Raw genomic sequence first — 104065 nt, forward strand, 5'->3', positions numbered from 1 at the left:
AGTGTAGAGCAGTTAAGGTCACAAGCTTTCTGGATCAAGTGGATCTGATTGGACTCTGTCACTCAGACAAGGAACAAATCTTCTCTGAAGGTCAAGTGTCTCTTCGGTAGAGTGGGCTTAAACATTTTTGCGGGCATCACTGAATTACTTTGAGAATTGAGTTAGGTAATATAGAGAGAATTTAGCTGAGTGTCTGACCACTGTTAAGAATCCCAACAACTATGCACCAGTATTGGGACAGCTGTAGTTGGGCAGGAGCAAAGGAATACATCAGAGTGGGTTTCAAGAAGTCTGGTAAAGACTGAGACATTAGGCCAGGCTGATGGGCAAGCAAGGATTGCAAAAAGTGGGAAAGGCAATTACATTGAACATAGGGAGAATTTCAGGGTGAATGTTGGGACATCTGGGGCACCAGAGAAGTGACTTCCTCCCAGTCACACAGCTGGTGAGTGGAAGCTCTGGTTCCAGAATGACCTTTCTTTGATCAACTTCATTAGTCATTTCAACACATTCAAGTAATATGACCACATTTTAAAAGCTGGAAATAGAGAAAAGAAGAAAAATGTCCCCTCTGTTCCAAAACCCAAAACCAACTGCCATTATTATTTTAATATCTATCCCTACAGTATTTTGCTAATCTTTGACAGTTTCAAAATCAGTTATAATATATACTATTTGGTAACATGTACACATTTCACATATATATTTGTATATGTAAATATACAAATTATGCTGTTTCCACTCCACTGTGCATACATGATCCCTGCCAGGCCATGTCTCTCTCTCAGACCCTGAGCCCAGGCCCAGATCCCAACCCCACTCTTTTGAACCTAAGCATCTTATCTTGTGATCTCGTGTGAGTGGATGTATAAAACAAAGAGCTGACAACTTCACTGATAAAGCCCTAGAGGTGGGGTTCCTCCTGTCCTCACATTTCCCACTAGAAAATGAGCTTCATGAGAATAGGACTGCTGCCCGTCTTTGTCCACCATTGAGCCCCTGGTATGCAGTTAGTGTTTAAGCAATGCCCGCAGAGTAAACAACTCCCTCTCCCATGGTTCAAACCCAGCGACTATAGACTGGTCATCTACCAGGGATGGAGAAACTAATAGGTCCAGGATCTTCAACAGATTCAGCAGCCATCAGCAAGCATCTGCTGAGTAGTGAATCCCAGTTTTGAAGGGAGAAGAAGAGAGAGGGTACAATTAATTATATAATTCTTCTTTTTCTTCCTTCCGCAATAGTTGCTAGCATCATTGAGTGGTCAAATATTTTGTGTACAATATCTTACAACATTTCCATCATGTAAACACTTTCTTACTTCCATATTATAGTTGAGGAATCAGAGGCTTAGGTTGGCTAAAGTTAGTTCAAGAGGGTTTTGAACCCAAACAGTCTTATTTCAAACCTGCCCAACTAACCCTACCTCTATCCATTAGGTAACAGATAGTTAATGGGCACCCACTATGTGCTCGCCCAGAAGGTGCCAGAAGCCAATTCCAACATGTCAGTAAGGGCTGAATCATCTGGGATGGTTAAAGGCTTTTCCTCAAATCTGAAAGGGATGCATAAAATGATTGCTTGCTGCCAGACAGCTCAGGACATCTCAATCTACATGTAATTGCCTCCTCCTAGCCAAACACCTGAACAGCTGGAGGTAATTCCCCAATCTGACAATGGATTCTATATCTAACCCTACCCTTTGATGTGTATATCTCCACCTTGCCTTCGGACAAATTGTGTTAATAAAAAGCAAGGGATCCTAAAACAAGGAGAGCTTGATTTCTTCAGCTAAACTCCTTCACACACACACACACACACCCATGCCTTTCAAAATTATGTTTCGTCTCTGGACTCTTATTTAATTTGTGCAGAGCCCCTTCTTAAGCTTTCTGAACCCTTCTAGATGCCTGATCAAGACTCACTGGCCTTAAGAAGTGAGCAACTTAACCTATTCTTGTAGAGGATTTATAGTCCAAAGTGGAAATGTATTCTTTGGCATGAGCCCATTGCAGCCTTGAGGCTCCAAGCATCACTGGGAAGCTGGACCCTTTTTCCTAGGAATGCATCTGTCTCTTCAACATGCTTAGTACTGCTCACATCAAAGCACCATCACCAAAAGAAGGGTGAATAAATGTTCAATATAAAAACCACAGAACAGTGTACTCACTGATGTCAAACATACAGCTTATGATCTGGTTTTCTCCTAGTAGTCTTATGGACATGAAAGTGGCATGATTTCTCCTCCCACATCCTGAAACTGTGCAAGGCTGTACCTGTGTTCATTCACTCTTTAGACTGTATTTTCAATGAAACAAGGACTGATGGGTCTTGGCAGGATGCTTTGAAGTGTTTTAATTCACTTGGGCTGCCTGCTCTTCCTTGAAGTGCACTGCTTGCTTGTTCATTCAGTCTGAGGAGAGACCCGAGTACATGAGAACTCAACTCCTCAACCACATCCTCTGTGATGAATAACATCAACTGAACACATTTGTGACTTCTTAGGTCTTCCTATCCTTCACCGAGTTATTGTCTCTTCCTCAACTTTCAGGTGAGATCTGAGACACCCTAAGTCTAGGACCTCTTTTACAAACTTTCATGTCTCAGTTGCAAGCACCTATATGGGATCCCATGTGTACCTTCTACTTTTTGATTTGGGCAGTTTCTTCATTTCCTTGTGCCCCACACTAGACTGTAAGTGGACACTCGAAACTGTTTGATGATGAATACCATACTTTAATGCAAATCTTTTCCTTTCATTTGTTTATCCATCCATTCATGCATTTAATATTTACTGAGCACCTACTCTGTTCTATGCACTGTTTTAGGTACTGGACACACAGTCATTAAAAAAAAATTCAATACTTATGGAGCTTATATTCTTCTTTTTTTTCCCCTTTATTTTTTAAAAATAAATCTTTATTGTTCAGATTATTACAAATGTTCCTCTTCCCTCTCCCCCCCCCATTACTCCTCTCCACCAGGTTCCCTCCCCACCCTCTGCCCTTTCCCTACCCCCCATTTTCCTCATGTATAGGTGCACAGTTTATGTTCAGTCTCTTCCCAGACCCCCCACTCCCCTTTTCTCTGACGATCGTCAGTCCACTCCACTTCCATACTTCTGATTCTATTATATTCACCAGTTAATATTGTTTATCAGATTTTTTAATTCCCTTGGCTTTTAGTTTCACTTGTTGATATTTATGTATTTGTTGTTCATAATTTTTATCTTTATCTTCTTCCTCTTCCTAAAGAACCCCCTTCAGCAATTCATATAGTTCTGGTTTTGGGGTGATGAACTCCTTTAGCTTTTTTTTATTTTATTATTAGTGAAACTCTTTATCTGGCCTTCGATTCTGAGTGATAGCTTTGCTGGGTAGAGTATTTTTGGCTGTAGGTTCTTGCTATTCATCACCTTAAATATTTCTTGCCATTCCCATCTGGCCTTCATGGTTTCTGTTGAGAAATCAGCTGACAATCGTATGGGTGCTCCATTTTAGGTAATCACCTGCTTTTCTCTTGCTGCTTTTAATATTCTCTCTTTGTCTTTTGCTCTTGGAATTTTAATTATGATGTGTCTTGGTGTGGTCCTCTTTGGATTCCTTTTGTTTGGAGCTGATATTCTAATGGGGGTAGACATACTAGACAAGTAAATCATAGCATGTTTGAAGTGATGGTGACATCTAAGAAACAATTAAGCAGAAAATATGATAAAGGCTGGGGAGAAGGTTGCAATGTTGGAATGAGATCAAGAAAGGCTTCACTGAGAAGGTGGCATTTAAGTAAAAATCTGAGGAAGGTGAGGTAGCCACATGACATCTGGGGAGACAAGTTTCAGGAGAGGGAAGAAAAAGAGCACATGTTGAAAAACATTTGCTGTGTTGAAAGAGAAGCAGAGGCCAAATCAGAGGTGCCTGATGCAAAAGAAGCAACGAGAAAAGAAACTGAATAAGAAACTAACTCACAAATGTGTTCAGCTGAGTCTAGCCATCACTGAAGTCCTATTGCAAAAGAGTGAACTTTTCTGGCTTTGTTTCATCAGGCTTATACTGGCTGCTTATTGAAAATCAACTGAAGTGGGTTGAGGAATCAACTGGAGGGGCAAGGAAACCATTTAGGAGGCTCTGGGGCCATATTCCAGGCAAGAAGGGATGGTGATTTGAACCATTTTGACATCAGCAGAAGTTGGTTGAGTCTATATATATTTTGAAGGTAGAACTGACAGAATTTGTGTATAGGGTAAAGAGGCAAAGAGAAAGGCCCAAGAGAAACGTAAGGATTTTGGCTTGAGCAACTGGAAGGATGGAGATGTCATTGATTGAGCTGACAAAGATTATGAAAGGAGACTTCATTTGAAGCACAGTAAATCTGAGATGCTAATTACATGCCACAATGAAAACGCCAAGGAGACAAACACCATGCCAGTCTTCTCAACTATGAATTCCTTCAATCTCCACAACAATCCCAGGAGGTGGGCAGTATTCTTGCCCCATTTTACAGGGGAGATTGAGATCCAGGGAGGATGGGTGACTTGTCTAAGGTCCGTTTAATTAGCACATGGTGGAACTGGGGAACTGAAATTGAAACCCAAGTAATAGGCTCCAGAATACATGATTTTCTAAAGCATGCTACCCCCTCGCTGAGCAAAGACACACACACACACACACACACACACACACACACACACACACACACACCACTGAATTATAGTCACTTAAGAAAATCTTTCCCATTAGCTCTGAGCTAATCACTGTGGCCTGGAGTTGGCTTGCTCTGATTAGATTGGGTCACAGTTTCCTGCTGCCTGAAGTGGACGGTGGAGACCCAAGTGGACTTAGAGTGACACAAGGGAAGTTTTCTGGAGGAAAATCAGGATATTGTCACCCAAAGAAGGGTAAATAGATACTGACTTTCAAAAACAACAGAAAAGCTCTCTCATTTATGTCAAATTTAGCCCACTTATAGCAACTTGGGCAAAGTTTATATATTAGTCATTTGTGTATACATTTCAAACCCCTGAGAACACCCCAAAATTCATGCCAAGATGTCCTCAACAGCTTTTCCTATGAGGTATTTATTTGCTTCCCAGGGACCTTTGTGCTTTCGATTCTTATATTCCAACATGAAGAGGCTGAAGGTCAAATATTTCAGCTGGGGGGAGGAACACATACTTGAGTATCTAGGAGGCATCTGTTCAATGTGTTCCCAACTTAGCATTCTTCAGAGCAGGCTAACAACAAAACACACACAAGGCTGAAAAGAAAGCCGCAAAGAATCCATTGAAAGTAAGATGCTGAATATCATTCACTGATTTTATTTTGATTTTTTGTTTTACACAACTTAAGTTTTCAGAGCAGTCTGAGGCTCACAGCAAAACTGAGCACAAAGTAGAGAGTTTCCTTGTCCCCAGACCCCCGTCCCACATGTACTGCCTCCCTCACTTTGCCATCCCGACCACAGCAGAACATTTAACACAATCAATGAACCTATATTGCCACATCATAGTCAACCAGAGTCCAGAGTTTCCATTAAGACTCACCCTTGGTGTTGTACATTGTATAGGCTATAACAAATGTGCTAGTATGATGACATGAGTCCATCATTGTAGTATTATACAGAATAGTTTCACTGCTCTAAATACCCTCTGTGCTTTACCTATTTATCACTCCTTTCCCTCCCACCCCCGTGGGTCTCCCCCTCCCCCCGCCCCAAACACCTGGCAACCACTGATCTATTTACTACCTACCTGGTTTTGCGTTTCCAGAATGTCATATATAGAATCATATAGTATGTAACCTTTTCAGATTGGCTTCTTTCACTTAGTCATATGCATTTGTTTCCTCCATATCTTTCCATGGCTTGATAGCTAATTTTAGCACTGAAAATATTCCAGTGTCTGAATGTACTACCTTTTATGTATCCACTCACCTACTGAAGGATGTTTTGATTATTTTTTTTCTGAGAATAAATTTCTTTCAACCTAATAAATGCCAAAATTCTACTTATCTTGCTAATTAATTAGTAGTCAAAGCAAAGTTCAAACTTACATTGTTTTTTCTGATCAAAAGTGTAATATGTGCCTTTTGCAAAATAAAATTTTGAAAATATACTCAATTTATAAATTTGTATTTATATTTACCCTTTTGATCACATGTATATATACACACACATAGCTATATACATACAATATACAGTTACACACACATATTAATACACAGTTTAGATTTAAGTTCTTAAAAAAATGATCCACATAAAAGAAAATGGCCTATAAGAACCAAAATAATGTCACAAAAGTTCACTCGTTCATTCATATACACATTTCAAAACTGTGCATTGAACCTGTGCTCTGTGATGGGATATGGGCTGGACCAGTGTTTCCCAACCTTCTCTCATGATGAGAATCACCTGGTGGAGTTGTTAAAACACAGATTCCCGGATCCCAACTAAGAAGTGCTAAACTAGAATTTTTGGGAACATATAGGTAAAATTGTATACTTAACTAGTGCTCTAAGACAGATTTTATATACAGAGCACTAAGTTAGGTATGCAATTTTACCTATATGTTCTCAAAAATTATAGTTTAGCACTTCTTAGTTGGGATCCGGGAATCTGTGTTTTAACAACTCCACCAGGTGATTCTCAACATGAGAGAAGGTTGGGAAACACTGGGCTAGACGTCTATGTGGGAACATAAAAGACCTTTAAGACAAGGTGTCTGCCCTGTGCAGGCCTAGAGTCTATTCTAGAGAAGGAATTCTTATTAACTAAGGATAATTGATTGTTATGCATGCCATGATAAAGCTCAAAATGTTTCTCCATTTTTCTTAACCTATTCAATACATTCTCACCATGTCTCCACTCAGCTCAAGAAAATGGTTAAGTGTCACTTCCTGGGTATGGCTTATACTAAAAATATAAAATAAATATCTTTTGTTGAATGTATCCCAACCCCAGTCCTGCTTTGTGATGCAAACTGTTAGCCACAGACCAAAATGGCTAAAACCAAAAAATTGGATATTATAAAAAAAAAAAAAAAATTGTTTCTGAGGGTGAGGCCATTCTTGTGAGGGTCTTTAACAGCTAAGTTTCACTGCACAGCCTGCTTCACAGCCCTTTACAAGGTCACGTCCTCTAATGCTGTCATCAGTGTTGTTTATGAACAACCCACCCTGCTGTGTATTATTAGCAAAACACTCAGAGATTCACCATTAGTGTGAACGGGCCCTCTGAGTTGACTGAAGGTTCTATCTGGACTCAGCATTTATTTTCCTCTTTGGAGCTTTTTACTTGGAATTAATATATACTCTTCAATTCATAGCTGGACTAGAGAGATCCAGCAAAGAATCAATGTGTCAATCTTACAAATGCATTGGCTTTTTGACCCATTGGCTCCATGGTTAGGATTTATCCTATAAATCCCTGCCCATATAAAAATGATGGATAGATCAGATTACTCATTGCAACATTATTTACAAGAGAAAAAATGATTGCAAACCTACCAAATGATGTCCCCAAAAGGGGATGGGTTAAATAAATTGTGAAACACTTATCCTGTGGAACATGATGAAGTAAAAAAGAAAAAAGTAAGGAATCTCTCTAGGATATATTAGTAAGAAGGAAAAGGCAAGATGCACTGTGTTGTGTATTATGTTCCCATTTGTGTAAGAAAAGGTAGGAAGTAATAATATTTATTCATGAGTGCTTGTATTGCCACAAAGAGTGAAGGAGAGGGGACAGGAAGGTTGACAGGGGTGGAATGACTTTTTATATTGTTTTTACATTTGACCCATGTGTTTGTATTGTCTTTTCAGAAATAACATAAAAAATCACCAAGTATAGTCTAAACCAAAAATAAGTACTCATATTATATGTGTTGGGGACAACACATGTTTTGCATTGCATCAGGCACACTTATCAGATCACCCTCCAGTTGAGAAATAACAAAATTAAGTGCATGTTCAGCTGCATCCTTTGTTGTCTCTTCCAGTGTTTTGAAACCACCCAGAAGGATGACAACATCCTTCCTCTGAGTATTGGCCTTTCTGCTGCTACTCCAGGGGTCCTGAGAACAGAGCCAGCAGGCAGGAAGTGCAAATGTTTATCATGTGACCCTTAGAAGGAGCACCCATAGACAAGTGCATGCCTGAGAGAAGATATTTGGAAACTCAGAAATATTTACAAGATGAACATACTTGAATCCCTGGGTCCTTTTAGGACAGAGTTCACAATGGGGTCATAGTAACCCTAGCACCTCGATTTAGTGACTTTTGAAAAAGCTTTCCCATTTCGGGATTTTTCTTTCTTGCTCACTCCCGATGGGTGATGTAACTGATGAGGCTGCAGGCTGCACATCTCCCACATGAGACTCCAGATTTTTCACTCTTTGACATTTGGTTCTCTGGCCTGATCCTGTCCCAGCTGGCTCTCCCAGAGGGAGGGAGGAGAGTTCAGTCTGGTTATTATTTCCCATCTTAACCATTGGGGCTGATATTACAAAATAGCACAGACTGGGGAGCTTATAAACAACAGACATTTATTTCTCACAGTTCTGGGAGCTGAAAGTCCCTGATTGGGGCACCAGCATGGTCGTGTTTTGGTGAGGATCCCTTTACCAGTTTATAGCCGGCACCTTCTTGCTGTGTGTTCACATGGTTCAAAGGTGAGGGAGCTCTGTGAGACCTCTTTTATAAGGGCACTAATCCCATTCATGAGGGCTCCATTCTCATGACCTAATCACCCTCTAAGGCCCCAATACCAAATACTACTCTCTTTGGAGATTAGGATTTTAACATATGAACTAAGAGAGGTGCACAAGCATTCAGACAATAGCTTTTCCCCAGCTGTCCCCCTCCTTGCAGGGTTGTCTCATGCTTGTTGATTCATTGACAGATGGTCACTGCTTCTCTCAAGGTGGCCTTCCCATTAGACTCTTTCCTTCCAGATTCCTGAAACCACTCATCTGTTTGACTCTTTGGGTCTTGGTACATTCCAGCACATTATCACTTTGTTAATCAGCTTAACAAAAATCCACAACCTTTGGACCAACTCACATTATCACTTTGTTAAACTCTCCTCAAATGATTCTAATTTGAGTGTATCAACTGGGCCAGCCTATAAGGTTCTTTGATTTTATTCTCTGAAAATTAATAAAGGTAAATCTCATTTAAATGGAGTCAGGATGCCCTGAAGGGGGAGCTCTCAGACACCACCTCTCCTCACAACTTTACAAAGGCTGGCCAGAAGATTACTTTATGTTCCCTAGAAGGAGAAAGACTTTCTCCTTGCCAGCAACAAACCAGCCAATAAGAAACTGCTACATTTCAGACAGTGAAAAGTCACCACAACTCTGAACTCTACTCGTTTCTAATGGACTTTCATTTAAGAAAGCCTCTCCCAAAATAATATTGAATGTCAACTGTAATTGAAACACACACACACACACACACACACACACACACACACACACACAAAAAAAAAAAAAAAAACCCACAACCTCTCCAACTTCCTCCTCTCCTCTATAAAAGAATGCTCCATTTCTTTGTCCTCTAGAGTTCTTATGGTTCACCATTTGGATGACCTGATTTGCAATTCCTCTGCTATTCCAGAATAAATTCATTTTGCTGGCAAAATAACTGGCTATTTCATTTTTAAGATTGACATCTCATCCTTGCCTTTAGTGATCACCTTTGTTGAGACTCTTCAGCTATGCTGTGGCTGGTTCACTCTTTGATTGCTGGGTGCCCCCACAATGCTATTTATGGCACTTTTTCTCACCATGCTCCTTCTCCCTAAAGCATCCGCTAGCAGAGAAAGATGCCGCTAATAATTATACTAGGACAAAGGACACCAACTGGCACTGTCACATGCCAACCAAAATGTTAGGTGTTTAAACATGAACATGTGTATGTGTGTGCATGACCAGTCTCCACAACATAAACGACAATGACCATCCAATCCATCTCCACTTTCTGGAGCCCTTTTTGCTATCTATCAATTGCCTGAGTGGGGGTGACAAAGGAGGGAGAAATGATAGACAAAGGGAAAAAGTTGGGTATACTCTATGGATCTTTGGTGCCTGGCTGAAGCCACAGAACAGATTCAGACTGCAAAGCTGATGGTTTATTTATAGTCAGGAACAAACAAGGTAATTTACAATGTTCTTGTAAGTTTCACTTGTTTTGGCAGCACTTGTTGCCCCTCCCAAAGCCCACTAGCTACCCAGGAAAGATCTAGGAGCAGTCACAAGATCAAGCTTAATCATGCTTAGAGGACTGTGCCCTCCAAGCTGGGACTTATTTGCGACTTTGCTAGCAGGTCAGTCCAAGGCTCTGGTGGCCTGGTATGGTTCCATGGTTGAGCTTTGACCCATGAACAAAGAAGTCACTGGTTCAATTTCCAATCAGGGCACATGGACCCTGATTCCCAGTAGGGAGCAAACAGGAGACAGCCAATTGATGATGTTCCTCATCAATGTTTCTCTCTCTCCCTTTCCCTTCCTCTCTCTCTAAAAATCAATAAAAACATATTTTAAACACACAGAGAGATTCTAAACTCTGAGAAATTTCAGGAAACCCCCTGACATACATTGTTGCAATGTCTGTGGGCATGTTTTGGTTTTGTAATAATTTACTGACAAAATTGACTGCCTGAGTGTTGGCAATTTCTGGCACGGATCTCAGGCCATATTTATGCAGATGTCACTGGCATAGACTTGGGGACAAAAGGATAAGGGATATCACATTGCTGCCATCCTCATCCCATCTCTACTGCTGCTGTCAGTAGCCACTACAGTGTAGATCAGATGTCCTCAGGGAAGCAGTCCTCAACCCATGACTAATGGGTAGATCAATACATCAACCTCCTGCCATCTCAGGTGCAACAACTCTGAAGGAAGTTCTCTACTGTCTGCAGAATTAAGCAGCAGTTGTCTTCACTTAATACCTCAGGTTGGCTTGCTGCTCCATGGGACTCACCTCTCATTTCCTCACCAGTGTTTCCTGGGATCTCCTCCTAAATCCACTGCCTGGATTCATTCTCTATGGTGGGGCAAAGTCAGAACAACTTCTAACTTGTTAAGTCAATCAGCAATGAAAACTGGCCATTACGTACAACTGTTGGTTGTACAAAAGAAATGCAGTTCCTTGATTCTCAATTTCTCAAGGGAAAAGAGCTCCATAAAAACCTGAGGGAAACACTGCCTCCTTCTCCCTGAGAAAATGCTTCTCACAGGCTTCTCAGGGCTCAGACCACAGAGCTGAGGCTGTTGGGAGAAAATATGATATGATTTCCTTGTACTGTGCCTCAGTGAAGCAAGTGGCAGCATGAGGCACCCAGCAGATTGTCCATTATTCTCCCAGTGCAGCCACTGACTGTGAACTTTGAGTCAGAGCTCAGAAGACACTTTCAGTACAGGGCCAAGTCATAAACACTTCCAGCTTTGCCTGCCATACAATCTCTGTCACTGCCGTTCACCTGTGCCCTTGTAGCTCAAAAGCAGCCTCTGATAAATGAATGATCATGGTTAAGTTTCCATAAAGCTCTAATTATAGACACTGAACTTTGAATTCTCAATCTCTCTGCCTAGATGCTCCTCTTTCCATCTCCCAGTGCCCCATAATCCCCTGTCTGGAAGAAAGTCTCCATGTTTTTTATTAGCAAAGCCCTGGGCCTTTTAATTTATATTTTATTTTTAATTATATTTTTTAATGATTTCAGAGAGTGAGGAAGAGGAAGAGAGAGATAGAAACATCAATGGTGAGAGAGAATCATTGATCAGCTGACTCCTGCACGCCCCACCCAGGCATGTGCCCCGACCAGGAATTGAACTGGTGAGTGACTTCCTGGTTTATAGGTTGATGCTCAACTACTGAACCACACAAGCTGGACCCAATATATATATTTTCAATCAACCAATAATCAGGAATGTTTTCTGGATTTTTTTTTTCTCTCATTCTTTTTTTACTCCTTTTTTATTTACCAGTATAGTCAGATGCCTCAGAATCCAGACCCTCACATGTCCTCATACTCTGATCTCTGTGTGTGTGTCCCGCCTCCTTCACATACGCACCAGGCACATCAGATAGCTCTGCAAGAAAGGGCTCACAGGCATTGTTAGGCTTTTTCTCAAAGGTCTGAAATTCTTCTCCAGTGGAGCTTCTGTTTTATCCTGTTCCACTGAAGCTTTGGATGACATTGACAGGGTTAAATGGAGTCAAAGGGGGCAGGGGCCTGAGATCTGGCCAGAGCCATGGGGATTTCAGCCTTCTCTCCATGGGAGTCAGGGGCATTTGTGTCTTCCGACTTGCTGACACTTTACCATCCTAGTGTCCACTTCCTCTTCAGGGCTAAAAGTCCCCTGGCCCCAAGTCTGTGGTGCTAGAGGGAAAAATGACTGACTCCTCAAGTGGCTGTCAAGACCTGGAACAGAACAGGGAAGATGAGAACTCGTGAGCCCACATGCCCACCCAGCTCTCTATTGTGCTCTGGGACCTTCCCTGAGCATTTCTCTTGTGGTCACATGCCTGACATTGATTCGCTTGTTCAGAAGTGATGCAGCTCTTTTGCACTGATGCTTTTGACCTGGGTGGTAGGGAGGGTTGTTGCAATCGGGATCCTAGCTTAGGATAATTGCAGGGACAGTGTGGTAGATGTTAGGCTGGAGGAGAAATGGATCAGAAGCAGGAGACCAGTTAGGAGGCACCCCCCTGTGTGCCAAGCACGTTGTTAGCACTGAACATGTCAACTGATGAAGAAATAGAGCTGGTGTGTCACTGCTTCTGCTAAGGCCGCTGCCACCCTCACTGTGTTACAGAAAACTGAAGAACAAAGCAATATTTAGGGAGATGGAGTTACATTTATTATGCAGGGTTCAGAGGAAAATGTCTCTCAAATTCTGGGCCCCAACATGCAGGATTTTCCCCTATTTATGTTTTTACCTTCTTTGTCTCCCAAATATAGAGTGTTTCCAGCCCCTTTTGCAAGTTCTTAAAGAATCCTCATGTACTGGAGCCTTAAGACCTCAACCAGAGGCCTAGCCTGGTGCCAGCACTGATAATGTTATGCCCAGATTTCAAGATTCCCAAGTACGACCAGGGAGCCAAGTCCGATGCAAAAGTAAAGAGCCTTTATTCAAGCTTGAGCCGGTCTCTCTGCCTCTACCAATGCAGTGGCAGGATGCAAAGAGCCCTGAGTTCTAAGAGTACAGCTTCTTTGTAAGGTTTAGGGTAGGGTGGTGGGGTGAGGGCCAGGGTCCAGTTACATAGGTGGCTGGATGCGGTTAGCTTATTTGGCCTTCTGCATTCCTATTGGCTGATTTAAGGGTGGGGTTAGGCAACTGGAACTATTTTATAAAAAAACTACTGTTTAAAACATGTTTGCTTTCTAGCCTGCTCTAGCCTGTTTGAAAATAAACTCAGCTATATGACCTTGTATGCCAGAGACTATATATGCCCATAATCTCAATGCCATGCCAGATGCATTTTTTAATTGAAAAAAATTGTGTTGTTTTCAAGGCCAGCATTGAGATAACCACTAAGTGCACATAGGGCTGGCTCTTCAACAAAAAGAGAAGCTCTGCTTAAAGCTTTGCTCTGCCCTTTCTGTAACCTTGTCTGGGGAAGGTTTAATGGCCTCTCTGAAGTGGGAGTAGTCTTAGCAAGCAAGAATTTACAGAAGCCAAATATCAGGGTTAAAATTTCAAACAGCAGTTTTTATATAAGATGGATGCTTCAACTGCCCTGACTAGGAAACTCTCAGGGACACCAAAGTCGCATCACCTTGGCCGAATAATGAAAACTCTAAACTCTGACATTTTCCTCTGTAAAACAGGAGTTGGCCAAGATTAAAAAGAACCCGTGTGACTGTAGCAAGCACAGCCCTGGCCATTGTGGCTCAGTTGGTTGGGGGTCGTCCCAGGCACCAAAAGGTTGCCAGTTGGTTCCATTCCCAGTCAGGGCACATACCTGGATTGTGGGCTTGATCTCCCACAGGAGGCATGTAGGAGGCAGCTAATCGGTGTTTCTCTCTCACACCGAGGTTTCTCTCTCTCCCTCCTCTTCCTCTCTCTAAAAATCAATAAAAATATGAAAAAAGAATGAAAGAAAGTACTAAACACAGTGCCTACTGCACAGTAATATCTTGATCTGTGTTAGAAGTACTGTACTGGTAGATAGTGCTTTGATAATGATCAAACAACTCCAGTAGCAATAACAAGACTAGGAAGTAACACCTACACCGGGCTCCCTGACAGCTGGCCTGGCACTGTTCTGGGTTCTTTTTTTTTCTTTTTTTTTTAATGTTGTCACTCTTTTTTTTTTTTTTTTAATTGATTTTTTTACAGAGAGGAAGGGAGAGAGATAGAGAGCTAGAAACGTCGATGAGAGAGAAACATCGACCAGCTGTGTCCTGCACACCCCCCACCGGGGACGTGCCCGCAACCAATGCACATGCCCTTGACCGGAATCGAACCTGGGACCTTTACCACTGAGCTAAACTGGATTTGGCTGTTCTGGGTTCTTTATGTGTTGGAAGCCGCCCATTGTCCTCACTAGCTGAGAGGTGTGGACAAGGAACCAGGAAGGCTGGTCAACCTTAAAGACCTGAAAGGTCAGAGACAAGCACCCACTGTCTAGTAATGGTAGTTAAAGCAACTTCCACCTTTTAGTTTGATGTAAATCCTTGCTGATTGGCTATTATTGGAATTGCCTGCCTAAAGGCTATGTGTGTATACCATAGTCTTAATAAAAGGGATAGCAAGGTCAGAGCTGGGTGAAGTCCTTCCCCTTGAATTGGACTCCTGCCTGGCCCCCAATATTTCCAAATTAATATTTTCTAGTCTCTTTCATTTGTGTGTGGCCTCCTCCAGAGCCCGAACCCTGAACCTGAACCCTGAACCACGTGGGATATGGGGGCGGGGGACACTCACATTTATGCCCATGAACTCACTTCCCTAGATACCAATTCAGTTTTGGTTCCTCATGTATCAAATGTTTACTGGGTCACAGTTGGTCAGGGCAAAGCACTGTGAGAAACATAAGGACAGAGGGATAAAGTCACCATCCTCAAGAGAGACCTAAAAACAGATGCACCTGAAACTACCGTGTTTTCCCAAAAATAAGACATCTTCCGAAAATAAGACCTAGCGCATGGAAAGATAAGACATCCCCTGAAAATAAGACCTAGCACAACTTTGGGAGAAAAAATTAATATAAGACACTGTCTTATTTTCGAGGAAACAGGGTAGTGGGGCTTCCAGGAGGAAGTGAGCAAAGGTACCGAATGTGAAGGCTTCTGCTGAGAAGGGGGAACTGAGAGAAGGCATGGGGAGAGCGTGAGGGTCCCAGGGGACCTGAGACCAGGAGGCAATTTGGGGCCAATGGAGAGATACTGAATGCTAGGTTGTACCAGTACTTTGCACTGATGACTTTGATCTGGGAGGTGGGGTAGTTTGTTGTCATCAGGAGCCTAGCTTAGGACGATTGAAGGGATAGTGTTGTAGATGTTAGGCTGGAGGGGAAATGAATCAGGAGCCGGAGACCAGTTAGGAGGCAACTTTATGTTTGAAATCAGCATTTTTAGCAAGTAAAAAGCCTGGAACTTTCTGTTCTCACTTGCATTCCTGATGATCCTGTTCTCACTTGCATTCCTGATGTTGAGAATAGCCTCATGCATTTAAAATGATACATGTGGCCCTGGCTGGCATAGCTCAGTTGGTTGGTTGTCATCCTGTGCACCAAAAGGTTGCTGGTTTGATTCCTAGGGTCAGGACACATGCCCCACTTGTGGATTTGATCCCTGTAGGAGGTGTGCAGGAAGAGCCAATTGATATTTCTCTCTCTCTAAACATTAATTTAAAAAAAATTGTTGTTGTTCTTATTGTTGTTGTTGTTGTTGTTGTTGTTTGTGTGTGTGTGTGTGTGTGTGTGTGTGTGTATGAATAGACATGAAGAAAAGTCTGCTGCTTTGCACATAGTATGACAGGAAATATTTCTTTTCTGTATTGTTTAAACTCTTTCATGGGAGCCAGTCTTATTACTTTTGTGTTCAGAAAAAAAGTAAACTATTTTATTCATTAAAAAATAAAGTATTTTCTTTCCCAGGGAACTTAAAATGGCAGCATCTAGTTAACTCACAGGCCAGTGTGCTGTGAATGCCAAAGTGGATGGCAACCCGGCAACCCAAAGGCGGTGGACACCGTGTTCTCCAAGCCTGGCCCGAGAGACGCCCTTGGCTGGGGCTTTCGTGGGATCCGCCCAGGAGGCTGGCTGTCCTGAGACAGACTGCGCATTGGAAATCAGTTGGGACCTTTTCTCTTCCTTTCGAGGTATCCCAAGGTCTCACGCCACTTGCTACCCTCTCTCCTCCCCCACACAAGTTATATGTCACCCATTTCTAATGTTTGATTGAAAAATAGCAGAAGTACAGAAAATATGACACAGGATGCTTTTAATCTCTTCTAATAAAACTTACATTAAAGAACATTAAAGTATTACCCACCCTGTGCTTTCTTCTCTGAAGTTCATGCACATATCCTTTCTCTCTTTAAAACCACGTGTGGGATGTCCACTTTCTCCAGGCATGGCTAGGCCAGGGGGGCAAAGATGGGTAAGTCTTCAAAGAAGCCAGAGTCCCAAACCATGGCCAGACATTGGAGATGGACGGCGTTAGGGGAATTCACAGACAGCTGGGGAGCAAAGGAGCAAAGAACAGCCAAGGTTCTAGCTAGGGAGGAAGCCAGAGGATTCAGGGAGGAGGTGATGCTTAAAGTGGGCCGTAGAGTCTGTCAAATGGATTGCAGGAAGAGAAATCAATCGAGAGAGACCAGCATGTCCAAGACCCCAAGGAGTGAGAAAATGGGGTGCTTGTGGGTTACGGCAAGCTACATGATTTGATGGCGCCCAGCTGGGCAGAATTTCTCTAAGAAATCGATCCCACTTTTAAAATTAGCATCAGTAGTCACACCAGTGAACACACTGCAACATGCCAGATTATCCTAGATTTTGTTCCTTTACAACAAGCATGTCAAATTCAAAGGCTAACACAGGCCCAGTAAACAAGGCTTGAGTTTATGTGGGCCACAAAAAACCAAAAGCTTCAATTTTCATAGAAACATAAATTTATTTTGATAGAGACATGCTGAATACAAAGGACTGAAGTAAATGAGTAATTGTTAACAAAATAATAGAACATTTTAAGTAAATTAATATTTTTATTGAACATTAACTTACCAAGACACTAAAATAACAGCATAAATTAATAAGTGTAATGCAAATAAACCTATTTTTCTTGTTCTCTGAAAGTGAAATATTTCCCATTGCATTCACCAAACAAGTCAGCACAAAACTAATGACATGGCAAGCAGCTGCTAAAATATTCGCTGCTAGTATTAATGGAGAGAAACTGTGCGCCCGCATGTAAGGGAAATGAATGCAACACAATTATGTAGTAATCAGTCATTAATGAATGTTGTAGTTTATTATTAATAACTAGTGGCCCAGTGCACAAAATTGTGCATGGGGGAGGAGGGGTCCCTCAGCCCAGCCTACATCCTCTCCAATTCCTCTCACAATCCAGTACTGCTGGCTCCTAGCCACTCACCTGTCTGCCTGCCTGATTGCTCCAACCACTCTGCCTGCCAGCCTGCTCACCACCGCCTCAACTGCTCCCCCGCCAGCCCGATCACCCCCGACTAATCCCCACTGATGGCCTGCTTGCCCCCACCCCAGATGCCCCCGCCCCCGTCAGCATGCTCATCCCCCAACTGCCCCCCACTCCAGCCTGCTCATTCACAACTGCCCCCCCTGCCAGCCTGATTACCCACAACTGCTGTCCCATCCTGGCCTGATCACCCACAACTGCCCTCGCCTCTTGGCCCCTAACCGCCTCTACCTTGGCCCCACCACCATGGCTTTGTCCAGAAGAACATCCAGAAGAAAGGTCTCCTGAAAGATCTCCCAGACTAATTAGCATATTGCCCTTTTATTAGTATAGATTAGGTGTGTCGAACTCAATCAGAGAAGGGGCCAAAATCTAAAATCCAGCCTAAATCGCGGGCCGAATGGTTTACTGAACAGTCATAAACTGTCATTGTGATGGAAACGCAGCGCGGTGCGGGCCACATTGCAAGGCCTGGCGGGACAGATTTGGCCCGCAGGCCTTGTGTTTGACACATGTGGTGTAGATAGAGGCCTGGTGCATAGGTGGGGGTTGGCTGGTTTGCCCTGAAGGGTGTCCCGGATAAGGATGGGGGTTCCCTTGGGGGAAGGGGCAGCCTGTGCTGGTTTACAGGCTGATCATGCCCCTATGCGTGAGGGGCTGATGGCTGTTTGCAGGCTGACCATGCCTCTCAGCAGGAAGCCTCACCTCCATGGGGGCTTGGCCAGCCTGGGTAAGGGACTGAGAGCTGTTTTCAGGCTGGCCACACCCTCTTCAAGGCGAGGATCCCCGCTGGGGAGCATGGCCAGTCTGGGTAAGGGGCTGTGGGTCATTTTCAGGCTGGCCACACCCCCAGCTGGGACCCTCACCCTGATGGTGGTGTGACCAGCCTGGGTGAGGAGCTGAGGGCCATTTGCAGGCCCCTCCCTCGGTGGCTGGCTGTGCTCAGGCTAGCTCTGGGGCCACCACCCACAGGCTCCTCCTTCAGTGGCCAGCCCAGGGTCCTGCCACACTGCAGGCCTTCAGTGTCTGCACAAAGCTGGAAGCATGACAAGGCTACACTAACTGGCATCCGTGGCCTGGAAGAGGGCATGTTAGGAAGTCTTGGAAGGTTTAACACATTTTGTCCAAAAATGTGGCTCTGAAGAAAGGTCAATCCCAGCAGACTGTTACGGAGCGAGTCCCCAAGAGATGAACCACCGGAGCCAATTTGATTAAGCATGCAAGAATTTATTACAGATTCGAATCCGGGCTCAAACCTTGGCTGACGCAGCAGCCGGCAAACACCCAGGTAAGAGCCCCAGTGGAGGAGCAGTCCCTCCTCTTATACCTCTTTTTCCCCTCCCCTCCCACTGTTGGTGTGTCATTCTCTGATGGCCCCTCAGGACAAAGAACTGGCCGTCCTTAGCTATTCTTTAGGTGATTTACACAACCTGGCCTGTTTTGCTTCAAACAGAATGTCTGTTCTGACTCCCAACAGGAGTGCAGGATGCTGTGGTTTTTATGACCCCAATTTCCCAGCCAGATCCGGAGGGAGGTATGCATGTCCCACCCCAAAGGAATTCCCGGCACTGAGTTACGACTGACTTTATTTTTTTAAACTTTTCCCCCCTGGCCTGGTCTGTCTCCAGAGTCCTTATCTCTTGGGCAGAGGGGGCAGACTGTCACACAAACAATCATTTATTCACCAGATATTTATTGAGATCCTTTATTTGCCAAGCACTGAGCCACTGGCTGAAGCTACAACAATGAGCAGTCCCATCCCTGCTGCGGTTGCTGCTGGTACCCACCACGTGTCTGGCCAGTTAATAAGGCTAGTTAGTGGCTCCCCTGATGAGGCCACCGGGTGTCTGCTCTGATTGGTCAGGCCTGTTCCACAATGATAGTCAGTCACCCTTTCTGCTAAAAGGAATCCCCAGCAGCCCACAAATTGTACCAGGGCTCCCCCTGCTGGACATTTTCTACAGCTGCACTTCTGATTCAGTTAAGGTTTCAAACTTGATTCATTCCATATCGATTACATTATTTTTGCTTTCACACAATTAACTAATGTATAAAAGGATAAACTTGTTTTTTTAAGAAAATGAGTAATACCAAATATACACAATAAGAGTGAAAGTCTCCTTTTATCTTTTTCAGTTCTCCCTTTCCTAGAAGTTAGCAATGTGTTTATCTTCTCAGACCTATTTCTATCATTTACACCCATTACTACGCACAGATAGAAACATGGTTTTGTTCTTAATTTGTTTTATATGCCTGGGTCCATGTTCTCTGAACCTCAGCATCATTTGGGGTCAACTTGCCCACCTGGCAAGAATTTATGGTAGGAATGAAACAGGTGAAGACTCCTGAGTGCTAGGCTAGAAGCTTGACGTGTCCAAAGCACTCGGAACACCTGAGGGCAGGCAAGAAGAGCCACCCTCATTCACCTTACACATCCTGCAGCAGGGGAGGTAAACTGAGGCATTTCTGCTAGCGTGGCACCAGTTTCCTATTTCAGGAGCAGCAGTGTACAGTGCAATGGGTGTTGCAAAGAGGAGTTTTGCTTTATCTGTATCCATATAAAGTTCACAGTCCACAGGTTATAATTTTAGATATTGAAGTCAAGGTAATCCCATAGAGGAGAGATATGAACAAATACAGAAGGGAGGCAGCCATATGGACAGCTTGGGAAGGACTCCAGGCAGGGAATACTCTAGGCTAAGCCCCCGAGGTGGGGATGTGCCTGGCATATTCCAGGAGTCCACTGTGGCCGAGGCTCAGTCAGAGCAGGAAGAGAAAGGAGAGAAATGAGGGAACTGAGGCAGGGGGTAGGTGGAGGAGGGCTGTTTGGCTCTCACTCTGAGCGACATGAGAGCCATGGCAGGATTATGAGTGCATGCGTGAGATGACTGACTTTTTAAAGGACTATTCTCTATGCTTCATGTATGTTTGAAAATGTCCCTATTGAAAACTAAAAAGTTAATTCTAGTATCTAGGTTTCAAAGAGGCCAGGGTTCAATGGCCAAAATATAGGTGACAGATGTCACTACTCAAAACAGGCTGGTCACAGTAGATGACTGCACGGTTCAGCAATTTTGAACCTGCAGGATTTTCTGGGGAGGGGTGAGAGAAGGAAAGGAGTGAAGGGTGGCTCAAGGTGTTTGGAAGGGGCATTTGGAGGTTTTTGGAAGGGAGGGAATTATTATCAATCGAAACAGGAAGACTTCTTCTGGGTCCATACGCCCACCAGGAGGAAAAGGCTCCCTTCCCTTCCTTTCCAGTGTGTCACCCAGGAGCCGCACACATCATGCACCACAGTGAAAGGGAGGCTAGGAAGCACACTCGTTTTTCTTGGCAGCCTGGAGCCTGACTAAAATTCCAAAGTTCTGCTTCTACTAGTAAATGAAGGGAAGAAGAGCAGTACGGGGCTGATGAGCAGTTTCTATCTTCCTGTCTGTATAATTATACAGACCAGTTATAAGGGTGAAGGAAACATTCCACACAAGGCACTGAGCACAATGCCTGGCACACCTTTGATGTCCATCCCTGGTTAGTTCTCTTCCCCTTGTGGGTGGACAAATGGGTCCAGCAGACATTCATAGAGCACCTACTATGTGCAACTGTTATGAGACACTCAGAGAGGACATTGATATGATATACAAGTCAAGAGAAGCAGACAGATGGTGTGGGATGTAATGTAACGAGGCTAGAAATGGAAGTGGTGTCCTCAAGCTGGGTACAAAGTCCTTGGAACACAGAGAAGGGAGCTCTTCCATCTACCTGCAGATTCAGGAAAGCCCTGCAGAGAGGGGCATTTAGAGTTGGGCCTCACAGGTAAGTGTGATTTTAGCAGATAGGAAGAAATGGAAGGGAAATCTTCCTGCCAACACAAATGAAAACAACAATAATTAGGTACAGAGATAGGTACAGGTACAGATTCAGACATAGGTAATCTCCATGTTTTGTGCCAGACTCAGCTTCCCACTATCCAGCACTGTGGCTGTGGTTCTTCTCATGGTTGCAAAATGCCCGTTAGCAATAACCATCACAGAACTTTGCAGGGGGAAAGTTTATTATTTATAGGACCCAGAAATTACCCAGAGCACCTGGGGCCACACAGTGACGTTGAGGGTAGAGTGAGAACACACAGGTCTGCTTTTATTGGGGTCATGGGTGCAGGCCTAGGGTTTGGGGGACTCAATCTTCACTGGTGAGATTAAAACTTAAGAGCAGGGATTTAAAGCGAAGGCAAGTAGGAAAAACAGTGGCCAGAAGGAGCAGTTATTGAATCAACCAAGATCTCTAAAACACAGGAAACTCAAAGGGGGCTGGGCACTGGCTCTTCAGTCCTGTGGCTGGTGGCGTGTTCACTGGAAATAGCTGTTATGGAAGCAGATGTCTCAGCAATCAAAGCTTCAACAGTCACTAAATTACAAAAAAGAAAAAAGAAACAACCGTCAGGATTCACATTACAACCCAATGCTGGCAAAGGGAAGGGTGGGAGGGCAGGGGGTGGAAGGAGCACCCACCTTATACTGTGGGGAGTGTGTACACATGTGCACCCTCTCAGAAACATCAACATTCAAACTACACATATGTCCATTGCGAGTGATCTGTCCTACACAAATGCTTGCATGAGAGCTCAAAGTGTACACTCAAGGGCTGTACCTCAGCATTGTTCACAGCAACAAAACAACTACAACCTACAAATGAGTCCGCCTATGACTGGACAGTGATTAATGGCGGGGTGGCCCTCCTATAGACCACTCAATAGACATTGAAAAACTTGCCGAAACCAGTTTGGCTCAGTGGATAGAGTGTCGGTCTGCAGACTGAAATGTCCCAGGTTCAATTCCGGTCAAGGGCATGTACATTGGTTGTGGGTGTGCAGGAGGTGTGCGGGGGGTGTGCAGGAGGCAGCTGGTCGACGTTTCTCTCTCCTCAACATTTCTAGCTCTTTATCTCTCCCTTTCTCTCTGTAAAAAATCAATAAAATATATTTTATAAAAATAAAAGACATTGAAAAACTGAGTCAGAGAGCGTGACCAGACGTGGAAGGACCCCCTGCCACGCTGCGTGAAAAAAAAGCCCACAGAGCAATCTGTCTGGCATGATTGCTTTTTGTACAGAAACAAAGGCAAAAAAAAAAAAAAAAAAAGAAATTAGACCAAACCAAAACCAAAGCAGCAAACTTACATCTGCATCTGTAACGCGTGTGTAGGCCTGAGCATTGAGTACATACGGCAAGAGATGAACCAAAAATGCTAAAGGAAGTTACTTTGAGGAAATGGAGCAGAGGGAACAGATATCCTCTTCTTCATGGTTGGTGACAACTAAATATGGAAATAATCTAAATGCCCACCTATGGGTATGGGTTAAGTAAGTCGTGATACATACGTACAACAGAACACCACAGACCTGTTCAAAAGGGTGGGGCATGTCAAAATCGGTTTGGCTCAGTGGATTGAGCATAAGCCTGCGGACTCAAGGGTCCTGGGTTCTATTCCGGTCAGGGGCATGTGCCTTGATTGCAGGCACATCCCCGGTGGGGGGTGTGCAGGAGGCAGCTGATAGATGTTTCTCTCTCATCGATGTTTCTAACTCTCTATCCTCCTCCCTTCCTCTCTGTGAAAAATCAATAAAATATATATTTTTTAAAAAGGTGGGGCAGCTTCATCCATAGATATGAAAGCAGCACCAAATACACTAGAACTAGTGGCAAAAGAGTCTTGCATGTGAATTGTAGTTGAAAAAAATAAAAAGAAGTAGTAGTTGCCTCTAGGTAAGGGAATTGGATGGCTAGGAATAGAGGAAGAAAGATTGTTCTCTTTCTCAACTTTTTTATACTATGAATTTCACTCCATGCATATGTGTTACCTTTCCAAAAAAATTATGTAATTTTATAACATATTAGGAATACGAAATAATTTTAAAAGGTCCTCCTAGAATTTCTGCTGCACCAGGGCAGGCTCAACACTGCAGTGCATGGTGGGAGCTAGGCTCAGCCGGATCATACCTGCACCAGGCCGGAGGGCAAACCTGACTCTGCAGTCGGCATTTAGCAACTCATGTTGCAATTCATCCGTGTCCTATAGAGTGAGGACTGGTTATCCCCGGGGAAGCCAGGAGGTCGGGTCAGGACATTTACTTACGAAGTGAAGTCGCAGTCAGGATGTGTGGTGTGGTCCACACACATAAAGAGCTTCACTGGCCTATAGAATAAAAAGACTTAAGGGACTGCTTTTTGTTTATTTATTTGTTTAATTCCTTTTATTGTTTGAAGTATTACATGAGTCTCCTTTTTCCCCCTTTGACCTCTCCCTGGCAAAGGATTGTTTAAATGGCTTTCATGCAACAAACGTTTGTGGTGTGCCTGCAAAATCCCAGGGACATAAAGTCTCCGACCTGTGAAGAACTGGTTCTTTTAAAAAATATTAGCCAGCATTCTGTACCGAGAATTACATACACTAATTACATCAGTTATATCATTTAATCCTCACAACAGCGACATAGAACTGGCACTATTAGCATTGCCAGTTTACAGCAAAGAACTCGGTCCCCAGGACTTGCCCATGTGCTCATAGCTGCAGGCTCACTCTGGGACCCAAGCATGGATTCACTTCTGCATGGACGTACTATTTTGCTGGGGGAAAACCCTCAATGAGTACAGAAGGCTGGACTTGATTCCAGTCAAGGGCATGTACCCTGGTTGCGGGCCCATCCCCAGTAAGTGGGGGAGGGGTAGGGGGGAGTCAGCTGATTGATGTTTCTCTCTCATTGATGTTTCTAGCTCTCTCTCCTTTCTTCTCTGTAAAAAAATTAATTAAAAAATATATATTTAAAGAGAACAGCTTTGAGGCGCTCATTTCCCTGGCGAGGCAGCCCCTGGGGTTCTTGAGAAGGCAGAGGGGGCAAAGCCAACCTGACAGTGGTGGCCAGGAGGAGATGCAGAGGTACCTGGCACTCTGCCACCCTCTCAGACGTCCCCTAAGCTGGACTCCAATCTCCAGGAGCCAAGCAGGATGTACACATAGGTGGGAATTCCCAGGTGAAGGCAGGGCTTCCCCCTTCCCCAGGATTTGAGCCAAACTCATCTACATTTCTGAGAATCAGGAATGCCCGCAAACAATATCTGATTTTCAGTACATCCAGTTCCTGGCCCGCAATGCGCTCACTGAACGGGAGCTGGTACTATGTTCCTATTGGCCTACAGTCAAGATGTACCTGCCTGCAAGTATCTCAGACAAACTGCACCTTAGCACCTCTCACGGGGAAGGACCCACAGGCCTGTGGCACCCAAAGGGGCAGGCACCATGCTTCCTGTCCGCAGGTCACTCACTGTGCCCTTCGCAGGTGAAGGGCAACCTAGACATGCGCAGATGAGAAAGGGCTGCTCCCTTGGTCTATCCATAATTAGAAAGGCTCTGGACCCAAGTGGGTGGAGCCAGGCAGAACCCTGGCCAGAAGGCACCCACCTTCCCCCCATCCAGTGGCAACCCAGAAGGCACGGTCCTTTGGTCTTTAGAGCTGATCCCCCTAAAACCCTTTGAAATAACCCCCAACACACCAAAAGCACGGATTATCTGCACTGATGATAATAGGACACGTACAGGTAATCATTAGTACAGCTGTACTGCAAACCCATCTCCTTCAGTTTGTCTTCCATGATTTTCACAGTGCCTTCTCCACAGGATTCCCTAAAACACAAACACAGAATAAGAGGATAGAAGAAGTCTTTTCCAGGTTAATTAAAATGTATGTGGACCATGTGCTTCTGAGAAATATTTGGACCCAGAAGTGCTGTCTTCAGTAACCACCCAGGACCCTAAAGGGGCTGCTCTGAGCACCAAACACCTAGTCCAAAGGTTGCATGTCAAGTGCCCCGGGAGGGCCTTACAGGCTCATGAGCAGGTGCCAGGTGCGTCACAGGGTTTCTTGGCTCCACCCACCAACACACCCTTGGGAATTGCCCCTGACCAGTGCCGACTGCCAACTTGTCCTACCGACAGTATATTAAGTTTTATATGGCCACAAAAAAGATGCAATTCAAAAAAAAAAAATTAGAAAGTACAAATAAACAAAAGGGGGAAAAATAAATCTTACATCACTAGAGGTAACTGCCGCTGATATTGATGTATGTCCTTCTAGACTTTTTAACATACTTATCCCCATGAGATTTAAAATATAACAGTGGAGTACTGCTGTCCACGCATTTTGTTTTCCACATTTGTCCATGTCTGTGTACATATAATACATACATGCCTGCCCTTGTTTTTAATTCCTGTGCACCCTCCCTTCCATAATTGAAACATAATCACTAAAACCAGTCACCTCTTAAAGGTCAAGGTTCATTCGTATATTTCAATCTCATGCACATTATAACAAACCTTGATAAACCTTCATTTTTATACACACCCTTCATTATTTGTTTTCTTAGCATGAAGTCCTGAAAGTAGGTTTTCTGGTACCAAGCTTCTGAATGTATTTTAAGGCTCTGAGAGGCACCACCACACTGAACCCCAAGCTGATCACCCCAGCAGAGTATGAGGTTCCATTTCCCCCCCTTTTCATCTACGAGGGTTCTTGCCCAATTCCCACCCCCTTCGTGATTAAGCAGAGGGCAGGTATAAAGGCAAACAGGTGTGGTCAACAGGCATGGTATTCATATTCATATCACAGGCAGGGAGCACAGTACTGGGAGCACAATAGCTTAGTTGATTAGAGCCTCATCCTGATACACCGAGGCTGCAGGTTTGATTTCTGGTCACAGCACATATAAGAATGAACAGATGAACGCTTAAGTGCAACAGATCTCTCCCCAGGACACCCCCCCCCCTTCCCCTCTCTCTCTCAAATCAATCAGTTAAAAAAAAAAAATTTAAAGACTAAAATAAAAATGCAAAACAGATGAGCATATCCCCTCCGGGAAAAGCAGGTTTGCAGGATTACCCTCCCCAAGAGCACCATAGCTTACAGGTAGGGTCCCCCGATGTCATGCATAACCCAGATCTCAACTCGGGTGACTTTATCCTTCTGGAGGTTAGGAATTTCATAATTTGCAAGAAACCTGAAAAACAGGAAAGACATTTCTCAAAGTCCTAAAGCAATGTGATACTTTTGCCATTTCATTGTTAGCTGAGTTACACACTACTTTTCCCCCCCAAGCCTTTGGGGGGCTATTTCTCAGCGTTAACTTTGAGGTTACTTATTTCATTCATGCAGTCATCATCTGTTAATACTGTGACTGGATAAACATATATCTGATCTCTAGGTCTTTCAATAGTTTTGCTCTACCTGGACTTACAAAAGCAAGCATTAGGTTGGGGATTAGGACCATTCTCATAAGCCTCCTTCCCAAACAACTACTGGTAGATGAACATTTTGGCATCTCTGTTGCATTGGTTGGTGCTGACATTCTTACCCTTTTGTGGGATAAGCTCCTTTTGGTTCTGAACCATTCAGCATGACGTGGATCACCCCAGAAGTCTCTTTTGCATACTGCAAGAAGAAATGAGTCATTTTTCAGCTATGAATGGCCAAATTAAATATATATATATATATATATATATATATATATATATATATATATGGATTGGCTTTTAGAAAAGGGGGGGGGGCAGGGAGGAAGGGAGAGAGAAAGAGAGAGAGAGAGAGAAAGAGAGAGAGATGTTGTTCCACTTATGCATGCATTTCCTGGTTGACCCTTATATGTGCCCTGAGTTGCTCTTATGATCCACATCCTGGTGACAAGGCATCCACAGCCAACTGCCTGGAACTTGTACTCAGAGCGGGGCCTATGGGGAGGGGGTACAAACCCATGGCTCCCCTCGGAGCTGCCTGGAGAGCACTGGATGGATATATAATGTATTTGTCCAGAGCAGGCCCTCTGCTTAGCTCCCACTGGCATCTGTGGTGGAAGATTTGACCAAAGTCCCTCTAACCCTGATGAACAATGACCCGGTGGACACCTGAGAATGCAGAGCAGGGAATGAGACACAGAGACACAGATAGCCCTGAAAGGGGGTTGGTTTGCAGCCATGGGTCAGGGGACCCTGAAATCTGTGGGCCACCTCGTCAATACAGGGAACATTTAATAGTAGACAGCTCTTTGCCAGGTGCAGAGCTAAAGACTTAACCCTCATTAATTTCTAATATTTGTTCTTCCTGGTGAGAGAAAATGTGAACTATGCTCACTGGCATTTAATAGCTACTGGTAACTACCATCACCCCTGGTGACAACATTCTCTGAGGGACAAACTTTCCTCAGGGAGACCATTTCTGGATCTCCAGTTTGTCCTCAGTCCTCTCTCACCTGCTCTCCCATGGGCATCAGTCTTAGAGACATTTCTGACTCCCACATCTAGATATCAGGTGTCCGAGGGCCTCCCAGAAAGCATGGCCACCCTATTTTATATAGCAATCAAAATCACAATTATTTGAACCCAACAGGAGTGGCTCAGTGGTTGAGCATCAACCAATGAACCAAGAGGTCATGGTTTTGGTTTGATTTCCAGTCAGGGTACATGCCCAGGTTGAGGGCTCAATTACCAATAGGACAAATGCAGGAGGCAGCTGATCAATAATTATTTCTCATTATTGATGTTTCTATCTCTCTCTCTCTCCCTCTCTCTGCCTCTCTGAAATCTATCTATATCTATATCTGTATCTATATCTATATCTATCTATCATCTATCATCTATCTACATCTATCTATCTACCTATCTATCTACGTCTATCTTATCTATCTATCTATCTATCTATGTCTATCTATCTATCTATCTATCTATCTATATTTTAAATCACATTGATTCAAAATCCTAACAACCACCAACACCTAACAGCAATAAGGACTATTTAATATCCTCATCTCTGACTAACACTAATTGAACATCTGCTCTGTGCCACGTTAAGCTCAAGTCCACACAGCTTTATGGAGCAGAGAGACTAAAGCAGAGTCCTGAAAAGGTGGAAAGCGAGGCTCCAAGAAGGTACGTGGTAACCCAATGGCCCAGTCTCAGAACGTCTCTGGCCCCCTCTGGTCCATGCTCAGGGGTTCCTGCTGTGCCCTCCCTTAGCCGTGCTCCCCAGGGTTACCTGCGTGGATGCCCTTCTCCAGAAAGAATCCATAGCATTGGTTTCACAATCCTCTAACACAGGGCAGGATTGGTAATCGAGTCCTGGGAGGAAAACAAACACATTTCATTTCCAAGATGATATTGGGAAGAATCAATTAAAGGTATTTTCTGGCTCTGAAAAATATATTCAGCCTGGGTGCTGCACCATGTGCTCAAGCTGAGCAGTCACAATTCTGACCACCCAATCCCCAGGAGCCTGGTGAGTGACCATCCAATCTGTGATAATGGAGACATGTCATCTTGCTCGGCACAGATGCAAGGAAGGTGAAGAACTGATCAATTGGCTAATGAATGAGCCTGGCCGGCCACCAGCATGCTAGCTGGGTTATTCTCTACTGGAATGCTAGTAAAAGGATTTTAAAAATACCACATACAGCCAAAACCGGTTTGGCTCAGTAGATAGGGCATTGGCCTGCGGACTGAAAGGTCCCGGGTTCGATTCCGGTCAAGGACACGTACCTTGGTTGTGGGCACATCCCCAGTGTGTGTGTGAGGGGCGGGGGGGGGGGGGGGGGGAAGGGGGTGCAGGAGGCAGATGATCTGTGTTTCTAACTATCTTTCTCCCTTCCTCTCTGTAAAAAATCAATAAAATATACATTTAAAAAAAACAAAACAAAAAAAACACATACAACTTGGCTTCCCTGGAAGAAGTACCTTCTCCAATTAGCCCTGGTTTGGAAGTAAATACAAAACAAACAGAAAGTAATAGTCTTAGGCAGAAAATAAGATATTTTATAACATGTTCAAATGTATTAAATTGCATTAACTTTAAGGATATAATTCAGTACATATATATGGTATATGTTCACTATATACTCTATTTAAAATAAAATTAAAATTAAAAAAGGAACGTGCTAATTGGCAAGTTGTTCCAGGGAGAACCAAGCAGGACACAATGTGTCCTTGAAGGCAGGCAATGTGTTCAGGGAGGTGCAAATGTGACTAGCTGTAATGTTGTTAAGTTGCAAGGCCCATTGCATAACTCAGTGGTCGGCAAACTATGGTGGCTCTTTGACCCCTTGAGTGTGGCTCTTCCACAAAATACCATGGCCTGTGCGAGTCTATTTTGAAGAAGTGGCATTAGAAGAAGTTTAATTTTTAAAAATTTGGCTCTCCAAAGAAATTTCAATCGTTGCACTGTTGATATTTGGCTCTGTTGACTAATGAGTTTGCCGACCGCTGGCATAACTCAAAAGATCAGTATAAGAAAGTGCTAATTACTTCTGTGAAGTACACACTCTAGACTTGTACATAGTTCTGGTTATCATGGGGGCAGGCCAGAGCCAGGATTTCTCAGAGATCTCTGAGCCTCAGAGAGGTCCCAGGGATGGTACATGGCAAAGAGGATCAGAATTGAGCTCTCTGGCTGCCCACTGCTCCTCCCACCATTTCTTTTATATATTTTTTTTTTTTAAATATGTTTTATTGATATTTTACAGAGAGGAAGGGAGAGAGATAGAGAGCTAGAAACGTCGATGAGAGAGAAACATCGACCAGCTGCCTCTTGCACACCCCCTACCGGGGATATGCCCGCAACCAAGGTACATGCCCTTGACCGGAATCGAACCTGGGACCTTTCAGTCCGCAGACCGACGCTCTACCACTGAGCCAAACCGGTTTCGGCTCCTCCCACCATTTCTGACAGCCATGGCTTTAGGTGGTATTTATAATTTCTGTATTTGCCTGTTTTACACTTTTTTGGTCTTAGACTATTAATAACCGGTGACTATTATTAATAATCATTTATGTAGTTGAAGAATTCTGTTCATTAAACATAGTTTATTCTAGCCTGGCCAATTTGACTTAGTGGTTGAGCACTGACCCAGGAACCAAGAGGTTGGCGGTTCAATTCCTGGTCAGGGCACATGCCCAGGTTGCAGGCTCAATCTCCAGTAGGGGTGTAAGCAAGAGGCAGCCGATCAATGATGTTTCTCTTTCATTGATGTTTCTCTCTACCCCTCTCCCTTACTTTTTCTCTAAAAGTCAATAAAAATATATTTTAAAAAATACTTTATTACCTAAACTAAAAAAACAAAACCTGAAGTAAATATGGATAAGAAAAAAAATGTATGACTTTAGCCCAACCAGCATGGCTCAGTGGGTTGAGCATTGACCTATGAACTAGGAGGTTACAGTTCAATTCCCGGTTGGGGCATATGCCCAGTTGTAGGATCAATCCCTAGTAGAGAACATGCAAGAGGCAGCTGATCAATGATTCTCTCTCGTTATTGATGTTTCTCTCTCTCCCTCTCCCTTCCTCTCTGAAATCAATGAAAATAAATGCTAAAAAACTAAAAAAAAGTATGACTTCAAATTCCTAGCAAGAGCAGTTTGAGTTTGCTATCTTCTTGACTTCTTTCATGTGTACATTTTCATATGTGTTTGTGTGTAGGTATATTTTTTATTTGAATTAATTTGATTTTTTTCACTTAAAAATATATCACGAACACCTCATCAGATCAACAGACACACATTGTTCATAGCTCCACGAAATACCAGAACATGAACATAGCGTTATTTTTCTGATCCTAAACTCTGGGCTTCACTTCCTTTTTAAACAAAGACCCCTTAGAAGATGGTATGGATGGAATGAAAGAGATGGGGAAGAACCTGTGATTTTCTGGGACACTCTCTGAGCTGCTTTACTCTCAACACTTCCTACAACAATCACTTCTCCAAACTCTCCAGGCTGGGGGTCCCACAATTCAATTCATTTCGGACACTAAGTATGCAAAGTTAGCGTAGGCACCGCAGGTGAAGGGGTCAGTCCCACAAGACTGCCCCCACTTCACTCTTTACTCACTGCCCTCCTTGCTGTACTTAAATATGCCAGACACACCTCCAACTCAGGGCATTGGCACCTGATGTTCCCTCTGTCATGAATGCTCTTCCTCATCTCCTTTATTATAGGCTTTGTTCAGATATCAGCTTCTCATGAGGGGTGAGGCTCTCCCTGGGCCTATGTGACACTGAAACACTTTCCTCTCCCCTCCTCCCCCTGCCCAGCACTTCCATCACTCCCTTGTTTTGTTTTTCTCTGTAGTCCTTATAATCTTATATGAGACTATGTATTTTACTTGTCTGCCTATTGTCTTATTTCCCTTCTATAATGTAAGGATGGGTATTAGCCCAAATGGCATTGCTCAGTAGTTAAGTTTTGACCTATGAACTAGGAGGTCACAGTTTGATTCCTGATCAGGGAATATGTCTGGGTTGTGGGCTCGATCCCTAATGTAGGGCATGCAGGAGGCAACTGATCAGTGATTCTCTCTCATGACTGATGTTTCTATCCTGCTCTCTCTCTCCCTTCTTCGATGAAATCAACAAAAATGTATTTTTAAAAAAAGAATGGGATTGTTTTCCTGTTTGATTCTCTGCTATATCCCCAGGGCCTGGCACACAGTAGGCACTCTATGACTTCTAGTTGGATGGAGGAAGGAAGGAAGGAAGGAAGGAAGGAAGGAAGGAAGGAAGGAAGGAAGGAAGGAAGGAAGGAAGGAAGGAAGGAAGGAAAGAAAATAAGCAGAACTGAGCTTAAGTTAATTTAAAGCATCTCTAATATCCAGGGGGGAAGAATCTCTAGCCTTCAGGGAGAAAACACCTTCTCCACCTCCTTTCCCTGCTGGCCTTGCTCCTGATGGTCCTTTGAGACTCACCCAGAGCCTAGAGCACATGTGTCAAACACAAGGCCCGCAGGCCAAATCCGTCCCGCCAGGCCTCGCAATGTGGCCCGCACTGCGCTGTCATCACTGCACTCCGCTGCGTTTCCATCACAATGACAGTTTATGACTGTTCAGTAAACCATTCAGCCCGCGATTTAGGCTGGATTTTAGATTTTGGCCCCTTCTCTGATTGAGTTCGACACCCCTAGCCTAGAGACTTCTGGAAGCTTCCTGGTTGACACTCTGTGTCCAACCAACTAGGACTAACTCCTCTCTCTCCTTTTACACAGTACTATTTGTTTCTACTACTTTCTCTCTGGTCTGGCTCGTATCTCACTCTGTTCCTCCCTTGAGCCCAGCCCTGCCCGGGTCCTAGCACTGGACAATGGGTAAAGGTCTCTCTCAAGGCTATAAGCTCCCTGAGGGTGGGGACACTTAGCTGCCAGCTCCTAGCAGGGGAGCTGGATGGCGGAGGAGAGCTGTCCCTACCCGCAGGTCAGTCCTCCTGACCTTAACTCTCACTGTGATTTTAATCTGAAAATACCTGCTGGAGAGCTGGAGAGGCATTTCAGAGCCCAGGCCTCAGATCTTTCAGAAAGGGTCGAGTCCTGGCCTCTCCCTCTTCGAGTGGTTTAACCTCCCTAAGCCTCAGCTTCCCTCTCTGGAAAATGAGGAGAGAGAGGCTCAGTGGTGCAGAGTGGGGAGCATGTGCTCTGGAGTCAGACTGTCTGACTCTGCTGCTTCCTAGATCTGCATCCCTGAGCAAGTTCCTTCACTTTGCCCTGCCTCAATTTCCTTATTTGTCAAAATAGAATTAGGATTAGACCTGTCCCAGGGGGCTGTCTCAGGGATTAAAGTAGTTAATGTATGTAAAGTGCTCAGGATGTGCCCATCAAAAGGTAAGTGCTATCTGCTATGGTGATTGTTATTACCACCTACTGCAGAGGATTGGTTGGGGGGTGGGGGTGGGGTGGGGGAATGAAATGAGGTGAATGCATATGAAAGCATTTAGCACAAATAGCAAGTGCCTAGTAAGCAAGAACTCTTCTTTTTCTTTTTCTTTTTCTTTTTTTTTTTAGAAAAGAAAAAAACACCTATTCCTTTTTATTATTATTTCAGAGAGGAAAGGAGAGGAAAGAGAGGCAGAAATATCAATGATGAGAGAGAATCATTGATCAGCTGCCTCCTGCACACCCCACACTGGGGATTAAGCCCACAAATCAGTTATGAGCCCCAACCAGGAATCAGAGGTTGACCCCAACCACTGAGCAACACTGGCCAGCCAAGAACTCTTTATTTGCCTTGTGTGTTGTGCAGGAGTCTTACCAGAGCCGTTTTCCTGCCGACACCAGCTCATAAAATCCACAACCTTGCCGAGCAGAGCATCGCCCAAAGGCATGTAACGCCGGCTTTTCTCTGAGTAGTTGACTACAAGGAGCGGTTATTTTCCCACATCAGGGCCTGTGGAAAAACAAACACAACATTCAAGTAGAAAATGAAATCAAAACAAACTTCAAGCACTATGTTATCAAGCGAAGTCAGGCAACCCATTTCTTATTCAACTCTCCTGCCTCACACCCAAAACCCTTTCCTATCTTGGTCTAAATTTCTTCCTGTTAGTCCAAGGGTGTCGTGCAAATGTTAGTGAAATATTTCCCCAGGAGTACAATGCAGTGTGTGTGTGTGTGTGTGTGTGTGTGTGTGTCTGAGAGAGAGAGAGAGAGAGAGAAGACCCTGGATTTAAAAGAAGATCGAGGGGCCTGGGTTTGTGATAAATTAGATATGTGATTTTGACCAAAGCATATTCTCTCCCTGTGCCTCAGTTTCCACATCTGGAAAATGGAAATCATGAGCCCGCCTCTTCTTCCACAGCTGTGCTTAGGATGATATGCAATATATCCCTTTATATTATACTTTACAGTTCCTGTAGCTGAACCCCAGGTGAGTTTAGTGCCCCTCATTTTGGGGGCAGCTAGAATTAATTAATTTAATTCCTGCTTAGGCCTTTGTTTACATTAACTGCTCTTCTCTTCTCATGGAAGTTGAGAAGTTGCTGAGGTGGGTCTCATTGCCAAGCAGGAGATGATGACTTTGGGGTTATGAGGGAAATGTATGAGTTCGCCTTGCAGAAGGAAAGAATGTCTCCAAAGCAGCTGTGACTAGTTGCTGCCGCCTAGGAGTCTGGCTGCACAAAATGTTATCTGTGACTAAAGAAACACAGACTTCTCTCTCAGTTCCCCAGAACTACCCAACCCCTACTCCCAAGCTGCATACAGACTTCATACTGTGCTTTTGGAAAGAGATGGGTTTGCAAGATTTTGCTCTCTTGGACACTCTGGGTAAATCAAATAAACCTTTCTCTGTCTCCAGCCACCAGTGTCTCAATGTTCATGTTACTAATGCAGCCAGCAGGTATAAAACCTGAATTTTGGAAGATGATTCTGCTATAGTTTCACTATAAAGTTATAGTATTTTTACCCAGCAATTCCACGTCTGGATAAATATCTGAAGAAACCCAAAACATTAATTCAAAAAGACATATGCACTCTTATGTTCACTGCAGTGTTATTCACAACAGTGAAGACTTGGAAGCAATCCAAGTGCCCACAGTAAATGAGTGAATAAAGAAGAGGTGGTACATACAACAATTTATTAAAAAACTTGCGACAACATGGGTGGACCTAGAGGGTGTTATGCAAAGTGAAGTAAGTCAGACAGAGAAAGATAATACCATATGATTTTACTTCTATGTACAATCTAAAGAATAACACAAATGAGCAAACAGAAGCAGGCTCATAGATACACAGAACAGACAGATGGGAGGGGTGCTGGGGAACTGGGCAAAAAAGATTAAAGGATTAAGAAGTACAAATTGGGCCAAATCCGGTTTGGCTCAGTGATAGAGCGTAGGTCTGCGGAGTGAAAGGTCCCAGGTTCGATTCCGGTCAAGGACATGTACATTGGTTGCGGGCACATCCCCGGTAGGGGGTGTGCAAAAGGCAGCTGATTGATGATTCTCTCTCATCGATGTTTCTAACTCTCTATCGCTCTCTCTTCAGCTCTGTAGAAGATCAATAAAATATATTTTAAAAAAAGAATAAGTACAAATTGGTAGTTACAAATAGTCACAGGGATATAAAGTATAGCATAAGAAATATAGTTGATAATATTGTAATATGATAACTATATATGGTGTCAGGTGGGTACTTAAAATATTGGGGATCACTTTGATTGTCTAACCACTATGCTGTACACCTGAAACTAATATAAAATATTATGTCAACTATAATTAAAAAATAAAATTTTAAAAATAAGATAAAATTAGCTAAAACCGGTTTGGCTCAGTGGATAAATAAAATATACTTAAAATAAATAAGATAAGATGAGAGGGGTTTGGCTCAGTGGATAGAGCGTCGGCCTGCGGACTGAAAGGTCCCGGGTTCGATTCTGGTCAAGGGCATGTGCCTTGGTTACAGGCATATCCCCAGTAGAGGGTGTGCAGGAGGCAGCTGGTCGATGTTTCTCTCTCATCGACATTTCTAACTCTCTATCCCTCTCCATTCCTCTCTGTGTAAAATCAATAAAATATATATTTTTTAAAAATAATAATAAATAAATAAATAAAAATAAAATTATATTGTTTTCACATAAAAACAAGACAAAAAGCAATACCCCGCTCGATCATTATCTCATCAGATCCTCAGTAGTCCAACTGGTCTTGGCCTAAACAGGAAGTACCCTGAGGGCAGGGCTGTTTTGTTCCAGGATGCATCCTCAACTCTTAGCACAATGCCCAGCACATGAGAGTAGCTCAGCAAATATTTACTGAGTTCATCAACTAGAACCAAGATCAACAAGAGAAGAGAACAAACTTTGTGGCTCCTCTCTTTACTGTCAAGGAAGCAGCAAGGTTCAACATATATTTAAATATTATGGTCTTGGACGAAACTGGTTTAGCTCAATGGATGGAGTGTCGGCCTGCAGACTGAAAGGTCCCGGGTTCAATTCCAGTCAAGGGCATGTACCTTGGTTGCGGGCACATCCCCAGTGGGGGGAGTGCAAGAGGCAGCTAATCGATGATTCTCTCTCATCGATGTTTCTAAATTTCTATCCCTCTCTCTTCCTCTCTGTAAAAAATCAATAAAATATATTTTTTAAATAAAAATTAAAAAATAAAATAAAAATTATGGTTTTGGTCTATTATATCTCTGAAAAAGAGGCTTCATTTACCTCTTTTTCAAAGGAAAAAATTAGTGTTAAGGTTAGGGTTAGGGTTTTTTTCATTTGTAACCATCAAAGTTACCTGACTTTACAATTAAAAATCAAGTTAAGAATTATTATGTTAGATAAATAAAAATGCTCTCTAACAGTCCTTAATTCAAGGCACTGTTCAAAGAAAACATTTTAGGCCACTTTTCTTAATTATTACTCTTTTAAATATACACATTTAACTTTATCATTGTCATTTAAAGCCTGGTTTTATAAAACACACACAAAAAGACATTTTTAAGAGTTTTGTACTACGGGAATTTAAAGAGTAGAAATGGCGATAGCTTTGTAAGTGTAAGTTATATACATTAAAATCAAATAATTGGAGATTTTTTCAATATGAAAATGATACAAATGAAACAAATGCAAAAGGACCTATTAGGAATGTTTTGTGATTGCAGATTATCGGTTACTTTAGGACCTAAATAAAGATTCTGAATATTCAGTCTTCTTTTGCTATGTTTCATATTTACCTAGTAGAGGCCTGATGCATGAAATTGGTGCACAGGAGAGGGGAAGGCTGTCCCCTCAGCCCAGCCTACACCCTCTCGCAATCTGGGACTGCTGGCTCCTAACCACTCTGCCTGCCTGCCTCATCGCCCCTAAATGCTCGCCTGCCTCTGCCTCAGCCCCCACCACCATATCTTCGTCCAGGATGATGTCTGGAAGGTCGTTCGGCTGTCTGGTCTAATTAGCATATTACACTTTTATTGTTATAGATACTCCGAGTTAAGCCACATGACCAAAAGATCTAATTTAGGAAAGCATTTAGCTTTATAGCAAGTTTTTCCATCTACAGTCACCATGTTCAAAAGAATTGACATTACAGCGCTGATGCTGCCGGTTCCCTTTAGAACAGTGGGCAAAACCATTACGTCAACCTGATGGAAAGTCAAACAGATACCAAAAAAAAAAAAAAAAAAAAAAAAGGCACAATCATGTACAGTTCAGTAAGTATAGTGTTGTTTTCCCTATCTCAAAAGTCATCAATGAAATAAAACATGAATGACAGTTGGCTTGGTTTCAGGAAACACATTTAAGAATTCCATCATTGCCGAAACCGGTTTGGCTCAGTGGTAGAGCGTCGGTCTGCGGACTGGAGGGTCCCGGGTTTGATTCTGGTCAAGGGCATGTACATTGGTTGCAGGGCGCATTCCCAGTAGGGGATATGCAAGAGGCAGCTGATCGATGATTCTCTCTCATCAATGTTTCTAACTCTCCATCCCTCTCTCTTCCTCTCTGTAAAAAATCAATATAATATATTTTTTAAAAAGAAGAAGAAGAAGAAGAAGAAGAAGAAGCAGCAGCAGCAGCAGCAGCAGCACGGTGCCCGACAAAATCCCATCCATGCCTGGAGATGGGACAAGAACAATAGTGGAATTCAAGAACAATGATGAAATTCTTTATATATATATATATATATATATATATATATATATATATATATATTGATATTGATATTGATTTTTTTACAGAGAGGAAGGGAGAGAGAGAGAGAGCTAGAAACGTCGATGAGAGACAAACATCGACCAGCTGCCTCTTGCACATCCCCCACCGGGATGTGTACATGCCCTTTACCGGAATCGAACCTGGGATCTTTCAGTCAGCAGGCTGATGCTCTATCCACTGAGCAAAACCGGTTTCAGCTGGTGCTGCTTCCTTTACGGCTTATAAAACAGAAGGCAGGCAGAGGGACTTGCTCAGAATTGGGTATAAACTGTGGTCCTGACTCTTACCACTTTGCAGGTGCAGCCACATCCCTGCCTATGCAGATCAGGAAGTTCCAGCTGTGGCAGACTTGCCACCATAGCTGTGTTCTGTGTGAGTGCTGGGCAGACTTCACCCTGAGAGTTTTTCTCTGGCTATACTGTCATCTCTGGCAGTCTTGTACCCTCAGTATCAAACTGCCATCTCTCAAGGACCTCACTACTTACATTTTTAGATGACTATCACATGTTTCTGCACAGAGCACTTGCATATCAGGTCTGTTAATTGTTCCCACACATAATTTAGGAACTTCATGGCCTCAGTATCAATGTTGACAAGCAACGATGAGTCCATATTTCTAAGCTCGAGGAAAGGTTTCAGCTGGATGAATGTCACTCTGATATAAAGTGATGTGGATGAGAAAATCTATTCCAGGCCCTGTGAAGGCTGATGCCCTGCTCCAGAGGGAGCTGCCGCACCATGGCCAGGCCCACAGCCTGGCACACCCACTGCTCGGAGCATCCACCACACACCACGGCCACCACACTCAGTGGCTGCAGGGGCTCCCCAGCAGCTCCTCGCCACTGATTTCAAAAGTAAACTCCTGCCCTAGCCGGTATGGTTCAGTGGATAGAGCACCAGCCTACAGACTGAAGGGTCCTGGGTTCAATTCCGGTTCCTGGCCCTAGTCAGGGTGTGTGCAGGAGGCAATCAATCAATGTGCCTCTCTCACATCAATGCTTCTCTCTGTCTCTCCCTCTCCCACACTCTCTAAGAATCAATGGGAAAATATCCTTGGGTGAGGATTAACCAAAATAAATAAATAGATACCTACATACTTACATACATAACTTCATTCATTCATTATATTACAATTTACAGATATGTGGTTTTCTTAAACTGATACTAAACAGATATAACCTTAAGTGCCGTTAAAAGGAGAAATAGGTTTTCTGGGAGTCTCCTTGATGTTGGGCACTTTCTGACTTGCTCAGGGTCAGGCCCTTAGGGTCAGTGAGGACAGAGGTCACTCAGAATCCGCCCTGGCCCTAGCCGGTTTGGCTCAGTGGATGGAGCGTTGGCCTGAGGACCAAAAGGTCCCGGGTTTGATTCTGGTCAAGGGCACATACTTTGGTTGCAGGCTCCTCCCCAGCCCAGGCCCTGGTTGGGGTTTGTGCAGGAGTCAACCAATCAATGTGTCTCTCTCACATCTGTTTCTCTCTCTTTCCCCCTCTTTCACTCTCCCTAAAAAAATCAATGGGAAAATATCCTCGGGTGAGGATTAACAAAGAACAGGAACAAAAAGAATCCGCCTGGCAGGAGCCCCAGGGCGGGAGTGTGGCAATGCCCAGGTCCTGTGACTCCTGCTCTGCTTTGTTGACTTAGGAATTCTCCTTCTGCCCAGGCAGGCGGGAGGCCGGTGAAGATGAAGCCACCTTCCCACCCAGAGCCCCACGGGGCATGCGCTCCGGGAGGCTGCAGCTGAAGTCTCAGGCACCCTGGACACAACCACTCTCACACCTTTGGCCGCTGTGAGGACAGAGCCAGTGGGAGCGCCTGAATACCTTGTCTCTGGGAATGGGGTGCCTAGCGAGGTCGATGAAACGGTCGTAGTCGGAGGGCAGCACGGAGCAGGGGTCCTTGGTCAGCGCCAGTTGGAAGGCCTCCCACATGGCCGTGCAGTTCTTGTCCCTGTGCAGGAACACACGTGTATTAAAAAAAAAGCCACAGTGGGACAGATCTCTCTGTCTGTCACCCCCAGGCTCCCTGACCTTAAGAACCCCCACCCTCCCCACACAAGCACCCTCAGGTCAAGACCCTTGACTTCCCACGCACTCCTGGTCTTTAGGACCCATTCCTTCCTCCCCACAACCTCCTGATCTCTGGAGGCCCACTTCCCCCTCCCCTCCCCATCCCTCTCCCCCTACCTCTTCTTCCCCTCCTCCCTCCTCTCCTAGCCCTCCTCTCACTCTCCCTCCTCCCCCTCCTCCCTCTACCCCCCCCCCTCCGCCTCCTCTTCCTCCCCCTACACACTTCTGCCCCTTCTGCCAACCCAGTCCGCTCCTTTCTGCGCTGCCCCCAGGGCCGCCCGCCGTCCTCCTGAGCTCACCGCAGCTGGGGCTGCAGCAGATCAATGTACTCGCCACAGCGGCCCAGGAAGATGGATCGCAGGTGCGGGGTGGTGCCCTTGCCACTCCACCGCGTGCACTGGGCTCCCGCCCAGCAGGGCGCCAGCAGCAGCACCTGGAGCAGGAGCGAGGGCCAGGACAGGGCGCGGTCCGAGACAGCCATCGTGGGGATTCTGGAGAGCCTGCTGCACAGCCTCCCTCTTAAGGCAAGCTGCCCCACCCCACCACACCCCACGACACCCCATCACACCCCAGCTGGCCCCAGCTGACCCCAGCTGGTCCCAGCTGACCTGGGCAAGGCTGAAAGGCGTTCAACGTGGTGTGTTTTTCAGAGTTGCTGCCTAGTCATGTCACAGTTGTCACCCTATTCACACCAAGAGTCTGGACCTGTAGCTAAAGATTTGAGTTTTGAGTTTTGCTCAGTGGATAGAGCGTCGGCCTGCAGACTGAGAGGCCCCAGGTTCAATTCAGGTCAAGGGCATGTACCTTGGTTGCCAGCACATCCTCAGTGGTGGGTGTGCAGGAGGCAGCTGATCAGTGTTTCTCTCTCACCATTGTTTCTAACTCTCTATCCCTCTCCCTTCCTCTCTGTAAAAAAATCATATATATGGAAATATATATATATATATATATATATATATATATATATATATATATATATATATATATATTTGAGTTTAGGATTACCGCCATAAGTTCCTGCTTTACTTTTGCTTTCCTGGGACACTCTTTAAACAGAACCACCAAGAGTGAAGCCCGGGGAAAGTTAGTGATCTCCGCTCCAGGCATAGAACAGGTGTTTGCTACCCTGTCCTCCACTTCCAGCTGGCGGTTGGCAGGGAGAGGACTCCTTCCCCAGGCATTGCACCCAGAGACTCATATCACCCCCACATGAGCATCTGTAAGCAAAATCCTTCCTGTTCGTGTGGGTGTAGGAAATGGCACAGATATGCAGAGATCTGCCCCTGGGTCACGCTGATCACCTGAGTAGGTAGTGCCTCCTCCTTCAGCAGGTCAGAATCTGCAACCTATGAATCCAAGACACACCTGCTAGCTCCTCAGCATAACACCGAGCTCCCACCTCCTGTGTCAGTTCCAGGGCTGAGCTGGGACTTCCCCCGGGAAAGGGCACGGGAAAGGACATTGCTCTTGTGGAATCTTGGCCTGAGCCAAGGAGGAAGGAGCCACGAAGCAGAGAGGTTGGAGAACAGGAGAGGAGGGTGCAGTCAGCAGAGGGAAGACTTTCCTGGCCCAGAATGATGCCCACTCTGACAGACACCCTCTTTCCCACCTGTCAGTGAGGAGTGGGTTGTTTTCAGGAAGTAACAATTACCCGAACTAATGTTATTGAGCTATTCCAGGTGCCCAGAACTCTGCATAGTTTTCATTATTTTTCACAACATCCTCTGAGCCAGATGAAGAAACCCAGGGAAGTTGAGGAATTGCTGAGGTCACCATCTCCCTCCCCTGGCTGATGAGCACGCAGTCCTAGAGACAATCAGTGCAGAGAGCTAGGATGCCGGGATTCACAGAATCCCACGTGGAGGGCCAACCTCCCAATTTTCCCAGCCGTGATAGCTATGAACTCCGACTGCCTGGCAGGCATTTGATTAACACAGGAGGTGGCTGCGGGGTAGGACTAGAGGGTTCCACAACATTTTATTTGAACCTCTTGTTCTTGGTTTTCTTATGTTTAGTGTTGACACAATTATAGATGCCCCCATTACCCCCTCCTTTGCCCTCTTCTACCCAGCCCCTGCCCTCCCCTCTTCCCTCATGCCATCCACACTGCCGTCTGTGTCTATGGGTTATGCATATATGCCCCTTGGGTAATCCCTTCATCGTCTTTCATCCAGTACCTGCCTCCCCTCTGACAGCTGTCAGTCTGTTTGATGTATCCCCACATTCTGTCCAGCCTCAAGTCCACATTCCAGGAATACGCATTTTTAATTATTTCAACAGTTTTGTTCTGGTATTTATTTCCACGTTGTTCTTTTTCTTTTCAGAGAGGAAGAGAGAGAGAGAGAGAGAGAGTGATAGAGAGAGAGAGAGAGAGAGAGAGAGAGAGAGAGAGAGAGAGAGAGAGAGAAAGAGAGAGAGAGAGAGAAACATCAGTGATGAGAGAGAATCATTGTTTGGCTACATCCTGCACGCCCCATACTAGGGATCCAGCCAAAACCTGGGCATGTGCCCTGACTGGGAATTGAACTGTGACATCCTGATTCCTGGGTCAATGGTCAACCACTGAGAACACCAGCTGGGCATACTCACACATTTCTAAATAGCCTGCCCCTACACTGTTTCTTGATGTTTCCACCTTTGATGCTATTCTAGTATGGAAAAGGAAATTTTACCGTTAACCTCGCACATTCTCAAAAAGCATCCTTCTGTACCCTTCATCCTTTCAACACAGTTGCATCACTACATAGTTATTTGATTAGCATAGGAGGTGGCTGCAGGATAGGTCTGAAGGTTCTATTAACATTTTATTTGAATCTCTTGCTTTCTGTATTATTTATTTTTGTTGACACTATTATAGATGTCCCCATATTACAAGCTTTAAATCAGTAGTCAGCATTCACACAATTATTACCTTATGTATATTATTCATGGCTGAGCTTATGTTATTCTATGATTTTATTTCTTATAAACTTCATGCTTATCCTAAAGGTAGTAATTATCTCCCTTCCCTTATCCCTGGCTTACTAGTATTTGTTTGCCTTGGTGTTCTTTGTAATGATTATAGTCAGATTCTCTATAAGACATGTAAACCTTTCAGTGCATTCAAAAGCATCAGTCAATGTTTCAGGTAGTATGTATGTATGTATGTATGTATCTATCTATCTATCTTGCTAGAGCTGTCCAGTTTACTATCAAAATCTGAGCTGGTTCCTCTCTCAACTTGCATAGTTGTCATCCTGGTATCCTCCTCCCCATCACTCCTGAGTTGATTCCCTATTTCCTAGATCCTATTTCTTGTTTTATGGCGTATTCTTTGCAATACCTCTTTGAGATGCCAAAGGGGTTAATCTTTCTGAGACTTTTGCATAATAATGCAAACTTCTATTATTCTACCCTCATACATGATTAAGAGTTTGGTTGGGGAGAATTTTAAGTTGGAAATCATTTTCTCAGGTAATTTGGAAGGTAGTGCTCCATTGTTTTCTGCTGTCTGTGTTACTGTTAAAAAAAATCTGCAGCCATTTTCCTAATCCTGCTTATTTGACCTCTCCCCTACCTCAGGAACTTTTTAGGATTTCTTCTTATCTTTAAGAGCATTAAATCTCAGAGATGAATTTGGGGGTATTTCCATTGATCTGACAGCTCTAAAAAGAGGGGGGGAGGGGGAGGGAGAATTATTTTCTCTAAAGGAAGAAAGAAGTTTGAGAAAGGAAACTTTCTATAAACTCAGCCATGAGTGATATTTACAAGTCATAATAATGTAAGTGCAGATTATTGATTTAAAGCTTGTATCCAAAAAAATAGAAAAAACTCAACAACTCAAAAACAAGATGAAAATCAACCCAAATTTTTAAATGGGCAAAATAGTTGAAAAGATACTTTACCTAAGAAGATATTCCACTTCGAGGTGTTTACCAAAGAAAAAAATGAAACTGTCTACCCAAAGATTTATACATGAAATATTTATAGCAACTTAACTCATAATAGCCCCTAAATGAAACAATGCAAATGTCCATAAGATAATAAATTTTTATATATATAGTGCAATACTACTCAGCAATACAAAGAACAAACTGCTTATACAATGAGGAAAATACACTGAGTGCCAGATTATTATGATCTCTGAACATACAACAATTTGGCCACTCAGTGTATATCCTATATAATAAAAGGATATGCAAATTGTCCCCTCGACCAGGACTTCAACCACCATGCAGGCCAGCCAACCACCCATGTCCCCTCCCCTTGGCCAGGCTGGCCAGACCCCACCCATGCATGAATTAATGCGCTGTGATATTTTATACACAGACACACACACACACACACACACACACACACACACACACACACCGAGTGGCCAGATTATTATGTGTTCAGAGATCATAACAGTCTGGCCACTCAGTGTATGTACTGACTGAAAGAAGCTTGACAGAAAATAGTCTTTATTATTCCCCTTATATGAAGTTCTAGAAGAAATAGAATGCTGACATATAGAGTTGGGGGAAAGAGTTGCAGATGAAATCAATTCTGAGCAAAGGTAGAATGGAAAGTGTGGGGCAACTCCTGAAAAAGGTAAAAAACATTTTGACTAGTAATTAGGGTGCAGATTGAGACTTGACAGAAAAGTTAGGGTCGTATTCTAATCGCTTTAAGACAATACTAATTTGGATTTTGTTCTCTTGAACATTAAGAGCTTTTAGTAATTCCTGAACTTCCTTATTGAAAACTTTATCTCTTTTGTTGGTTGTAATTCTTAGAGGATGAAGAGGTCTTAGAACAGCGTGTTTTACCAACAACCAGGTGAGATTAGCTTAATGTGATGGGTGTGCTTGCTTAATCATTCCAGTTTGGAACATAGGAGAACAATGCTACTCGAGTATCTGCTGCACCATTCAATCCATTTCTTTTCTTCATTTTTAATTGGGTTAAGACAAAAAACCCTAGTTCATATAAACTAGTTGTTGTGAATGGTAATGATAGTAGGGTACTCTTTCTACTGAGAAAAGGAAAGTCTTCCTTTATTTTAATCCTCCAAAATACTGATAAACATAATGTTTCATAATCATTCTTCAATGTATATGAGGAACTGAGCTGCATTAATTCCCTCTCTTCTTCAGGCAATAAGTTTAACTCAACTATAGATTCTGGGTTTCAAAAAGCAAGTGGATCTTTTACCCAACAGTTTCCTCTTCATGTTTCAAGTTTCTCTTCTGGAAACAAATGACTAAAAGTTTGAGATAAAGAGGCGACATGTAACAATATTTCTTTTTCTTTCAAATTGGTTTCATTAATAATATTCTCTTCAATATGTTGCAAAAATCTTGGAAACATGTAGTAACTAGGCCAGTTGCTTTTAAGCCTTGCTTGCTGTAACAATAATGTCTTTTGGAATCCTTGGGTACGTTCAACATGTTGGAATACATCACGTTTTTCAGCTGTAGTTTTAAGCTTAGTTCATAAGAATGCCAAGAATATCAAGTAAATATGCCAATGTCATTACCAAAATGGCATCTTCAAAATACTTGCCAAGAAAGATTTTTTTTTTCAATGAGAATAATGTGAATCTCATTCCTGAGTTTGTAAATCCTGCTTTGTGTTTTCTCTTGAGACAACCTCCGAACTGTGGTGTAATACAGTAAGTGGGTATGATTAGTTCCAATCTCTGATCAAAATGTTTCAAGAAGTTGACTATTTAGTGAGCTTCCTTTAATAAAATTAACAACTTTCACTGAACTTTCAATACTTCCATGAGATTCTGTGGAATTTCTCTGGATGCCAAAGCTTCACAATGTATAAAACAATGATTCCACACAGCACCATTATTAGTAACTTTTAGCAATTTTTTTAATGATTCTGCTGTTTTCTAGTTGTGTTTGCTGTTCATCACTTGTAATTCCTCTGCAGTTTTTCCAGTTTCATTTATATTGACCAACAATGCACATTTCTAATTCTGTAAAAATGTCTAATCCACTTAGGTCTGAGGTAACATATAATCCACACAAAAAATCCTCCAGGAATTACCTTGCCACTCATATCTGACATAAACTGTTATGCAACTCCCAACATCAGTGCTCTAACCAAGCTGGCCTGCAAAATCTACACCAGAGTGCATCCGAGACATAAGCATGTTTCTAAATGTTCTGCAACAGCACAAATTCAAAGAAATGTTGTGTCATCACTAGAAATAGTTTTTTGTTTGTTTGTTTTTTAACATATTTTATTGATTTTTTACAGAGAGGAAGGGAGAGAGAGCAAGCTAGAAACATCGATGAGAGAGAAACATTGACCAGCTGCCTCTTGCATACCCCCTACCGGGGATTTGGCCACAACCAACGTACATGTCCTTGACCTGAATCGAACCTGGGACCTTTCAGTCTGCAGACCAACGTTCTACCACTGAGCCAAACCGGTTTCGGCTAGAAATAGTTTTTAATGTATCAGCTGATTTCTCATAAAAAATTGTACATACCAAGGATTAAGATGGAGACTGGCAAGAAGGTAAGGAGGGAGAGAGTGTGAGAGTGTAAGGGAGCGATAGAGGAGTGTATGGACTTGTGTGGGGTGTGTGTGTGTGTGTGTGTGTGTGTGTGTGTGTATGAGCTAGGGACAGTTAGATCCTGCAGGTCTTCCAAGCGGCTGCCAAACTGGGCAGTCTTAGATGGCAAAACCCTGCTGCCACCATCCACACTCTGAGGGCAGCCAGCTTGGGCACAGCAACCACACCATCTTGAAAAACAGAACTGCTTGAGACTAGGATCCTGGCCTCAGCACCACACAATCTGGTCTCAGACGCAAACTGAGACCCTACAGCCATTAGCTGCAGAAGAACAGACACCAAGAATTCAGTCATCCCTGGCGCAGATTTCTGAGTCACAGAGCCCACCCCCTCACCACAGGCTCCATGCAGCACCATAGGAACCGGTAGACCCGCCCTTCACACAGGGCTGCAACTCTGCTAGGGGAATTTGTACTCAGGCCCTGGGAATCTGTTCCCCATAACGCAATCGGGCAACCAAACCCCATGCCCACACAGGGCGGCAGTGCCACCTGGCTTTGAATCTGGGCAAGTGCACATGGAAGTCTGATTTACACAGCACAGGAGTGGACCTCCTGCCCACGCTGACTGGTACAGGAACTTGCTTAAAGTGGTAGATCTATATGTTAAGGTAGTCATTCCTGATACTTTCTGATGGGAGAGACTTTTTAGAGTGCCAGTTATGGTCAATTTAGTGAGGCTCCAATGAGGTTTTCCATGGTAAGGTCAACTGTCAGGTTGGAGCTGGTGATATATTTTTTAGTACTTTCTTCGAATGCATCCTTGATCTAGGAATAAGAACAGAGACAGGACATTAGAGTATTACAACACAGTACAATATTATTGTCAGCTCTGGGGACCTTTACAAAATCCAAGGTTGTGGGTGCCAAAGCAAAAAGCCTATAGTTCTCTTCATCACTCTGTTATATAGGCTTAAGCCTACTTCTGGAGGGCAAACCTCCTCAGCACAGATTAGTAAATAGAAAAATTATGTAAGCCTGGCTGGTATGGCTCAATGGTTGAGCATCGACCTATGAACCAGGAAGCCGAGGTTCAATTCCTGGCTGTGGCACATGCCTGGGTTGCAGGCTTGATCCCCAGTGGGGAACATGCAGGAGGCAGCTGATCAATGATTCTCTCCCATCATTGATGCTGCTTTCTTTCCCTTTCCCTTCCTCTAACTGAAATCAATGAAAACATATTTAAGCCGAAACCAGTTTGGCTCAGTGGATAGAGCGTCAGCCTGCAGACTAAAGGGTCCCAGGTTCAATTCCAGTCAAGGGCATGTACCTTAGCTGTGGGGCACAGCCCCAGTAGGGGGTGTGCAAGAGGCAGCTGGTGGATGTTTCTCTCTCATCAACGTTTCTAGCTTTCTATCCCTCTTCCTTCCTCTCTGTAAAAATCAATAAAATATATTTTTAAAAAAGGAAAAAAAAGAAAACATATTTAAAAAGAAAAATGTCAGTAAAACCTGCAAGTTGGCATCAGGAATTGCAAAGTTTACTGAAAAAGCTGAATACAGCAAGCCATGATGAAGTTGAACTCACTCACCACATAAAGTTGTCCTGCAGTATTCATGTGGGATTGGTTCTTGGTCCCCCAGAGCCACCAAAATCTATGGATGCTCAAGTCTCTTAAATAAAATGGCATGGTATTTGCATATAACCCATATTTGCATTATAGGCCACAGCAGGAAATGGCATGGTATTTGCATATAATCCATATTTGCATTATAGGCCAGCTGCATTATACATCACTTCATACACATAAATTGAGTGTAGTGCACTAAGGTTTAAGATGTGTGCATATAACTCTACTTCAGGGCAATGATGCTGTGCAGCTAGCTTAGGCATCCTTTAGGAAATAATTCTAATTAAGGTGACCAAACGCATTAATACAATCAGGTGATATGGTTTCAGGCTAGTGATTTTCCACTAATGAATCTTTTTATCTACCTACAGTAATGTTTATTATATGGTAGATACTCAATAAATACATTTGAAAGGATGAGAGAATAAATAACACCTGTACTAAGTCATACAATGTGCATTCTATTTTTATCAGTCAGTGAAAATTATGTTGCTAAACATACAATTTGGTAATATGTAAGACAAAGACTAATATATTATTTAATATAGGATCATTAAACATGTCTATTTCAAAATAAACTATAATGTTACATAGTAGAAACAATGGTCTTAAAAAACATAAATATCAATTATATTTAGACTTAGCACATAAAGCTCAATACCTAATCTACCTGAAATAAGAAACTCACATAAAAAAATTAACATCTCATGTATCAATATATTACTATAGGTTTGGGTTCTTTAATTGTCTTCTAATCATTCTGTTCTTTTATATTTTACTGTTCCCATCTCAATCCAGTAATATAAGTTTATAATTGGCTGTGCTTCAGAATGGAGTACTCTGTTTCCCCGAAAATAAGATAGTGTCTTATATTAATTTTTGCTCCCAAAGATGTGCTAGATCTTATTTTCAGGGGATGTCTTATTTTTCCATGAAGAATACAGTACACATTTATTGTTAAATGAAAATAAAGGAAATTTACTACCTGTATACGGTACGGTAGTTCGGTAGTTGTCAACACAAACCAGACAAACTGTGAATCCTACAGTATCAAGAATTTACTCATTTATTCAATGACAATCATGTCATCATCTTCTGGAACATCATCATAACAATCCAATTCCTGAATTTCCTGGTGAATTTCTTGTGACTCCATTTCTTTCAGAATCAGTGGACCAAATCTCTCATGTTTAGCCTAGAGGGACCTTATTTTCAGGGGATGCCTTATATTTCACTCAGAAGAAAACCTGTAAGTAGGCCTTATTTTCAGAGGATGTCTTATTTTCGGGGAAACACGGTATTAAAAAGTATTCTTAAAGGGCTTTCTCTCCTCAGACAACTTACTTACAGTAATAGCACAGGTAGTGTGTTAGAGTATAGACTTTGTAGATGTGGGGATGAAAGCATGACAAAGTCCTTTTCTGGATTAGGATGTAAGGTATCAGCTAAATGGGAGGCAGGGGAAAATGTTGCAAGTTTCACAGAAGGTATGACATTTGTCTAGGAAAGGGATGCCATGAACTAGGAAATAATTTCATAATTTAAGTGAGTCTGCATGATTGACTTACATGTTTAATGTAATGATCATTATTGTTATGAGGTCTAATTAACTGCCACCAATTTTTACCTCTTATGCATATCTTCATGATGCTATGAATATTATTTTCCAAAAATACAGCTTTGATTAGTTTCCTCATAATTCAAAAATGGTTCTGAGCTAGTTTAATTTCAGATATTCTTTAAATCTAAACTTCATCCTATCTTTCTAAATTTCTCTTTCATCACATATATCCACACAATTCTACATTTTAAGTTCTAAGACTATGGACATTCTAGAAATACCTCATGCACTTTCACATTTTTGCTTTTGTTCAGATTAATTCCCTTTGCCTGAAATGCTTTTCTTCCTTAAGTTATTTGGAATCCTATTAATTGTTTAGGATTTAGCTCAAATGCTACAGCATTCATCTATTCAACCAACAGTTATACACTTACAATGTGTCAGGTACTGGGGATACAAAGCAAGAAAACAAATATGATTTATTCATATAAGGGAATACCTGTGTCCAGCTGTTGCAATGAATGAAGGAAAGTTACATAACACTGACAAATCTTAAAAAGCATTAAGTAAAAGAAAGCTGTAAAAGGATATAAACATCACTGACTGCTAAACATATGCAAAACAATGCTGCATATGTAATTAAAAATTAAAACATAAATTTGCTTGGGAAAGTGGGTCATTTTGGACAAAAGGGGCCAGAATGTGATTGTTGGAGCAAAGGACTTCCATTACTTACATAATTGATTTCTCCAGTTGAACGGCAAGTACACATGTAGTATAGTTTTATTTCTACCTGTGTCAATCTAAAATATTCTATTTTTTTTTTTTAAGTATGCATAAGGATTGATTCCCCCCGGAAGGCACTGCAAACCTTCCACCTAACCAATCACTGAAAATTATTTCCATCCTTGTTCTCCCCTTTATTTCCCACATTGTCATCGCGCACACATCAGTACACAGGCTGCTGAGTGGGAGCTTCCAGGTAAAAGCTTTAATAGATTAGAAAGTAGCCCTCTCCCTAGGACCTTGGTCAGCAAACTGCGGCTCTCGAGCCACATGCGGCTCTTTGGCCCCTTGAGTGTGGCTCTTCCACAAAATACCACGGCCTGGGCAAGAAGTGGTATTAGAAGAAGTTTAAAGAAGAAGTGGCGTTAGAAGAAGTCTAAGTTTAAAAAATTTGTCTCTCAAAAGAAATTTCAATCGTTGTACTGTTGCTATTTGGATCTGTTGACTAATGAGTTTGCCGACCACGGAGATCCGGGACTGGTCCCTCCAATCCTCTGGGGAGCCAACAATGCCTTTTAGGAGCTTCAGCCTGACCCTTCCAGCTGACCCTGGAATGTCTCTCCCCAGATCTTGTATTGCTGCCCTCCCCCTGGCAGACATCAAGGCATCCTTGGAGGAAAACCTAGATGTGTCTCCCCCGCAACGAACTCTGGGATGTCTCCCATGGGCGGCCTCCGGCCCGTGCCCATCAGCGGTTGCCTCTCTTCCTCCTCACCTCCAGCCCAGCTCCGCGAACCGCTCCTCTAGAACCTAGGACCCACGATTCTGCTCTCCCCACAGTCCCTGGGCAACCCCACTTGCCGCCTACCCTCCTCCCCCCGCAGATATCCCGCTTTGAGCCGGAAGAGGGCGGTCTCGGTTTCTGCGCAAGCGCGGAACCTGGGGCCGGTTCCGCTTTCTCGCCTTCCGGACACTCCCGCGGCAGTCGAGCGAGATTTCCTACTCTCGCGTGAGGTCTTTGACGGCTCCGGCGGGAACCACAGCCGGCTGCCCGGAGTCGGAGAGTAGGAGGTTCGTTGTGCGGTCGGTGGATCGAGCTGCAGCCGAGCCCGCCTGCGCTGGGTCGCACCGGCCTGGGGACGGAGGAGAGGCCTCCCAGCCGCACCCGGAACCGGGCGAAGCTGGCGGTGGCACCGAGCCCCACCGACCGCAGCCCCGGAGCTAGGCACCGCCCAGCTTCTGCCTCCTTCCTCCTCCTCCCGCTCCCGCTAATGCAGCTGCGAGCGCATTCGGAAGTTTAAAGTATAGGTTAAGAAAGAGAACAAAGTTAGATACAGCACTTTTCAACTCTGAGACTTCACATGACTTTGTCAGCGTTTCTTCAAGTTACCACTTCTTTTACTAACAAGATTGCACAAAGAGCCAAAACCGGTTTGGCTCAGTGGATAGAGCGTCGGTCTGTGGACTGAAAAGTCCAAGGTTTGATTCTGGTCAAGGGCATGTATTGGTTGCGGGCACATCCCCGATGGGGGTGTGCAAGAGGCAGCTGATCGATGATTCTCTCATCGATGTTTCTAACTCTAACCCTCTCCCTCTCTGTAAAAAATCAATAAAATATATTTAAAAATATATATTTTAAAAAGATTACACAAAGAGGTTTTTACAATATATTTGATTAGCAAATATTTATTTCACATGGCTCAGTCCAACACATAGATTTGAGGATGTCTGGCTGTCCAGGCCAATTAGCATATTACGCTTTTATTATTATAGATTATTGTTATAGATTATAGTTTTTAAAACTACATAAAAAGAATCACAGCCGAAACCGGTTTGGCTCACGGTCTGCGGACTGAAAGGTCCAGGGTTCGATTCCGGTCAAGGGCATGTACCTTGGCTGCGGCGCATTCCCGGTAGGGGGTGTGCAAGAGGCAGCTGGTCGATATTTCTCTTTTCATTGACATTTCTGGCTCTCTCTCTCTCTCTCTCCCTTCCTCTCTGTAAAAAATCAATAAAATATATATTTTTAAAAATCACATACAAAGTACATGAAAAGCCATACACTGAGAAACTCTCGCTGGGTCCCTAGTCACCGTCCAGTGCAGTTCTTCATAGTTTCCTATCGATAACCACATTTAATGAGTTTCCTGCTTATCCTTCCAGTCCTTCTTAAATGTAAGCAAATGCAAATACATGTACTTATTTCCCTCTATTCCACCTTCACTGTTCTCTGCATTTATTCCTGTTATTTCTTTATTTTCCATCCCCACGCTACCTGCACTTCTACCCAGCTGAATACAGGTTCAGGGATTTCCACAACTACCCACCCTCTTCCACAGGGATGATTTTTTTGTTTTAGTTGATTGAAGAGAGGAAAAGAGGAAGAGAGAGATTGAAATATCAGTGATGAGAGAGAATCATTGATTGGTTGCCTCCTGCTCACCCCCTACCAGGGATTGAATCTGAAACCCATTTATGTGCCCTCACTGGGTATTGAACCATAATCTCCTAGTTCATGGTTCATAGGTTGACACTCAACCACTGAACCACACCAGCTGGGTGACAGGAGTGATAAATCTTTAGAATGACGGACTATTCAAGAAAGTGCTATACTTACTATTATAATCTATAATAATAATTCTACCTAATAAAAAAAGCAATATGCAAATTAACCATCACTCTGCTCGAGCCACGCCCACCAGCCAATCAGAGTGATTATGCAAATTAATCCCAACCAAGATGGCTGCAGCCATAGAGAACAGTTGAGAGGCTTGGGTTTCCCTGGCACGGAAGACATGCTTTCTGCCTGCCCTAGCTGGCCTAGGCCTCCACTCAAGGATACAAAGTTTCAATTATACAATAGAATATACATAAAACCAAACAGAAATGGCAGCAGCTGGAGTGAGCAGGGGGCTTGGCTCTGCTCCAGGCTACAAAGTTTCAATTGTAGAAGGAAATAAATTCCAGATACCAGGGCCTCCATTTGGGTCCCGGAGGGGGGTGGGGGCACGTGGTTGGCCTGCAAACCACCAAAGGCCCCTCACCCAGGCTGCCCCATTCCCCAAGCAGTGTTTCCCAAAGTGTAGAACACGTACCCCCAGTGGGTATGGGAAGAGTTTGGTGGGGGTGTGCACTGCACCTTGCTTAGCTGCACCTAATTCTACATTCTCATGAGTACGAGGGGTACTCAGCCTTACAAAAATTATAGAAGGGGTACACATATGTCAAAAGTTTGGGAAACACTGCCCCAAGGGAATACCCACCCTGATCCAGGACACCCTTCAGGGCAAATCAGCTGGCCCTCACCCATGTACCAGGCCTCTATCCTATCTATTAAAAGAGTAATATGCAGATTGACCATCACTCAAACACACAAGATGGCTGCCCCCATGTGGTCAAAGATCCTGGCCCTATGTGGACAAAAGATGGCCAGCAGTGGAGGGCAGTTGGGAGGCACCAGGCCTGCAAGGGAGGGCAATTGAGAGGGACCAGGCCTGCAAGGGAGGGCAGTTGGAGGCGATCAACCCTGTAGGGGAGCAGTTAGACATCAATCAGGCTGGCATGGGAGTGGTTAGGGGGTGATCAGGCTGGCAGGTAGAAGCGGTTAAGGGCAATGAGGAAAGTAGGCAGTCCTGGATTGTGAGAGGGATATCTGACAGCCTGGTGGGTGTGATTGGGTCTAAATGGGCAGTTTAACATCCTGTAAGGGGTCCCAGATTGGAGAGGGTGCAGGCGGGGCTGAGGGACAACCCCCCACCCCGTGCACAAATTTCATGCACCTGGCCTCTAGTCTATAATAATAAAAGCATAATATGCTAATTGGGCCTAACAGCCAGACATTCTTCTGGACGATGGGGCAGTGGCAGGGGCCGAGGCAAAGACAGCTAGGGGCAATCAGGCAGGCATGTAGAGTTGTTTGGGGTGATCAGGCAGGCAGGAGAATGGTTAGGGGCGATCAGGAAGGCAGAATGGTTGGGGGCAATTAGGCAGGCAGGCGAATGGTTAGGGCAGTCAGGTAGACAGGCAGGTTAGTGGTTAGGAGCCAGTGGTCCTGAATTGCAAAATGGATGTCCGACTTCCAGTTTAGGCCCAATCCCAGCAGTTGGACATCCCCCGAGGGGTCCTGGATTGTGATAGGGTGCCAGCTGGACTGAGAAAACCCCCTCCTCCCCTGCTCCCCCATGCAGAATTTTGTGCACTGGGCTTCTAGTTTTATTATAAAGGGTACAACTAGAAACAGTCAAATGGAAGAGATATATAAAGCAAGTATAGGAGTGCAGATCTGGGTGTGCCACCTTCTCAGCACCTTGGTGTATTCACCATCTTGGAAGCCTTTGAGCCTGGTTGTTAGGGTTTTTTATGAGATTTCATTGAGTTGGCATGATTGATTAAGTCACTGGCTATTTGAACTCAGCTCTCTAGTCCCTCTCCGCTTTCTGGGAATCAGTGGATGGGCCTGCAAGTCCCTTCCTATAGTCACCAAGCTGGTTTTTCTGGTGACCACCCTGTATCTGGAAGCTATATAGGATCTCCTAACCATGCCAAGACTCAGTCCTAGTGGAAAGGAACTCATGAATAATAGAAGACACTGCTATTAGTTCAGGAGTTATGAACCAGAATTATTTTTAAAGAATCTTGGTCATCATAACATTTCATCTAATAACTAGTATTTGGATTTTTAATTTTTTTTCCCAAAAAATGCTTTTTACATTTGTTTGTTTCTTTGAATTAGGATCTATATCGTGTCTATACATTTCATTTGGTTGTTTATTGTGTTGTTGTTTTTTATATATCTTTTAATATATAACAGGCTCTTTCTTTAAGAGTAGATGACTAAGTTAAAGTTTGACTTTTTTTCGGGGGAGAAAAAATTGTTCTTATGTGGTAGTTTATAAACACTACTACATATATATCAGGAGGTGAAAGGCTTCAACAATATTTTGAAATGGTGCCCTAATATATATGAATTAAGAATCATAAAGCAATAATATGATTCCTGTAAGCTATATTCCTCTGAATCTTTATCACCTCCAACCTCTCTGTTTTTACAGATGGGGAAAATAAGCCCCAGAGAGTTAACTATCTGCCAAAGGCCAAAGCAGGTAATTTAATGGAAGGTTGGGCTCTTTTTCATCTTAAACTACTTTAAAAATGTGCCTCACTTGCATATGCCATAATCTGAAGGTATTTGTGCTTCCAAAAAATAGAGGCAATCAGGATGGCATTTTGCCTGTCCAACTAGCTTTTGTGACTGAAAAGCAAAGGCATTATACATTGTACATTGAATCTGATTGGGTATATTAATTTTACAGGTTTTGGTGGTTTATTTTTTTTAATACATGCAGGTTACATCACTTGGATAATTGGGCCTTGGATAAATGTGCCCTCACCTGGACTCCAATGGTGACGCCCTGGTTTATAGGTTGACACTCAACCTCTGAGTCACGGCAGCCAGGCTATCACAAATTATTTTAAAAGCTTTTACCTTGATCATTTTCTAACAATAGAAATGAGTTAGCTGATGGGAGAAGGGAAAGTTTTATAACTGAAGTAAAAGTTTCATGAAAACTATAGCTTTGAAACTTTCAACACCTTTTGAGTAGTCCTGTGTTTTGCATTGCCAGTGTGAGAGCTAAGACTTGAGTTTGGAAGTCAGAGAGAGAAAGAGAGGCCTTAGGTAAGATTAAGCCTGAAGCCTGGCAAATCCAGGATGGGAAGAATGCAAAGAAATCTTTATAGGCTACAGTAGCAGTCCTAAATAATTTTTATTTGTGGCATTTGTTCACCTCATTTATTTTTATGCTGGTATGCTTTGTTTCCCATTTTAGTCCCTGCTTGTCTTCTAAATAACCGAGTTAATGTTGATTTGAAGAAAATAAATTATGTAACAAAATATAGACAGTGAACACTAGAGGGAAGTTGCATTGCTCTACTGATTACATAACTGAGCAGATGCTGTAAAATCAGTGATGCGTAAAAGTCATCCACAGCCTGGTTGCACTTCGCTGAGATATCTCGGCGTTGCTTTATCTGTGTGATGTATAAACGCAGTGCTTTCTTTTTCAGAGACTCTCACTGCACTGATGAGAATTTGCAAAAACAATGATGGTCAGCATATGACAAATTACCTTAAAAAATCTTTTTAAAAATATGCTTTTTATTGATTTTAGAGAGGAGGGGGAGAGAGATAGAAACATTAATGATGAAAGAGAATCAGTGATCAGCTACACCTCCTGCATGCCCCCTACTAGGGATGTGGCCTGCATGTGCCCTCACCTGGAATCCAATGGTGACGTCCTGGTTTATAGGTTGATCAGCTGCCTCCTACTGGGGATTGAGCCCACACCCCAGGCATGTGCTCTGACTGGGAATCGAATTGGGGACTTCCCAGTGCATGGGACAACGCTCAACCAACTGAGCCACATCAGTGAGGGCTCTAGTAATTTCTTCTGAAATGAAGCTTATTTACTACCAGTGAACTGATACAATACCAATGCTTAAAACATTCATTTATTTAGCAATTGGATGAATTATCTCCATAAATAAATACTACATTCCCCTGCAGGCTGAGTTTCATTAAAACAGCAACAAACATGTATTACAAATTTGAAAAGTCAAACCAGCCGAAAAGGTTTGCATTACATAAACAAGATAACTAAATGGTGTGTGTGTGTGTGTGTGTGTGTGTGTGTGTGTGTGTTAAAGAATGTGCCAATAACATACAAGAGAGACAGGCCAGATGCCATATCAGATCCTCTCTCGGGTTCTCGGGTTCTCTCTTCCAAGATGACTAAGAAAAGACAGAACAACACGCCAAAACAAAGCCGTGGCTGTGTGCAGCCCATTCACTGCAGCAACTGTGCCTGATGTGCACCCAAGGATAAGTCCATTAAAAGTTTGTCATTCAGCTGAAACCAGTTTGGCTCAGTGGGTGGAGCTTTGGCCTGAGGACTGAGGGGTCCCGGGTTCGATTCCAGTCAAGGGCCCACATCTTGGTTGCAGGCACATCCCCAGTAGGAGGTGTGCAGGAGGCACTGATTGGTTTCTCTCTCATCGATATTTCTAGCTCTCTATCCCTCTCCCTTCCTCTCTGTAAAAAATAAATAAAATATATATATATTTAAAAAGTTTGTCATTCGAAACATAGGAAAAACTGTAGCTGTTAGAAATATTTCCAAAGTGTCTTCCAAGCCTGTGTGCTTGCCAAGCTGTATGGGAAACCCCACTGCTGTGTGAATTGTGCCAGTCACAGCAAGGTGATCAGGAATCATTCTGGGAAAGCAGGAAGGACTGAACACCCAACCCTGATTTAGACCTCAGGGGCTGCCCCACGACCTCCACCAAAGCCCATGTCATGAGCTAAGTCCTTAAGGACTGAGAAAAGGTCTCCAGAAAAACAAGAAATAGAAATTGCCCTTAGAAAAACAACAACAAATGTGTCAATAGAACTTGAGGCAATCTGCCTGCATTTGACCGTAAGGAAAGTGATTCAGCTTCCTCTTGCTTCATTCCAAGGGTGTGGCACATGGCCTTCAAACGTTCCCTGTGACCCAGATTCTTTGGAGAACACAGGTGTGTGTGACTAGTCTTCAGGGTCCTAGCAGCATCGACATCCGTCTCTGCTGAGAGCCCATGGGGTGGGGTTGTTTCATGTATTTATTTTTTTCTTCAAATGTCAGGATTTTTATATAGTTTTGAACTGAGGGCCAGGTACTCTCATCCTAAGTTTGTCTTCCTTTCCTCAAGTAAACTTTAAATCTGCTCACATGGCATAAAGGGTTATTTTTTTTTATGACATGTTTAAAACCATTCATTAAGCCTCCAGTGTACACAAAGCTCCACGTAGGCAGTGGAGTTGGTGAGGAGAGCGGGAAGAGACGACCAATAGCCTGGAGTTATACCTGGGCATTACCCATGGGTGCTCTGGAGTTTGGATCATTTCAGATGCATCTGATATCCTTGTAGCATGGCCCATGCACAGTTTACCTGATTTACTGAGGTAGCTTGCAAAGACAGGTCATCCTGAGGGGAAGAGGAATGAGCTGGACCAGCACAAACACCCTGGTTGGAGTGAAGGCGGGATTCTGAACATGATGGCGTGGCTGTTCAGAATCCTCACCTTTGCCCTGGCTCCCACCCCTGAGAGCATACCCGCTGCTACAGGGCTTAAGTGACTACGTTTGGAAGCTACTTTCTAGGGCACATGAGGCTGAAACAACTCTCCTTTGAGACTCCTTAACGTGTCACAAAGAAGAAAGCCATTCTTTGCTACCTTTGCACCTAAGCTCATGATCTGAAAATACAGGGCCCAAAGAAAAATGGGAGAGACCCAGCGGCTCACTTGTCACCTGGAGTAGCAGTAGTTATAATGAATTTATAACTGAGCATGTGAGAAACACCCCTGGGGACTCCCAAGTGCTTCATAGTAATGCTTGGGAAGATGTGCTGAGGCCTCAGGTTCTATGTTTGCTGGGGAACCTTAGTGTGAATCACTAAGGTTCACACATTAATGCTATTGTGACTTCATTTGTATCTGGGGGCTGGTGGGACCTGGAAAAATATCCTATATAATAAAAAGATAATATGTAAATTGACCATACTTTCACTATGACCAAGCCATGTGCACCAGCCAATCAAGGCGAGTATGCAAATCAACCCAACCAAGATTGTGGTTAATTTGCATATCAAGACAGTGTAGAAAGAGGCCAAGTGCTACAGAAGGGAGCAAAACTGCAGAGAAGCAAGCAACCTGGGCAGGGGAGAAGGGAGGGAAGCAGGTGGATAAGGGAGGGAAGTATAAGGGAGAGAAGCAGCGGTCTGGGGGAGAAGGGAGGGAAGCAGGCAGGGAGGGAGGAAAGCAGGAGGAGTGGTGGAGACCACAGCAGGAAGCCCTATTGCAGGAATCTTCCTGCAACGGGCCTGTAGTGGGTTCTATAAAAATGAACCAAGAGTGTCCCTACTTCCCAAAGGGGCCCACGTTAGTGAGGAAAAGGCCGTGTTCACATCAATGAAAAGAAAATGCAACACATTCATTGTGAGCTGATGTGCCGCACTAGCTGCCTCATTGAATGACACATAAGAGAGTTAGGGTCCCATTCTGGAAGAATTGGGGCACCATTAGAAATGGTTGTTTGTTAATCCTTACCTGAGGATATTTTTTCCCATTGGTTTTTAGAGAGTGGAAGGGAGGGGAAGAGACAGAGAGAGAAACATCAATGTGAGAGAGATACATAAATTGGTTGCCTCCTGCACATGCCACAACCAGGGCCAGTAACCTGTAACCGAGGTACATGCCCTTGACCTGGAATCAAACCTGGGACCCTTCAGTCCATAGAGCCGATGCTCTATCCACTAGGCCAAACTGACCAGGGCCCATTAAATGTTTATAACTAAAGGAGAGTCATTTATCAGATCTCTGTCTTAGGAACATGTCTGACCAGTTGGTCTGCTAGAGGACCGAAAAGGGAAAGTTAAAATCAGGGAGACCAAGCAGGAGTTAAGTAGGGCCTAAATTGGGTCGACAGCAGCATGAGCAGCGAAGAGAGGATGGACTAGAGATACTTAAGAGGACTGTGTATCTTATTAAATATTGAAGTGATGGAGAGTGAGAGCTTTTAAAATAACTCCAAAATCTCTAGAGGCAGTATCATGCCCACTAGAAGTTACAAACTCTGGGGGTGGCCTGCCCAGATTGGAATCTTGGCTCTGTTATTCAGGGGCTAGCCTATCTTCTCCTTCTCTGTAAAGTAGGGATGATGATCATATCTACGCTTTATACAGTTTTCCTGTGAATAGATATAACTTAGTACCAAAAAGTGCTTAGCACAGTGTCTTGTACTAAAGTTTGTTTGCTATCATTGTTCCATCAAGGGTAATTTGATGGACAGTGATAAAAATTAGGTGCAGATACATAGACTTGGCAAATGCCATCGACCGAGAAAATAGTGAATTTACTTTTAGAAACACTGAATTTGGAATTTCTGATACACGGTAGTCCCACAGAGTTTGCTAAATAATAATGGAAACAAGCCCTAATTGGTTTGGCTCAGTGGATAGAGCATTGGCCTGCGGACTCAAGGGTCCCAGGTTCGATTCTGATCAAAGGCCTTGGTTGCAGGCACATCCCCGGTAGGGGGTGTACAGGAGGCAGCTGATTGATGTTTCTCTCATAGATGTTTCTAACTCTCTCTTTCTCTCTCTCTTCCTCTCTGTAAAAAATTAAAATATATATTTTTAAAAATAGAAAACGGGCAGGTTCTTTTTTAAAGTACTTTGATCACTTCCCAGGCACTGTCATAAACTCCTTGCCTGTGTCATATCATTTAAACTTCATATAACCACCAAAACCGGTTTGGCTCAGTGGATAGAGCATCAGACTGAGGACTGAGGGGTCCCAGGTTCAGTTCCAGTCAGGGGCTTGTACACCTTGGTTGCGGGCACATCCCCAATAGGGGGTGTGCAGAAGGCAGCTGATAGATGATTCTCTCTCATCGATGTTTCTAACTCTCTATCCCTCTCCCTTTCTCTCTGTAAACAATCAATAAAATATATTAAAAAAAATAAAATAAACTTCATATAACCCTGTCAGATAGGTAGTACTATTTCCATTCCACAGTTTCTTTAGCAAAATAGTGAACAGGTTTGTGGCTTAACAATACTGACAATGGCTTCACTCCTATCTAGAAGGTGAATGAAGTTCTGATTTACTCTGCTGGTGGAAAGTAAGAAAGTAGGCCAGCTGGAATTTGAACCCAGATAATGAAGTGTTTTGAAACCTCTGTCCCCTAATATCTCTTAATACCATATTTGTAAGATATGGTACCCCATTTTATAGTGCTTGATATTTAATAATTAAAAAAATGATCTCTTATTGAATGGCTACTATGTGCCAAACAATTTACATATTTTATCTTCAGTCTTCACAAAAACCCATCAGGGTATCATCATCAATATTTTACAGCAGTGGAAACCAAAGCTCAGAGATGTTCAAAGAACTTCTCCATAGTAGCATAATGACTAAGCAGCAGAGAATGATTTTAGTACAGGTCTGTTTATTTCCAAAGTTTATACACTTTCTACAGTAATCTAGCTTCCAAATTTAGCTGTATTACATTTAGTGTATTGTGTCATTGTGTTTTGTAAGTGATACCATGAGTTCCATGAATTCTACAATCAACTTACCGCGTTAGTAACCAGAATAGCACTTGTCAAACATTAGTTTCATATGAATCATGAGACCTTGCCCCAAGTGTACTGAATGAAATTTCCAAGGGTGAGTCTCAGAAAGCAGCTTATCTTTAAAAGGACCTGCTGGGACATTAATCTGGTTCCCTGAGGGCTATTTTTGAAGAACACTGTCAGGGATGGGACTAGTTCAGGCACCTTGGGCCTATGTACTCTCTGGTTGAAGTCATTGCATTTGTATTGTCAGTACATTTGTATTGCTTCTTGATGATTATTTCTGAACTATCATTAATGTAGCTAAGAGAAGCCCTTAGCTAAGCACCTTGAAGTACTGTGTCCTCTCCTCCTGTTTGCCCACATCCTGTTTCCCGCTCTGCAGCTCTTTGCATTGATAGAACTCCTAGCAAGGCTACCTGGTAGGACAGGTGTTTAGTGGAAAGTCAGGTGTGATAGACATACAGAGAGAGCATTGCAGGGCAGTGAAAACAAGATATCTGGCTTCAAATTCTGCTTTGTTTCTTGGAGCTTTGTTTGGTTCATTCATCTGTGAAACCGGATTGACAGCACCTGCTTCACAACGTTGGGAGATAATGTATATAGTTAGTCTATGAGTTGCGGTCATTGAAGTCTATCATCAACCCATAATTCATCCTTCCATTCGGAGAGGAAGATCATAGAAGTATTTTGCCGCATGTAAAAGGAGGCATAGCATTTCTTAGGAATGTTCCGTTAGAGACTGGCAAGATTAAACATGTGTAAATATGTAATTCTGTATGAATAATAACACTTCCCTTATTTCAACTGACCCTAAACTCCAATTGGACGTTTCCATTTGGTACATATTTCACAACCATCTCACTCACCACCCATCCTGCAGACTAGCTCAACATGACTAACTTTTCCACTCAACGGGCTAGAAGGCCAACTTGACTGCACCCTCAGGAAAGAACCTGATCTAGACAGACTCAGCTAAGACACTCCAGAATTCCTGATCTGCAGGAACTGTGAAACAGTGAACACTTTAAGACACTATGTTTTGGGGGAATTTATTACGCAACACTAGATACATAATGTTATAATAATAAGAAGAAAAAAGTTTCTTCCTTCAGCCAGTGATATTTTGTGTTTCCTGTCACATAACAGCCAAACCTAACTCTGTGACCCGCCCTTCTCCAGTTAATGTGTAGGATTAACTTAACACACACACACACACACACACACACACACACACACACACCCCACAAAACAGTTTTCAAGGAGCTGTGTGTAGGTACCAGAAACTGAGAACTGGAGGAGACCAGAGAGAGAATCTTACCCAATTGGCTCAATTCACAGGCAGAAGTGAAAGCAAATATTTAAGAGCTCCCTATGCCGGGATTTACTATGTTCCATAAAAACATGTAATTCTTAGGACATCCTGTGAGGTAAATACTAATTCATTTTATCATGAGTAAGCCGGGTCAACACTCCAACCACTTTCCTTTTCTGTCTCTCTACTGTTACCAAATACTTTCCAAGCAGTCCCATTAAAAGCCTATGTCAATGTTTTAATACAGTCTTGCACGTGAGGGAAAAGACCTGTAGTAGCCAAATAATCACCAAGGTAGAGACATTTGAGGAAAAGTGAGTGGATCAAATCACAGTTAAATAGTTACACAAAGAGAATAATGTTTGGTTGAAGGGCAAGTAGCCCTTGATGGCCTTATCTAGATGGTTGGTTACTAACTTCCCTTAATAGGTAAGCTCTTGCCTGGGACAGACTTACATGTGTTTTAGATTAATTAACATGTATTGGTCATCACTCTCAGAGGCCCTCTGACCTCACCTAGTGCGTGAAGCTCTAGAATGTGCAAGAGATTTGCCCACGGCCCCTTGGGTAGGTGGTAGTGGCAGAGGTAGAATCAGAACTCAGGTCCCTCCTCCTGTCCCCTCCCCAAAATGCTATTGGTCAATGAATGGGAATCAAACGTGTGTAAGACATTTCTATTTCTTTCTGTCTACGTAGCTCTCAGCATTTTATAATTTTCTGGAAGTAATATTATGGAATCAGGGATATTTTTTGTACTGTGTTTGGGTTTCTGAGGGTGTTTTTGTTTTGTTTTGTTTGTTTAATGTCAGGGGTTGGGAGGAAGGAAACAGCTGATACTTCCCTGAACACTTCTTTTCCCTTTCTGTAGGCAAGAATGAAGCAACCACCTGCCAGATTTCATCATTGTGGGAAATGCAAGCCGACACTTTACAGGAAGCTTATCGTTCATTTCTGTTCCAGCTTGTGATAGTTTTCCTTGATACATGGCTTGAACAGCTCAGGCAAGTTGCCTTGGGAATAGCCACCTTCCCCTCAGGCCAGCTACACAGACACTGTACCATCTGGTTCCATGCAAGTCAGCCCATAATAGAGCCTTTGATGGCAAGTCAGAAGTTGGAATAGACTTGCCAATATTTATTAAAAACAAGATAAGCAACACGCTGGCACGTTTAGGAAGTAAAAGGTCCTCTTCTGCTTGGGATTTTTGCACAGTAACTTGGCACATTATAGCTCCATATTTGTATTGAAGTAAACTATGGCCTTAGCATTATCTAAACTACTTCTCTTCAAAGGGTAATCTAAGGAATGGGACTATGTACGTGGACCCTTAGGTTGCTTGTGGTGTGACCTATATTCTTCCCAGTCACCTTTGCCTGCAGCTCAGCGGTTAGTGGCACATATTAGGTATATAGTTGGTTGATAAAAATTAATGACAGAGAATTGTCTTTCAGTGTAGGGTTAAGTATCTGTTCTAGGCTGAGAAAGACAGATTTTATCTCCCTGATTTTCCATTAACTAGCTCTAGACCTTGGACAAATCAATAACTGTCTAAACACCATTTCACTTTTTTGCCACGTGAGAAAAATAGTACCTTCCACATACAGTAATTGTGAGGCTTACAATGACACTCCACATAAAGCATTTATAGTGTCTGGTGAATGGCAATACCTTAATACAGTATAATTATTATGTTCTATTTCCACCTATATCTTTTTTTTCCCCTTTATTCCTCTCCCCACTCTGCTTTTTCTCATCTTTTTATTTCTGTCCTATCTGTCCCCTTTTTCTTTTATGCTTCTTCCTTGCCCTGGCTTTCTGTTATCCTCTGCCATCATATGTCCAAGCATTTCTTCTTTTCCTGTGTGAGGCATCAATGAGCCACGTATATGGGCTTCACCCCTTTCAAAAAGGCCAAGTAGCAGCTGTACTCCAATCTGATGACCTAGCCTGTTCATCACAAATGGGAGGCATGTGCTTCAAAAATGCCATTTTAGGAAGGGGCACTGAGACTCATTGTGAATACATAAGGACACTGAGCAGGGAAACGCCCAATGAGATAGATACCCCTCCCCCAACTTTCTAGCAACTGCGTGGACTTCTATTTATATATATATATAATTGATATTTTACAGAAAGAAAGGGAGAGGGATAGAGAGTTAGAAACATCAATGAGAGAGAAACATCAACCAGCTGCCTCCTGCACGCCCCCTATTGGAGATGTGCCCAGAACCAAGGTACATGCTCTTGACTGGAATCGAACCTAAGACCCTCCAGTCCACAGGCTGATGCTCTATCCACTAAGCCAACTGGTTAGGGCTATGTGGACTTTTAAAAGAGCTGGTGGCAAACTTGGCAGGAGATGGAGGCCCAGCCACGATGAAGGGTCCTGTATGTGTCATGTAGGAAGCGCCCCGGGGGGGTTTGGTGGTCTCAGGAACAGAACTCAGCTAGAACTTGCTGGAATGGCCTCCTAGTGACAAGCTGAGAAAGGGCCACGCCAGAAGGATGGGGCCATGTGGCAAGAGACGAAGTCAAAGGCCTCAAGGCACAGCCACAAGAAGCCTCCAAGGACTCTCTTTATATGGCTGTGAGGTAGAATGGCCTCCACAGGGCTGGAGAGAGTACCTGTAGCACAGTTCTTATGGTGGTTAATGTCAAAACTGAAATCTTTTTTTAAAAATTAGAACTTTTTTTTTAATCCTCACCCGAGGACATTTTTTTTCCATTGATTTTTAGAGAGAGGGGAAGAGAGAGGGAAAGACAGAAATATCAATGTGAGAGAAACACATTGATTGGCTGCCTCCTGCACATGCCCTGACCAGACAGAGCCTGGGCCCCGGAGGAGCCTGCAACCGAGGTACAAGCCCTTGACTGGCATCAAACCCAGGATTCTTTTGGTTCACAGGCCAATGCTCTATCCATTGAGCCAAACTGGCTAGGGCTAGACTCTTTTCTTTTCTTTTTTTAAATAATGTATTTTTATTGATTTCAAAGAGGAAGGGAGAGGGAGAGAGATAGAAACATTAATGGCGAGAGAAAAACATTGATGGGCAGCCTCCTCACCCCCACTACCAAGGATCCAGTCTTGATTGGGAATTGAACTATAACCTCCTGGTTCATAGGTCAATGCTCAACCACTGAGCACACCTGCTGGGCATAACAATGAAATTTTTAAAAAAAGAAATTGTTTTTCAACTACAGAATTTTGGGAATTTTTTGTTAAAAATTTGAGAAATGAAAAGAAAAAAGTAGCATCTGGCATGGCATTTTAACTCAGTGCCTATCTTTTATTTTAATAATGCCATCATCCCTACCAAAAGCTTTCCTGCTAATTCTGTATCCCTTGTTGATTGGCTATTTTGACTGACAGGGAGGATTAACTCTGGTAGGAGTTAGGAATGGAATTCCAGCTGTTTTACAATAGCAACATTCTTTCATTGCTTGTTTTCACAACTAACCCCCTGTTGGGGAAAGTGCTGAGTCACACACTCAAATAAACAAGAGTTCAATGTCTTGGAGATGACTTTCCCTGACCAGTAACCCTTTCCACTGCCCTCCAGCTAGGATTAAAAAACACTAAAGAAGTGACCTAGCGTCATATTTTTAGGTCACCAGGGAATGACTGGGCATCTTTTGTTTTCCTGGTAGCATGCAGTTTTTCTGAGAGAATGAGAAAGAAGAAACCACATTTCCCCCAAGCACTCATTATAATAGTGCAGATTTTCACTGCTCCCTTCATATGCTTTATCCAGTCTCCTTGGCCAGTAACGAGGTGGTCAGTTAGAATTTCTTTGCTCTCCTAAAACCAGAAAGTATCCTAGGGAGGTAATTAAACCAACAACCTTGGCCTCAATAAGAGTTCCTGATCTGCTGTAGTTGCAATAACCTACAATAATGACACTAAATTGATCAATGTCTTTTTTTTTTCTGGGGCTAAAGTTTAATGTAAATCAATCATTTGTCTGGATGTATCAGGTTATTAATTGCTACATTACTCAGCATATGGAAGTGATGTTAATAGCTTCTTGCCTAGGGAAGAATGACCCATACGACTTATAATTTATTACTTTATTATTATTTTTTCATTTTGTCATCTTAAACTAATTCCCTGAAATGGCCAGAGTCCAAAGTGGCTGTTTTTATTATTCCGCTGACTACACAGCTTCAAATTCTGGATTACAGGGAAACTGTGTTCATGGATTTTTGGTTGTTCAATGCCTATCTCATGTGCCTAGTTCTGGGGGGTACACAGACAAACAACACAGACACAGACAGGCATTGGGAAATAAAACACGGTCTATTAAAAGTTAGTTAACCCTGGCCAGTGTGGCTCAGTGGTTGGGCTGGTTTGATTCCTGGTCAGGGCACATGCCTGGGTTGTGGGCTCAATCTCAGGTAGGGAGAGTACAGGAGGCAGCTGTACTGCTCTGAAACTGACATTTTTCTCTCTCCCTCCCTCTCTAAAAATTAATAAAATAAAGTAAAAATAAATAATGAGAGCAGACGACAGACAGTACTTACCATGTCCCAGGTACTAGTATACGTAGTACACTGGTCTGGAGGGCTGGGTAGGGACCAGGTGACCTGTGGGGGACAGATATAAATGCACTCTCTTAATCCTCACCACAATCCTATAAGGTAAGTATTTGTCTGAGCCAGCTTAGACTGGGGCGCTCATAAACAACTGACATTTATTTCTTAGAGTTTTGGATGTTTGAAGTCCAAGATCAGGATGCCAGCATGGTTGAGGGCCCTCTTCAGGGATAGTCCATAGTAATTATTTTATGCATGAGGAACCTGAGGCCCAGAGAAGTCACGTAGCTTACCAAAGGTCATACAAGTAGTACCAGGCAAAACTGATCAAACCCCTATGGTGTCATGGAACTGTGATGGGTAACAGGCATAAAAGAAGTGAACAGAACATGTCTGGTTCTTGCCCTCCTCAAGATTATGGTCATTGTTAACCAAACACACTTCAATATAGGGACTCCATTTTATTTCTTCACTCTTTACTCACCATGAAGCAAGTAACATAACCCTTCCCAGGCTCCCAGCCTTTCCTGCTTTCTCCCCTCACCCCCTTGTGTGTGTGTGTGTGTGTGTGTGTGTGTGTGTGTGTACATTGGTCCTCCAGCCAACCAGTGGAGAGTTGATCAGGGTAAATGTGAGGCAGGATAGTAAGAAGCTAGAAAAATTCCTTGGCAAGCAATATGGGGAAACAGGCAGCTGAATACACTGGCTGAAGAATTTACAGCCAGATACAGAAGGTCACGTCCCTAGAGATAACATCTAGGCCTCAGTTATATTTCAGCCCCAGGCCCAGAAAAGCAGCCAAACCAGGTGGACGGTGCCAGGACAGAGCGGCTGCAATGGTGCTGACCAATCAGGGGAGACCGCAACCCTAAAGGTCACCTCTGGAAAACTGATGAATATTCTGCTGAAACCCTCTGCTGAGACCTCGACCTCCTCTAGAATTCCCACTACCTTGCAAAAGAGAGATAAAAGCCCTCAAGACAAAGGACTCTAACCTTTCCCCTCCCCCCTCATCCTCTCCCACAAGTGTGTATCTCTCTTTTTTAAAATTTTCTTTATTAAGGTATTACATATGTGTCCTTATGCCCCTTCCCCAAGTGTGCATCTCTTACACTTTAAGGGACCCCTTTTACAACTAGAACAATGGGCAGTGGCAGCTGGTCCCTAGCGAACCCCTAAAACCTGCCCCCAACGTCCCTTTTCTGACTTCCCAGTGAGCTACAGCAGCCCCTCCTCCGCTCATTTTCTTTGCTGTAACATTTCTAGACAAAGCAGCCCCACCTCGCCACTCCTCTGTTGCTTCTTCTATCCTACACCCTTCCTTGTTTCACTCTCCCCAACTTCAATAAACTTCCTCTCAGCATCTCCAGGTCTGGTGTTGTGAAATTTTCCCTCAGAAAGTCGAGAACCCACACGTTACCAGCAGCGCTAGCACACCTTGTCTGGGCCAGGTCCCCTTTCAGGTAAGAAATGGTGCCCATTAACGGGGTTTCCTGGTCTGGGGGGCTGGGGTAGGGACAGGTGACCTGTGGGAGACAGGCATAGAAGTTTCTTTCAGCAATGTGGGCGAGAATAGGCCCCTTTGCTAACCTGACCAGCTCGGGGAAGGCTGCATGGCAGGCTCACAAACTCAGACCTAAGAGAAACCTAAAGGGTGGTCTGAAATTAAAATTTTTTAAAACTAAAAGCAGCTTATGGTGGGTAGTCATGTCCTAGGCTGGTATCTTCCCTGGCAAAGGCCAATCTTTACCTTAACTGAGTCTGTCTACAGCCTTTTTGCATCTACACTAGCATATTTCTGGATTGTGAAAGTACTTTTCCTTTTCTCCGGACCCCTCAATGCACAGGCACTACTCTTGCCGAGACCACAAATCCCCTCATTGTTACTGAGTTAATGGTTGACTGTTAACTATCCTGCAGCCACCTAGTGAAAGAAGTACGTGCCTATCATTTTACTTTTTATCCACTCCCAGAGGTCTCCTGGCTTTGCTTTCTTCCACCTCCCTAATATATGGCCAGTGGATTTCATGTCACCCAGTTACATCTTCTCTTTTGATTGTACTGTGTGCCACAGGTGCAAACCTGCCACTCTCCAGCATTACCTCCATCTGCTGATATCCTGCTTTCCAGCATTTGTCCGCAGCTTGACTCAAATAAACTCACAAAGCTTCTTCACATATATGAACTTTGCTGAGGTGGACAACAGGGATCTCCCTAAGGCTCCTTGCTTTCTGAGCTGCCATTTAAAATGGACATGCCTCAAGGTTCTCAACCGCACTGCTCTCCTGTGACTCTGCCCGTCCCCCACCGCCCAAGGCCTCTCTGACCTCCCTGACCTGCCATTCCATTGACATCCCTGACCTGCCATTCCAGTGCTTGAGGCGCCTTCCCACCTCCTCAGTGCCCTGAAATTTTCCCTTTCTTGAAGCCTCCAGAATTCCAAGGCCTTTCCCTCCCTCCTGCCCCAGAGGAGATGGTAGGCAATGCCCAGCTGATGCCTAGCGCCTTGAACCCTGCCTGCCCTGCCCCCAGACCCAGACCCAGGCACCTGCCCTGAGCTGCCTGCTGGGGTCACTGGGGTCTGTGACCTGCCACTGGGAGGTCAGCCCCGGCTTGAGGAGACCCACACTTGGGAATGGCAGGAGGCAGAGGGTGGCACAGGAGGCCTGGGCCCCACACAGCACAGTCCCCCTGGCACACAGGAGGCCTGGGCCTCGCACAGCAGTCCCCCTGGCACACAGGAGGGCCGGGCCCCGCACAGCACGGTGCCCCTAGCACACAGGAGGCCTGGCCCCGCACAGCACCGTCCCCCTGGCACACAGAAGGCTTGGCCCCGCACAGCAGTCCCCCTGGCACACAGGAGGCCTGGGCCCCGCACAGCAGTCCCCCTGGCACACAGGAGGGCCTGGGCCCACACAGCACGGTCCCCCTGGCACACAGGAGGCCTGGGCCCCGCTCAGCACGGTCCCCCTGGCACACAGGAGGCCTGGGTCCCCGCACAGCAGTCCCCCTGGCACACGGGCATCAGGGCCCAGGCGGGCGGGCAGCGCTCCCTGTCCTGCGGCCACCATGGTGCGTGGCTGCCTTGGCCTCAGGGTCTGCTGGGCGCCTTCTGGGTGAGAGATGAGCCGAGAGCGCCCCTAAAAGCGACACCCCGTTTCCGCAGAGGATGCGTCTTCCTTTGCAAAACAAACAAGGAGGAGCCTGGGTTCCCTTCGGAGACCCGCGAAGCGGGTACGGACCGCACAGGGCGAAGGAGGGAGGTGAGGTGGGCGCTCGGCCCGCGCCATGCGCCGGTCACGTGGGCGGGGGGGGGGGCCCGCATGGCGCCGGCCCGCGCGCCCCCGCCGCCGCCGGGCCTCCCGGGCGCGCGCGCCGACGGGGCGGGCGCATGCGCAGGGGGGCGCGCCGCCTCTGCCCGCGGCGAGGGAGTCTATGGCGAGGCGGCCGCCGCGGCTGCTGAGGCGGAGGCTGGGGCTGAGGCGGCTGCGGCGATGGCGCCCTTTCCCGAGGAGGTGGACGTGTTCACCGCCCCGCACTGGCGGATGAAGCAGCTGGTGGGGCTCTACTGCGACAAGGTAACGGCGCGCGCGCGCGGGGCCGCGGCTCGGGCGGCGGGAGGAGCGGCCGGTCCCCGGCGGCCTGGCCTGCGCCGCGCCCGCCGCCCCGGGCCGCCCCGCCGCCCGTGGAGCTGTCAGCGCCCGCCCGCCGCCCGCAGCCTCCGACGCGCCCGCGGGGATGGCGGGCGGCGGGGTCCTCCCGGCGGGGGGCGGCTTCCCGCGGCCGCGCCCGCCTCCCGCGCCTCCGCCTGGAGGGAGCGGGGCCCGGACCTCCGGGGACCCCGGCGCGGCCCGCAGCCGGGGGCTCCCCCCCAGCCCGGAGGGCGGCCGCGCCCGCCGCCGTCCCGCCCGCCCCGGCGCCGCCGCCCCCCGCCACCCCCGCGGCCGGTTTGGGGGCCCCCCCGCGCCCCTGGGCAAGCCCCCATCCATCCATCCATCTTCCGAACCCCGCGCTGGCCCCGGGGGGAGCGTCTCCCACACACCCGGCTCCTGGGAGCCGCAGCTTCTCGCGGGTTACATTTGGGAGGAACCCCGGGTCTCCCGGCTCAGCAGCTCCTCGTTTGTGGTTATTTTATTTTTTTATTTTTTTCGTGGCAACTTTCTATGGTCCCCAGGTCTGACGCCTGTAGGTTTTGGAATTCTTGGATAAAAAAAGGGGGAGGGAAGGGCTCGGAAAAAGTTGCTTTGCCCGGGGACCTCGTTGGACCCCTTTGGTGGGTGCAGCCCAGGCTGAGCGGGGCCTTGGGCTGACGATCTGAAAACAATAGTAAGAGCCCTCTTTTTTTGTCCGTGTACATCGGGCAGAGTCCATGTGGATGCCCTGGAAACTTGGGGCAGCGGTGTCTCTCGTGGAAGGGAATCAAATTGAAAACAAACAACATTTAAAGTATGGCTTCAGCCAAAACCGGTTTGGCTCAGTGGTAGAGCGTCGGCCTGCGGACTGAAAGGTCCCAGGTTCGATTCCGGTCAAGGGCATGTACATTGGTTGCAGGCACATCCCCGGTAGGGGGTGTGCAAGAGGCAGCTGGGCGATGTTTCTCTCTCATCGACGTTTCTAGCTCTCTATCTCTCTCCCTTTCTCTCTGTAAAATATCAATAAATATATATTTAAAAAAATAAAAAAGTGTGGCTCCAGCGCAGAAACCAACCAACGCTTGGGAATTCTCAGACGTTCCATGGCATTCACAGAACCAACCGTGCAGAGGGGTCCTCACAGCCCGGCGAAATGGTTGGAGGACCCCAGGGTGCTCATTGCCAGGCCACACTCAAAACCAGCAGCTGAAAGGGCACCCACCACCATCCTTCCCTTCCCTTCATTTTGGAAAACTAAAAAAAAAGCAAAACAGCTCTAGCTGGTTTGGCTCAGTGGGCAGAGCATTAGCCTGCGGACTGGAGGGTCCCAGGTTTGATTGCGGTCAAGGGCACATGCCTGGGGTGTGGGCTCCATCCCCAGTCGGGGGCGTGCAGAAGGCAGCCGATCCATGATTCTCTCTCATCATGGATGTTTCCCTCTCTCCTCCCTTGCTCTCTAAAATCACTAAAAAATATATTAAAAAAAATAAAACAAAACCAAAAGCCTAATTCAGACATAGGTTTAAACACCAAGATATTCCAGGGCCGTGCTTGTCAGCCTTGGCTGCTTGTGAGGGCCGCCCCGAAAGCTGTTCGACATCCTGATGCCTACACCGGTAAAATCAGGATCCGGGAGGGTGGGACCCAGGCACCAGATGCACAGTCATGTGCACGGCATGACTTCCGTGTAGGAGGAACCGCATCTCCTACCTTGGCCCAGTAACCGAGACTTTCCCCGGGCCCAGTGACTTTGCAGTCTTTGTCCCCAGCACGTTCCTCACGCGGTTGTGGGGATGCTGCCACGGACAGACCTAGTGCCCTGCCAGTTAGTGAAAGTATAGCACGTGAAATTCTGCACAGGACATAGGACCTGATGATAATAAACGACTCTTGCTGGTTACTGTATTTATTATACTATACTTTTTATCGGTATATTTTTTTTTTGAGTGTACCTTTTCTGCTTATAAAACAAGTTTGCTGTGCATCATGTCATGGCACATCTCTTGACTGCATTATTGTCTCTTGTGCTTGATTTGATCTTCTGTTTTGTACAGTAACGGGTTTGTAGCCTAGGAGCAATAGGCATACCTTGGTGTCTAGTTGGCTATATTAGATTGTATCTAGCTTGATGTTCCCACAACAATGAAGCCGCCGCTTAACGATGAAGTTCTCGGGATGTAGCCCAGCCATTTAGGGGCACGTGACTGTATAATTTTAAGCTCCTAGGTGAGTCCAGTGTGCAGCCAAGGGTGAGAATTACTGCTTGTCTGGGAGAAGCATCAAGCATGGGTTAGCCGTTAGTTAAGCTGAGTAACCCCTGAGTTTTTGAGTTAGCTTAGTGTTTTTTAGCTTCTCTGACAGTATCTTTTAATTGCAGCAAAGATAAAAATGGGGAGGTGTTTTATTTTCTCAAAATCAAAAAGGAAAAGTTAGTGAGGACTGATGGATTCTGAAGTGTGCTCCAATTTAGATTTGGGGAGATTTAGTCCAGGGATTGCAGAAATGGTTATGAAAATTTTTGTGCCTGTGTACATTTCCCTAGGAGGTTTGTGGCCTTCATTGGATTCTAAATGCTTTATACTCTACTAAAATAATCAGGAATCCCAAATTTATTTAATTATACACTAGACTAACCAATCTTATTTAAATTAAAAACTAGAGGCCCGGTGCATGAAATTCATGCATGGAGTGGGGGTTGTCCCTCAGCCCAGCCTGCACCCTCTCCAATCTGGGACCCCTCGAGGGAGTCTCATAATCCCTCACAATCCAGGACTGCTGGCTCCCAACTGCTCGCCTGCCTGCCTGCCTGATTGCCCCAAACTGCTTCTGCCCGCCAGCCTAGCCTGATCACTCCCTAACCACTCCCATGCCAGCCTGATTGATATCTAACTGCTCCCCTGCCAGCCTGTTTGCCCCCAATTTCCCTCCTCTGCTGGCCTGGCCACCCCTAACTGCCCTCCCCTACAGGGTTGATCACCTCCAACTGCCCTTCCTTGCAGGCCTGGTCCCTCTCAACTGCCCTCCCTTGCAGGCCTGGTGCCTCCCAACTACTCTCCCCTGCTGGCCATTTTTTGGTGGCCATCTTATGTCCACATAGGGATAGGATCTTTGACCACATGGGGACAGCTATTGTGTGTGGGAGTGATGGTCAATCTGCATATTACTCTTTTATTAGATAGGATAGAAGCCTGGTGCATGGGTGAGGGCCGGCTGGTTTGCCCTGAAGGGTGTCCCAGACCAGGGTGGGGGTTCCTTGGGGTGTGGGGTGGCCTGTGGTGGTTTGCAGGCCACCCTCTCTCCCCCACCCCCCAACCCAAGTGGAGGCCCTGTATCTGGAATTTATTTACCTTCTACAATTGAAACTTTGTAGCCTGGAGTGGAGCCAAGCTCCCTGCTCACTCCAGCTGCTGCCATTTCTGTTTGGTTTTGTGTATCTTCTATAATTGAAACTTTGTAGCCTTGAGTGGAGGCCTAGGCCGCCAGAATGTGCTGAAAGCTTGACTTCCATTGCTGGAGAAACCCAAGCCTTTCAACTGCTCTTTGTGGCTGCAGCCATCTTGGTTGGGTTAATTTGCATACTTGCTCTGATTGACTGGCGGGTGGCTTGAGCGGAGTGATGGTTAATTTGCATATTACTCTTTTATAAGGTAGGATTTTAAAAAGTAAATCACTAGTTTTGTATGTCATTATCTGGTGATTGAGAACACTAGAACAAATTTGGAAAACACAGTGCCATTTCTAAAAACAATATTTGAGTCAAATAAGATTCTTTTAAATTAAATGTTTCTCTTGCAATAACTAAAAAGCATTTTTTTTTGTTTTTGTTTTGTTAATTCTGACCCAAGGGTATTATTTCCATTGATTTTTAGAGAGAGTGGAAGGGAGAGGGAGTCACAAAGATTGGTTGCCTCCTGCACAAGCCGGTCCAGGGAACAAGCCTGTGGCTGAGGTACAAGGGATGTGCTCTTTACCAGAATCAAACCTGCGACCCTTCCGTCTTCAGGCCAATGCTCTATCTACTGAGCCAAACTGGCTACGGTGGAATAATTTTCAATTTGATATATCATAAGTGAAAATCATCACCAGTTGCAAACTAATTATAGGTAGTTAATGAGATTTAGTCATCAAGATTTCTAGTCCAATTTTCTGACCTGTGGATCATAGACCAAGGTGATTTGGGGATGGAAAGGGAGGCTACATAAGAATTCTCCATCGGATTTTTTCTTGATGCTAATAGTTAATGGAACTCTCCTAGGACGGTTTTTGGGGAACTATTTTGGAAAAAAGTAACTTTTTTATTTTATTTTAATGGCTGAATAGACTATTTGTTTTTACTCATTTGCAAACCCAAATTTTGCCTTCACCGTCTTTTGGTTTTATAGACCAGGGATATCCAATCCAAACAGCCTACATTAAAACTTTACAAAATGAGAACTAGTTTTTATACTCAAACTAAAAAAGATACAAAGCATGTGATTTTACTGTATTCTAAACGTTGACTCTGCCCAGTAATTATAAAGAAGCAGCTGGGACTTGTAGGCCTAGGTTAGCTAGACCAAGTTTACATAAGCACCTAGTAATAGATCCAAATGAAAACTCAAGTCAGGATCATGATTCCTAGCATAATTTTCTGTGTATGAAATCAGAGTAGTTTCTGGAAAAAATTTTGGTAGCATTTTTTATGAAATCTTTTTGCCAATTTACTGACCTTCCCAGTTGGGATAATTTTAGTGAACATTGTCATCAACTGACATTCTTTTTCCAGTTTACTCCAATTCTCCAGTCTTTCCTCTAATCCTCAGAGTTTAACAACATTAATTTTGCCAGTGAGCATTGATTTTCTTCTGTCAGTTGGCTGTAGAGTCACTTGTGTTGGTGATGTGAGATGAGGTCCCAATTCTTAAGGAATTTACACTCAGACCCTAATGGTAGGATGGAAATCCAAATGCACCATAGTGGAAGCCAAGAGGTGTATGGTCAGCTGTCCATTAAATTGTTGGGACTGGTCTTCGAGTCTCTTCAGACTGGTTTCTGAGAACAGAGTAGGAGATGACTGTAGGTTGTGCATGGTACAGAGGTTCCCAGGCTTACACATAAGCCAGTGATAAAAAAAATCAAGTGGTGGAGGCTTTATGGAATGCCCAAAATTTTCAGGTATGAACATTAAAAATGTCATCTACTTTATCACTTTATAAAGAAAGGACATTTTGTGACCAAAGAAACTAGAGGAAGTAAGCTCAGAATAATTTGAACAGATTATTTTTTTTAATTAAACGAATATAGCTTTATGAAGAATTCCTTTAGTTTTCCTTGTTTTTCTATTTCTTTGCATACCTGTAAAAACTGTTATTGACTGGCATTGAGAAGATTGGTTCATTTGAGAGAATGTTGAATTGAGAGCGAGGAGAGGAAGGAAAAGGGTATTCAGTGAGTTCTTACTACATGCTTATGTTATTTCCTTAAATCCTCACAAGAGCTCAGTGAGACAAGTATTACCCCTCATTTAAAGATGAAGAAATGGACTTAGTGGTTAAATAACTTGCCCAACTCACTCAACTAGTAATTAGGGGAGCCTGAATTTTAATCTTAGGATTTTTTTTTTTCCCTTCTAAAGCATTACCTTACTGGTTCTGCTGTTTATTACTAGCTCTATGGTTTTATGCAAAACATTTTCCTAGTGAAACACAGTTTTGTTTTGTTTTTCTATTTGTAGAGTTAGTTTGACCAGAAATAGTTGGGTTTCTTCATTATGTGTAAAACTCCCTTGACTAAAACAGCATTGTTTGGTAATAGTGTTTGGGTTTTGTTATGCTGTTTTCATAGATATTTTTGAACTTATTACCTAGATTTTAAGTGACACACAACTTTTCAAATCAATTTGAAGCCAGGCTCTAAGATTTTAGGTTGTAGAGTGCCTGAAACAGAGTCAGCTCTCAATTTTTAAAATATGGGAGATATCATGTTACTGGTTATTACTATTTGTTGATTTAGGTGTATTGTGTTCTACATAGGTTCTTTGTTGAATTTGCTAGGCATCATAGTATACAAGTGTATAGGTTACTTAGGAACTTTTATAGCCTACTATAGAACATTGTTTTTTAGAGTGTATCCTATGACCCATTTGTAGGTCATTAAATCAATTTTAGGGTCAGAAACAGCATTAAAAAATGAAATGGAAAAGTAAATATTAGAGTACATCACAAGATAGGGAATATTATTGTTTGCTGAAATTTTTTTGAAATGTTTGTGATGTGTGTGTGTCTAGATTGCAGTGTATTTCATACTAAGGATAAAAATTAAACATATTTTAAAAATACTACTTTAGAGCAGCATTTCTCAACTGTAGTATTACTGACATTTTGGGACAGATGATTCTTTGTTGTGGAGGCTGTCCTGAAGGATGTTTAGCCCTGTCCCAGACTTTTACCCACGAGAGGTCAGTATCATTTCTGCAGGGGTGACAATTCACAAATGTCGCTGGACTTTGCTTTAGAACTGGCATTCTTTTTAACTATTGGATCTGAAAAGATAACTTTATGATTGGGACTAACATTGTATCTTGTGGAAAGAACATAGATTTTAGAGTAATAGAGATTTATCTCTGTTTTGATGTCTACTACCTGTCTGGTTTGGGTTAAGTTATTTTCTCCGAGCCTCTTTCACTTATAAAATAAGAAATATAACTTTCTATGATTGTTGTAAGATAATATCTAAAAATACTTTGTATAATATTTAGCACAGCATAGGCCTCAATATGTCCCAGATATTATTAGCGTATGGGTTATTTTTTTTCTCAATCAAACCTATATGTTGGAATAACTTTACAGAGGCAAGCAAAATTTTAAAAAACAACTCATAAACATTTTATAAAAGCTAAATAGTTTATGTTCTGGTTATTTTTTTAAGTGCTAAATTTATTGACTTTAGTACCAGTTTTTAAAACAGTTATTTTCAAGTGGAGAAAAACTTACTTGGGTAGTTTCAATAATAGTTTTGAACTAACTATAGAAATAACAGAAAAACCCAAATCTTTGTTCTTTAAATATATTATTATATTTATTAAATATATTATTACATTTCACAAGAATCCTATATGATAGTTAATATTATTAGCCTTATTTTACAGATGAAGAAATCAAGGCGCAGAGCAATTTGATGGCTTTTGCTGACAGAGATGGATTCATACCTAAGCAATCTTGCTCCAGAGTCAGCACTTTTAACCACTGTGCTGGATTGACTCCACATATAACATAGAGTCCTTTTATATATGTGATTTGGTTTCGATCTGGATCCTGCACCTGGGCAGTTGGTCTTTAAATTTGAAAGCTTTTCTAATAGGTCAATGAGAATATATGCAGAATTCCTGCATGTCTTTTAAGATATTACTTTCCTTAACTCATATGAGGGCATTTCCCCCCCTTAATTGAGTTGAGAGGGGAATGCTGTGGGGAGTAGGGGAACGAAAGAGAAACATTGACTTGTTGTTTCACTTATTTATGCTTTCTTTGGTTGATTCTTGTATGTGCCCTGACCTGGGATCGAACCCACAACCTTGGCATATTAGGATGACACTCTAACCAACAGAACTACCTGGCCAGGCCTAGGACATTTTTAACCTTTTTAAAAATTTTTTTTTTTTTTTTTTTTAAGAAATTTTTATTGCTTTTAGAGAGGAAGAGAGAGGGAGAGATAGAAACTCAACAGAGAGAATCATTGATTGGCTGCCTTCTGCATGCCCCTCACTGGGGATCAAGCAGGCAACCCAAGAATTGAACTGTGACCTCCTGGTTCATAGGCTCAACCACTGAACCACACCAGTGGGGCATTTTTTACTGTTTTTTTTTTTATGCCATGCTTTTGTTTTTGTTTTTAAAAAATTTATAGCCATTTTTAATGCATTGTTTTGATTTATCTCTTATTTCTACTAATTTATTTTAAATTAAAAAAAAAAATAAAGTGACACATGATAGTATTTGCTGAAATTAGACACTAGTGAATTTTGTTGTCATCTTATGCAACATTTCCTGGGATAAAAGTTTGTATTTGTTTTTGTGTGGCTCAGTAGGTAACATTTGAAAAAATTAAAAGAATATTTTAGGATGTGAAAATTATATGAAAATCAAATTAAGTCCATAAATAAAGTTCTTTTGGAATACAGCCACACTCATTTGTATGACTGTTTTTGTGTAACAACAGCTGAATTGCTTTGCAAAACTTTAAATATTTACTGCTTGGCTCTTCACACACACACGAAAAACATTGCCAACCCCCTTTCTAGATAATTTACTTACTTATTGTGGTTACTATTCATTGTCTTATTTCCCTTCACTTACATTATAGAATGTAATCCTTATTATGGCAGAGATGTCTTTTTGTGTTAACTGAGGTATCCCAAGTATCAGAAATAGTAGCTGGCTCACGGTAGCTGCTCATTAAATGTCTGAACAGAGTAAAAAAAAAAATGCATGAATTTATAAAGTTGAATGATTAACTTTCAAAGTGATGATAGCTAACATTTACTGAGCATAATTCATTTTAGTCTTACAGGGACCTTACGAAGTATACATGTCATTATTATTACCATTTAACACCAAAAAGACACTAAGACATGGAGGGAGAAAATTAACTTACGTACAGTTACACAGCTAAATAAATGATAGAACTGGGATCCGATCTTAGATCTGGTTTTCTATAAATGACTCTGAATACCTAATCCATACTTCCTTTTACAGAAGCTAAATTAATTCTCGTGAATAGGAGTATCTGTATTTAGCATATGTATAGACTAATAGAATTTGTGGTTTGGTGGGAATCTAGTCTAATCCCTTTTATTTAAAGAAACCGTAAGTTAATCAAGTAAGCTAACCAAATATAAGGTAGCTATTTTGCTATGTATAAACTAAATAATACATTTCAATATTTATTGGTGCATATTTATGTGTATTTATTATGCCTTTCTTTTTAAAATTTTCAGCTTTCTAAAACCAACTTTTCCAACAACAATGATTTCCGTGCTCTTCTGCAGTCTCTGTATGCTACTTTTAAGGAGTTCAAAATGCATGAGCAGATTGAAAATGAATACATTATTGGTTTGCTTCAACAACGCAGCCAGACCATTTATAATGTACATTCTGACAATAAACTCTCTGAGATGCTTAGCCTCTTTGAAAAGGGACTGAAGAATGTGAAGGTGAGTGGTAAAAATGGCTATTTTACTACCACAACTTGTGTCATCTTCTGCTATGTCATTGGTAAAACTTGTTAGCATTTTATAGTGAATGATGTTATGTTACAAAATAAAAATTTTGACACTTGTTAATAACTGTAAGGAAGACTTTACTCAGGGTTATTGTAGTGGGTTTCAACTCTGAATATGAAAGGAACAAGTGGGCATTCATAGCTAAAAGCAGACTTGGGGCAGGAAAATGTATAAAGTTTTAAGAGAATAATACTTTGGGTAGAATATTAGGAAGCAATTGAATAAACTAGTGGAAAAAAGAAGAGATTAGTGAGCACTCCAAAGGGATAAAATATGCCCACATTTTGAAAGTTTGTTATTTTATATATTTTCCACATTTTAAGATATAAAAGTGACAGATAAGTTACAGGGAGATATTTTAATTCATATGAGGAAGAACTTTCTAGCAATTGTCTGGACTTACAATGATTTACTGTAGTGAAAAATATAGTGAACTCTCCTTGCCTTTAGAAGTTGATACCTTGTCTTTGGAACTGTATATGGTCTTCTGTAGGATAATGTAACATGTATTTTGAATTGCTTAGTAGAAGATACACTAAATGACTTTATTCAACCTTTTCATCTCCTGGACCACATAATTACTAAAATTCTGTGAGACACCAAAAAATATAAAATAGGTATAAGTTTGATTCATTCATACTGGATGGCTCTCATTTGTGTTGGCTATTGTTATTTTTATTTTGTAATCTAAGGAAAAAGAGGTCAGTGGCCTCTGACTAGTCAAGTATTGCATCGTTTAAAAATTCTTGGGGCATACCAGTTTAAAATTACTGTCTTAAAGGGATTCTGTAATGGCAAGAGTCCCATAGGCTTCTGTGGACTACTTGGAGATATATTAAGAAAACTGACACAGAAATTATATAAATATATGCATTAGAAATTAATAAAAGTTTTGAACAAATACTTGGTATTTTTAGACCTTTTATGACATTAAAAATAAATATGAGATCCCATTATTAAAGGAATTCAAGGTTCAAGATGGCTTAAGACATCTTTTATACTAAGAAAGTAAAGAGATCACTTTGCTATTTGTTTGTGCTTTTTTTTTTTTTTTTTTTTTTTTTTAAGGTTTTATGTTGCATTTGAAACTGACTTCTTAGGACCAGGAAATAATGAAGCAGAATTTTTACAGAATACTTATTTTGTTTGTTTCTAGAATGAATATGAGCAGTTAAATTATGAGAAACAGCTGAAAGAGAGATTGGAGGCATTTACAAGAGATTTTCTTCCTCATATGAAAGAGGAAGAGGAGGTAAGCATAATTTTTCCTCCTTGTGATTTTGATTTAAAAATTTTTTAAAAAGTTATTTTGGGCTTGTTCTACCTCTCAGAGCATGGCATGTCTTTTCTCCCCCCTTTTCTTCTCCCAGGAGTGTTACCTTCACCTTTCCCTCTCCTAAGCTCCTAGGACCCTTATTTTGCCTCTATAACTTGTTTCCTGAGCCTACACACTCCTGCTGGCTCACTTCTGTTACTTCTGTGACTTTCCAAATAAACTTTCTTTTTTTTTTTTTTTTAAACAAGTAAATAAATAAACATGTAAATAAGTAAATAAATAAAATGTTATTTTGCCTTTGATTCTTCAAACTAATAGCTAGGAAGATAAACCTCCAGTTTATTTTCACAAATGAAGAAAAACCCTAGAGAAAAAGGCAATCTTTTTTTTTAAACCTCAGAAAGATTGTTGCTTTTCATTGAATGAGTTATTTAATTCATTTTCTTATTATGAAGATGGCACTATATTGAATGTTCATAACTTTTTTTTGTCACCCTAATACATTTTCAGAACCTTTAGAGGGTGCTTTAAACTTTTCCTGTATTTCCAGGCTAATAAAGAATTTTTAGTGTTCTTTTTTTAGTAGTGTATTTTAGTAATTAAAAGATGGTTTAAACTTCAATCTTATGCCTAGTATACATGTGTTAGGATATCACTGAACGGAAAAGCAAACTATTTTCTCATTCTCTTCTTTCTCTGAAGTGGGATGGGCACACTCTCCTCTGAGCACACCCTCGCCCCTTTTCCTTAGGCGTGCGCTTGGCTTCTTCTAGCCTAAGCTGGAAGGGGCCCGAGAGCCTGCACCCAGGGAAGCACTGGGCTTACCCCTGACCCTGTCTCCAGGGCCCTTCCTTTGCCTCTCTGTTTCAAGCTTTGATAAGCTTACTCTCACTTAATGAAAACAAAACAATAAAAAACTAAAGTGGCATGAACATCAGGGTAAGGAATAGAGAAAATATTTGATAAAGAACTGTAGTAAATCAGTTATTATGGTAATTCCTAACTATAGCTTCAGATGGGATGCCGGTATAATTATATTTAAAAGGTTCGCAAAGTTATCATCATAAGCAACCAGCATTTGAAACCACAGAGTTACTAGAGCAGTGCTTTGTAATCTATGATGCACATCAAAATTATCTGTAGAACCATAAAAATAACCCTCCATCTCTAAAGTTTCTAACTGTATAAGTGAGCAGTTGGGAGTAAGCATCTATTTTGAAGAAGAAATCTATATAATGTTGAATGGTTGAAAGTCTCAATAGAGCTTGGCCCCATTCTCCTAGGTTTAGAGCCCTGTTTGGGTGGGTAGAGGCCAGTTACTGTGTTAGCAGGAGGCAGTTAACTGACCTAACTGTCTAACTCCAGAGAAGAGTGAAGAGTGTTGGACAAGCTCTGTACAAGAAGACCTCATTCTGATGCTTTGAAATTGTTTAGGGATTGACTTAGCTAGAGAATTCAGAGAGAGAAAGATCTTTTTGCTAATATTCTTCTCTATAATTTTTGGATAAACCAACTTGGTGGTAACAACTAAAATTTTTATCTCTTTGAAATAGATACTCATAATACTATAGCCATTAATAATTTAAAAGTTGTAGAGTAAAATAAAATAAGCATCTTTCCTTATGACTGTTTTGTTTAATTTAGGTTTTTCAGCCCATGTTAATGGAATATTTTACCTATGAAGAGCTTAAGGATATTAAAAAGAAAGTGATTGCACAACATTGCTCTCAAAAGGATACCGCAGAACTTCTTAGAGGTCTTAGCCTATGGAATCAAGCTGAGGAGCGACAGAAGTTTTTCAAATATTCTGTGGATGAAAAGTCAGATAAAGGTGAGATTCATCTGTAGATAGCAAGTGATTTATTAGTTTCAAGGCCATTTGCTTTTGTTGATATGAACCTTAGATTTTGTTTGAGGAATAACTTAAGACATTTAATTTAATTTCAAGTATAAATTTAATAAAGACATTAGTTTTTATCTTAGAACTTAGTGTTGTTTGATAATTTAGCATCTCATATAGTTGGACCACACAAATGTTGTATTTCTTTTTTTTTTTTTTAATATATTTTATTGATTTTTTACAGTTAAGAAAGAAGGTAGAGAGACGGAGACTTAGAAACATCGATGAGAGAGAAACATTGACCAGCTGCCTCCTGCACACCCCCTACCAGGGATGTGCCCGCAACCAATGTACATGCCCTTGGCCGGAATCGAACCTGGGACCTTTCAGTCCGCAGGCTGACGCTCTATCCACTGAGCCAAACTGGTTTCGGCAAACGTTGTATTTCTTAAAGGGATTGATATATACATAAACTAGTAATAATTGGCCTATCAAAATTACTGAAAACTATATAGAGAGCACTTTTGCAGTATCATCCAAAGATTTGTTTTGATTTCAGAGAGGAAGGGAGAGGGGGAGAGGCAGATAGAAATATCAAACCTCAGAGGGAAGTAAGCGGGTAAGGAGGAGAGATCAACCAAAGGACTTGTGTGCATGCAAATAAGCCTAACCAGTGGCCATGGACAACAGGGGTTTGGGGCATATGTGGGGAGGGCTTTGGGATGAGGACAATTATATGATACCATAATCAGTAAAAATTATATAAAATATAAATGGACAACTCATAGTAGGAGAAACACACTGCTAATAAATATTTTAAAATGTAAAAAAAAAAGAAACATCAATGATGAGAGAGAATCATTGATTGGCTGCCTCGTGCCCCACACCGGGGATCGAGCCTGCAGCCTGGGCATGTGTCCTGACTGGGTTCGAGGAAACCTTTCGGTGCACAGGCTAACACCCAACTCACTAAGCCACACCAGCCAGGGCAAAATATGCCTACTTGTTTCTTAGACTACTTCCTTTTTATTTTTATTTGTCTTTGATAGTTTTGCCATTTAAAACATCGTTTTAAAAAATTGGCATCCTTAGGTTAGTAAAAATTCCTTTGATTATTCTAGTCGGACAGTAGCAATGACATTTCTGTTAAAATAGCATAAAAAGTTTTTTGAAATGGTTTCTTTTCTGTTATTTTTATTTTACAAAGTAGGTGAGATGCATGTTGAAACAAAAATGTTTTTGTAGGTTAAGCTATAATTAAATCTATAAAGCTTGTGTGCTTCACTCTGAAATTCAACTTGGGCCTTAAACACCAAGCCAAGACCTGCTGTGTCTGGTTTAATTGTAGCATATAACATGGGATTTAAAAGCATCACACTTATTACATTTAATTTTCCCACTCCTTCAAAGCAAATTATAGCTGCATTCTTTTAAAAATATTTGTTACTTAAAAAGAGTTGGTGTAAGTAATTTGTTCATAGCATTACAATATTTTTGTGAAGACAAATCATACAAAGTCCTCAAATTCTTCCTAGTACTTCAACAATGAATCTTTTATATTTTATATTCCTTATTATATACCTCAGTTGCTCCCCCCCCGAAAATTGCTACTGAATTAATATTATAGGAAATTAGACATCCAATGACTAATTTCTACAATAGTTGCTGACAAATGATTCTTGATAAATGTATGTCAGCATTAGAAATACTTCCTATATTGTCTCAATTGGCTCATAAATATAGACATATAAGTAGATTAGGGTGTTATTTATAGGTTAAAAAATTCAGATTTCACAGACTCTCATATAAAATGTGAAAAGAGGGGAAACTTGGAGGATACTCACAGGTGTCATAATGTATGAATGGGAAATGTTATGAGATTTGTGTGTGTCATTACAAATGCCTAGGAGATCTCATAATCTAGTCGACTCCACACTTGTTGACTTAAAGCCGTATAACCTGTTGGATTTCTTTTTCAAACGATGCTGCTTATGCTACAAAGTGAGTATTGTTTTTTCTGTGACGCGTTTGTAAGAGGAAGTCGATTCTGTGTTTGCTATTGTAGCTCCTACTGATGAAGTACGATTTGAGCCATGATAGTTTAACCCTACGGATTCTTAACAAGTTTAACATCCCTATGTTACCTCTAATCCATGTTACTTCCTTTTCACATCTTGCAAGCAGGAAGAAGTGGACTTTAGGCAGTTGATTTTATTTATAGAAATGTGATTGTAATTTGTTATTGCATTTGCTCTTATATCATCTAATGGTAAAGTTTTCTTTTTTATTTCAGAAGCAGAGGTGTCCGAACGATCCACAGGGATAAACCAGCTTCCTCCTGAGGTAATGCTGTCAATTTTCAGTTATCTTAATCCTCAAGAATTATGTCGATGCAGTCAAGTAAGCACCAAATGGTCTCAGCTGGCGAAGACTGGATCGCTTTGGAAGCATCTTTACCCTGTTCATTGGGCCAGAGGTAAGTAAATGGGACTTTTAGTTTGTTTAAAAATATTCCAGTCTGGTGTTTGGGTTTTTGTGTTTTTTTGTGTGTTTTTTTTTAAAGGAATACTCAAACATTAATAAGTAAGGCCAGCGAGGTTAATATTCATCTAGAAATTATTGGGAAACTGAGAGGTTAAGTAAAAAGTAGATGTCATAGATTGTATTCTTTGTATGCATTTTGGAGTGAGTTATGTGATGTGTGCCATTTCCTTTAAAATAATCAGGAGAAAATTGTTGGGGAGAGAATGCAAAAAATTGGCAAAATGTTGGTCATTGTTGAAGATAGGTGACGAATACTACCTATTGAGCTACTTTTTTTAATGCAATTTCTTCCAATTTTTAAATTATTTTTGGAACTTTCCATAACAAAAAGTTAGAAATCAAATTGATAGGATGTCAGCCAGCTTTAAATAATTAGATTGTTTGTGTATTTAAGAAATACAGAATAAATTAAATAGAAAGATGAGATGTTATGATGGCTGCCTTTTGGTAGTAGTTCAAAATAACTGAATTTATTTTTGTTTCCAGCATATTTTTTTATTTTTGGTGTAATTAGTAATGCCTCATTTAGAAAATCAAAATTTATATTAATTCATGTGTTAAATTACTTTTTTACATGTGAACAATTAAAAAAAATTTCTTTTCATGAGCATATAATGCAGTCATGGGATAAATACAGCTACTGTTGCATGTGATTTTTTTGTCACTGAATTAAAATAATTTCTAGATGAATATTAACCTTAAAATTCATATTAAATTATTCTTAGTTTCCTATAATTTGTCACTTTGACATGGAAATACATATTTTGCATATAATTAAATTATGAATATGACTTTAATAAGTTTTATATTTAACATTTTTTGAGTAGTGGTTAGGCTTGTATGATCCAAATGATCTAGAATTACTATTTTTTAAGTGGAATAATTTTTTCTATTATAGTATAATGAAAGTCAAGCAAGACAAATATGAGTGTTTTAAATGCTTTTTTTGTTTAGCTGTGTTTTTAATTATGAATAATTATTAGGAATTAATATATAATGTAGGTACTGTTTAATAAAAAGATGAAATTGATGATGCTATGTTAGATTTCTGTGAAGTTAAGTGGATATTAATGTTTTTTTTTTTTCTGTTTCATTGTGCTTAAAAAGTTCCAATAGAAATAGTTTTTATGCATTTAGAGTATTTGTTTTCAGTAGTCCTCACTCAGAATTGATTTTACCCTCTTTGAGGTGCATTTTGGTATGTCTGTGGAGACATTTTTGTTTGTCCAGTCTGGGGGAATTTACATACTGGTCTTCAGTGGATGGAGGCCAGGGTTGCTACTAAACACCATAAAATGTGTAGAACAGACCCCCACAATCAAGAATTCCCTAGCCCAGAATATCAGTAGTGTCAAACGTTGATAAACCTAAATTAGATATAATGTGGGGAGTTCAGTAAATTAATTATGCATGATCTTTCACTTCACAATCATGTAATTTAAATGCGGTATATTCTCCAGAATCTTTAAATATATGGCTTACTTTACCTTAATCTGACCCATTTACTTCTTTCCTACCTTCTTCTGAATTGCTGACTAATCCACTGCTCAGCAGAAAGTCTTGCTTCCTTTTGTTTATTAGCTGTCGTTATAATGGAGATATTGTCAGAGCCAGTGTGAAGCCTCTTTAGGGGAAAAAGTTATGTGGTTTTCAGTGATTTCTAAAATTGCCAGTAAGATTATTGATAATTATTTTTCATTATTCTTTTTAGCATGTCTGAAATGAAATTCTTTCTTATTTAAGTATAATTTTTTAAACCATAATTGAATATTTCTAACAATAGCTGGCCCATTGCCTAGGACTCGTGTGTGCAGAGATTTTTAGTATAAATAGGTTATTTTTTTGTAACGGTAGTCAATCTAATCTTATTTTATTCTTGTTTATTTGTTGAATAGGTGACTGGTATAGTGGCCCTGCAACTGAACTTGATACTGAACCTGATGAGGAATGGGTGAAAAGTAGGAAGGATGAAAGTCGTGCTTTTCAGGAATGGGACGAAGATGCAGATATAGATGAATCTGGTAAGCTCTGCTTGGAAATAAAATTATTACATGGTGCTTTAATAATTAATATTATATTAAATGAGTAAATACATGGTAATGTTTATATATTTTGTGTTTTCTAAAGAAACTTATTTTTAAGCCTACTACTTTTTAAAATTTGAAGGAATAATCAGCAAAATTTAAAAGTATTCTGTTTGAAGTAATTTTTTTAGTGTGTATAAATTGTGTTTTATATGTTTTTATATTTAAATACCTTAATCAGAAAATGCTGGTTATTCTTATTGAAATAATGTACATTTATGATAATGTTTTGAAGTTTACAATGTGTGTTTTTAAATGTGCTCATTTGATCATTCAGTAGTATTTATTGAGTTCTCTGTGGCCCAGAGGAAGGAGCATGAAGCTGTTGAATCTATTTTTACTTGACTTTATCGGGGTGACATTGGTTAACATAACTATATTATTAGTTCTACAATACATCATCTGTATATTGTATGTTTGCCACCTCAAGCCAAGTCTCCTTCCATCACCATTTATCCCACTTATATGAACCTGTTTTTGCATTTGCAAATGTTATACTGCTTGCTTCACATGGTTGTAGAATTGTAAAGTAATCTGTAAAAATTCTTTACAATTCTAAGGGACTAGAGTGTATCATTTATTAAGCACTGGAAGAATTCATGGGTGAATAAGACTTTATTTTCTATCCTTAAAGTACTCATAGGTGAAAACTTAGAATTCATGATTCTTAATTCAATGTAAATAAGGAAAACTGCATTTTAATAGAGGTGCAGAAATATGGTATTTGGAAAAGGAGAAAAACTTAAAGTTTATCTCAGATATTATTCAGATAATAATTACTAAAAGATGATGAAGTAGTAAAAAAAAAACAGATAAGATACTGTTCTACTGGGTAAAACTGAATCCGTAGGAAATTTTTATTTGTAAGTTGTCAACTTAAAAAATAGAAAGCTGGTGTGGCAAAAGAACTAAATGTGGAAAGTAAGGACTATAAAGTTAAAGGTTTTTCTTTCAGCAGCCAGTTTATTTTTATGAAATGAAGGTGCCACATGTTGGTATAGTTTTGAGTATTTACAAGGTACAACATAAGGAACAATGGAGAAAGGTCTATTCCAGTTAGATTTGATGTGCTTATCCTGTTGCAGGTAGTTTCTTAGCATGGGGTTAATAGTGAACAAAATGGGGGTGGGGACTCTCTGGCCTTGTTTAGGATAACATTTGGAGAGGGTAGGCAGATAATAAATGCAGGCAAAAATATATACTATTGAATATATTAGATAGTGTTGAATGCTGTGGAGAAAAATAAAAAAGGCAAGAGTGCCAGGAAGAGAGAGAAAAAGTTATGACTTTAGAGTGATTAATTAAGGTCCCCTGAGAAGTTTGAGCAAAGACCTCAAGCAGGTAAGGTCTTCACGCAGATGTCACCTTAGGGAAAACTTGATTGATCTGTCCTAGAAAATTAATTCATAATGCCTATGTTTAGTTTTAAAGGCTTTATCAAAATGTTAGCTCTTCAACCTTTGAAGATAGCTACAGTGAAGCCTGTTGTTTTCCTATGTATTGAAAGGGAAAAATTAAGGCTATCAGGTCAAGCCCTTTTTAAGATAATACGTCTGTTCAGTTACTTAGTGGATATAAGACTAAACTACCATTTATGTTAGTACTTTTTCAGCTTAGCTGTCCTTACCAGTCTTGTATAAGAAGTAAGTTAATGTTCTTTATAAGATGTTTAATTTTTTTTTTTTTTTTTTAAGATTTCATTGTAAACTACACATTTAGGGGAGGACAACAGAAAGAAGACTCATTTGTGAATAAAAGTATAGAATAAACAGGTTTAATTAAAAGTCATTTTTATCTATATATTATGTCTGGCTAAAGAAAGAATTTAGGGAAATATCTGAAAACATGGAACCATTAGTTATAAATTCAGACTTATTCTTTCTACTTAATATTTATTTTGTCAGCTACATTTTTTTTTAATGATACTTCCTTAACTTATTCGGTACACACACACACACACACACGTATATGTATATATATAAATCAGTTTATATTTAGAGACATTTAAGTTAGATCTTTGAGTAAGCATAATAACAGTAAGACCTGGAGAAAGGCGATAAAATTAATAGTTCATTCTTTTTATTCTAGTGTTTTTTTTCTTATATCAAATTGAAGTTTGCAGTTTTTTTGTTGTTTTGTTTGTTGTTACAGTAGTGCATCCTGTTGTAAACATCCAAGTTCTGCAGAAATTATTAAGCAAAAAGCAAAAGCCATGCTCATTTTTAACTTCTTAAAAACCCTAAGGTACTTTACTTTGCTTGATTTATTATGACCAGGCTAACTTAATTGTTTCAAATCTCTTCCAGCTCTATATCCCTTTTATTTGGGGTAAAATAACTAATGCTACTTTTATTATGGTTCTTTTTTCTTTTGGTGTCCTATATTCTCTTAAAGAACTCCCAATATTCTTCAAGTATTCAAAGTTTTAAAAAAAAAACTGTTTTCAGTGCGTGAAACTGGAGTTATTTTTTTTTCCTTTGCTGCCTACCTTGATATCAAAATTACCTTCAATTTTGAAATACCGTATATGAAAAAAAACTCACCTTCCCTTCATTCTCATTATAAACCTTTTATTTTTCTTCTTTCACCTCTTTTTAATTGAAGTCAGACCAGTTAAACATTTAAGTCCTGGGGAGCGAGACTTTGTCCATTTATTGTAAATTGCTTTGCATACATAAGGGAGTTTAAGGATAGCAAAGAGTATTTCATATTTAATGTTGGTGATTCCATGAGTAGCCTAATTATAATTAGTATATCAAGTTCTTAGACTTTTGAATTCATTTTGCAGAAGAGTCTGCAGAGGAATCGATTGCTATCAGCATTGCACAAATGGAAAAACGTTTACTCCATGGCTTAATTCACAATGTTCTGCCATATGTTGGTACTTCTGTAAAAACTCTAGTATTAGCATACAGCTCTGCAGTTTCCAGCAAAATGGTATGTATAAATTAGCATTAGTTGGGTATTAACAAAAACTAGCAATTATCTATTTTTTTTAAATATATTTTTATTGATTTTTACAGAGAGGAAAAGAGAAGGATAGCGAGTTAGAAACATCAATGAGAGAGAATCATCGATAAGCTGCCTCCTGCACACCCCCTACTGGGGATATGCCTGCAATCAAGGTATATGCCCTTGACTGGAATCAAACCTGGGACTTTTCAGTCCGCAGGCCGACACTCTATACACTGAGCCAAACTGGTTTCCGGCAAAAACTAGTAATGATCTAAATTTGGTTTGCTTATTCCTGAATTTAATTAAGGAAAAAATATACTTTACCCCATGAGAGTTCCTTCCCATGGGTAGGCATATACTGCTGATGTTTACATGACTTCATTTCAGTTCTCACATTAATCTTCATATATAGATATCATTGTCTACACATTCTACAAAAGGATTCAGAGACTAGGAGAGGTTAAACAGTTTATTTAGTTTTACAGATGTTAAGTGATGAAGTCCAATTTTATATGATTATAGTATGTGAGGCATGGTCAAGTGGCCAATGAGATTAAATCTGTTTTATAAAAGTTGTATCTTGTGACATCCTACATCAGAATCTCCTTGGGTATTCCTTAAAAATGTAAATTTTCTGGGTCTAAACTCACAGCTACTAAACAGATTTTCTGGGGTTTGAGCCAATATATATATATATATATATATATATATATTGGCAATGCAGATTTTAAAAAATATTTATGTATTAAATTGATTGGCGTGACACTGGTCACCATGAACAGCCAATGCAGATTTGAAGTGATTTTTCTATGCACAAATGTTTGAGAACCTTTGGATTATGTCACTTACTAAGTCACCTGCCTCTTGTCTAATGAAAAGTCTGGAGATCTTCATAGTGACTTTTTTCCCCTCTAGGTGAGGCAGATTTTAGAGCTCTGTCCTAATCTGGAGCATCTTGATCTTACCCAAACTGACATTTCAGATGCTGCATTTGACAGGTTAGTTGTTTTTAAATATTTAAATATGATTTATAACTATGAATTTATTGAATTATTCTGTAGTTCCTTATTTGCATAATTGTAGTTTAATCATACTATTAATTTTATTGTCAACTCTGAGTGATGAATGGTTGTAATTTGATAGCACCTCCAGTTCTTTGCTTTTTTGTCAGGTCCCAGTTCATCCAAAACTCCAGTCTGCATCATCCTGTCATTTTTATAAACCTGAACTTTGTCTAGACTTCTGAGCTTTGCAGTGCTCTATTGTTGTTGTTTTGTTTTTTTGTTTTTTTGTTTTTAAATAAAATATATGTCTTTATTGGTTTCAGAGAAGAAGGGAGAGAGATAGAGAGATAGAATCATCAATGATGAGAGAGAATCATTGATCGGCTGCATCCTGCACACCCCTCACTGGGGATCAAGCCTACAACTCAGGCATATGCCCTTGGCCGGAATCGAACCAGGGACCCCTCAGTCTGCAGGGTGACGCTCTATCCACTGAGCCAAACTGGCTAGGGCTGTGCTCTATTGTTTTTAAGATGTTTTCTATTTTAGTTGGTTCCTAGTAACATTTGGCAAGGCTCCCTCGTACAATTCTTCATATTTATTCTGAAATTGTAACATTTCCTTCAGAGTACACTTTTCACAGATTTTAATTCTTTGGATGCTGCCAGTTTCCTTTTCCCTCTACTTCACTTTCCTGTTTTTTTTATTTTTATTAAATTATCTTTGTACATTTACCATTGCCCCACCTCCCCTCCCATACATGCCCTTCCTCCCCAGAGTTTTGTGTCCATTGGTTGTACTTACACGCATGTATACAAGTCCTTCAGTTGATTTCTTTTCTCCCCCAGATCTCCCTAACCTCCTCGCTGTAATTTGACAGTCTGCTTGTTGCTTTACTGTCTCTATATCTATCTTTTGGTTCTTCAGTTTATAATGTTCTCTATCATCCATAAATAAGTAAGGTCATGTGGTGTTTCTCTTTCATTGACTGGCTTATTTCACTCACATGATCTTCTCCAATTCCATCCAGGTTGCTGCAAATGATCACTTTCCTGTTTTTTATCCTAGCATTTATACCAGCACCTCTCTTCCCATTCAGTGGGAAAGATATATTCTTCTCTGGCTAAAGTTAATGCTCTACCATTTCCTAGAGCTTGTTTCTTCTGGATCTTCCTGCATTAATCATTCGTTCCTCTCTCTCTCTCTCTCTCTCTCTCTCTCTCTCTCTCTCTCTCTCTCTCTCTCTCTCTCTCTTCAGGCTTTCATTTACTGGTTACTTTTCAGTAAAATAAACTAGGTTTTTTTTTTTTTTTCCTTTCCTTACCTTCTACTAGGTTAAGTACTCTTATTTCCCTTACTGTGGTTTTTTTTTATCTCTAGTATCTAAGATAGTACCTAACAATATATATTCAGTAAATGTTTGATTATATTAAAGTTTTTCTTTTTTTTTTATACTCACATATAGTCATATGCTTTTGAAGAATTTAACAATATCCACTAATAGTCTTGTAACTTCTTAATTATAGTTGGTCTTGGCTTGGATGCTGCCAGAGTCTTCGGCATCTTGATCTGTCTGGATGTGAAAAAATCACAGATGTGGCTCTAGAGAAAATTTCTAGAGCTCTTGGAATTCTGACATCTCATCGGAGTGGCCTTTTGTCTACAAGCAAAATCACTTCGACTACATGGAAAAATAAAGACATTAACATGCAGTCCACCAAACAGTATGCTTGTTTGCAAGATTTAACCAACAAGGCTATTGGAGAAGAAATAGATAATGAAAACCCCTGGACTGAGCCTGTTTCTTCTGAGAATTTCACTTCTCCTTACGTGTGGATGCTAGATGCTGAAGACCTGGCCGATATTGAGGATGCTGTTGAATGGAGACATAGAAATGTGGAAAGCCTTTGTGTCATGGAAACAGCATCCAACTTGAGTTGTTCCTCCTCCGGCTGTTACAGTAAAGATATTGTTGGACTAAGGACTAGTGTCTGTTGGCAGCAGCATTGTGCTTCTCCGGCCTTTGCATATTGTGGTCATTCATTCTGTTGTACAGGAACAGCTCTAAGGACTATGTCAGCACTCCCAGAGTCTTCCGCATTGTGTGGAAAGGCATCAAGGACTAGCTTGCTTAGGGAAAAGGACTTAATCTACTCTGGGAGTGAAAAATCTGATCAAGAGACTGGACGTGTACTTCTGTTTCTCAGTCTGTCCGGGTGTTACCAGATCACAGACCATGGTCTCAGGTAAATAATCAATTGCTAAGTATTAGGAAATGGACGTGTTCGCATTCTAAAATGGAATATAAATTTCGAATCTAAATATCTTGCCTTTTTGCTGATTTATCAAAAAAGTTAATCACAAAAAAAAAAGTTAATCAAAATTTGTCTTACTTTAAAGTGTTGGAACATTATAACTTCAGCATGAAGTTCCATTTCAGTCAGTTCAAATACTTTGTGATATACTGGAAGCACATAAATTTAAAGTTTTATAAATACTTAGCAAATGCCTACCACACATTTTCTGAGATATTTTAAAGGATATAAACATGAATACAATAAGAATTTTTACTTGTAATAGAGAAGAAAATATATCTACCATATTCAGTCTCCTTGTTATATAGGTCTGTTCTGATTTTCTTTTTTTAGCTCAGTTTGCTACTTTTTGTGTTTTTAGGGAATTTGTCTATTTTCTCCAGGTTATACAATTTGTTGGCATATAATTTTTTATGGTGCTATTTTATAACCTTTTCTATTTCTGTAAAATTGGTAGTAATGTCCCAGTTCTCATTTCTGACTGATAATTTGAGCCCTCTTTCTTTTTATCTTAGTCAGTCTTACAAAATGTTTGCCAATTTTATTGACCTTTTCAAAGAACCAATTTTTGATCTCATTGACTTTTTAAAATTATTTTTGTACTAGAGGCCCCATGCACAAATTCATGTATGAGTGGGGTCCCGTGGCCTATCCAGCGATCTGGGCTGATTTGGCCAGAACAGGGAGGGACCTTGGGAGGTAGGCTGGCCGCAGGAGGTTGGCTGTGGGAGCTCACTGACCACCAGAGGGCAGCTCCTGCATTGAACATATGCTCCCTGCTGGTCAATATGCATCATAGTGACCAGTCGTTCAGTCATTTGGTTGCTTAGGCTTTTATATATATAGATTATCTATTTTAAAAAATTATTTTGCAGTAGGCTTTATTATTTCTTTCCTTTACTAGCTTATGTTTGCTCTTTTTCTAATTCATTAAGGTGTTCAGTTAGGTTCAAGATCTTCATGTTTAATATTGGTGTTTACAATCGTAAATTTGCTCTTGGTCCTCTTTTTGCTGCATCCCAGTAGCTTTGGTTTGTTGTGTTTTTGTTTTTATTCATCTCAGTTTTGTGTGTGTGTGTGTGTGTGTGTGGTTTATAATTGTTCTGTCTTCTTGGATTAGTGAACTTTATATCAATATATAATACTAGGAGCCTGTTGCATGAAGATGTTGCATGAAGATGTCCACCTGCCCCGCCCACGCTTTTCCTCTGGCAGTGCCTTGCTTTCCGCTTTTCCTCCCTCTTCCTTCTATGTTGTCTTCAGTCTTCATACCTCCCTCCCTCCACGTATGCAAATTAACCACCATCTTTATTGGGTTAACTTGCATACTCACTCTGATTGGCTGTGGGTGTAGCAAAGGTACGGTCAATTAGCATTTTTCTCTTTTATTAGTGTTGATTTTTCTTTGTCTCTTGTAACCTTTTTTAAAAATTTAAGGTCTGTGTTGTTTGACAATAGGATAGCCTCCTGGCTCTCTCTTGGCTACTTTTTGTATGGATTGTGTTTTTTCATACTTTTACATTTTAGCCTCTTTTTGTGTTTTTGCATTTAAAGTGAGGTCTCTTATAGATAGCATATAGATGCATTATATATATTTTTTAATCCAGTCTGCTAATCTCTGCATTTAAATAGGAGTGCTTGATTTACATTTAAAATTATGTATGTAATGTACCATTTGATTCCCTTTTTTCCCCCTTCTCTGTATTTTTTTAATATTATAGTTATTTTCTTAGTTGTTACCTTGGAGATATATAGTTAACAGAATTTAAAACAGCCTACTTTGACAACCAACTTAATTTCAGTTATATACAAACACACAGTTCAGTGTATCCCTGCCTAAGGAATGAGGTTAGTTGTGTTTTATGGAAATTTTTAGTTTTTCTCATTATCAAATGGAAGGGTCTGTTGATAGAGGCCCAGTGTGCCATTGGGAATGTTATATTTGTTTACATAGATTAACATATTCTAATAGCCGGATTGCTTCTCTTGCAGGGTTTTGACTCTGGGAGGAGGGCTGCCTTATTTGGAGCACCTCAATCTCTCTGGTTGTCTTACTGTAACTGGTGCAGGCCTGCAGGATTTGGTTTCAGCATGTCCTTCTCTAAATGATGAATACTTTTACTACTGTGACAACATTAACGGTAATGCCTTTTATTAATGTGATAATTTTGAAGGAGTTGATTTAAAAATTTTTAGTAATTTGGATCTTTCTTAGGGTTTCTGTGTAGTTTTCTAGATTCTAATTACCAAACTTTTATTTTCAGATTTAGTCCTTTATATTTTATAAGAATATTAAAAATCACATGTTTTCCTTAATTAGCTTCTCTAAAAGTCATTTGTTTTACAGATATTTCAAATATCCATTCTGGCATATTTTTGAGTTTGTGGTAGTTTAGTCATATAAAGTTTTGGGTACTTCCTCTAGAATGATATAGCACTCATTAACAATTTGGATGCATTGATGTTCTAGTTACACTGATTTCTTAGGCATGATATATAGTTTCCTAGTGGGACAAGTTTATAAAATTAGCAGTAGGAAAAGGACATTGGTAAAGTGAATTCCTCAGGGATCCTGGGTTGGTTCCAAACAGATCATATGGAAGACTGAGGAAGTAGTGTGTCTGAGGTGCTTTAGACATGGCTAAAATTCTCATAGTGTTTTGAAGATTGATTCCTAAACCTACTTTTAACAATCATCAGGTACAACTTCTGAATTTTTGTTTTAATTTTTAAGCCTAACTACTTGCAGTGGACTTGTTCCATATGCTTTTGCAAAGTATAGTCAGTGCCCTTTTGAGCATTTGATGATTTTCACTCATAGAGACTGAAATTCCCAGAAGCATACAAAGCTGCTCTTCAATTATTAGTAAACATTTTAGCTTTCTGTATTTATAACTGGAAAAAATATAGCTGGCTCAAATTCTCCTATGCACCTGTCTTTTTGCACCAGCTACTGTTGTCTGAGCCTGATTCATTTTAAGATGATGGGAAAATCAACTGAGTTTCTCTCAGGCAGAAGGATGGACAGGAGCTAGGAAGGCTAGAGGAGTGGTCTCTTCTTTAATTACATACCAGTAGGCAGAGAAGTTAGCAAATCTGCTATTTTCCTTAAAATATATATGAAGAGACAGGAGATAGCAGCTCTCTTATTTCTGGGATCACATTGGTGATGCAGGAGATGACCTTTTATGTCTTGAAATAGCAACACTAAGTTGGAGCATTTCTTGGCTCTTTGTTGCCTTGGTGTATCATCAAGGAATGGTGCAAATTTTAGTTGCAACCTGCCAAGTGTACAAAAACGTAGTATGTATGATGGCTATAGTGAAGGACTTGCCTCTTGCATGGATGCAGTGAGTTTGAGAAGGGAGATATTTTTTAAATGTACAGTTATGTTATTGTAGGTACAGTATTGTACTTCCTAAGGAACATAGTATAGGACATAATGTGAAATATAATATAAACAATTATTTTTATAAGAAAAACATACGTATGTTGCACTGGAATTGTCCATAATGATTGTCCATAGGTTATGCTTGTGGGAATGAATCTCACAACCTAATTTATTTGGGCATATAGAAGTTATGGGGTGGGATAGATTGGTCTCAGTTCATTTTTATGATCTGCCTACTTGCTTTTTGTGTGTAATTTTATAAACTTTTTGAAATAATTTACATGATTGGTTAAATTATTTAAAGTCTTTTGCTCTTTGTTAGGATGTTAAAATTTAATCTCAACTGGTTTTGAATATATACATTCTAAAATGTTCAGAAGGAACTGCTACATTTCTTGGTTGAATTTTAGATTTTTTTTTTTTAATAAGTGAGCGGTAATTTTCAATAAATGAAATTTAATGAAGGCATCTGACTTTGAGAGATGTGAAAGGAAATTAACAGTGCTTATATAATTTAATATTAAGTATCTTTTTACAGCTTCTTAAAAGGAGCATGATGTGGGGAAATTGAAACCTTTTAAAGATAATAGGTTGACTTGTCATGTTAACTTGTGTTCCAGAATTCCAGCCAGCTATTCTGATGTAATCTTTTTCTTAAAAATTAGACACTGACAACCCAGAAAGTGTTAGAATAAAGTTACATTGCATCTAGTATTGCAGGATGACAGATGGTCCAGTATCTTTCACTATGGCCCATCTTGTACAGTAAATAGTGACTGTTTAGGGGGCCCCTTTTTATTATTATTTTTCAAAGTAGCTAATATGCTTATACATAATCTTAGAACAATAAGGAGCATACTTAGATTACAGATGTTTTAAATATTTGAGAGGAACATTTAATTATAATGTATTTTGTCAAAAGAAAGTTTACATAAGTACCAGGTTACTAACTAAAAGAAGTAAATACTAATAAACGATATTCATTATCTAAATAATAAGTGATGAATAAAAGAGAATGATCTGTTTCATAAGCACAGGCAGAGATTTGCAGAAGGTAATTTAGTAATCAAATATTTAAACAATACATATTGGGAGACAGACACTGTACTAAACATTGCTATAAAATGCCTTTTTATTCTTCTGAATGATTTTTCACATTTAAACTTATTTGATTGATAAAGTTAAGATTTAAATATAAAAGAAGGCTTCTTAGCCATAATATATAAAAGATGTCATTTAAGAAGTGTTAAGTGGAATTGCATAGTTTTAGAACTCTGAACAATGATAGTAAATAAACTTTTTGTACTGATTTGCATTTCAATATATGTCTAATTTATGAATTAAGATAGATTAGATTATACTTTTGGAGGTGACAGTCTCAGATGATTTGCTCTCTTATGTTTCTAATTTAAGTTAAAGAGGAATTAAAGGTAAGTGAAGGTAAGTGCAGATATACAGTATAAGTAAGATGTTTAATATCAGGGAAAAACAAATCACTCAATAAAAAGTTTGGGTAAATAACTACAGCTAACATAACATATCTTAGTCATATTTTTTTTCAGTGCTGCTTCACTTCTTTTGTTGTCCATTTATTCTCTTTCTGAACAGTCCTTCTGTGATGCTTAAAGGTCTTACTGTTAACATTGCTTACTATTTCCAGGCTTTGGAAATTGTCACTTTCCCATTTTCCTACAATATGAGACTAACCCAAGTTAAAAATGGTGGTTGTCTTCAATTTTGCTTTGCCCTAGGCCAGTGGTCGGCAAACTCATTAGTCAACTGAGCCAAATATCAACAGTACAACGATTGAAATTTCTTGTGAGAATCAAATTTTTAAAACTTAAACTTCTTCTAACGCCACTTCTTCAAAATAGACTTGCCCAGGCTGTGGTATTTTGTGGAAGAGCGGCACTCAAGGGGCCAAAGAGCTGCATGTGACTTGAGAGCCGTAGTTTGCCGACCACGGCCCTAGGCCATCAACAGCGTACAGTCTCTTCATGGATGGCATTGTTTTGATGGATTGTTAGGACCAGACACCTGCTCTGCCATTGACCTTATGGTGGGATTGCAGTTACTGTTACAGTTATTGTTTACGTTCCTATACGCTTCCTTTCTTAACATTGAAAACACTGACATATTAATTCCCTCTATTTACTTAGAATCCCACTAGATATTCTAGTGAAAATGTTTGAGGGAGGGGCACATTTTACACCAGTGTGAGGACTTTGTTTTGTGATGAATAAGGAGAAGTTGACAATAGAATTGGGTTACTGTCTAGCAAATATCTTCTTCTCACTACTATTCCTACACCAGTCCCGTAGCCTTTAAGAGCAAAGAGTGACCCTGTGTGGAGACTGAGGCTGTTGAGCCCCTCTGTCTTTGGGGTGGATGGTAAAAGCCTGTGTGGTATTGGGAAAGGCAGGGATCTTTAGAATAGCTTCCTCAGTCCAGTTAGCTCCTTTGAAGGCTCCTCTTTATTTTCTCCCTTGAAAACCTATAGCAGACCTCACTTTTCATTGCTTTCAGTCATTGTTTATGATGCTTTTTTTTTAGGTCACTGTTGAATTCACAATAAAGGCATTGTGGTGAAGTATTTTAGGAAGGATTTTAGTTTGGAGAATTATATGAAGTTTCCATATCTCTTTCCTTTTATTTCTCCTTTTTTAGAAATTTAGAATAGAATTACATATTGAGAAAATTATAATCAGGTACTCTTTTGCAAAACCCACCAGTTCAAGCTTTTCATCACAGGTACTAAGTGTCAGAGCAGGTTGTTGGATCCTTTTTTTTTTTTTTAATAAAATATGTTTTTATTGATTTCAGAGAGAGATGGAAGGGAAAGAGAGATAGAAACATTGATGAGGGAGAAACTTTAATTGATTGTCTTCAGCCCCCTACCAGGGATCAAGCCTGCAATCCAGGCATATGCCCTAATCTAGGGGTGTCGAACTCAATCAGAGAAGGGGCCAAAATCTAAAATCCAGCCTAAATCGCGGGCCGAATGGTTTACTGAACAGTCATAAACTGTCATTGTGATGGAAACGCAGCGGAGTGCAGTGATGACAGCGCGGTGCGGGCCACATTGCGAGGCCTGGCGGGACGGATTTGGCCCTCGGGCCTTGTGTTTGACACATGTGATGTAGAAGCTGAAAATGTATCAGCTTCTGGAAAACCAGGTGAAAGATTGACAGTGGGAGAAGGATTTCAAACTATAGGATTCCTTATCTGGGCATTTCTAATACTTGATAATATGTACTAAGAAATTTGATTTTGATTTTGGTTAAGATGACTAACCTTGTGTCTTATTTTAAGGAAAACTAATCCTAACAAAAATCCTACTATGTGAATTTTAAATATTTGATAAATTCAACTTCTCATTTTAAAAATAGAAGAGATTCTAATTTTGGTTAAATGAAAATGGGCATGTGGTAATTCAGTTTTATATTTGAAATAATTTTAGATTAAAAAATTTAGATTTAGAAAAATTTAAACCTATGAATATGGACTGATATAATGAGCATTTGTGTATCACTGACTTTAGCAATTATAAACCTGTGCCCAATATCTTTCATATACCGTCGCCCATTTTTATACCTGCACCAGGCACCACATCTATTCTAAAGTTAAACATAAGTGAAAGTAAATGAAATGACAAACTATTGCAGTTCCACATGTTTGTAAAGTTCATAATTTGCTTTTTTTTTTTACTTAAAGATACATTATCATTTCAATAGTGAAATATATGAACATTATGCTTCATTGATTACATATCCTAAGAAATTTGCCCTTTTTATTTTGTATATGCCATTTCAGGGATACGAGGAAAAGTTAGATTCTGGGAAATAAGGGTGTGCTGCTTGTCCAGTTGCATGTAGTTATTTTATTAGGTTGGTAACAGCATACTATGGCCTTTCACAATAGGTCACTATTTTAAAAAACAAAACAAAGCTAATTTAAAATATGTTTCTGGTTAAGCTAGATGTCAATCCAGAGCACTGAAATATTTCAATTATAACCCTTTGACAAAGTCTATAATAAAATTACACTTCATGTACTTTTCCTATGATCCTTACATATCACAATTGCAAATATTTTGGTTTTGATTGATTATTAAAGAACTATTAACTACTCTTTATTTGTTTATAGTGCAGATATACTGACAGGCTTCAATATAGTTAAGACATCCTTTTCTGAATTTTCCTGCCTTTATGAAACTGATTCATTCAAAGTAATTAACATTTGGATATGTTCTATGATACCTCTTTTTGACATTCCCTAATTCACAGCTATGTTTCCTAATGGTCTTTTTATCTAGTGTTTGGGTAGCATAATGTGACTGTGATAAAATGTCAGCTATTCCACAAGTGTTTTTACTGTTCTTTGTAATTGAATCCCATTTTTTATGTGTTAATGTGTTTATTTAGTTAACCACTCATTATGTACTTAATTCTGGAAGATAATTTCACTTAAACCAATCATATGATTTATTTTGGCTGCAGATGTTAGATAAAAATATGACAAACATGTTAAACCTATATTTACAGTTTTTAAAATTTTTGGATATAATGTCTATTATAATTGTTTAATATTAGATACTTTAGCTGATCTATTACAGATAAGGCTGTGTTTGCCTTTATTATATTTCCCAGAAGGATGTTCAGAGTATAAGAAAACTGTTAAGCTAGCCTGTCAGCCTTGTCTGTGGGTTATCTCTTTTTCTTCTTACATTTTTATTTTGTAAGGATATTGCCAAAATATTATTTCCCTTCTTTCCTTTAGCTTTTGGACCATGAAGGATGGATACATTAGTTAAAGTCAAACTATTGGCAATGTTTGTGTCAGAATAAATTTTTGTACACTCGTGAGATTTTACTTTTATAAATGCATTTCTTGCTGGTAAAAAAAAAAAATGTGTTAAGCTCTTTTATAAAAGCTAGATTATTTTTATGTGGTCCTTAAGAAATTCCTCTTTTCACACTTCTCTGTTTTTATACAGGTCCTCATGCTGATACCGCCAGTGGATGCCAGAATTTGCAGTGTGGTTTTCGAGCCTGCTGCCGCTCTGGCGAATGACCCTTGACTTCTGACCTTTGTCTACTTAATTTAGCTGAGCAGGCTTCCTTTCATGCACTTTACTTGTAGCACATTTCTTGTGTTAACCATCCTTTTTGAGTGTGACTTGTTTTGGCCTTATCCTGACAGCCTCAGAAATCTTAAAATTTACCCATGAATCGTACAGTGTTGTATTGCTTGCAGATCACATTTTTGTTTTAGAAAGGGATTCAGTCTTTTCATGAGGATGAGAACAGTTTTATTAGATTTCTTTTAAATCGAATGCTTTGAAAATAATGTCACTAATGCCTTGCCATTCAAAGTATTTTTTAGATTGTTTTGAGTTTTAAAGTCAGTGGGGCCTATTGGTTCTCTGTCTATATAAACACTGTACCAAGCTTTGCAGATCTTTCAAACATACACTTCTGAAGTTTTATTTTCAAAGAGAGCAAGCACACTTTGGAAACCAACCTGCTTTCCATAATGTTTCCTTTATTTGAACAATTCTCAGAGGGCCAATTCAAACATACCCACATACAAGTTCTTTCAGATTAGAGAATAAATTGGCTTCTTGGCAGTTGCTCAGTGAGCTAGCAAAGCACCAATTTATTTGTATTTGCTTTCTTCAAAAAACCCTAGTTCCCACCACTGTTCCTAAATTGTCAAATTTGGGAGGGATTTTTAAAAATTCTACAATCATTTGAAGAAATGTATAAATAAAATCTACTTTGAGGACTTTACCAAGTGTCTTTTGTGTTTTGATTTCATTATAAATCTCATTTCAGGTTTTCTTGGGGGTAAAATAGGACTAAATATTTTAGCTCCCATGAAATCCTGACCTTGATAAGCAGTTTTGGACAGATACCTAATTTTGTTGAGCAGAATTGGTGTTTTTATTTTTAATTAATCATGCAGTAGACAAAATTTGAATTGCTGTGTGAAAAGGTAATGGGAGTGGAGATCTACAATTCAGAAAGCTGCATGCTGAGTCACTTTTATATAACTCTATATGAAATTCTATGCCAATAAATCTTCCAAACGCTGTGAAAGAGGAAGT

General features: G+C 41.4%; 3 protein-coding genes and 1 long non-coding RNA gene across 5 annotated transcripts; 2 read left to right on the top strand and 2 right to left on the bottom strand.

Annotated features, from left to right (window-relative positions):
- Positions 1-21694: 21694 nt before the first annotated feature.
- Positions 21695-40699, bottom strand: BST1 (bone marrow stromal cell antigen 1). The gene is given in 10 exon segments (XM_036449748.1): positions 21695-22064; positions 23787-23846; positions 25245-25331; positions 26609-26701; positions 27056-27132; positions 28729-28811; positions 33758-33868; positions 33871-33892; positions 39973-40099; positions 40518-40699. Coding segments are annotated over 10 exon segments (954 nt in total). The 3' UTR covers positions 21695-21952.
- A 6712-nt stretch (positions 40700-47411) lies between these two features.
- Positions 47412-54953, bottom strand: LOC123651268. The gene is made up of 3 exons (XM_045572009.1): positions 54937-54953; positions 51406-51907; positions 47412-47541 (listed from the first exon to the last, which is right to left on the bottom strand). Exons 1-3 carry the CDS (start codon positions 54951-54953, stop codon positions 47440-47442), a joined length of 621 nt encoding a protein of 206 aa, XP_045427965.1. The 3' UTR covers positions 47412-47439.
- A 9621-nt stretch (positions 54954-64574) lies between these two features.
- On the top strand, positions 64575-69721 carry LOC123651469. The gene is made up of 2 exons (XR_006740209.1): positions 64575-65138; positions 67828-69721. It is a non-coding gene; the product is annotated as an uncharacterized LOC123651469 (long non-coding RNA).
- A 1326-nt stretch (positions 69722-71047) lies between these two features.
- On the top strand, positions 71048-103748 carry FBXL5 (F-box and leucine rich repeat protein 5). Of its 2 annotated transcripts, XM_036420231.2 has the most exons (11): positions 71050-71234; positions 80263-80478; positions 81704-81799; positions 83468-83654; positions 85957-86139; positions 88103-88228; positions 91080-91228; positions 92162-92244; positions 93777-94496; positions 96558-96706; positions 102953-103748. In XM_036420231.2, exons 1-11 carry the CDS (start codon positions 71151-71153, stop codon positions 103027-103029), a joined length of 2070 nt encoding a protein of 689 aa, XP_036276124.1. In that variant the 5' UTR covers positions 71050-71150; the 3' UTR covers positions 103030-103748. The 2 variants fall into 2 exon arrangements, with proteins under 2 accessions (XP_036276132.1, XP_036276124.1); XM_036420239.2 differs by lacking the exon at positions 96558-96706 and having other exon boundaries at positions 71048-71234.
- Positions 103749-104065: the final 317 nt, after the last annotated feature.

Source organism: Pipistrellus kuhlii, unplaced genomic scaffold, assembly GCF_014108245.1.
Source record: "Pipistrellus kuhlii isolate mPipKuh1 unplaced genomic scaffold, mPipKuh1.p scaffold_m20_p_1, whole genome shotgun sequence".
In the NCBI taxonomy this organism is placed as follows: Eukaryota; Metazoa; Chordata; class Mammalia; order Chiroptera; family Vespertilionidae; genus Pipistrellus; species Pipistrellus kuhlii.

What these genes read in the sequence shown, in the direction of transcription:
- LOC123651268 (XM_045572009.1), bottom strand. An exon ending in TTCGCGGAGCTGGGCTGGAG is followed by an intron (nt 47,542 to 51,405) that starts GTGAGGAGGAAG and finishes TCTTATTCCTAG; the next exon opens with ATCAAGGATGCATTCGAAGA.
- FBXL5 (XM_036420231.2), top strand. Translation starts at nt 71,151, where the DNA reads ATGGCGCCCTTTCCCGAGGAGGTGGACGTGTTCACCGCCCCGCACTGG. An exon ending in GGATGAAAAGTCAGATAAAG is followed by an intron (nt 83,655 to 85,956) that starts GTGAGATTCATC and finishes TTTTTATTTCAG; the next exon opens with AAGCAGAGGTGTCCGAACGA. An exon ending in CCCTGTTCATTGGGCCAGAG is followed by an intron (nt 86,140 to 88,102) that starts GTAAGTAAATGG and finishes TTTGTTGAATAG; the next exon opens with GTGACTGGTATAGTGGCCCT.